This window comes from Canis lupus, chromosome 38 (assembly GCF_003254725.2).
Source record: "Canis lupus dingo isolate Sandy chromosome 38, ASM325472v2, whole genome shotgun sequence".
In the NCBI taxonomy this organism is placed as follows: domain Eukaryota; kingdom Metazoa; phylum Chordata; class Mammalia; order Carnivora; family Canidae; genus Canis; species Canis lupus.
In genome coordinates this window covers 22,234,466-22,341,103 of record NC_064280.1, presented here as the reverse complement: position 1 = coordinate 22,341,103, position 106,638 = coordinate 22,234,466, and the positions used below count along the sequence as shown (strand labels likewise).

Here is a 106,638-nt window from a genome sequence, read left to right as displayed (position 1 = left end):
GACTCTATTCCTTATGCTGTACTTTTCATCCCCATCATTTATCTATTTTATAACTAGAAGTTGCATGTCTCCATCCCATTCACCTATTTCACTCACGCCCCTATCCCCTTGCTTCTGGCAACCACCAGTTTGTTTTCTGTATTTATAAGCCTGTTTTTATTTGTTTGTTTTGTTTTTTAGATTCCATGTGTAAGAGAAATCATATGGTATTTATCCCTCTCTGTCTGACTTATTTCACTGAGCCTAATACTCTCTTGGTCCATCCATGTTATTGCAAATGGCAAGATTTCATTTGTTTTTATGGCGAGTAACATCTCATTTACATAAATAGATATGACATATATATAATGGATAAATAAATTATATATATATAATGGATAAATAGACATTCAATTCTGTATCTTGTATCTTAGCTATTGTAAATAATTCTGCAATAAATGTAGAAATGCATATATTTTTTCAAATTAATGTTTTCATTTTCTTTAGGTAAATATTCAGAAGCAGAATAGTTGGATCATATGGTATTTCTATTCTTAATTTTTAAAAAAGATTTTATTTATTTATTCATGAGAGACACAGAGAGAGAGGCAGAGACACAGGCAGAGGGAGAAGCAGGCTCCCTGCAGGGAGCCTGATGCGGGACTCGATCCTGGGACCCCGGGATTACACCCTGGGCTGAAGGCAGACGCTCAACTACTGAGCAACCCAGGTGTCCCTATTCTTATTTTTCTGAGGAACCTCCATACTATTATCCATAGTGGCTGCACCAGTCTACATTTCCACCAACAGTCATGAGGATTCCCTTTTCTCCACATCCTCACCAACGCTGTTATTTCTTGTTTTTTTGATACTAGTCACTCTGACTGGTGTGAGGTGACATCTCATTTCAGTTTTGATTTTGATTTGCTTTTCCCTGCTAATTAGTGATGTTGAACATCTTTCCATGTGTCCAATGACCATCCGTATGTCTTCTTTAGAAAAATGTCTATTCAGGTTCTCTGGTCATTCTAAAATTAGGTTGATTGTTTTTTTAGTATCAAGTTGAGCTCTTTATTTTCCTATAAAGTGTTTTTAAATGAAGGTGTGTACTTTTTTTAGACATACTGCCATTGCACACTTAACAGTCTACAATTTAGTATAAACATAATTTTTAAACAAAGATTTATTTATTTATTTGAGAGAGAAGGGGGAGAGAGAGGGAGAGGGAGTGAATGGGAAGAGGGGCAGAGAGAGAGGGAGAAACAATTTCCAGCAAACTCCTCGCTGAGCATGGAGTCCAATGTGGGGCTTGATACCACAGTTCTTAGATCTAGATCTGAGCTAAAATCAAGCACCTAATCGATTGAGCCACCTAGGTGCCCCAGTATAACTTTTATGTGCACTTGGAAACCAAAAAATTCACTTAACTTGCCACCCAGGTGCCCCTTTTTAATGCTATTGTAAATGGAATTATTTTCACTATTTCCTGTTTGTATGGTTCATTGTTAGTGTATGAAGACAACTGTGTTTTGTGTGTTCATTTGGTATACTGCTACTTTGCTTAACTCATTTATTAGCTCTAATAGGGTTTTTGTGTGTGTGGAATCTTTAAGATTTTCTATATATAAGATCATGTCATCTATGAACAGAGATAATTTTACTTCTTATCCAGTTTGGATGCCTTTTGTTTCTTTTTCCTGCCTAATTGCTCTGGCCAGAACTTCAAATGCTATGTTGAATAGAAATGGGAAAAACCAGCATCCTTGTCTTTCCTTATCTTAGGTGGAAAACTTTTAGTCTTTCACCAACGAGTATGATATTAGCTGTGAGTTTTTCATATATAGCCTATTATGGGGCTGAATTATAGGTGTGTGGATACAAACAGTCATTTAAGTGGAATCTAGGGATAGAGATGAGGTTACCAGGAAAGATTTGGGGAGGACCCTCTTGTCTGATGGTATGGGCCTCTGTGAATTGCATCGGAGACCAATAAGGCTTTGGGGAATTTTATACCAGCAGAAATACTGTCAACTTGGACTGAAGGAGACAAAGACAGGACTAGAGGAAGGAAGGCAGTGGGATTTCTGGAATTCTATTGGACAGACCAATAAAGTTATCCAGCTGCAAACATGTGTTATCCTTCCAGAAAATAGAAAAACAGCAGGGCTGATATTGCCACTATGGTCCCTAACACAGCTCAGGGGGAAGGGCTGCTTTCAGTTACAGAGAGGTGGGTCCCCTGCAACGGTGGAGGAGATGAACCTTTGGTCCCAGAAGTTAGGACCACCCAGGTGGATTCAAAGGATAGAACATGAAGCCAAAGAGGATTACTCCCATGTCTTAAAATTGAATATAATCTGCCCTGCTAGGTTTTAGAGTTGCTTGGGACCTGTGACCCCTTTCCTTTTTTTTTTTTTCTTTATTGAAGTATAATTGACATACAATTATATTAGCTTCAAGTGTACAACATAATGATTCCATATTTGTAGACAATGAGAAATAATCACCATAATAAGTCTAGTTATCATTGGGCACCATACATAGTTACAGATTTTTTTCTTGTGTTGAGAATTTTTAAGATTTATTCTTAGCAACTTTCAAATATGCAATACAGTACTATTAACTATAATTTCCATAACATACATTACATCCCCATGATTTATTTATTTATTTTAAAGATTTTATTTATTTATGCATGAGAGACAGAGGGGGTGGTGCAGAGACACAGGCAGAGGGAGAAGCAGGCTCCATGCAAGGAGCCCGATGTGGGACTTGATCCCGGGTCTCCAGGATCATGCTCTGGGCTAAAGGCAGAGCTAAACCACTGAGCCACCAGGATTGCCCTGACTTATTTATTTTATAACTGCAAGTTTTTATCTTTTGAAACTTTTCACCCATTTCACTCTCTTCTCATGCCCACTCCCCTCTGGTAACCACTTAATTTTTTATCTGTATCCATGAACTTCGGGTTTTGGGTGTTGTTATTGTCATAATTTGATTTTGTTGTTTGTTTTATATTCTACATATAAGGGAAATCACAGCAACAGCATGGTTGGTCCTTGAGGGCATTATGCTAAATTAAATAAGTAAGAGAAAGACAAATTCCATATGATTTCACTTATTTATGGAATCTAAAAAAAGAGAACAAACAAATGTGACTCTTTTCTTTTTTTTTATTTCTCATTTTGGAGTGAACATGTCTATCCTTTGTCTCACCATTATATTGAGGGAGTATATAACTTTTCTGGTTTTACAGATTCACAACTGGAGTTGAACCTTCCCTCAGAATAAATCATTCCTTGAGATTCCCTCATATCTGATTTAGACAGTATTTAGATGAGATTTTGGACTGAGAGTTGATATTGGAATAGGTTAAGACTTTAGGGCTGCGGAGATGGAGTGAACACATTTTACTTGTTAAGGGGCAGCCCCGGTGGCGCAGCGGTTTAGTGCCGCCTGCAGCTTGGGGTGTGATCCTGGAGACCTGGGATCGAGTCCCACATCAGGCTCCCTGCATGGTGCCTGCTTCTCCCTCTGCCTGTGTCTCTGCCTCTCTCTCTCTCTAGCTGTGTCTCTATGAATAAATAAATAAAATCTTTTTTAAAAAAAAACATTTTACTTGTTAAAAGGACATGGATTTGGGGGTATGCAGAAGGCAGAATGGTATAGGTTGAAATGTGTTCTACCAAAATCCATATGTTGAAGTGCTAACCCCCCAGTACCTCAGAATGTGGCCATATTTGGAGATAAGGTGTTTACAGAGGTAATTAAGTTAAAATAAGGTCATATGAGTGAGCCCTAATTCAATAAGGTCGATGTCTTTATAAGAGGAAATTAGAACACAGGCATGCACAGAGAGAAGACCATGTGAAGACACAAGAAGAAAACCATCTACGAGCCAGAGAGAGAGGTCTCACAATAAACTGACCTTGCTGACATCTTAATTGCAGACTTCTAGCCTCCAGGATTGTGAGAAAATACATTCTGTTGTTTAAACCCCCCAGCCTGTAGTACTTTGTTATGGCAGCCTTGGCAAACTAATACATGGCTTTTATTATGTGGAAGTAATCTCCTTGTATTCCTAATTTGTTGACTGTTTTAATCATGAAAAGGGTGTTGAATTTTGTCAACTGTTTTTCTGCATCAATTGAGATGATCATGTGTTTCCCACCCCTTCATTTTATTAATCTGTTCTATTGCATTCATGGTTTGTTTTTTATGTTGAACCATCCTTGCCTTTCAGGAAAAAATCCAGCTTGGTCATTATATATAATCATTTTAACAGGCTGCTGAATTTGGTTTGCTGGTATTTTTTTTAAAAAAAAGATTTCATTTATTTATTCATGAGAGAAAGAGAGAAGCAGAGACATAGGCAGAGGGAGAAGCAGGCTCCCTACCGGAAGCCTAATGTGGGACTCAATCTCAGGACTCTGGGATCAAGACCTGAGCTGAAAGCAGATGCTCAACCACTGAGCCACCCAGGTGCCCCAGTTTGCTGGTATTTTGTGGAGGATCTTTGCATTAACATTCATAAGGGATATTATTCTGTACTTTTATCAGTGGGTGGTACTGGTGAAACACTGGAAGGTGGGAGGAAGGGAGAAATGTTTTTTTCATCTTGGTTTCTTTCTTTTTTTTTTTTTTTTTAAGATTTTTATTTATTTATTTATTCACAAAAGACACAGAGGAGAGAGAGAGGCAGAGACACACGCAGGAGAGAAGCAGGCTCCATGCAGGGAGCCCGATGTGAGACTTGATCCTGGGACTCCAGGATTACGCCCTGGGCCAAAGGCAGGTACCAAACCACTAAGCCACCCAGGGATTCCCTTCATCTTGGTTTCTGATAATGTCACCAGCAGTGGCAGCAATAGTGGGCAATGAATGTAGCTCCAGGATTCCTGGTCTAGCAATGCAGTTCCAACAGCATTCTGGAAGTATTGGCAGTGTGGTATTTGTGGGCTCTGGCTGCAGTGTTGTCAGCCACATGGTGGGGCACCTTAGGTTCCCAGATTCTTATAGTTTTGGTTGGAGTATGGACTCCTGACACCTGCAATGGGCAGCACTGGTTCCAAAGGCAAATTCCCCCAAGAATGGTAACACCTTCCTGGACTTGGTCAGTAATCTCATTGTCCCCTTTTCACTCCTCAAGCCCTTCCATCACTTTTGTATTCAATTCTTTTTTTTTTTTTTTCTTGTATTCAATTCTTATGTTCAGTTTGCTGGGTTTGAATATTTAACATGGTTTCAGTTTTCTGATTGGGCATTGACTGAAACATCTATTTTTATTCTATTTGCTATTTGTTTTCCCTAATCAGTTGTTGAACTTTATAAAATACATATTTTTTTATCTGTCGAGATGATTATGGTTTCCCCCCTCCATAAACAATAAATTGTAACCTGAGCTTAAACTGTTTGCACAAACAATTTGGTTTGTGCTGAACAGCTGTTTTCCTTCTGGGGTTCTGAAAATTTGGTATATGCTAGGCACACTAGATAGTGCCTCTATTTCTGACAGTTGATAGAAACCCTGGAGTTCTGGGCTCAGCCAAGCTTCCAGGTAGACAACATTTCACACGTGTTGGCACAACATGTTGCTAGAAAAATTAAGAATGTCCTGTGTGACTCCACTGGGATGACTTTTGGAAGATCACACCTGGTTTCTTCTGGACACTACTCCAGGTACCATTCATTCCCTTTGTTGATCTTGCTTTGTATCTATTCCCTGTAATAAATCATGGGCATGACTAGGACTAATCCTGTTAGTCCTCCTAGTGAATCATTGAACACGGAAGTGTAGTCTTGAAAAGCCCTAGCACACCTTCTAAAAGTTTTTGCAGTCTCTCTGACTTCTGTTCTTTCATACACCAATAACTGCCACAGTCTTGGCCCCCACCACGTCTTCCTGGACAACAACCCTTTCCCTCCCACACCCACACTCATCCAAGTCCAATTCTTCTCTATGCCACAGCAGGAGTGGTCTTTCCAAACACAAATATGATACTGGTGGCAGGAGAAACCAACGGATTGCTGGTGTACAGCTTTATATCGATAGTGGTTTATAAATTCAAAGTTTGTAAGTAGAAGAACTTCTTTAATCAGAGAAAATTTGGAAATGATATTCAGTAATCTAATTCCGAAAAATGTGCCAAAGCTAGGTGGTCTTATGAACTAGTTCTATCACCTTCAGCGAGAGGATAAATCTTAGGCAATTTTATTCCAAAGCACGGAAACTTCAAAGTTCATTGAGCACTATTAATATAACACTGATTCCAAGCTAGATGAGGATTATTCTCCAAGAAAAATATAGAGCAGGGATCAGCAAACAACAGCTTATGGACAAATCGAGGCTTCAGAGTGTTTTTCTATGATTCATGGGCCAAGAATAGTCTTTACAATTTTCAAAGGTTGAAGAAAACCTCAGAAGAATAATATTGGTAACATGTGAAAACTATATGGAGTTCAAAATTCAGTGTTCATAAATATTTATTGGAACACACATAACAATCATCTGTTCATGTATTGACTATCACTGTTTTCATTCTACAACAGCCAAGTTGAATAGCAATGAGGACTGTACAATTGCCCAGTGTAAAATATTCACTATCTTGACTTGTACAGAAAAAAATTGTCAATCCTTGATAATCTCACTTATAAATATAAATGTTAAAATATTAATTTAAGGGATCCCCGGGTGGCTCAGCGGTTTAGCACCTGCCTTCGGCCCAGGGCGTGATCCTGGAGACCCGGGACTGAGTCCCACGTCGGGCTCCCTGCATGGAGCCTGCTTCTCCCTCTGCCTGAGTCTCTGCCTCTCTCTATCTCTCCCTGTCTCTCATGAATAAATAAATAAAATTTTAAAGAAATATTAATTTAAAAATTAAGAAGGAAAAAATCTTACTTTAAATTTTAGTGAGTGAACCAAGCAATGCATGAAAAGGAAAAAAAAAATGCAATCAAGTAGGGGTTTATCCCCAGAATGCAAGCATGATTTATCTTTAAGAGACTCTTTATTACAATTTATTGTTTAAACACATTAAAGAGGAAGGGAAAAACCATAATCATCTTGACATATACAAAAAAGTATATTTTATAAAGTTCAACAACCCCAACTGGTTAGGGAAAATGAATAGCAAATAGAATAAAAATAGAAGGTGTTTCAGTCAATGACCAATAAGAAAACTGAAACCATGTTAAATATTCAAACCCAGCAAACTGAAATAAGAATTGAATACAAAAGTGATGGAAGGGTTTGAGGAGTGAAAAAGGGAAGATGAGTGAGTGAGCACTAACTAGGGAGCATTGACAGGAGCTGGTGAGGGGAAGGAGGTAGAGGGAGAGAAGGAGTCCTAGGGCTGATGGGTAGACTAAATTAAATGAAATGTGCCAGAACCTCAAGACACTGGAAAAACACCACCATTTATTTTTTTAATCTTCTCAAGTAGTTCCTGTATCTGCTTACAGAGTTTCTACAAAGGAACTCTGCAATTTGTCAGGGTAGAAGCTTAATTTCGGCCCAACAAGAAGAGGATGCAGAGATGTAGCCGGGGACGCTGGGAGCCCAAGCACATCTGCAAAGAGCTGCTCAGAGCAGAGGATCTGAGGCTTCTCTGATAAGCGGGGAGTTGTTTTCAAATCTAGAAACTTCCGTTTGATATCTCGCACGCCATCTCTCGGCAAGTCCATTCTCCTTCAGGGTTTTACAAAACACCCTGAGGTCCTGCACCAAGCAGCTGTGAGGCAATCACAGGCCATTCTTCTCACCGAAAAGCCAGTGTTTTCTCCAGGTGGCACCCTGACTACCCAGGCAACCGCTGTCCTCCGTTCCCTAGACCCAGACTCTGAAAGGGCTTCTCCCCGTTCTGAGTCCCGATCGGAATTGAGTTGGACAAATATTCATATATTTACGAAGCTCTCCTAGGTACCAGCTGCTGTCAGGGGTGCAGGGAATGAAAGGATGAGTGAAGCAGACCTCTCGTCCTAGAGGGAGGTGTGACCTAAGTGCCCAGATCCCCAGCTTTAGGACGATGGAGGCAGAGCCGCCTGCCCTTCCCGCAGCCACGTGTGCTGCACTCCGCTCTCTCGCCTCTGCTGTTGGCCCTCCCGGCCACTCGCCTTCTGTCCTCTCTCAGGGACCTGGTCACCTCGCTCTTGGCCGACCTCCTCATCCCCAAGTTCTGTTTTCCTGCTCTCAACCCCGTGGTCTCCCTGAGGCTCCAGACTGCACAGGCTCTTTGGCACGTCGGAGAGTCCCTGCTGTCTTTGCTACTTGCTTGGTTTCTTTTCTTGAAAAACAAAGTAGGACGCAACAAAGAAGAGGTGCATCATTGAATAATCTGTGTTTAACCTGCTGAAATGGAGCCTGTAGTCTCATTTCTTAGGCACTTACCAGGTAAAATTTATAGACCATGACTACTTTATTAGTGGAAATTTACCAGGGAGCTATATACTTAGCTTTGAGCGGGAGATTTCAGAAATCTGCCCAAAGAGGGATCCTTGGTCTGGTCCTTGAGTATAAAACAGCTAGAGATGGAAGGGAGACAAGGCATTCCAGGCAGAGGAGCCAGAGTGGGCAAAGGCATGGGGCGGGAGAGGATTTGATGGGTTCTTGGATCCAGGTACTCCTGCGTGACCTTCCTAGGGAGGAAGCAGGAGAAAGGCCTAGATGGTCTGATGGGTCAAATTGCTCAGGAGTCTGGTCTCACGGGAAACATTTTTCAGTAGAAAAATTAAGTGTTAATATCAGCATTTTAGAAAGATTGCTCTTTATAGGACAACAGCCCAGGTAACGTGTGATAAAGGAATGACGGGGGAGAGTGGGCACCTGGGGGGAGGGTGGGCAGATTGAGAGGACGTGGTTGCGTTGGATTTGACAAGACCTAATGGCTGCTTAGATGTAGGGGGTCTGGAGTCCAGAAGAAACATTTTATGCTTTGGGAAGCGGCAGGCTGGGGAAGCAGTGAGAACAGTGGCTCAGCACGCAGTCCCTGGACTCGGGAAGCCAGCAGTTGGATCCTGGTTTCCGTATTAACTCAGACTAGTTGCTTAGCCTTTCTGTGACTCAGTTTCTTAATTTGTAAAGTGGAGGAGGACCACATCTACTTCAGGGAGTCTATGACTTTTAATGTTTCTTGGGGGCTTTAAATGAGTTGGTACATGTAAAGCCTTCGCGTGGGGAATGGCACGAAGTAAGCACTGATAAATGTTAGCTGTTATGAGTGTGGTGGGTCATTAAAACTTAAAGCCGTTTTTAAGCTATTAAAGTGTTGAAGACTCATAAATTCCTACCTCTTCTTCTGTTTCTGTTATTCTTCTGAATAGTGGAAATTTGCACTGTATTTCTCCCATCTTGTAACAACTCATCAGAAACGTTTGTGACCTGGGTCCCTTGTTTACCGTGAAACCAGCTCTGGCCCGAAATGCAGACAGTGAGTTCTACTCAAGGTTCTTTAATGGATGTTTCCGATAGGGGAGTTGAGCACTTATCCAGACAACCACGGAATTAATATACGAATACATTTACTTGGAGCTGCTCTTGGTGTCTTTAAAATATTATTACATGTACGTATTCCTTCAACCGATATTTGTGGTCCACCTAGGAAGTATCAAGTGAAGTGCCATGCCACGTGTTGGGAGTCCAGAGCTGGGGACAGGAAGGCAGCATGGTCAAGTGCAAGTGTGTGGCCCTTGGTGACAAGATTTTTTTTTTGGCTATTTTTTTTTATTGGAGTTCAATTTGCCAACATATAGCGACATCCAGTGCTCATCCCATCAAGTGCCCCCCTCAGTGCCCTAGTGACAAGATATCTTGAGTTCAAGTCCTGTCTTCCCCAGCTGCCTGATTTTGCTAAGGTATTTATTCCCTCAGCCTTAACATAAACTGCAAGAAGTAACTTCTACTTTCCAGGATTGTTGTGAATTTTGACAATAATGTATAAAGCATGTAGGATAGCAGTTTGTAAGCCCTTAAGGAGCTCTTCCGGTCTCCCTGCCCTCAGGAGCTCTCTGTTTGCATTATTATTATTCAGAGCAGCCCCTGTTCTGGGTCGGGCTGGGGCGCCCGGTGCATAGTCGGTGCATAGTACATGGCCTGGTAAGTGAACCGGCAGGAGGAACGAGCATTGGCGTAGGACGACTGGGAGCTAAAACTTCAGCGCACACCCTAACTTAGCACAGGATCGGAGACAGGTGTGCTGCAAGAACCTGTACAGGGCTAGCATCTGGTGAAGGGGTCAAGCTTGCAAGAAGAGTCGCAGGCATATTCTTACGCTGCCCCATTTAGTCGCTACATCAGCCCTACATACTAGGCGCTATTATAGTCCCCCTGTTACAGGAGGGGAAACTGTGGCCCAGAGAGGCGAACCTGCCTTGCCTGGGGTCAGAGGACTAAGAAGGCAGGATTCAGACCCAGGCACCCCTGCATCGGAGCCTGCGTCTGGGACCACTCAGCACCCTCCCGCCTTCTGTCTCCTTCTTCAAACTTCGTTTTACAGCCAGTAGAGGCTGTCGCCGGTGATTCTTGAGAAAATTACTCAAGTCCAGGAAAATTCAGGGAAAAATCAAGCAGAAAAAAAGTCATGGATCTGGAAGGAAATCTGGCCCGGCCAGTTCTCTTCTCCAGGCCGAACTTAAGAAACAGCACCCACCAGGGCGCCTGGGGGCAGTTAAGCATCAGCCTTCAGCCCAGGTCCTGACCCCGGGGTCCTGGGATGGAGCCCTGTGTGGGGCTCCCCGGTCACCCTGCTCAGGGGGGACTCTGCTTCTGCCTCCCCTGCTACCCCCACCATGCTTGTGCTCTCTGTCTCTCTGTCTCTGTCTCTGTCTCTCAAATAATTAACATCTCTTAAAAAAAGAAAAAAAAGAAGAAAAGAGAAACACGAGGGCAGTCAGGCCCCTTTCTTTCTGCGCCCCGTTTCCAAAGTGGCCCAGCCGAGCTCTTCTCCTGTGGGCTGTGTAGTTTACAGCACTCCAAAGCTTTTTTTAAAACAAAACAAAACAAAACAAAACAAAACAAAACAAAACAAAACCCATCACATTTTAAATCAGCTTCACCTTCTTCTTCTGAGAGGCCCGCACTGCCCTGTGTCCCGCTCCGGGCCTGGGCAGCTGAGCCCTGCCGCTAGAGGGCCCCGCCCCGGAGATGCTGTGTCAAGCATCTGTAAAAACTGGCCCGTGTAGGTGAGACAAGATTCTGACCCGCTGAAAGAACAGCCCTGTAGACCTCCTGGTCACAATCCAGTCCAGCTGGCAAGGTGTGAAGGGGGAAATGAGATCACACCCATTTTGCAGAAGGAGAATCTGAGACCAAGCCCTTAGGGGATGGGGCGAGTGGCTTACAACTTCATAAATCAGAAGAGTCCGAGGAAAGAAAGAGCGAGAGACAGGAGCTCAGTGGCCCTGGGGCTCAAAGGCCACGCGAAGAATTCCTGGGCACTGGGTCCCTCCCAGGTTTGTTCTCCTGGGAGACCCGAGGACGTCTTGCTCCGGCTCTATTCTTTCTCCCCCACTGACTGGGCAGAGCATCAGGGAGAAGCAGGGGCCGGTGACAGAAGGACCGTGTTCAGGAGAGGTCCCTCAATTCACATAAAGGTGAAGCATGCTTTTATTTATTGTTTTTTAAAATATTTTATTTACTTTTTCACAAGACACAGAGAGAGAGAGGCAGAGACATAGGCAGAGGGAGAAGCCTGCGGGAACCTGCTGCGGGACTCGATCCCAGGACCCCAGGATCACGCCCTGGGCCGAAGGCAGAGGCTCAACCGCTGAGCCCCCCAGGGGCCCCGAGCATGCTTTTATTTTAGGGGAAACCCAGCCTGGTCAGCGTCACATTGGAACTTCTCCATCCCTGTGACAGGTCTTTATTTCTTCCTTCACGTCCCTCCCGAGGGTGACTGCCTTTCACTCACACCTAGTTCACCGCTTCAGGTGATGTCTTTGTTGGCCTAACTCTGGAAGGCTTTTCCGTCCACAGTGTCCTTACACTGACCTCTGCATTCCGACATTTAACCGCGCTGTAATTGGATTCCACTCTGCTCGTTGGCCTCTATCCATCCTTGCGACGTGTACCTTCTATTTGAGCGGGCTGCTCATTTCCAGTTCTATTCGATTGCATTCATTGCTCACAAGCAGGGTACAAGGCACGAGGTTGGCTGGTGGTGGATACACAGATGAATAAAACTCTCGTCTCTCATGATCACTCTTTATGGTCATGAAGTCATGGGTCTTGCCCTTCGGTGCGTACAGAGTGGAAGGAAACGAATAATGGTCTATGCTATGAAGCAGAGAGAAATGAGACGCAGTGATTAAGGAGCAAGGGGCCAAAAGGAGTGCAAGAAGTCCTGATTAGTTTGGCCAGTGACACCAGGGAAAGCTTCACAGAGGAGGTGACATTTGATCTGAGCATTGCAGTGTGTGGGAAGGGTCGGGGTGGGGGCGCACACAGAAGCAGAGGCGCTCTGCGGGCATAGGCAAGGGACTGTGAACGCACTCAGTGCATCCGGGGAGGTGCCCCAAAAACATCCCACAGATCCACGTCTCTGCTTCTTGTGCTTGCCTCAGTTGGATGTGATCTGTCTTCTTCACTCTTGGCCAAATCCTATCCTTCTCCCGGAGCCCAGCTGCAGCCTCACCTCCCTCACGGAGCCGTCCCTGACTGCTAGCACCTGGCACTCTCCACAGCAAGTAGTTCGGCATTTAAGTATAGAGTCTGTGCTTGTCTTGCATAGGGCAGCTATTGTGCTCATCTGACACTTTGGGGGTCTTGCAGCCCCCAACACTACTAAGGGTGGTCAGGGCTAATAGGTCAGGTTCTATGGACCTATTCGCTGGGACTAACATCTTCCTTCTGGCTACATGCAGCTTATTTCTACTGCCCAGGATGGGATTGCTGATGGGGATTTAGGATTTAGCTGGCTATGGGTGCCCACACATGAGGGAAACAATTCTTCATAGGATCACCTGAATGTTCTGTTCAGGCCTGCGTGATTCCTCCTCAGCGCTGGCGGGAGGGGCAGGGGCATCTAACCAAAGTGCAAAGTCCAGGACTCTCTGGACTGAGTCTTAGGAACAAGGGTCAACCCAGTTTCATCATCTACACCATCATGTATCTGCCAAGTTCCCTCTGAAGAATGACCTGCTTCTTTCAAGGTCTCTTGTTTTGATGGTTGAGTTGTGCTCAGTTCCCCCCAAAGTGTCAGAAATCTAGATGGTCAATTCCTTTTGGTGAATGGGGTGCTGGGTATGGTCTCTTCTCCTTGCTCAGGCTGCTTGGAATAGGTGTTAGTCTGGTTCTGCAGAGAAATGGAAGCAACAGGGAACATCTCTAACAAGGATGTGGCCTGTGTGCTCACGAAGACCGAGAAGTCCCAAGGTCTGCAGCAGGAGAGCTGATGGCGTAAGTTCTAGTCCAAGTCCTAAGGCAGGAGACCTGATGTTCCAGCTCTAGGGTGGTCAGGCAGAGAGAATGGATCCTCCTGTACGCCGTCTTCTTCTTCTACTCAGGCTCTTGCCGGATTCGGTGAGGTGCGCCCACACTGGAGTGCTGAATCAGTCTGCCAATCCAAACGGTTATCTCATCCTCACAGATTCCCCCCAGAATAATGTTTAACCAAATATCTGGGCACCCCATGAGTGGCCCAGTCAAGTTGAAAAAAACGGCCATAAAAAAGTCTTATGAGGCTCTACTTCAGAGCAGTCTAGTCCCTACAGGAGGAGCATCTCCCCGCACTCCACTTGGAGGCCGCGTCCGCACAGCTGAGAGCCGCGCTTCCAGTGGCTTCCCGGGAGACGCCGTCCTGTAGGGTTGGGCTGGTCCGGCCAGCTGTCCCATGCACAAAGCTTCCTGGGCAGAGGGACATAGAGGCTGAAACGCAGCCCACACTCTACTCGCCAAGCACGTGCGTGGGCAGGGCTGCACCTGCTCGGGGGAAGGGCGCTTTCGTCTAACTGGTCCAAGGCGCTGCGTGGACTGTGGCGGCCGCGCACCAGGGCTCCTCGCAGAGCGGCCCGGGGGGTAAAGCCACGGCCCACTCCAGACGTGCAAGGCACCGATCCTTTCTACATCGGGGGCTGCTGGGCAGGGTCATCTTCTCCAGTCACAAAAAGCCGCATACTGGGGTGTGATGGCCTGAATCTCCAGGTGAGATATGCGCAGGGAAGTCGGGGTCCGGGGCACCCGCTAGTTTGGAGGTTGCTCCGGTTCCGTGGGGAGGAGCCAGGGGCCTAGATCACATTTTCGTAGGTTGAAATCCCAGGAGGTTTGGCGTCCCGAGCGCTGGCTTTCCCCACCTGTGCGGGAGAGGGCGTTGGAGCGGCGAGGTAGGCCGCGCCTGCTGGGGGAGGCCGCGCCGGGGGTTCGGGGTACCGGGGCGCCCGGAGAAGCCTCAGGCCTCCCTGGCGCTGGCGAAGGGCGGGCTGCAGGGCCCCACCGAGCCCTTGTCTCGGCACCAGTCCCCCACTTGAGAGCCCCGGGTAATCAGCTGTGTACCCAGCCAGATGCAGCAGGAAGGACTGGGGCTGTTTGCGGGGATTTGGATCACGGGCTTGGACAACATCCAGGCTCAGGCCTCCCGCGTTCTGAACCCCGTTAGCTGCACCTCCCAACTGGCCAGTCGCCTCCACCAGCGACTGGGGTGCCGCCGACAAGCCCGCCCCCCTCCAAGGCGTCTCGGTCCTGGGGCTAGACCTGGGGCCTGGGGCTGGCAGGGCCACCACCCGGGGCCCCAGGACTCACCAGTCCCCCCACACTGACGGTGAGAATGCGGCCAGGCTCTCAGTCCTGCCGCCTGAGCTCCCTTTCCGGGGGACGCGAGCGCGGGTGGGACCCCAGCCACAGCCCGGGAGCTCCGGCGGCCGCTGGCCCTGCTGAGGGCCCCGCAGACCTCCCTCCACCCCGCTCCCAAATAAAGTGGACCCAACAGGAAAAAATAAATTTTTTTTGAATCACATGGTGACCAGTTAATCATCGCCACCAACCTCGTCTGGAGGACGCACTTGGAGACGCCAGGACCCAGATGCCGGGACCTCCCGACCCAGGCCTTGCCGCAGTCACCCCTGGTGTGCAACCCCTGTCCTTCAGCTCCTGCGCACGCCTGCGGCCCTCTGCCCCCCGCGCCCCCTTCTCCTTCCCTCTCCCTGCCCCCCTGCGTCTCCCAGGCACCGAGGCAGTGAGGGTCCCTCGGCCTCAGCGCCAGGATCCCGGCTTGTCCTCACGCGCAACGGCCCTGGGCATGGAGCTCTCGGACCCTCCTGCTCCTGCAGCTCACAGACGCCGCAGAATCAGCTCCTCTCATTCCCCATCCGTTGGCAGCCAACTGCCTGGTATTTCCTCCCGCCGTCATTTGTTCTCGCTGCTTCCCCCCTAGACTCCCCGGCTCCTATTTACCTTTCATGAAGATTTTGCTCAGTTTGAGGAGGACCCTCATAGACCAGGACACCCCTCACCAGATCTTACTCGGTCTAACCTTCCTTCTTTGCCTACCCCGGAGCGGGACACTGAGGCACAGGGCATTGTGAGTGTCACTGCTCCGCTGCAAATGGTTGTGTGGGTTGCACACTGCACAAGTCAGCTGGTGGAAGAAACAGTAACTGAAATTCAGCCTGTGTCCTACTATCCGGTCTGGGCACCTGTGGTGTGGCCTGCATCTGTCCAGAGGGGGGCACCTGTTGTCTATCTTTGTCCTGTGAGCCAGCGGGGCCCTGGGTGCTCTAGAGCCGGAGGTTTCCACGCGGCAGCTCAGAGGCCCAGGGGCTCCCGCATTAGAGGCAGGCTGGGCACCCCAAGCAGGCCAAGTTGGGGACAGCCACGGCCACGGCCCCGGGAGCTGCAGGTGCAAAACACCTGCGGGCTGAGGCCCTCAGCGGTGAGTCCTGAGATGTCCAGAGAAGGGGACCACGGACACCAGCCGGCCGGGCACACGCAGAACCGCGGACTGGCTGCAACGCGCAGGGCAACAGGGACACACAAATCAAAAAGAATTTACCTTGTCAGTCTGCAGTGTGGAGTAAATCCTACTCACTGGCTCCTCCCCGGCAGGGAGCTCCTGTAAAACACCCATCCCCCCCGTCAGTGAGGGGCTCGGCCCCGTCCCTGCTTCTGCCCTGCCCGCTGCCCCCTGCCCACTCCCACCACGTAGCCTCCCCCCTCCCCAACCCCCCACCGGCCTCAGCTCTGGTTCTCTTTGGCTTTGGAGAGGGTCACGGTTGGGTGACGGGCGGGAGGACAGGGTAGCCCTTGGGTGAAACCCTCAGGAGCCAAGAGTTGGGGTTTGCATGGTTCAGACCGAGCTGTGATCCCTGAAGACTTTGGTTGTCGCCAGGCTGCGTGGGCCCTGCCCCCATCATGCCAGCACAGTGCTCGATGGACCAGGCAGTGGGCTCCCCGCCAGCCCTGGAGACTTCAGGGCACAGCCCGGTGGAGGCACAGGGAAGGTGGTGCCTCTAGAAGCCTGGTCCGGGGGTGAGGGAGGGGCAGGCAGGGGCGGGGCAGGTGGGAGGAGGGCGCGTGCCGCAGCCAGACCAGAACACTGAGCTCAAGGGGACCCCTCGTGGGGCGCCTGGGGGGGCTCAGGTGGTTAAGCCTCCACCTTCAGCTCAGGTCATGATCCCGGGATCCCGAGATTGAGTCCCGCATCGGGCTCCCTGCTCAGGGAGGCCTCTCGCTCTGCCCCTCCACCTTGCATGTGCTCGCTCTCTCTCTCTCTCAAATAAATAAATGAGATCTCTATTAAAAGGGGCACCTCTCTCAGTTCTGTGTCCTTGGAGGCCGCTGAGCCACCTGTCCCATGTTGGTGGCCACCTAGCAGCCCTCCCCACACACCAGGGGCTCCACTCCTTGTCAGGCCTGTTGCCTCACTCAGAGCGAGGGCCCGTGTGGAAGCCGACACCTCTGCCCCTGGAGGCTCCCATGGGGTGACAATGGCCATGGTCCTGTCCTCACGGCATCATTTCCCTGACATGATGATGCTTGGTTGGACCCTCCAGATCCTTGGCCTGCTGCTCTCTGCTCCTGACTCCCTTTTCGGGGTTGGGGGGAGGTGAGGCCCCACGAGTGGTATCAGCTCACCTTGGAGTGGGGGATCTCGTCATAGATTCTGCCGTCTGCTGGCGGGGCATCTCTTGTAACCATGACGTACGTGTAGATGGTCTTCCTTGAGATGGCATCTGCGTCATGAATAAACATAGAAGCAGAGAGTGTGAGAGGCGGATGGACTTTAGAGATGGCCTGGCCTACTCTAACGTTGTCTCTTTAGGATAAAGACACGAAGCCCTCCAAGTCTATCATTGTCGTGAGAGGATGCTGGGGGTCCTTGGACTGCCCCTCCCTCTTCTAGGGACTGCACGTGGATGGGGGGTGCGGCTCACCCAGGGCTCCGTGGGGACCCTGTCTACCCTGGAAGCAATGTTAGGCTGATGAGGCTCTCCCAAGGCCACCCACGCGGCGGGGGGCAGCCAGGGGCTGCTGCTCCTCCCAGGGTCTCGCGCGGCATCTCGGCCTGCGGTGCCCCCTGCCTCGCGTGGCTAGTTGTCTTCTCGTGTGACGGTCTTGCTTTCTCAGCTCGGCTGCTTCTCTCCAGTTAAAGGTTGGCTCGGACTCTAGTGCATGCCCCACTGTCACCACCTCCAGGTGCGGCGGCGCGACTCTACAAACACTGTCTGCCCGACTGGCCCACGCGGTCAGTTCACTGAGCTCCCTCTGCGGGCCCGGCTCTGCGTGAGGCCGCGGATCCGCAAGGGCCCCGGGGCCCAGCCCCTACTCTTGGGCTCGTAAAGGCACTCATCCCGGCGTGTTCTTCTCCTTGCTCCTGAAGTGGAGCATTTTGGGGCAAAGTTGAAAAGAGACTTCACATGGCCAGCACCTAGGGTCTCCACAGTCCAGGGCACCAACATATCCACGCAGGATGGGCTGAGTCGAGCAGCGCCACTGGGGTCTGACGTTTCAGATTCAGGTCTGTCCCAGGCCCTGCGTCGGCACGCGAGCCAGACCAGGTGCTCCTGTCACCTCATTGGTAGATGGAAAAGGTGGCACTTCTTCCTTCCAAAGAGACCGGGAGGGATTGAAGGCAGATGTCTGTCTGAGGAGCCCTGAACATCACCTACGGCCTGTGTCGGGTCGCGCGACTTCTCCCCATCGCGCAGCCGCGTGATGGCCCGTGACACAAACTCTCCTCCTCGGGGTGCCTCCTTCCGTGCCACGCCCGGGCCGTCAGTTGTAAGTTCAGTGCTGACATCTAGTGAGCGCTTACTATGTACCAGGCTACAGGCCCAGCACTTTATGTGGGTAATTGCATTTAGCCCACTTAGTAAGGATGGTCACCGCACCTGTTAGTAGGCCTGTTTTACCACTGACAAACCTGGCACTTACGGGGACATCGAACCCACAGCTGGTAAACCTCCAGCCCAGACTGCCTGCAACGCACTAGCTGAGTCTTAACCAACCTGCCGTGAACCCATGTCTCCCCCTTGTTATCTGGGGAAACTGGGGGCCAAGAACTTACCGGAGTTCTTACTGAAGTTCTTCAAGTAGGAACCTGAGGAATCAGACCCAAAGGAGAGTCAGGAGCATGGAAGCAGAGGTAGATCCTCTCTACACCCAGGCTTGAATTATGATTGGTGGGAAAGGAAGATTTGGGGAGATCTTGGGGGTTAGGAGGAACAGGAGGGCACAATGATCCCCTGGAGGCCTCAGATTAGATTTCCTGAATTGTCAACGCCACAATTACAGAAGGATCCAGAGGGATCCGAGGGATCTAGTGATGACCAAGGAATGCAAAGTGAGCACATGTCCCTCAGTGACTCTCCAACGGTCATAGTCAAAATACGATGGAATTGCAAGTGACCCTGGAGACCCTCTAGTTCAAAGCTCATTTCCCATGTGAGAGCACCGAGCCAGCCAGGTAAAGACACACGCCAGGGAGGCACAGCTTCTCAATGGCAGTACTAAACCCAAACCCAAGCTCCGGGCCCACCAGATACCGATGACACCAGGAACAGATTCCCAAGTGCGCTCAGCGTCCCGTCCGCAGTGCTAGGGCTCATCCCCCTGGAGACGGGGAGGTGATGGAGCAGGGACTGCGCAGGTGGATTCCCTGCAACCAAGGACCTCCGTACACCCCCTGGGATAAATGACTGCCACCCCAGGAAGAAGGAAGGTGCAGAAGGTGCACGTCCACATTTTACCTTCCGGAAAAATCCTACCTTGTCCTCTTCTGCACATCAGGAACAAAAGGAATGAAGGCACAACAAAGATAAACAGAGAGAGCATGACCAGCCCGCTCAGCAGCCCGGTGTGGCGAGATCGGGGGCCTGTCGCGGCGTCTGGAAAGGGAAGATACAGGAGACTCGGCTCTCAGGAAACAGGCCGTGGGCTGGGCCACACTCAGGGGCTGTCACCGTGGGCTGTCCGCCCGGGCAGTGCCAAAGCTCCCAGGGAAACTGTACTTTCTGGGATCCCTGGGTGGCTCAGCGGTTTGGCGCCTGCCTTTGGCCCAGGGCATGACCCCGGGGTTCCGGGATCGAGTCCCACGTCGGGCTATCTGCAGGGAGCCTGCTTCTCCCTCCGCCTGTGTCTCTGCTTCTCTCTCTCTCATTCTATGTCTATCATGAATAAATAAATAAAATCTTAAAAAAAAAAAAAGAAACTGTACTTTTTGCTGTTAAAAGTCGGCGTTAGAAATAGAATCAGAGGGCCACGCGGGGGCTGCCTCCGAACACCCCAAATGCACAGCCTATCTCAGAAGGCTCTGGCCCGTCTTCCAGGCCCTGCTGGGAGGAAGTGCCGCCGGGGACCAGGCCTGGCACGAGGGGGGACACTCCCCTGGGAACCAAGGCCGGGCCGCTCCTGTGAGCGGGTCTCAGAGCGCAGGGCAGCCGGACAGAGCTGGTTACCTGCGCAGAGCTGCAGGCCAGAGATGGAGTCAGAGCTGTTGCTCACGGGGTTCCAGGCTGTACACGTGTACGTCAGCCTCTGGCTGTCGGGCGTCTGGAAGATCCGTATTGCGTTACCCTCCTCCCCCAGGGGACTCCAGCTGTATGTTACGTTCTCTTCTTCTTTCTCCACGGAGCACGTCAGTGTGACATTACAGGTGCTGTTGATAGACGTCATTGAACTCTGCGTAATTTTTGGCTTCCCAAGCCGACCTAGGGGGGGACGACACGGGTGCCAGGGGTAAGTGGAGCTGGCTTGTGCCAGGAGAGCCAGCTGTTAGACTTCCCGGAAATTTTTTTTCAAGAGCGTTGTTAAACACAGCCATCATGAGAAATGAAATTGTAAAAACTTAGAATAAAATAAATCATACCTTAAAAAAGCTAATACATACTCAAAACCTCTCTCTCTCTCTCTCTCTCTCTTTGACCAATTTGCTATTATCTACGCTCTACAAGTTATTTTCATCTATCGCATCTGTCTTTTGTAATGATATACTAAGTCCTCCCAATTCTTAAGGGAAGTTTTAAGACTCAGTGGGAGTATGTACACCACGGAAACGGGCAAGTGACGGGGCGCCTGGGTTGCTGAGTCGGTTAAGCATCAGCCTCTTGATTTGGGCTCAGGTCATGATCTCAGGGTCATGAGATCGAGTCCTGAGCGGGCCTCCGCCCTGGGCGTGGAGCCTGTGAGGATCCTCTCCCTCTCCCTCTCCCTCTCCCTCTCCCTCTCCCTCTCCCTCTCCCTCTCCCTCTCCCTCTCCCTCTCCTTCTCCTTCTCCCTCTCCCTCTCCCTCTGTTGTCCCCCCACCCCCCGCCCCCCCCAAGAAATCGGCAAATGCTCAGACTTGGGTTGGGTCGACTGCTCTGTGGATTGTCATTCTAGACTGGAGAGAACAACGGAAGGAAGATTACTAAAGTAGATTAAAGTTAAAAGGGCCTCCTGTCTGTAGCCATAACATTGCGAATAGCACCAAAAAAGACCCCTCCTGTATTTGAAAACCATTATCCAATTCAGCAAAGAGCCTCTCACATGGATGTGCAAGTGAAGCCCTGAAATATCAGTTTGTTGAGTTACATTGTCCCTATTCACTCTCTTAATGAACCCGTCAACCATCACGTTGGCTTCTTCGTCGGTGGTAGTTGCCGTTGGGAGGTGTACACACGTTCAGCAGAGCTCAATGGAAGCATTCTGTGAGTCCAACTCGCTCTGTGGGATGCACGATAACACTGTGGTATATTTTATCACCACTGATAAAATTGTGTGCCGCACACCTTTTGTGTCACACACACCAGCAAGAACCAGTTGAACGTTTATCAGCACACTGCTGCACCAAACAGTCTTTAAAAAAAATTTTTTTTATGTTTTTATGTTTTCTCATGTGTTTTCATTAAGTTGTTTTGTTTCATTTTGTTCTGAAGTGCCCATGGTGAAAAGTTAGAATCTCTTTAAAAGTTCATTTTAAGGGCTCCCGGGTGGCTCAGTCCGTGAAAGCATCTGCCTTCAGCTCAGGTCATGATCCCGGGGTCCTGGGATCCAGCCCCACGTCGGGCCCCCTGCTCATCGGGGAGTCTGCTTCTCCCTCTGCCTCTGCCTCTCCCCCTGCTCATGCTCTCTCTCTCAAATAAATAAAATTTTAAAAAAAAAGTTCATCAAAAAATATTTTTACTAAAGTAATCAAAAGGTAAACTGTCCAAGTTGTAGGCTAGAAAGGGTTATGGAAGAACAATTATATTTAGGATGGAGGGAGAGCTATCTGAGGCAGGCAGAAGGAAGGGGAAGATCTTCTCTCTACCAGCAGATAAGAAAAAAGGGCCCATTCAGACTTGGTAAATTTAGTTCAGCCTTGACCAGGCTGCTGTGCTGGGCTTTGTTCCTCCTACCAAAGCCATGTGGGAAGGGTGCAGAAGGAACCAGCATGTGGCTTTCTAGTTCATGGGGTATTTTTAAAGTTGTCCGTGCCTCTGAGGAAGTGGCATACGGTAAGGAAGAAGCTGTACATGTTTTCCATTCCAGCCTCACCAGAAACCCTGGTCCTACAAGTCTCGTAGAGGGATCTATTCCAGACCAGAATTAATGAGGACTTGTGAGAAAAAAAATTTTTTTCAAAGAAGTTTGGTGTCACCTTGAGGAGCTCCACAGCAAAATATGAGCCAACGTGTGTGTGCGTGCGTGCATGCATGCAGGTGTGTGCAGGTGTGTGCACGCACACATTTCTTTAGAAACTTGATTTACTAGAATGTTCAAGTCTCAGCTTGATATTTACTGATTTTTTAGAGAAATTCTTTTTTTGCTGGGCATTGAAGTGGGGGATAGTTCCTATTAATTCCTATTAAGAATAGGATCCCATCTCATTTTCTCAGCAGGAACAGGGATGTTACCTGCATCAGGCTGCTGAGCAGAGAAGGGCGGGGCAGGGCTGAGCGGGGGAAGCCCCTGGACACCTGGGTCCAACCAGCCTCCGCTGCTCCCAGAACGGGGATGCAAACAGCTTCGCTGAGGTTTGGCTCCAACAGTTATGACACAAGGATAATTGTCTCCTGCTGGGGTTGTTCGTTGTGAAGACTAACTGAGGTATTGTGTTTACAGAACACTCTAACACCCATCCATCCATCCATCCGTCTATCACCTATCTATCCATCTATCATCGATCATCTATCTGGCCACATTAATTATCTACGGGAAAGACAAAAGAAGCCAGCAACAAGGACTGTCCCTGAGAAGGGGGAGTTGCGATGTCTTTTACTCGGTGCATGTATTGCCTAAACATGTGTGATCTTTCTATTTTCTTAAATTAGGTGCTAGGATGACAGAAACATGGAGTTCAACAAATGTCAGTTCCCTTCTCTCTCTCTCTCTCTGTCTTTTTTTTTTTTTTTAAGATTTTATTTATTTATTCATGAGAGACACAGAGAGAGGCAGAGACACAGGCAGAGGGAGAAGCAGGCTAAATGCAGGGAGCCCGACGTGGGACTTGATCCCAAGTCCCCAGGACCATGCCCCGGGCGGAAGGCAGACGCCCAACCACTGAGCCATCCAGGGATCCCCTCCCTTCTCACTATCTTCTCCACTAACTACCCAAAAGGTACAGATTTTGTCATGTGGGAAATCCGGCCTTCTCTGAGACTTCCCCGTGGTCCGCTCTAACTGCAGACGGTATAACACCTCCCAGAAATTGAGTGAGTACAACTGAACATATAAAGAGATGAGAGCAAGGGCGCCTGGGGGGCTGAGTCAGTTAAGCATCTGACTCTTGATTTCCACTCAGGTCATGATCTCGAGGTCCTGGGACTGAGCCCGGCTTGGGGCTCTGGGCTCAGTGGGGACTCTGCTTCTCCCTCTCTCCCTCCCCTTCTGCCCCTCCACCCACTCACATACACTCTGTGTCTCTCTCAAATTAGTAATACATCTTTTAAAAAGTGGTTAAATTGTTAAATGCTGTGTTATGTAAAAATAAATAAATGTTGTGTTACGTATATTCTATCACAATAATATATATTTTTTAAGATTTTATTTATTTACTTGAAAGAGAGAATGAGCAAGCAAGAGAGAGCATGAGCGGAGGAAAGGGCACAAGGAGAGGGAGAAGCAGACTTCCTGCTGAGCAGGGAGCCCAACGCAGGGCTCCATCCCAGGACCCCAGGATCATGCAAGACCTGAGCTGAAGGCAGATGCTTAACCAACTAAGCCACCCAGGCGCCCCTCAATAAAAACATTTTTTAAAGAACAAAAAGGAAAATAGATTTACCATGTTTTCATTCTTGGGTATTTATCTTGGAGGAACAAAAACTTATTTTATGCTGAAACTTGTACGTGAATGTGCATAGCAGCTTTATTTATACTAGCCCTGAACTGGAAACAACTAAAATATCCCTTGATCGGTGAGTGGTTAAACAGACCAGTACATCTGTACCGTGGAATACTATCCAGCAATAAAAAGATACGAACTACTGATACTTGCAATAATTGGGATGACTCTCAAATAAATTATGCTGCGTGAAAAAAGCCGATCTCAAAAGCACGCATATTGCTTGAGTGCATGTACGCGGCCTTTGTGAAATAACGTACTGCTGGGTATGAAGGAGGGATTAACGTCTTCTAGGGGTTGAGGAGGGCATGGGTGGCGAGGAATGGCTGAGGGCATCTTGCTGCAATGGTTCAGATCAGGATTTTGATTGCAGTAGTGGTTACAGTAGGGCACACATGTTAATAAACTGTACACACTACACTTCTACGCACATAAATGAGCACCCAGACAGCTGATGACCCCTGAATAAGCTCCAGGTACCCCAATGTCAACTTCCAGGTTTTGGTATCGAACTACAGTTACGTAAGATGTTACCGCCGGCGGAGGCTGGGTGAAGTGGACGCAGCACCTCCCGGCATGGCTCTTCACACCTCTCTGTGCATCCACACTTATTTTAAAATAAGGGTTTTTCTAGAGAAACTCTCCATATGCTATCTCACTTGATCCCCACTATGGGAAGTGAATAATATGATTATTCACATTTTATTGAAAAGAAAAACCAGGCCCACGGGAGAACCTGCTGATTGAAGATTACATGGCTAAAAACAAGCAAAATCACCTCCTCCTTGTGGGTATTGATGTATTTATAGAAGTATTTATAAGTACGGAAAGGTTTAGGGAAGCCAATAAAGAAATCAAGGTGTTCTATAGAGAGCAAATTTGCAAAACAAGCCAAGCCCTTTATCCTCCCACAACTTACGGAAGACTTGAAGGTTGTAGCGCCTGGTGGTGGTGACCATCCCTTCAAGGATCTTTGTATTTATGTCGGCTTTGTAGATGCCTGAGTCTTCCATCCTCAGATTGCTGATCTCCAGGTTGTAGTTCTGACGTGAGACATTTATTCGGTCGTTGTAATTTTGGTGGGTCACAGTCACTTTGGGTGCTGTTTCTGAGTCTCCCGGTGTTACAAAAGCAACGGACGTTTCAGAGTTCCAAACAATGTTGATGACTTGCTGTGATTCTTGGATATTTAAGGGAAAAGTAACCGACTCCCCCAGAGTCCCAATGACCGTGAGGATGTCTGTGTCACCTCTGGCTGCTTCCAGACCTGGGGACATAAATGAAAACCATAGCCTTTCATGGTTGCACCTTTTAGAGTTTCCTGTCTCCCCAAGCTTGAGCTTCCCTGAAGAGCTGCCCCAGATGCAGCTCATCCAGGTTCTGGAGGGGTTTTTTTGGTTTTGTTTTTGGATTTTTTTGGTATTCTACTCTACACATAATATGTTATGATGGCTAAATTTCTAAAGGATTATCATTCAAAAATGAAGTTTCCAGTGAATTTCAAGGGAACTGTTTCATTAAAACCATTTTATCTAGACTTATAGACTGAAAGGTAAGGGATTAGAGGGAAGAAGACCATAAACCTCCAGGAGGTTGGAGAATTAAATGTGGTTTTTTTCCCAAGATCATATTGTCAAGGGATGGAAGAGCTGGGACAAGAGCCTGGCTGCTGTGGTCTTTGCAAAAAGAAAGCTACATTTATACCTTTATTCTTGGGAGATACAGGCAGAGTGTGTTAGAGGCTCTGGAAAAAAAAAAATATTTCTCAAGTTGGTAATTTGGAGGTCTTTTTTGTTCACTACTCTATCTCCAGCCTCTAGATGAATACATGACACGTAGTGGGTGCTTAGTAAATATTTGGGGAATGGATTAATAAATGGAATTCACTTATGTGTTGCCTGGAAACTCTTAGAACAACTTCTGAAGTAAGCAAAATTCATTTATTCATTCATACATTTTATAAATGAATGCATGGGTTTATTCAAGGTCAGCTCTGTCTCAAATACTATGGCAGGTAATTAGTAATTAAATTTATTTATTTTTTTTAAGATTTTATTTATTTATGACAGACACACAGAGAGAGAGAGAGGCAAAGACACAGGCAGAGGGGGAGGCAGGCTCCATGCAGGGAGCCCGATGGGGGACTCGAGATCCTGGGTCTCCAGGATCACACCCTGGGTGGAAAGCAGGCACTAAACCGCTGAGCCACTGGGGCTGCCCTAGTAATTAAGTTTATAATAGATATGTTTGCTGAGCGTCTACTCTTTTAAGTGCGATGTAAGGAGCTGGGGGATACAGTATATTGAGATTGTATGTTGTATTGATATAAAGTTGATATATTGATATTTATCAGCTGATATATATCAAAATTAATATTTAAAGTCCCTGCTCTCTGGAACTTAACAGTTAAAGGAAGAGATCAATGTTAATTGGATAAGCACAGATGCTCACATACAAAATATATAGTTGACTCTTGAACAACACAGATTTGAACTGCGTGGGTCCACTTATATATGAATTTTTTTCCTATAAATACAGTACAATGCTGTCAATGTATTTTCTCTTCTTTATGATTTTCTTAGTAACATTTTCTTTTCTCTGGTGTACTGTATTGTAAGAATAAGGTACGTAACACAAAAAATATATATAAAATTTGTGTTAATCGACTGCTATCAGTAAGGCTTCTGGTCAACAGCAGGCTATTAGTAAAGTTTTGGGGGAGCCAAAAGCTATATACATGGATTTTCAACTGCATGAGTGGCCAGCATCCTCAACCCCTGCATTGTTCAAGGTCAACTGTTTAGGTATTATGGTGTTTTGAGAGAGAATAGCAAGGAGACTTGATCTCTTCTGGGGAATCCAGAAACACTTTCTAGTAAAAGCTGAAGGATGAACGCTTTTAAAACCCAATGTGGGGGTAGATGACAGGCTTGTTTTTTTTCTCTCCTCTTCTTTCACTTTATGAAGGTAAACTGATTTAAACCTAGTTTGTAAAATGGAAGGCAATATGATCATAAAATGGTCACCCTTGCCTTCCAGCCCAGTAATCCCAGAATGAGCCCACGGACTACTAATACAAATCTCTTTCCTTTCAGGCCAACCAAGATTTTGCTTTAGGAGGACCATCCCAGGTGAGGTGTGATGACTTAGTTGAGGTGGGTGAAGTACAGAAGGAGATGTAATAGGGTCACGGGGGAGGAGGAGACTAAGGGCCCTCATCTACAAACATTTATTAAGTGCTAACTATGTGCCAGATGCTGTGTTTGGGACTCAGGGAAGAATAGGATGTGGTTGCTGTACAGAGGAGTTCACAGTCCAGGGAATAAGACAGATGTGTATGCAAGTCAAAAATATCACAGTCTGAAGAGTGCCAAATGGTAAGAGCAAAAGAAACAAACCATTGTGTGAACAGGAGAGACTAAGGCTTCCTTCAGTGGCAAGAGTCATAGTTTACCAAAATCTAGCTTCTTGAACATTAATTCTCTCCAAGTAACTGTTCCATTGGGCTGATAGGTAGGGTCTGACAGAGGGGTACTTGGTGTGTGCCAGCCTGAATCCCTCTCAGACATGGGCAAGCAACCAGTACAGGTGCATAGAGCCTTGAGCCCAAAAGGACCCCGAATTTGTTTTTAATGCTGCTGTGTCACCTTGAAATTCTTAATATTATTTGAATAAGGACTCCCTATATTTTCATTTTGTACTGGCTCCTGCAAATTAGACAGATGCTTCTGGTGCCATATAGTCTTGCGGGGCTTTTTAAAGGTCAGACCCTCACATCTAACTGTCATTCGGCTCTGTTTATTCAAGTCAAATGTGAGAAGAGGATGTAGGTTTTCTCCTCAAGCCCCAGGAAGTGTGTGGGTGGCTTGTGAAAACAGAACTCTCTGGGGTTTATGGCAGTTGTCTTGCCACAAAGAACATAATATTGTTTTTGACTTAGCCCCCATAGCAAGTCATTGAGAAACTGATGGTATATTGAAGGGTAATGAGACAGTAGTAATGGCAGGTAGGTCAAACTGTAGAAAGTCTTGCTGCTACTCTTGCTGCTTGTGTTGTCAGTGTCAATCCTGGGCTTGCTGAGAAAAAGCTTAGCGCTCACACATGCACAAGATGCAGTCACCTTTAGACACTCTGACTGTGGTCTGAGACAGGTGGCAGTGCTACCACTACATATGGTTGAAAGACCAGAAGGCTGAAGGTGTAAGTACTAACACTTCTGCTTATAAGCTGGACAAGCTTCACAAAGTCACAAAAGCTTTCTGAGTCTCAATTGCTTCATCCATAGAATGGAAACCATAAAATTTGTTCTGTCTCATTGCAAATCATATAAGTGGAATGTCTTGTAACCATTAAGGCAAAATAAATGTTAGTTGTTTCTGAGGTTGATAATGAGGATAATTCTCATCCTCTTCATTATCATCCTCATAATCACTACATACCATTTAGGGCTTCCTAGGCCACCCCTATGATGGCCCTGGGGGAACCAGGACCATACTGAAGAATGTATAAAGGGCCATTATTAAGGGCTAATTCAAGTAAAGCCCAGAGAGATTGTTTTAAGTACCACTCACTTAATGGACTTAAGACTTTAAGTTTTAAAAAAGAATCTCCATATCAAGCTACCACAATATTTATTTTTCTAGGTGCTGTAAGGACTCAGACATTATATTAGCATTGGAGAGGATCTAAGGGAAACCCAACTTCAGAGAGAACTTGTGGCACAAAAATGTCCTGAATGGGAGAAGATAGTTACAAATCATATACCTGATAAGGAGTTAATATCCAGTATATATAAAGAACTCATGCAACTCAACAGTGAAAAAAATAAATGACCTGACTAAAAAATGGTCAGAGAATCTGAATAGACACTTTTCCAGAGAAGATAAATAGATGGCCACAAGCACATGAAAAGATGTTCAACATCATTAATCATCAGGGAAAAGGAAATCAAAACCACAACAAGATATCATCTTGTACCTGTTAGAAAGGCTATTATCAAAAAGACAAGAAATATCATGTTGGAGAGGAAGTGGAGAAAAGGGAACCCTCATACACTGATGGTGGGAGTGCAAATTGGTGCAGTGACTATGGAAAACAGTATGGAAAATCCTGAAAAAATTAGGAACAGAGCTAACATATGATCCAGCTATTCCACCTGTGGGTACTTAGCTGAAGAATATGAAAACACTAATTCAAAAAGATATATGCACCCTTATGTTCATTGCAGTATTATTTACAATAACTAAGATAGGGAAATAATCTAATTATCCATCATTGGATGAATGGATAAGGAGGATCTGATGTACAAACACAGACACACACACACACAATGGAATATAAATAGGAATATATATAATATATCATACACAATGGAATACTACTCAGCTATAAAGAAGAATGAAATCTTGCCATTTGCAACAGATGAACCTCGAGGGTATTATGCTAAATGAAATAAGTCAGAGAAAGGCAAATACCATATAATTTCACTCTTATGCAGAATAAAAAAAACCAAAACAAACAAATGCTACAAAAATAAACTCATAGATACAGAGAACATATTGATGGTTATCAGATGGGGTTGGAGATTGGGCAAAATGGATGAAGGTCAACCATAGGCGATAGACAGTAACTAGACTCTTGGCGGTGATCACTTTGTAGTATATACAGATGTCAAATTATAGTGTTGTGCACCTGAAACTTATATAATGTCATATACCAATTTTACCTGAAAGAGAGAGAGAGAGAGTGAGAGAGAAGAGATTCACGGGGGTAGGTGGTAGGGAAGAAGACACATGGAAATTCCCCTGACCAGCCCTGCTAGGTTAGGTCCTCTCACTCATGGGCTCTCCAGAGCTCTGTGTTTTTCCTTCATAGTGCTTGCTATGTTATATAGTAGTCATGAACCCAAATGTCTGTTTCTGGACACTGTGAATTACTTGAGTCCAGGGGCCTATACCTTCAAAACCCCAGACCCAGGATGGTGCAGAGACACAGACCACTAATGCTTGTCATGGAACAAAAGATAAGGGCAGTCAGTGGAAGGCATAGGTTTGGAATCAGAAGAGGGTCATGCCTTGTCTGAGGTGGAAGGGGGAAAGGAGATGATGAGTGAAAGGACAGGGTATCTTGAGGTGCTGTTGGGGATGAAGAGAGAAGAAAGGCTGCTTGGTGAGCCAAGGGAACACTGGTTTGAGCCACGTGGCCTGTGTTCAAGTTCAATCCTTGACATTTACTGAAGCCCTTATCTTACTTTACTACAAGATGGGATGTAATAATACCCACCCCATAGAATTGTTTGAGGGCACCTAGAGGTGCTTAATACATAGTGGACATTTTGGAGTAGAGAGGATAAAATAGAAGATAGTCATGCTTGATGGCCTGCAACTCTCCAGTAGTATAGGAGGTGAGGCTATCTGCTAAGAGTGAAGAGGGGAGGTTGGGACTAGGTAGGAAGTGTAAAGATTAGGAGCACAGGTGTTGAATCCAGGTATATTTGAACCTAGCTGTGCTATTTTGAGAAAACTATTGAAATTCTTTGATCCTCAGGTTGTTCACCTCTAAAATGTGAATATTTACTAAATGCAGTTATGAAGATGTGCATTTAGCACAACTCCTGGCACATATAAATGGTAGTTGCCATTATTATTTTGATGAATGTACAAATTTGAGGAAATGATACTCTAAGGAACATCCTAGAGAGTCAACAAGACATTGATTCGTGGGATGAAGTGTTGAGGAGCAGCCTTGGGAGGCCAGTGAAGAAGAGGTGAAGAAGAGGTGACCCACATGCACAACATCTATCTCCCAGTGAGTGTGATTTCCTTACTTCCATATACCAGACCACAGAAGGGAGGGGTGAGAAGGACATACTAGAGGAGAAGAAAGGCAAGAAAAGGCTGGACTCCTGGGGTGTGAGCTTGGACGTTCACTTAGTGAAGAAGAGCCAGACTGCATGAGCTTGAGGTCTTAGGAAAGTTAAATTCTCTGGGCTGTTTTATCAGTTTAAAAATGAAGCTCATAGTGAGTGGCACTTACCTCATGGAAGTGTCATGAGAGTTAGATGAGTTAATATTTGTAAATTCCTTAGAATGATGCTTGGCATCTACTAGGCACCCCTACATGTGTACTATATAAAACAAAGCCCCGTGGTTACAGAGATGAAAATAATACCCCAGTCAACTCTGAAGGGAAAAAAGAGAGTCAAAACACTAGGTCTGGAGCAGAGAGCTCCTACTGAGAGCAGAGATGAAGAAGAGTGTTGTTGCCAACAGCCACCTGAACACCTTTGCCCCTGGGCTTCTTTAGGATCCTTCAAGCAATCATTTCTTGTACGTTTGGGGCATTAGTTAACCATCCCCTCCTCTCCTCCCACCCACTGTCTCCTAGATCAATAATAGGGGGAGAACCTCCCAGAAGGGAAGAACCCAGAAGGGAGAACCTTCCCAGAAGGGAAGCTGGGGGTGGCTGCACCCTGCCCCCTCAGGAGAGAGTGGGTTGTAGCACGTTACATTGAGTTAAGGGCAGTAGAGGGCAAAAAGGAAGCAAAGGTTTGAGCAGCCAGCTTTGTGTCAATCTCCATGAGGGTGGTAAGTCCTTTGGTTATGGGGTTTTAAGAAAAGGAACCTACCACCCCCACACAACAGTATACTATTGCCTATTGGATTTTTTTTTTTTACTTTCTTTTTTTTTCCCCAAAGATTTATTTATTTACTTTGATTGGGGAGGGGCAGGGGGAGAGAGAATCTGAACAGACTCCCCATTGAGTGCAGAGTGCAATGCAGGGCTCCATCCTAGGACCCCAAGATTGGGATCTGAGCCAAAATCAAGAGTTGGCCATTTAACTGACTCAGCCACCCAGGTGCCCCAGCTTTCTATCATCTCTTTTGAGATCTGAGTTGACTTGAACCCATTTCTTCAAAACAAACAAACAAAAACAAACACACACACACAAATTCTCAAAACCAAGATGGGATCCTGGCCAATCATTGTTCTATCACTACTTCCCTCTATTGGTATATAATAAAAAGTTGAGTGTAATGAAGAAAACATGGGTACATAGCACCACCAACACCAGCCCCAACCAGTTGCTCATACCTCTTTCTTTTCCAGCTTCCACACAGGTGAACCTAGTAAACCCAAACTCAGGTTCATTCCTCTCTAAGGTTCAAGACAAGAAAGATTTGACTCAGGAAACACTTGAATAGCCTACAAATTGGATCTCACCAGGACTCTTCCAGCCCTGAAATCCTGTGTCTAATTTCCAGGGTGAAGGTCAGGACCTACTTATCCATAGACAGATAACCAGGTGGGTTCACTCACCTCTTGGACTTCTAAATATTGACTTCTGGAATGCTTCTACTGTGCTATACATTCAACAGGATTTCAAAACCTTATTGATATTGGAACTTTGTTTATTTTGAAGAAGATAATTCAAGTCACCTCACATCATATTGAAATGACTGGTACTTGAACCATGTTTGGATACAGTCTGCTTTGGTGGCCTGCTTAAATTTCTATTATTGGTGAAGACCTGTCCACCAGCCCCATTCTCTGCCTGAATATTCCTGTCTTTATGGGAATAAATCACCACTTTCCACTGAAAAATCCCAAAATGAGATCATGATCAATAGCAAAGTCAGTATTTTATTCCATGTCAGCATCAAAGGCATCAGAGGCAAAGGCAGCCTTGTTCAGTGGTTAAGCCTAAGGACATTGGAGTTCAAATCCTATTTCCTCCACTTTTTGGCTAAATGGCCTCTAGTTTTCTGTGTTTCCTTCTCTAAAACTGGGGTATTGATAGTGCTCATCTCAAACAATATTGTAAGGATTAAGGTAAATAATAAATGTGACTACTTAGAGTAATGCCTGACATGCAGTGATTGTTCCATAAATGGTTAATTATTCCTATTATTGGTGGGGGATGGGTAAGAGGAACCAGGTGAAGATTGAAGAAACTGTAGCAAAAAAGTGTAGAGAAAAGGAAGAATTAAAGAGTATAAGAAAGAATATAGAGCAGACAATGGGCATGGAACAAAAGTGGTGGACTCTTCCGTCTTCCACCCTAGAGGGTGAGTGGCTAGCTCCTTGCAGAAGCAGTCAGAATCATGGTCACAAGTTATGATGAGAAAGTGGAATTTGGAGCATGTGACTGTGAGCCTTGGCTCTTTGAGAAAATTTTTCCAATGTTGAAGAGTCATGAGTTTGCATATTCAGACTTCTCTCATTTCAGTGATTTCAGAGGAATTCTATTGGATATGTCATTTGCAAGTATCTTCTCCCATTTAGTAGGTAGTCTTTTAGTTTTATGGACTGTTTCCTTCACTGTGCTGAAGCCTTTTGTTGTGATGTAGTCCCAATAGTTTATTGTTGTTGCCTAGGGAGACATATCTAAAAAATGTTGCTAGGGCCAATGTTATAGACAAATTATTGCCTGTGCTCTCTTCTAGGATTTTTGTTGTTTTTTAAAAAATATTTTATTTATTTATTCATGAGAGACACAGAAGAGGCAGAGACATAGGCAGAGGGAGAAGCAGGCTCCCTGCGTGGAGCCTGATGTGGGACTCAATCCCAGGACCCCGGGATCATGACCTGAGCCAAAGGTAAACATTCAACCACTGAGCCACTCAGGGGCCCAGATTTTTATGGTTTCATGTATCACATTTAGGTCTTTAATCTATTTTGAGTTTATTTTTGTGTATGGTGTAAGAAAGTGGTCCAGTTTCATTCTTTTGCACGTAGCTGTCCAGTTTTCCCAACACCATTTGTTGAGGAAATTGTCCCTTTTCCATTGCATATTCTTGCCTCCTTTGTTGAAGATTAATTAACCATATAATCGTGTGTTTATTTGTGGGCTCTGTATCCTGTGCCACTGATCTATGTGTCTATTTTTGTGCCAGTATCATACTGTTTTGATTACTACAGCTTTGTAATATATCTTGAAATCTGGGATTGTGATACTTCCAGTTTTCTTTTTCTTTTTCAAGATTGCTTTGTCTATTTGGGGTCTTTTGTGGTTCCATGCAAATCTTAGGATTGTTTGTACTAGTTCTGTGAAAAATGCTGTTGGTATTTTAACAGGGATCACATTAAATCTGCGTGTGCTAGCACTTTAAAGAGCATCAAGAAATTGAAAACTTAATGAGAGGAAGCCAGGAAGAGTGGAGCAGAAAGATCTCTAGCCTTGGGATTAGGGGAACCAATGTCCCTTTCCAGCCTTACAAATATCAGCTTGTGAAACTTCAGGGGAATCATTTAACTTGAATCTTAGCTTATACTTTTTCTGTGTGTAATGGGATTAATAATATCTATTTTTGCTTACCTCAATGGTTTTAGAGTGAATCATGTAAGAATATAAGCACAAACATTGCAGAATGCTTTGCAAATTTGCAGAATGCTCTTCTCTGGAAGACTGGGGACATCCTTAGATTTCCACTTAGCTTCTATCCAACTCTCTTCCCTATCTACTTGCATTTTCTGTCTGCCGTGTCAGGGTGGTTAGTACAGGATCCCAAAAGTTGCCCTGCCTAGTCATGCAATCTCCATGAAGTTCAAATTAAAGGAGCCACAGTTTAAATGACCAAGGGAGCCAGAGAGACCAAGGTGTAGTGATTCTACCTTTTCAGGAAATCCCAACCCACTAGATTCTCTGTGTTCTAACACATACCAGGAATTTGCTAGTGTGTTTTTTTCAGAGGGGGTAGGAGAGGCTATAAGTAGATTCAGAAACATCAAGCATAAGGGCTCAGTTGTTAAGCGTCTGCCTTTGGCTCAGTCATGATCCTGCGGTCCTGGGACTGAGCCCCACGTTGGGGCTCCTTGCTCAGTGGGGAGCCTGCTTCTCCACTCCCCGCGCCTCTCTCTCTCTAGCTCTCTCTCTCTCACACACAAATGAATAAAATCTCAAAAAAATAAATGCCAATCATAGTTTTTATACGCAGAAGCTAACTGGATTTAATGAGAGACTGCAAAGACAAAACACTCCCAGAGCTGTGTTTATGTAATAGTTTTCTTTATAATAACAACCACCAATATTCAAGTGTCCTTATAATTTATCTCTAAGCTGTAAGTAAGAAACAAAGTTTCAAGTTCTCCATTTCTTTTTTGAGGCCTAACTTTTTCGTCAAATGGAAATAACAATCTCTTCCTCATTTATTTTGGAGAGTTTTTGGAGGATAGAAGCAGAGTTAATAACTCTGAATGTGCTTTGAAAATAAAGGGGGCTTATAGAGATGAAGTTCTTACAATGGTAATTATAAATATATAATTACTCTAACCTGATAGAGTAATGAAATATAATTTGGAAGGACATATCTCTGTCAAAAATTATACACCAGAATCTAAAGCCAAAAAGAAACGCTTTTAAGTTATTCAGGGTTTTAGATAATATATTCTTTTGTTGGGCTTTCTGAGTACGCCTACCAAGTGCTGCCTCTCCTGAGCAGAAGGGTTTGTTTTCAAACCTTTGAAGACTGGGCACAGATAAAATTCAGAAACACAGATTCTAAAGCCAAAAGACAGGTTTGGATCCTAAGTCTCTCCCCAGTCAATTAGATACTTTTTCAGACCCAGGGGGTACCTGTTAAAGTAGATGGATGGAGGGGGCATTTCAATGTCTTCCTTAAGGGCAATTTCTAAAACTTAATAGAAAACCAGGAGGGCATCAACAAGGGTCAGAACTCACAGGTTTGCAGGCAAAGGAGCAAGATCCACAGGCCGCGCTGAGCCATGTTCCTCTAGGCTGTAATCTTTGTGACAAGAAGGCGTTCCTCCAACAAAAAGCCAGTCGCGAGTAAGTTTCCTTGCACAGTATATAAGAAAGGAAGTATGAGCTAGCCAACTGGGGGAACACTGGCTTCTGCTTATGGTGATAATTTTTTCCTATTATATAATACAAGATGCCTGGCATTAATTAATTATTTATTCAGCAAATATTTATGGAATGCTTACTGGATGTCAGGCACTCTTCTGGAAACTGGCAACATAAAGAGCAAAAAAGCGACTGATCCCTCTCCTTTCATGGAGCTCATGTTCTTGTTGGGGAGATCAACAACCACATAGGCAGTTCCCATATAGTATGATAAGTCTTATGATAGAGAAAATACAGGGAACTGGGAGAGCAGCTGAGGTCTCTAACTTGGGCAAGGAGAGTGTGGGGAAGGCTTTTCAAAGGAACTGGCAGTCCTCCTGAGGTGGACTTGAAGAGCAAGTTAGCATTACTAGGTGAAAGGTGGTAGGGGGAGAGGGAATTGGAAGAATGTGTTGACACAACAGGAGCCTAATAAATGGTAGCAACTCATATTATGTAATTATAGTTATAGAATTATATTGCATGTAATTCTACTATACGTAATTGTATTATATAATTATATTGATTATATAAATTATATTTTATGTATATGTGTTTACTGTATAATATAATGAATATAATATATTATGATTAAACTACATGTAATACAGGACTGTTCTCTAGTAGAGGCCTCCCAGTCCCTGTTAGAAGAATATCAGGGGCCTTGTATGCGTGTGGAGTATCAGGGAGAGGTGATGGGAATAAATATTTGGGTCCATGAGCTAGGCAGTTTAAATTTGAACCCAGCTGTTTTGGGGAGTACTTGGGGGAAGCTGAGGACATGGCCCCTGAGACCTAAATTGGCTGTAAGACCATGTAAAGACTTTCTCACTGAAAGGTGTCTTTGGCCAACTCCTGGGCCTCCAGAGTCATTCATTAAACTGCTCATATTCATTCCTACTCATCATTCTCCTTATATAAATTGAGTAGTTGAATACCTTTATCTACAAAAAGGTAGGATATGGTAAAATAAGCAGCTGTTTGGGACCAAAGGAACATTGAAAATAAAAATGCAATTTCTCAATTTATTCATTGCACAAGATTGAACCATATTCCTTTCATATTTTTGCAGGATGTCTTCCTGAAATATGTAATTGCTATGGGTGCAAATCTATCATCTATTCATTGTACAGAGAAGGAAGAAAGAAGAAAGAGTTGAAGTTGCCTTTGGATGAACTTTGTATTGTCTTTCTCCCTTTCTCCTTCTCTGTAGAAATGTTCAGTCCTCCCTTGCCATTTACAAATCTTGCTTGGTCACATGTCTATGTCTTTAGAAATTCTACATTAGTATCTTATTCAAGAATGTCTCCTGTTGAGCCTGGACCAGTGTCGTATCTCTTATCTTTCAGCCTTAGATTACCAAACAATACTAGTATATTTTTATCAAGAAGATCCTAACTTTGGGGACTTCTTCTCTTGATATGATGCAGAAAGATACAAAAGTCCTCCCATTCCATAATGACAACAACAAAGACAAAATAAAAATCATACTTTTCTATGGGACACACGATCAATGGTGTGTGCAAACAACCTCTGATGGACTGAATTCCAGTGGAAAATGTGCTCTTTGTAGTTGAGCACAGAGCCCAAATAGCTCAAGACTTGGGGCAGGAGGCTGGCCTGGGGTCCAGACAAGAAGAGAGAGCCTGAAATAACAGAGACTTTGAGAAGAAGGACAAATTTAGATGAAACTTAGGTGACAGTGTGCGCTGGCAAGACAGGATAGAATTTGGAAGCCTCCAATGCAAAACCAAATTATTTTGCCCAACAATTCCCATCCTCTCCAGAATTTTGCTGAGAAAGTGGTACTGAGGAGGGCCTGGAAATCAGAGATACATTGTAAGATGCCACATATTTTGTAATAGCTAGATTCTAGAGTTTTAATATAAAAGTAGATAAAAAATACTGAAACTACAGCCCAACCCTGTCCCACCTCAAATATTAGCAAGATCTAAAAGGCACTCGTGGTGAAGGGTTAAGTTAATTGCAGATGCATTCAATCTAAAGCTATGGCCCCTTTCCAGCTCAATTTGATTCTAAGGGAAATATTAATGATCAGCTTCTCACATGGCCATGAGGAGGGAAGGGGTTACAGTCTCAAGAAAATAAACAAAGCGAAGCAGAATGAAAAATATTATATTTGAACATATACTATCCTCTGTTTCAAATTCTATTTTGTCTGATATAACTATAGCTACTTCAGCTTTCTTTTGGTTTCCACTTGTATGGAATATCTTTTTCTGTCCCTTCACCTTCAATCTGTGTGTCCTTATACACACAATCTGTGTGTGTATATAACAGCTAAAGTTATATACATCCAATCACATAATGATAAAGGGGTCAATCTGACAAGAGGATGTAACATTTGTAAATATTTATGCACCCAACATAGGAGCATATAAAGCAAATATGAATAGACCTAAAGGGAGAAACTGACAGCAAGGCAATAATAGTAGGAGACTCTAATATCCCATTTACATCAATGCATAGATCATCTAGACAAAAATGATAAGGGGACATCAGCCTTAAATGACCCATTAGGGCAGCCCGGGTGGCTCAGTAGTTTAGTGCTGCCTTCAGCCCAGGGCCTGATCCTGGAGACCCGGGATCGAGTCCCATGTCAGGCTCCCTGCATGGAGCCTGCTTCTCCCTCTGCCTGTGTCTCTGCCTCTCTCTCTCTCTCTCTCTGTGTCTCTCATGAATAAATAAAATGTTTTAAAAAAAAATGACCCATTAGACCAAATGGACTTAACAAATATATACATAGAACTTTCCAACCCAAAACAATAGAATATACATTCTTCCCAAGTACACATGGAACATTTTCCAGAATAGATCATATGTTAGACAATGCAAGTCTTAATAAAGAGAATTGAATTCATATCAAGAATCTTTTCTGACCACAATGATACGAAACTAGAAATTATGCAAAGAAAACTGGAAAATTCTCAAATATGTGGAAATTAAACAACATGTGCTAAATAATTAATGGGTCAAAGAAGAAATAAAAAATTTTTAAATACCTTGAAATAAAATGAAAACATAACATCAAAGTTTGTGGGAATCAGCAAAAGCAGTTCTAAGAGGGAAGTTCATAGCAATAAATGCCTATCTTAAAAAAGCAAATAAATAACTTTCCACCTAAGGGAACTAGAAAAAGAGAACAAGTGATGCCCAAAGTTAGTGGAAGGAAGGAAATAATAAAGGTTAGAGCAGAAATAAATGATAGAGGGATGGAAAAGAAAATAGAGAAGAAGATCAATAAAATTAAGAGTTGGTTCTTTGAAAAGATGAATGGAATTGAAAAGACTCTCACCAATAGAAAAAGAAAAGAGAGAGAGAGAGGTCAAATAAACAAAATCAGAAATAAACCTACACTTATTTGGTCACATAATTTATACAAAGGAGCCAAGAATCAATAATGGGAAAAGGACAGCCTCCTCAATAATGGTGCCGAGGAAACTGGATATTTACATGCAAAAAGTGAAACAGATCATGATCTTACATCACAGACAAACATTACCTCAAAATAGATTAAAGACTTGAATATAAGACCTGAAACCACAAGACCCCAGAAGAAAACATGGGCAGGAAGCTTCCTGACAAAGTCTTGGTGATGATTTTTTTAATCTGGCACCAAAATCAAAAACAATCAAAGCAAAAACAAATGGGACTACATTAAACTAAAAAACTTCTGTGCAGCAAAGGAAACCAAAATGCAAAAGCAACCCCCCGAGTAGGAGAAAATATTTGCAAATTGTACATCTGATAAGATGCTTCTATCCAAAATATGCAAAGAACTCCTACAACTCCATAGCAAAATAAAGAAATAAATCCAATTTAAAAATTGGCGGGAGATCTGAATAGATATTTTTCTAAAGAAGACCTACAGATGGTAGGTCAACATCAGTAGTCACTAGGGAAATCAAATTAGAACCACAGTGAGGTATTTCTACACATCCTTTAAAATGGGTAAAATTAAGAAGACTCACTGGGCTGATGAATTTTATGCATCAACTTGACCGGGCCATAGGATACTCAGGCGGCTGGTAAAATATTACTTCTGAGTGTGTTGTGAGAGTGTTTCTAGAAGAGGTTAGCATTTGAACTGGTGCACTGAGTAGAGCAGAGGAAGGTTAAATTGGCTCTCTGTGCCTCACTGCCCCGGCTGAGACATGGGTCTACAGCCCCTCACCTGGGGATCACACCATCAGTGCTCTGGGTTCTCAGGCCTTCGGACTCAGACTGGAAGTCACATCACCAGCCTTCTGGGTTCTCCAGCTTGCAGACAGCAGTCTGTAGGACTTTTCAGCCTTCCGAAGTCCCATGAGCCAGTTCTATATAATAAAGTTCATTCTAGCTATCCATGTATATATACAGTTGGTTCTGTTTCTCTGGAGAAACCTGACTCATGGTCCCCAGTGTTGGCAAGGATGTGAAAGAACTGGAACTCTTACACACTGCTGGTATATAGGTATCTAAAATGGTTGCTGTAAACTGAACATTTATGTCCTCCTAAAATTTGTATGTTGAAACCTAACCCTCAGTGGTATGGTATCAGGTTGTGGGGGCTTTGGAAAGTGATTTGATCTTGAGAATGGAGCCTTCATGAGTGGGATTAGTGCCCTTATTAAAAAAAAAAAAAGAAGGCTGCAGAGAGTATCCTCCTCCTTCCACCATGTGAGGACAGCGCAAAGACAGCCATCTACAAACCAGGAACAGGGTCCTCCTGACACCGAATCTGTGGGCACCATGACCTTGCACTATCTAACCTCCAGAACAATGAGAAATAAATTTCTGTTGTTTGTAAGCCACTTGGTTTACAGTATTTTGACACAGCAGCCTGAATGGACTAAGATTACAAGCACTTTAGAAAACAATGGCAATTTCTTAACAAGTTTAACTTCACCTACCACATAATTCAGTTCTTCTATTTCCAGGCATTTACTAAAAAGAAATGACAGGTTATGTCCATACAAAGACTTGCATATGAATGTTCGTTGCAACTTTATCTGTAATATCCAAAAACTGGAAACAACCCAATGGACAAACTGTGTTATATTAATACAAGAGAATATTACTCAGTAGTAAAAGAGTGGCCTATTAATATGGGTGAACATATGCCAACATGCCAACATGGGTGAATCACAGTGTAATCATGCCAAGTGAAAGAAGCCAGATTCAAAGTATACTCTAAGTTCTAGTTACAAAAAAAATTTGGAAAATGCAAACTTATCTATAGGGACAGAAAGCCCATCATTAGTGACTTGTTTGGGGGATGGGTGGGACAGGTGGGTAGGACCACGAAAGGCACAAAATAACTTAACAATGATGGATGTGCTCACTGAGTACAGTAATTGTTTTGTGGTGTATATATATGTAAATATATATATGTATACACACATATTTAAACTATTTAAGCATATTTTGGAGTCTCTTACACCTATTTTCTTGAGTAGCAAGCACTTTGGGAATCTAAAACTTAATTTGCATTGTGTTCAATTTTTGTTGCAAGTATGCTGATTGAATAAATATCCCCAAATGTCATACTCTTAATATTAGTGTTAGACATTTTCTTTTTTTTTAAGATTTTATTTATTTATTCATGAGAGACACAGAGAGAGAGACAGAGACATAGGCAGAAGGAAAAGCAGGCTCCCTCCGGGGAACCCGATTGTGGGACTCGATCCCAGGACCCCGGGATCACACCCTGAGCCAAAGGCAGAGGTTCAACCACTGAGCCACCCAGGCGTCCCCCAAGTCCTTGAACTTTTATCAAGTAGTCAATACACCTGATGTCATCAAGCCTCCAACTTGCCTACATGTGGAAACCAATCAGTTCTATTAATGATTACACATTACATTTAAGAAACATACAAATCTATATTTTTCTATCAGTAATAAGAATTAATTACTATTGATATACCTACCTCCTAACAAAGTGAAATATTAGCATTTATTTCTCTCAGTAAGGAATGTGGAATGATCTCCACATTGTGAACTCTATTGGTCAATTCCTTGTTGTCCTCTCTCTAGAATAATACCATAATTTATCATCTAAACCAAAGGATGTTTGAGATTTAAAAATGCACTTAGCTAATTAATACTATTTGATTTTTTGAAATATTAATATGTTGGAGGATGGATTGATTTTTATTATAATGGTGAAATGGAAAAATAGTTTCATAAAAATATTTTCAAAAAATTAGAGACAATTTTAATGAAAATTGAAACAACTGTGCTATATCACATACTTGATTGGCCAAGAAAATCAGCTAATATCAAGTGCTACTGAGGAATGGGGAAAGGAAGAGCTCTAATGTACTGTCAGCAGAGAGTATAAATTTTGCATAACAACTAATTACATCTACAGTTGAATATTTGCATAAATATTTGCATAGATGCTTGCATAAATTATGCCTCCTCCCCTTCCTATTCTCAGGTCCAAAGTGTGACTACAGTAAAAGTAAATCTGATATCTTGGTTCCTTTTTTTTCTTTTGGAATTCAAGATATATTGTTATGCTATTGTTTGAACAACCTGGAAGCTTACTTTGTATTTCTTTTTATTTATGTTATTTTAATTTTTAGCCATTTAAAATTTATTTGTAATGAGTATTTCATGATAGGAAAAACTCTACATGGTATTTTTGAGTGAAAAAAGCAGATAACAAAACAGTGCATATGACATTACATTATACACAACATGCATGCCCTGCATGGCATGTGATGTCATCTCAGCACACAGACACAATGTAGGATTGTTTTCTTCATGTTGTCTTTTATTTATTATTTTTTTTAGAGGTGCAGACCTGAAATTTAATTTTGACATTTTTTGTGTACACACATTGAGACAATTTTTTGGCTTGCTTGTTTCCCCACTTTGCTTTTTAAGTAGACAAAAAAATAACAAATTTGACTGATTTTGTTTTGATTTGAAAGATTTGTTTTTCCTTAACAACCAATAAATTGTATTCAAAACTTGTTTTGACAAGTAGTATATATGTTTGGTGTTTTCCCCTTAATTTTCCTTGTCAAGCTTTGTGGAATCTCTTAATAAACATTTATTACCTTTCCTAAATTTATCTTAAAGTTTGTTGGAGCACAAGAATTACTTTTTAAATATCCTATGACATAAATAAACAAATAAAAAAAAATAACAACAGATTAACAGCATAAATTCTAACCAGAGGACTATTCAAAACAGAACTCAGAACTTCTTAGAAATATATCATTGTATGTTTTGCCACCTGATATTTATGTAGCAAAATGTTTTACACTTGCATCATTTTAAAATAGGTATTTGACAAAATTTTTTTTAATTTGTATTTAAATTCAATTAATTCACATATAATGTATTATTGGTTTCAGAGGTAGATGTCAGTGATGCATCAGTCTTATATAACACCCAGTGCTCATTCCATCATGTGTCTTCTTTAATGTCCATCACCTAGTTACCCCATCCTCCCACCCCCATCCCCTCCAGCAACCCTCAGTTTCTTTCCTATGATTAAGAGTCTCAAAAAAAAAAAAAAAAAAGAGTCTCTTATGGTTTGTCTCTTTCTCAGATTTCATCTTGTTTTATTTTTTCCTCTCTTCCCCTATGATACTCTGTTTTGTTTCTTAAATCCCACATATGAGTGAGATCATATGATAATTGTTTTTCTCCGATTGACTTATTTTGATTAGCATAATACCCTCTAGTCCCATCCACATCATTGCAATTGGGAAGATTTCATTGTTTTTGGATGGCTAAGTAGTAGTTCATTGTATATACACCACAACCTCTTTATCCATTCATCTGTCAGTGGACATCTGGGCTCTTTCCACAGGTTGGTTGTTGTGGTCATTGCTGCATAAACACTGGGGTGCAGGTGCCTCTTCGGATCATTACATTTATGTCTAGGGGGTAAATACCCAGTAATACAATTGCTGGGTTGTAGGGCAGCTCTATTTTTACTTTTTGAGGAGTCTCCAAACTGTTTCCCAGAGTGGCTGCACCAGCTTTTGCATTCCTACCAACAGTGTAAGAGGGCTCCCCTTTCTCTGCATCCTCATCAACATCTGTCATTTCCTGATTTGTTAATTTTAGCCACTCTGACTGGTGTGAGATGGTATCTCATGGTTTTGATTTGTACTTCCCTGATACTGAGTGATTTTGAGCATTTTTTCATGTGTCTGTTGGCCATTTGTATGTCTTCTTTGGAGAAATGTCTGTTCATGTCTTCTGACCATTTCTCATTTGGATTATTTGCTCTTTGGGTTTCGAGTTTTATAAGTCCTTTATAGATTTTGGATACTAGCCCTTTATCTGATGTGTCATTTAGAAATATCTTCTCCCATTCTGTAGGTTGCCTCTTGGTTTTGTGACTGTTTCCTTTGGTGTGCAAAGGTTTTTATCTTGATGAAGTCCCAGTGGTTCAGTCCAATTTGAATTGCATCTCAGTTAACCTATTTTTAATTTCAGTTTGATTAGATTTCAATTCTGCAGTAACAAAGTCTCTGGAGTCCTTTATGCTTTTTTTTCCAGAGCCACCAATAATTTTATAATTGTGCTTCTGAATTGAATTTCTGATATCATATTTAAATCCACATTCTGTAACTCTGTGGCAGAGAATATTGCTTCTGGTTCTTTTTTTTTGTGGTGAATTCTTCCTTTTAGTATTTTGTCTAGTGCAGAGTGGCTATATGAGTGAGCTGAGTCAAAAATATCAACCATGACCTAAGTAGAATGCACCTAGATGATTCCAAAGAGGTCAGAGACCAGAAAATAAAAGCAAAAGAAGAATAGAACAAAATAAAACAAAGGGATCACTAATGTGAAAAACAAATTTTAAAACAAAGTAGTAAAGATAAAAAAACAAAGAAGAAGAGTAAGAAAAAGAAAGAGAGAAAAGAAAAGAAGGAGAGGGGTGATGGTGGTGGTGAGGAAGTGGTAGTGGAGAGAGAATGTAGTCTCCCTGAGGGGACCTGGAAGGTGATCCTCTTGGTTCTGTGTGTATTTTGTTCTGTATGTTAGAAGATGCTCAGTCCCAAATTTATATAAACCAGCAATACTTATATAAAAGACCAAAACTGACCACAAAAACATAAACTAGATAAAAGAAGGGGGCAGAATGGGAAGGAAGAGAGAATATAATCTCACAGAATGAACCACCACGGTGTTCCACTTGGTTCTGCATGTATTTCTGTCATGTGTTAGAAGGTACTAACTTCCACTATTGTAAAACAAATGAGAAAGAAAAAACAAATACCCTTATCTCATATATCTACCAAAATTAAATTGAATACATTGAAGGGAATCCAGAAGTGAAAAATCTTAAGACATCTAATTGTAGAAGGTCAAAAAGGAAAAAACTTGGGCAGCCCCGGTGGTGCAACGGTTTGGCACCACCTGCAGCCCAGGGTGTGATCCTGGGGACCCAGGATCGAGTCCCACGTCAGGCTCCCTGCGTGGAGCTTGCTTCTCCCTCTGCCTCTCTCTCTGTCTCTGTCTATGAATAAATAAATAAAAAGGAAAAAACTTAAAAACGAAGAGTTGGTAAAATATTGTAGTTGAGGTGTGAAAAAGAAAAAATATTGGAAATCTGTAGCCTGATATCAAAATGAGTCATAAGGGGGGTGGAGTGGGGGGAAGAGACCTTCTAGTTCTATGTACTACTTTTCCCTCAGTCCTGGACCTTTCCGGTGCTGCTTGTTCAGTAAACTTGTTTTTCCCTTGTTCTTTCAGCAGTTCTTCTGGGGGAGGAGCCTGCTGTGTGGACTGTCAGGTGTGTGTGCCTGGGCGGAGATTCCCCCACCCCCACCCCCCCTGCCAGGTGCTGGGTTCAGTGTGGGCTGTTCACCCCGTGAGGCCTTTGTTCCCCAGAGGCCCTACCTCTCCCAGGTGCAAGGTGAAATGAAGAGAAAAAACTTGGCGGCGGCCAGGCCTCCAGCCCTGGAGTCGAGCTCCCCAAGAGTAACCAACCGCAGTCTCCCGGCAGCACGGGCCTAGACTCCCGGAGGGCGCGGGGTGCTGATCCGCGAAGCTGGCCACCCCCGCCCCGCAGGAGAGTCCTTGCTGTCCTGTGCCCTCCTGTTTCTGCCTTTCTCTGGGGGAGCTCAGGATCGCTGGCTCTGTCCACTTTGGCGCCCTAGACCTGGGGCCCTGCGCCTCTGGCCCCGTGCTCCCGGGACGCCTCCCCAAAGGGAAGAGGACAGCCTCCCCCTTGCACTCCCCTTCCAGCTGTTGCCAGGCTCTAGGCCTAAGCCACCCGCTTCTCCCAAATGCCCGGAGGGCTGCGGCGCTCCAGCCTTTACCGAGATAGGACAGTGGTTGCAGTGAGCTTGCTCCCAGGCGCCCCTCCTCTTATAGTGACTCCAAGAATCTTTTTTTTTTTTTTAAGATTTTATTTATTTATTCATTAGAGACACACAGAGAGAGGCAGAGACACAGGCAGAGGGAGAAGCAGGCTCCATGCAGGGAGCCTGATGCGGGACTCGATCCCAGGACCCAGGGATCATGACCCCAGCGTCACGCCTGGAGCGGAAGGCAGATGCTCGAGGACTGAGCCACCCCCAGGGCCCTGTGAGGGAATCCTGAGGCTTCCCTGCTCCTCCTGTGATTCTGCCCAATTTCCCTGCTAAACACTTTTCCATCTGGGAAAATTTGGACACAGATTTTTAAAGTTCGCTTTTGTCCAGGGATGGGCTTTCACCGCTCTGCTTTACCCTGCTAGTCTTGGTTCCTCTCTCCCGCGTTCTTTCTTTTTAATTTTTTTCACCTTCCCACCTTGTTAGAAGCGAAAACTTTTCTCTCTGTAGCGTCCCAGCTGTTCTCTCTTTACATCTCAGGTCGAATTCGTAGGTGTTCAGGATGTTTTGAAAGTTATCTAGGTAAGTTGGTGGGACCAGATGAGTTGAGGACCCTACTTCTCCGCCAGCTTGCCAGTGTCCTGTCTCCTTCTGTTTTGAACAAGATCCTAGCTGGATGGAATATTCTTGGCTGCATGTTTTTCTCACTTAGCACCCAGAATATATCATGGCAGTTTACTGCCACTCTAATGTTTCTACCCTGTAGGTCACAGACCTCTTATCCTGGGCTGCTTTCAGGTTTTTCTCTTTGTCTCTGAGATGTGTAACTTTCACTATTGTATGTTGGAAGGTTGACCTATTTTTGTTGATTTTGAGGGGGTTCTCTACCTCTTGGACATGGATGCCTGTTTCCTTACCCAGATTAGGGAAGTTCTCTGCTGTAATTTGCTTCAATATGCCTTCTGCCCCTCTCTCTTTCCTCTTCTTCTGGGATCCCAATTATTCCGATATTATTTTGCTTTATGGTGTCACTTATCTCTCTACTTCTCCCCTGGTGATCCAGTAGTTATTTATCCCTTTTTCTCAGCTTCTTTATTCTCCATCATCTTGTCTCCTAGATCACTAATTCTCTCTTCTCATTTGTGCTAGCAGCTAAAGCTTCCATCTTTTTAAATTTTTATTTATTTATGATAGTCACACACAGAGAGAGAGAGAGAGAGAGGCAGAGACACAGGCAGAGGGAGAAGCAGGCTCCATGCACCGGGAGCCCGACGTGGGACTCGATCCCCGGTCTCCAAAGGCAGGCGCCAAACCGCTGCACCACCCAGGGATCCCCTAAAGCTTCCATCTTTTATCGCATCTTATTGATAGCCTTTTTTATTTCAACTTAATTAGATTTTAGTTCTTTTATTTCTCCAGAAAGGGATTGTCTAGTGTCTTCTATACTTTTTTTCATGGTCAACTAGTAGCTTTATAATTGCTATTCTGAGCTCTAGTTCCAACATCTAACTTATGTCCATACTGATTAGGTCCCTGGCAGTCAGTACTGCCTCTTGTTCTCTTTTTTGAGATGAGTTTTTCCATCTTGTCATTCTACACAGAGAAGAATAGATGAACGAGAGAACAAAGCGCTAAAATGGCAATAACAACCAAAGAGAAATATACACTAAACAAATCAGAAGAAACCTGAAACTGAAAGAGAGACAGACAGACAGACTATAATCAGACAGTGAACAGAATAGACAATACACTAGATCCTATGTGTATTTTGGTCCATTTGTTTGAAAACTAGATCCCAAAATTGTAACAAAAGAAAAAATTATATGTACAAACAAAAATTACGTACAATGAAAGGATAGAATGTAACCTTAAAAATGAAAATTAAAAGACAAAACAAAGAGACAGAGAGAAGGAACATAAACAGACAGGTAACCAGAACAGAGCAATACATTATATCCTGAGTGTAGTTGGGTCAGTTTATTAGAAGAAACTACATCTCAAAATTGTAAGGAAAGAAAAACATATATTTATGAGGATAAAATTAAATACATTGGAAAGATAGAATGTAATTGTAAAGACAAAAATTTAAAAAGATTTTAACAAAACAAAAAAAAAAAAGAGAGAAGAAACAAACAAACAAAGAAGCAAATATGATCAGACAGGTGAAGAGAATAGAGCCATACATTAGATCCTGGGTATGTTTTGGTCCCTTAGAAGAAACTGCTTCCCAGAGTTACCAAGAGAGAAAAACTTATACAAGATAAAATTAAATACGATGAAAAGGTAAATGTAATTGTAAAAATGAAAATTTACAAAGATTTTTTTAAAAGTTGATAAAATAAATTGGTTGAAATAGGAAAGAGACAAAAATTAAAAATGAAAGATTAAAGAATTGTGGTGAAAAACCCCACGAATTCCACATGCTGTATCCCCCTAGCGCTGGAGTTTTGCAGTTTCCATGATAGGCCAACGTGGTTTTGGCTGCGTGGCCCTGCTAAGCCGGGGAGGGCCCAGCTGCCCGGATTCTCAGGTGTCTTTGCCCGGCTGGCATCGCTGCCCCCCCAGGGGCCAGGCTAACCTGTCTGCTCCCACTGCTCCATGTGGCTTTTGTCCCGAAGCTCGGATCCCCCTCCTCAGACGCCCTCAGGGGAAAGCAGTCCATCTCTCCCGTCTCCCTGGTCCCCCCAGCCTGTGACCCAGCATTTCTATCTCAGGCTCACCACCCTGCCTTAGGTCCCCAAGCCCTGCAGACTCCTGTGGTACCCGCCCCTGGGTTGCTCCCCCTGGGGGGGCACGGGGGGGAGGCCTGAGGTCCTGCGGCTTGCTGGGCCCACAGTGACGCCGACTGTGCCCGTTGGTGGTTCTTGGAGACCCCGATCCAGAGCCCAGGCCTGGGCCCGCTCACGGCGCCAGCTTCCCCGCTCCGAGGCCGGGAACCCTGCCGCACTCGGGCACCCGTCTCCTGTGACCCCAGGGACCCTGACACCACCTGTCCCCCCAGGACTCTGCCCCCGCTTGGCCACCTGAGCCCCTTTCAGGCAGAGAGGTCCCTCACCTGAGCGCTTCTGAAAGCTGGGACGTGGCGCTCCGGGGCTCCCCAAGCCCTGGGCCGCAGCCGGGGCTCCCTCCCATGGCCTTTCTGGGGTTCACTTCACACGCCTCCTACCTTGCAGAAAGTGGTGGTTTTCTGTGTGCAGAGTTGTAGCCATTCTTCCCTTGGATCTCCAGTTGAGCTGGCAGGTGTCTGGAATGATTTCGAGGTTACCTACCGAGCCCCTGGGAGCGCGCAGAGCTCCGGCTCCTACCCCGCTGCCATCCTGGGCCCTCTCTGGGTTCTTGTCTTTCTCTCTTTCTAATCCTAAGCTGCAGTGTCTTGTCTTGGGCTGGAAACGTTCTACTTCATTCCCATTATTACTTCAACTTCCGTAGGTAAAATAGGCTTACCCTCCCCACCCCTGAAGTCTGAGTTTGGTGCACCTCCTCTGTGCTCACCGCGCACCCCCTTCTGCCCGTTGAGGTGACTGCCCGTGGGGGCTTGCCCAGCCCCGGCCCTCCGGAATCACTGATGGCATCGCCCGCTTTCCACCTGGGCCCCTGGATCACACGCTGTCTACGTGGGGTCGTGCTGCAACCGCCTGTGCTAGTCGTACCTCCCACTGGAGGACGAGCTCTGACACTCAGCAGGAAGTTCATGACTTCGTTGAGTGGATGAAGTGTAGAGTAAGATCAGGAGTCTTCCTTCCTGCAGGGAACCTGGACTAGAACCGGCCATCAACCCTCAACGGGCTTCCTTGTCTCCAGGGCAGGGGCCAACTCTCCGCCAGCCCGTCAGGGTTGTCAACCTGTCAACCCCCGCAGCTTCCGTCAGCCTGTGACTAAGTCCTCCGTTGGACCAAGGAGAGGTGCTGGTGATGCTGGTGTGGGGTGGACCGTATGGCTACATCTCCCTCTTGTGGCTGCTGCTTGGAACGCGTCCCCAAAGCCTTTCTAGTTACACACGCTGTAGGTTGGTGGTTCTGAACGTGTCAACCCAGATTTTGTTTGGGTCAGAGGTAGGCTTTGGACATCAGAACTTTTTAATTTTTTAAAAAATGTTTTATTTATTCATGAGAGACACAGAGAGAGAGGCAGAGACACAGGCAGAGGGAGAAGCAGGCTCCATGCAGGGAGCCCGATGTGGGACTCGATCCTGGGACCCCGGGGTCACGCCTTGAGCCGAAGGCAGCCGCTCGACTACTGAGCCCCCAGGGACCCTGCATCAGTACGGTTTTCAGGGCTCCCCAGGCAACTCTAATATTTATGTCACCTTGGGAATATTGGCAGGTGCGGGCCGGCGCTGCTCTCTTCCCTGGGGGAGGCTGGCTCCCCACTTTGGTGACTGGAGGCCGCAGAGCGAACCTGGCTCACACCCTAGGAAAGGGACCGCGCCACAGCTCACCCAGCCCAGTCGGCCACTCAGTGTTCGACGGCTGCGGAGCCCCGAGGCTGCCCAACGTGTCCTGCCGGCTGCTATGTTAGGAACCCTCCAGGTAACACAAGCCAAAGGCCAGATTCCTGGATGGATTCTCCAAAGTTTATTCATTTCCAGGAGGTAGAAGCAAAAACTCAGGAAGAGACGGAACTTACTGAGATGAGCGGTTCCTCAGCCCGTCTGTCTGTCCGGCCACCGCCAAGCGTCCTAAAGAGGCTTGGGACGACACCGCGCTGTGCTCCCCGAGCACCAGCCCCTTAAATCCAAGAATGGCCTGTTCCTCTTGGGCTCTCCTGAATTCACACATGTCAGTCAGAAGAAAATATTAGAAAAGAAACACGGGGAAACGGGGCTCTAAAGTCTAGATTTCCCTTTCTAGGCCCGAGGAGGGGAAGGCTGCAGGCCACGGGCCGCGCCCTCGGGGAAGGGAGGGAGCCCAGGGCCCCCAACCTGCCGGGGTGAACACGACGTCAGGTGTCACTCGAGGGGTGCCCGAGAGTCCTCCAGTCGCAGCCACCCTCCTCGGTGGAGTCTGGAGCCCAGGCCAGGGAGCGCTGAGCGGGGGCATCTTCTTTCCTTTGTTGTCTCCATCGCTTCGCTGGGGAGAACTGGGCCGCAGGAGAACCCCGGGGGCCGGAACCGACCTGCTGGAACAATCCGGGTGGCCTCGGGGACGTAGGGGACGAGTGCTCCTAACTACAGGCTCACAAATCCTTCGGGCAGCTGCCTCAGATTTTGAGAACAGATTGCTAATGAGCCTGCGGTCCTACGGGGGTGGCAGGGTCAACCTTTTTTAAAACTTTAATCTGCTCAGCATCGAGCCTCAAATCCCACCTGCTTTTGTTCGCGGAGTTCCCCAGGTCCTAGGGGAACCGTGTGAGTGGGACGAGTGGGACGGGTCAGCTCCCAGCTCCCAGCCCAGCCCCCTCCGGAGCAGAACGGGGTCACTTGACCCGCACCCGGCCCCTCAGCCCCAGACTCTGAATTGGAAACCACAAAGGCAGGCAGAGGGATCGCTGGAGAGGTCACTCGGATGCCGGCGGTGCAGCAGCAGCCTCGAGGCCCTGAGGCCCGCGGAGGCGGGGAGGTCCGGCGGGCCCAGGAGGGCCGCTGGCGCCCACATCCTGGGGCGCGAGATGGGTGCCCTGGTCGCAAGGCTGGGAGCCTGCCAGTGGCTTCTGAAGCCGCGGCACTAAAATCGCACCGGACCCCATTCAACCAATCAAAGTGCTTAAACAGAAGCGAGTGGGCCTGAGAGCAGAAAATAAGAATATAGGGCTTTACTTATTAAAAAAAAAAAAAAAAAAAAGTCATTCTGTCTGCAGTCTGCAATTTAAGTAATTAAGCATTCAATTATTTGGAGCGGTTGGGTACAGTAGGTTCATTTTCTACTCGAGGATAAATTTAGTGCGAGAAGGGGAGTGCCTGGTGCCGGGTAAAGACCCAGAGGACTTGAGGCCTTGGTGTAAACGGGCTCAGAACACGGTGACAGGGTCTCAGCTGAGACTCCCCGGTGCTGTTCAACAGAGGAACCAGAGAAGTAGGGATTTAAAGATCATTTTGAGGCACGCTGGGGGGGCTCGGCGGTGGAGCATCGCCTTCGGCTCAGGTCATGACCCCGGGGTCCCGGGATCGAGTTCCACATCAGGATCCCTGCAGGGAGCCTGCTTCTCCCTCTGCCTGTGTCTCTGCCTCTCTCTGTGTGTCTCTCAGGAATAAATACATAAAATCTTAAAACAAAATAAATAAAAAGCAAAGACCGTTTTGAGAAGTGAACAATCAGCCTGGAACAAGTTCTGATTATCCGAGTTCCTCTGTAACAGCGTCATCGAACACTTGTCACCTTCCTTTAAACCTAATGCCATCTGCACCGAATAGTTTTAAGTATCCTTAAATACTTAAATATTATACATATAAGTACATGTATGTTATATAATATTAAACTTAACTATTCTGTAAGTTTTTTAAGCATCCTAGGTGATTTTCTTTCCACGATTCAAAGCTCAGAGACCTCACAGTCTTGTCAGTTTATTGACCTTTCTGCTTCTGGGTTTCGCAAATAATATACTGACTCTATTAGCTTCTTTCATAGAATAATCTCAGAGTGTTCTACATAGAGTAAGGAGTTCATCACCCTTCAGTGTCCATCCAGAGAGAGAAAGTGAGGCGCACAGCCTTGATTGGTCTGTGCGGATCAGGTCCGCGTGGTGCGGGGTCAGCTCATAGGGCCGAGGCAGCTCACGGAAGGCACGAGGTAAGAGGTCCCAGATCCTGGGGCTGGCGGCCAGCGTGGGAGCGAGGCACTAGGTGTCCCAGCTTTGTCCTTCGGCTCTCACGGTCCAGGCCCAGCAAGGAGCACCACCTGGAGGCCTGGGCTCCCGGGACCCACATCACTCGTTTCCAGCTACACCACAGAGCTGGAAAGCTACACCAATGGTCCTGTCCCCGGGCTGGGCCCCAGGAGCAGGCCGCGTGGCTCGAAGTCCCCAGTCTTTGTCTGTCCCACAGGTGGCTGTGCAGGGAGCATCACCAGGGAGTTGATCCGAGAGGAGTACAGATGTGCAGAGTGTCACGGGGGGCTTGGGACCTGGAGCTAAGTTCGGGGTCCACGGTGCCCCCTCCATAGTTCTTCAGAAAGTCCCTTCACTGAGCCTGTGGTGTCAGCTCTCTGGGAACGTCACGCTGGCATAGACCGTGATAGAATGTGGTTCCTGGGGGCAAGAGACAGGACGTCTGAGGAGAGGCACCAGCACAGGCTACAAATGGACACCGCGCTGCTTAGGAAGAGGAGTCTCCAGGTGGCGCGGTGGCCTGGGCAGGGCCCGCCCTCAGGTCCCCACACTGCCAGCAACCCCCCACCCCCGGGGCTCCAAGGCCCCAGCTCACGCAAGCCTCACCATCGGGGAGACCGGGAGCTGTGTCTCCTGGCTCCCAGCCTCCCCTTGCTGTTTGCTTTGGTGGTGAGCATGGAGAGGGGAAGCCAAGAGAATGCTAACGTATGAGCTTTAGAAAGGGATGGTGAGACCCAAAGAGAGAAGGATGGATTGCGGGGGTGGGGTGGGGGTACGATGGGGCTGTGGGCAAAGACATCTTCGAGGTAGAGGGATTCAAGAGGCAGAGAAAGGCAGGAATGGAGGAATTCAGGAAGTTTGGCTGAAATGTGAAATAGACTATTTTTGATGAAGAAAACATCCCTAAAAATCTGCATTATTGCTTAAAGCTTTTTAAAGCCAGATTCGTGTGTTTAATTCCCCCATTGGCTGGGACACTGTTCTGAGACTAGAGCTCCAGGTGCAGACAGGGCATCCTCCAGGTGTCTGTCTGTCTGGTAGGAACTTTGCGGCAGAGGGATAAATGCAGGCATTTCTGGGACCTTTTGATCCTCAACTATCTCATGTAATAGAACCCCACTGGACCCAAGATTTCAGCCCAGAATTTATTTCTGCCCATTTAGGAAAAGGAATAATTCCTGTCGAGTAAACTTAATCCATGCTGATCTTGCAGTGGGGGTAGCTGGCGAGGCTCCATCTGGGCTGCACACCATAGTCCCTTCCCCGCTCATGCCAGGCACACTCCCCGCCTAGACAGTCTGAGGAAATCGGGGTGGATGGAGCACAGGCATGAGCCTTCTCACAAAGCTTCCCTGTGATTCTGTTATACACCTTGGACTCAAGATGCAAATCCCAAATATACACTTGGTCTAGGATCCCTTGGGGAGGTTGTTTTTTAACGTATAGATGCCTGGTTGCTCACCATGGACGTTCTGATTGAACAGAATCCTAGTAGAAAGCTCCAGGAATCTTTATTTTTAGCAAATATGCCAGCTGATTCTGATGTGGTTTTTGGACAGCTCTCAGAGAAACACTAGTGAGAGAGAAAGAGCTGTGTCCCCATGTGAGCAGCCAGGAAGGGTCTCCCAGAAGTCCCACAGCCAAGGCCATGGAGGATCCTGGTGACCCACTTGCTAAGGCCTGCCTCCCCCACTTCAGGACTGCTTTATTTTGGCTCTAGTCATGTCTCACCGTTCCCCTCTTCCACCTCTACCCTCCCTTCAGGGAGGAGGCTCAGAGAGATGCCTCACCTGCACAGGTTCTGGGGCAGGTTCTGGGACAGGTTCTGTGGCAGCAACATAAATGGTGGTGCAGGGGTCCTCAGCTGGCAAGGGATCAGGTTTCTTCTGAGTAGACTACAAGGCAAGCAAAGAAAGCGGAAATCAGCCGAGCAGAGTTGTTTCCATCCAATTCCCCCCACGGAGAACCACAAGATCCAGAGGCTTTGAGCTAGAAAACCCCTCAGAGTCAGCTGGTCCAGCCTCCTTCCCAGGTGGAAATGCTCCTGCAAATTCCCCCGAGTTCAATTTTCACGACTCTGCTTGGAGTCCCCAAGTGGCATCACGGAGTTCACAGCCTCGTGAGGCCGCCCACTTCACCGTGAGCATTTCCAGATGTTTTGAGTCTTCCTCGTGGTGCATCAGGACTGGTGTGGCTGTCACCAGGGCAGCTGAAGGGAACTGGATCTTCATAATATTTGTCTCAGTCCGGTCACCTCCAACACACTGAGTTCACCCCACCCCACACAGCTGTTCCTGCTATTTCCTACTAGGACATGGTTTCCCGTGACTTCTCTTCCCTGCCGGAGTGCTGAACTTACTAATAAGCATATTAGGTGTGCCAGTTTACAATGCTTCCACAGGTGCCACATTTGTCTCACATCGACTGTACACTAAATCCCATTGTTACGTTTCACAGATGGAGAAGCTAAGGCTCAGAAAGACTTAATATTCCTATGTACACCCAAGAAGCGTCAAAGCCAGGAGTCCCACGGAGGCCTCTTGGCTTAAAGTGCATGCTCTTCCCATCATGCTTTTTTTCTTTGCTTACCCCAACTTATAATGACCTCTCCTCTACTTAAATTCCCCAGATTAGTCTAATTCATACGTGATTGCACTTAACTGTATGATATTTAAAACCCTCTGATATATTTACATGTTGTTTTTTTCAAACAGACTAATTTTTCCTATATTTCTTCGCATTCCCCACAAATATAGCCCTGGGCATTTTTTTTTAATTCAGCTGATGTTACTTTAAATAAATGGCCTACAATCTATAAGACTAGGACAAAGTCAGTGTAGGGGTGAATTGAGACCACATCCCTGTGAAATGGAGGTAACAAGACTTATGCCAGGGAAATCATCCTTTCAACACACTTTGGGGGCACTGGGGTAGGATATTGCTACTCTCCATTTCTCCTGGATGTAGAGCAAGACTTGAAACATGTTTTCATGTGAGGAAACTCTGAATCCTGTCCTCTGATGGAGAAGGTAAGGAGTTGAAAAGGCTTACAGGAGGAAAGAAGACTCCAGGTGGAACATGATCTTTCTCTTTATATACTTGATGGATTGTCATGTAGAAAAGGAATTAAACTTGTTCTGTAGAGTCCTTCAGGTATAAACCAAGATTGGAATTTGGGGAAAACATTTTGGTTAAATATAGTGAAGATCTTTCTGACACTAAGAGATGCTCAAATGTGGAGTGGATTGCCTTAGGAGACAAGGGATTCCTCATTTCCAGAAGTGGCTGCGTTAGATCTGGGCTTCTCATACTTGAATGTGCATACGCATTACCTGGGCATCTTGTTAGAAGGCCAGTTCTGTTTCAGAAAATCCGGGGTAGGACCTGAGGTTCTGCATTTCTAATAAGATCCCGGGTGATGCTAATGTTGCTTGTTCACAGACTATATTTTAGTAAAAAGGAGCCAGCCAACATTATGGAAGTAATACTGGGAGGATGACTCAAGCAGTAATTGGGTGATTCAAAGAGATGACTTTCAAGATCCCATACAACTCATAGATACTATATGTTGGAGAAAAAATGACTTTAAGGAAGGATTACTTGCAGTAATGAGATAGATGAAGAGATTGTGAAATAATTTAATTAAGAGACCTTTATCCACCCCTGCCTGTCTTCCCATCTGAGAGGACTTTGATAGGCCCTGACTTAGAAGTACAGGAGAGAAGTCAGTAACTCATGCTTTTAATGTTTAGTTAAGTTTTGGAAAGGAGAAGAAGAGATAAAGGAAACCACCTGTAGTCTTACCACTTCAGCATAACATAGTTAGCGTGTTGTTAGATTTCCCATCAGGACTTTAACCTGGATTTAGATAATTCTTTTAAATATAGTTGTAATAACTTAGTGCATTATTGTATCTTGGTGTCTTCAGTTAGGGCATGAGTCCAGGGAACATGATTTACAAGAAACTCCAGGGGTATTATTCTCACATATTCTTTGGGAGTGGTGTTCCCCAGAGTTATACAAGGGAGCACTCCTGATAAGACCTACAAGGATTCCCTCGCAGATAGCAAGTGTGTGTTGCATAATTTTCCCTGTTACTCTAATCTTTATAACACTATCATATGACTGTTACAAATAAGAATAAAGGAAATGTTAACATTTAATCATTGTCCACATTGTTAGCCTTTATATGATCTCATATAACATTGCAAATATGAACAAAGAAAATTATAAAAATGTAAGTGCAAATGTGTATTGATGTGTAAAACAAAAATAATTATGTCTCCTATGTTTAAACATACATGAAATTACAATAAAGGCCAAAAAAGACACGTAAATCAGAAGGTGAAGTTAAAGGGAAGATGAAGTGTTGTGTAGGAAGAGAATAAATATTAGACTTTGGTGAGTCAAGGAGGCATTTTATAATTTCGAGGTTAGCAACTAAAAAAAGGGGGTAAAGGTTGCTTAATTATGAAAAGGGAGGAGAATGGGATAATAAATATATAATTTAAAACACTCCTTCCTCAGAGGAACCCCTGACTCAGGTAGCTTCACCCATGAATCCTACCAAATATTTAAGGGAGAAATAACATTAATACTGCCCAAAGGAAATATACCCTATAGTGGATTGAACTGTGATCCCCAAAAGATAGATCCATCCAGAATCTCTAAACGTGACCTTCTTTGGAAGAGGGTCTTTGCAGATATAATTAAGGTAAGGATTTCAAACTCGGGTCAAGCTGGATTAAATCCAGTGATGAGTGTCCTTTTAAGAGATGGGAAAGGAGGCCCAGAGACGCAGAGAGAAGAAATGTATGTGGAGGTGGAGGCAGAAATTGGACTTCTGTAGCTACAAGCCAATTAATGCCAAAGAGTGTCCAGAGCCACCAGAAGCTGGAAGAGGTAAAGCAATATTTTCAAAGGGATCATGGCCCTACCTATACCTTCATCTTGGACTTCTGGCCTCCACAACTGCTAGAGAATAACTTTGAAGTTTTAAATCTCCAGGTCGGCAGACATTTGTTATGGTGGCCCCAGGAAACAAATTTGCACTCCTACTGATTTTGTGAGGTTAGCATAATCTTGGTATCAAAACCTCACCCAAACATTACAAGAAAGGAAAATTGTAGGCTAATTCCACTCGAAAACCTAAACAGAACAGCGTCCTCTCAATAAAATATTAATAAAATAAAACCAGGCAATATTTAAAAAGGGCCAGACTTCATTGCTTCTATTCCAGGAATGCAAATGCAATGTAGTTTTTGCAGATCAGTGTGGTTCAGCAGATAAATAAGAATTTAAAAAATAATATAAAAAATCCATAAGATCATATCAATAGATGCAGAGAGAGTGTTGATAAAATTCAATGTCAATTCCTTAGCAAATCAGGAATAGAAGAGAATGTTCTCAATCAGATGAAAAGGCAGCTCCAAAAACCTTCAACAAAAATCATATTTAATGGTCAGATGTTGACAGTTTCCCTTTTGAGTTTGGAACCATCCAAGGATGCCTCTTCTAACACTTCCATTCAACACTGGAAAGAGTGTCTCAGCCAGTAAAACAGGGAAGAGAAATGATGTGATTTGAAAATGAAGAAATATACTGCAATTTTTTACAGATAATACAATTATGGGCAGAGAAATTCCAAGTCATATATAGATAAATGACTAAAATTTACAACTGAGTTTAGCAATGTTGCAAATACAAAAGTAATTATATTATAATTATATTTCTATGTATCAATAGTATATTAGAAACCAAAAAAATTTTTTAAAAGATAATGTTGATGATAGTATTCCAAAACCTCAAATGCTCAAATGCCAAGTCATAAATTATGACGGGCAAGTCCTTTTATGCGAAAAACTGTAAAACATCATTTAGAAAAACCAAAGAAGACCCACATGAAGGAAAGGATGTATTATTTTGTGAATGGAAAGACCCAATACTATTAGTACGTATGGTCTTCTCAAAGTGGTCTGTGCAGTTCTGATTAAAATCCCAGCAGGATTTTTAGGTAGAACTTGACAAACTAAATCCAAAATATATGTGAAAATGCAAATGACTAAAAATGGCCAAGACCTCTTGAAGAATGAGAACAAGTGAGAAGACATTTTACCAGATATCAAATTTATTATGAATCTGTAATCTATAATGAATTCGTAAAGACTATGGTGCTGGCACAAGCATAAACAAACAGGCAAAGGGAGCAGAATAGAGAACCAAAAAATGGGTCCTGACGCACATGGACCCTTGGCTTGTGAAGGTGGAACTACCAGGGACAAGGGCCATCTTTCCAGTATGTGGTCGATAGAACCCACTCTGGAGAAAAACAAAACCTGTTCCGTCTCATACCATGCTCCAAAAATCATTTTCAGATACATAACAGATATAAATGTGAAAGATGAACCACACAGCTTTTAGAAAATGATAGAATATCATCATTGCCCAGGAGTAAAGAAAGATTTCTCAAACAGGACACAAAAAGCATTATCTATAAAGGAAGAGATTGTTGAATTGCTCTACACTGCAGTTAAGGACCTTTCTTTAGCAGAAGGTGTCACCGAGAAATTGCGAAGACAAACCACAGAATGGGTGAGCGTATTTGCTAAAATGTAACTGCCAAATAATAATTTTAAAAAGTTTTAATTAAACAATAAAATAAAATGTAACTGTAAAAAAAGCTCAAAATATTTAAAGAACTTGTACTAATCATTTTAAAAATCCTGAAATTCAAAGGAAAATGGGCAAGAGATGGAACAGGCACTTTAAGAAAGGGTATTACTATCACCAATAAATATTAGCATTGTCCAACCTCCTTAATAATTAAGGGAATACAAAATAAAACTATAAAAAGAAACATCCAATAGAATAACTAAAATTAAAAAGGCTGTTAACACCTAGTGTGGATTAGAATTTGTAGCTGGCCTAAAAGTTAATTGGTGCGCTTACTTCGAAAAGCAGTTTGCTTCATCTAGCCAATTTGAGGATATGCATACCGTATGATTCAGCAATTCTACTTCTAGGTACATACCCAACAAAAATGTGTGCATGTATCTACCAAGAGACACACATGTGAATGTTCACAGTTGGAATTTTTATAAGAGTCTCAAACTGGAAATAACCCAAATGTCCCTCAATAGTCAACCAGATAAACTCCAGTATATTCAGGGACGCCTGGGTGGCTCAGCAGTTGAGCATCTGCCTTCAGCCCAGGGCGTGATCCCGGGGTCCTGGGATCAAGTCCTGCATCAGGCTCTCGGCATGGGGCCTGCTTCTCTCTCTGCCTATGCCTCTGCCTCTCTCTATATATCTCTCATGAATAAATAAATAAAATCTTTTAAAAAACTCTAGTACATTCATACACTGATATTCTATAAAGCAATGAAAGTGAATGCATTATATCAAGCATATCATATCATATCATCAAAGACATATGAATCTCATGAAAGTAATATTGAGGAAAAAAACAGACCCAAGGGGGAAAATACTGTAAAATTCCATTTTTATAAAGATAAAGAAAGAGAGAGCTAAAGTATATTTTTAGATGTTAGGGTGGTGATATCTTTGGTGAGGAGAGAGAGAATAGAGATGAAGGGGCGGGCACAAGGCTGGCTTGTGGGGGTTGCTGGCAATATTCTGTTCCTTGATCTGGGTGGTGGTTATGCTGTATTAGAGCATTCGATACTGAAAGATGTAATTTCTCCTCAAACAGGTCTGTAGATTCAATGCAATCCTAATAGGACTTTTCCCCTTTTCTGGTACTTGAGAAACTGATTCTGAAATGTATACAAAAGTACAGAGGGACAAGAATAGGGAAACCCGTTGGAGAAAAACAAGGCGGGAAGATTTGCTTTACTAGATAACACGATGGGGTAACTCACTGAGCTGACATTTATACTCTGTGCCCTTCTGGTATATATGTCATACTTTACAGTAAAAAGAGGGATGCTAGCAGCACCAGATAGGGAAGGCACTCTGCTAAAGTTGAAACTGGTTACTAAATGTGTAAATGCAGGGGTGGACGTTAGTCTTGGGACTCTCCTACATTTAAATAAATGAAGGGTGGTCCTCAGCCGTGGTGATGATCTGTGTATTAAAGGCCCCAGGCCAGTAGGCGGCAGCAGAAAGATGAGCTTTGTCCTAGGGTTCATCTCTGGTGACCAGAAAGGCCTTTATTGTCATCTGATGCAATTTTCCAAGGTGCTAATCAAAGCTACCTTTACCCTCATGTTCTTTACTCTAGAGTTTGCTTCCTCTGGCCAGCCAGATTCTGGCCTGTGCATCACCTAGAGCTGCCTTCAAGTCCGCAGAACTAGACTATCTTCCCATCTAACCGTATTCCTTTAGCCTCCCTCTTACTCCTAACATATCTGCTCCTCGACTTCGTCATGACTAGTTCTTCATTCCTCTCTTCTGGCTCAGTCCAACCACCCTCCCTCCATCAAGTTTCACTTTCTTTCATCTCCAGCCTCCATATCACCTCCCATCTCTCCAACCAAAATCCTCAAGATCCCCCTTCCCTGTCTCCACGGCACTTTGCACACTCCTACACTTGGATCAGCTCAACACGCCATACAACAGCCCTTCTGAACCCTCCCTCTGTCTGCAAGCCTGTGCCCTTGTCCCCAGAGAGGGGAGAGTTTGGTAATGGAACCATAGACACCTGGAATGCCAGGGCTGGAGGAGTCATGGGTCTTGTGTTTCTCACTTCCTCATTTTTCCCTTATGAAGACACAGATGACCAGAAGATCATCCAGTGTTTTCCATTCTTTCTTTTCTTTTTTTTTTTTTTAAGATTTTTAAAAGATTTCATTCATCTATTCATGAGAGACACAGAAAGAAGGCAAAAACACAGACAGAGGGAGAAGCAGGCTCCATGCAGGGAGCCCAATGTGGGACTCGATCCCAGGACCCAGGGATCATGACCTGAGCCGAAGGCAGATGCTCAACCGCTGAGCCACCCAGGCTTCCCATGTTTTCCATTATTTCAAATAATAAATAGTCCCATCTGACACTGAAGTTGTTCTTGACTTCCGCCTCCCTAATTTCCTCTGCTCCAGAACCCATGTAGAACCATGAGTGTCAGACACACAAGGTGGACTGGCCAGGAATCCCTCAGGAAACATGACAGGTCCACCCTAGACAAAGAAAGTATAGAACTTACACCTGATTTCTGGACTTGGGCATAGATGGTAAGGCTTTTTTCTTCCTTTGTTGGCTTGTAATGATTTGTTTTACCTGGGGAAAAGAAATCACAGTGGTTATCTCTCTCCGGCCCATGCACAAACTCTGCTAGGATTTGTCGGGTCTTTACCCCCCACTGCATAGCCATCTTCCCCAGGGGTCCCAAAGGAACAAACACCAAGTCCCAACCCCCACCCCACACATGTGTCACATGGCCTTAGGTTGGTTACTTGATCTCTCTATTTCTCTGTGAAATGGGACTGAAGTATCTGCCTCACAGGGCCGTTGTGATGATCATATGAGATACTATTTGTAAAATGTTTAGAACAATGCCTGGCAGCCTAAATTCCCAGGATGTGTTACATGTAACTGGAATGCCGTTCAATTATTTTAATCTCTATTGTTTAATGTGCATATCTGGTCTCCTAATAGGATTGTAAGTTCTCCGAGGACAGAGCTCATTACCCTTTTGTACTCTCCCGCTTGTTGCACGGTGCTTCACTGTGTTTCTGGGGCACTTTACGTGTGCATAGGGGAAGAGATGTAAGATGGAAGGCCCCCGGGGACTGATTGGAAAATAAAGTAACAGTGTCATTCTGACACCCACCATCCGGAAACTTTGCTCAGAGCCCAGGGTCTCTGGAATTTAACATGTTGCAGAACTTTTTAATGTGTAACCAGTTTTTAATCTTTTTCTTTTTGAATTATAGAACTAATCCATTCTCGTTACAAAAATTAAAATTATATAAGGTAAAAAAAAAAAAAAGTGTGTCCCTCCTCCCCCATTAGCCAACGCAATTTCATTCCCAGAAGCAATCACTTTTAAGTTTGATGAATATCCATCCAGACCAGCTCTGTGCAGTTCTCTCTGCAGTCTGATGTGTTAGCCACAAGCCGCGGGGGGCTCTTGAGCACTTACTTGAACTATGGCTAATGCAACTGAGGAACTGAATTTTAAATTGTATTTAATTCCAACTAATTTAAGCTGAAGCAGCCACACATGATGAGTGACTATCACATGAGACAGTGCAGTTCGGGACATTTGCTATACAGATTTTTTTTTTTTAATGCAATAGGGCCATTCTATACACCCTTCTGCGTAACTTCATCTTTTCACTTATGTGTGTTGAGCACATATTCCACGCTGGTGCAGTAGACCTATCTCACTCTTTCTAATGTTTCCTGCTATTCTTTACACGCATCACGCAACAGTGAGAAGGATGGAGTGAGAGTGCCTGACTAAAACATGGAGCTAATTTGGGGACTACTGCAAAGTCCAGGTAGAGGCAGTGGATGCTTGGCCCAGAGGAAACCACACATAAGTCTTCAGGGTGGACTTATTTTAACACCAATAAATTTATCCTCTTAAAAAAAACTAGGAGCATGTTTCTGAGGGAAAAGCACCTAGGAGAAATATGTTTTTATTTGGAAGAGAAAGACCAACTATGTATATGTGTGGTGAAGATGCTAGGATGTTCTGCATGAGGGTATGATCCTTGGAGGGGGAAATGATAGGCAGCCATTGGGGAAACTCAAAGAATTAAAGAATGTCCATGTATGATGTTCCTGTGTGGGGGTGGGCATGGAGGGCCTGGTGGGCCCAGGATTTACTTTTTTTTTTTTTTTTTTTTTGGCCAGGATTGACACTGGCTACAAAGTGTGCATGTGTGCGTGTGTGCGTATACGTGCACGTGTAGAACAGAGGATAGAGGTCAGGGTGACGGGGGAAATAACAGGGAGGGTGCAGCTTAGGTCTGTGAAATATAGCCTCTCAGTTCAAATCCAAGGGTGTTTGCAAAGTTAGGCATGCCCGCCCTGCACTGTCCTCAGGCCGTAAGGAAATGAGTGGAGAACAGAGCAGTCCTCAGGGACTGCGACTTTCAGGTCAGCTCAGGCTGGACAGTCGTAAATGCTCAGACAGGAGGAGTGAGGCTGAATATTGCTGCCTAGAAAACCACTGGATCAAGGTTGTCCAGTCATGTATTTTCCTTCCCGGTGCCAGAGCAGGTTTCAGGAGTTAGCTCAAATAGGCTCAAAGTCGTGAGGACCTAGGGCTGAATGAGAAAGGTCGTGGCCTTCGCAGTAGGGGGTCTGTATCCTGCCCTCAGTGGTGTTGGACAAAACCTGTCATCCAAATGGGCCTCTTTTACCGTAGCTGTAAAATGAAGTTGTGGACTGTGTAACATCCTTTCCAACTGTTTCCTGAAGCACAAAGTTGTCCTTTGTTATCAGGACTTCATGTACTTAAATCTGCTCTGAGGACTATTCCCAGATGCTTCTAGTGCCTTCCCCTGTTGGCCATAGGACTTAAACATTGAGGTTTTAATTTACTCCATTAAAAGATTTGTCTATGGGAATCCCTGGGTGGCTCAGTGGTTTAGCACCTGCCTTCGGCCTAGGGTCTCGAGATTGAGTCCCACATCGGGATCCCTGCATGGAGCCTCCTCCCTCTGCCTGTGTCTCTGCCTCTCTCTGTCTCTCATGAATAAATAAAAAAAAATTTAAAAAAAGGTTTGTCTATGTGTGTACATATGTATCCATCCATCCATCCATCCATCCATCCATCCATCATGCATCGGTCCATGATCCATCGTCTATCCATGGACGCCACTGGACTTGGTAGTCGCTGTGTATGACTCACGGATCCCCACAACAATACCGTGCAGTACATAATATCATCCGGTCTTGCAGAGGAGAGCTAGCTCACTTAGTCACAGAGCTTGTCAGTGGCAAAGTCTGCATTTGAATGTAAGTGTGTCTGAGGCCAAATCCCATATTTTTAACCAGTGTTTTCTGAATATGAAATTGCCAGAGAAACCATTTGAAAACCTTCAGAGCCAGGCAGCTTCTTGGAGGTGACAGCATCACAAGGTGCCAAAAGAATCTCTTGAGCAAAGTCTTGCAGAGGGTGTAACAATTAATATAGGTTTTCCCACAGATTTGAGGCAAGGCTTTCAAGTTCTTGGCTTACAAGTAATACAGGGTGGCTGGAGATGAGGATGGATATCGGCTGGGGGGGTGACAGGGACTTGTTCCCTTCAGAGGGAGATGAGGGGCATTATTCCCTTCAGAGCACAACCACGCGATGAGCAAAATGTAGTTGAGGAAAGCATGTGAGTTAGGATCCTGGCACCCCCTCTGGCTAGGTTAGCATGGCTGCGTTAATCTCCATTTTCTTAACCCTGGTATCTCACTCTTTCCCTATTATCTAAGCCAAATGTGGGTGCCTTACCCATCCCCTTAGGCTCTCATCACAGTTTCTGTCTGAATCACCCTACCCCCACCCTCCCCAACTAACTCTCAGTTGGAGGAAATGAGATAAAAGTAGGTGGCTGTGCTGTGATCTAGACTTTCTGATACCAGCAAAGCCAGCACAGAGTGCTGTGGTAAGGGCTTTTTCAAGAAGGTTACACGTGAGAATGCTGATCTACTTGAGAATAAGATCAGCTATCACCTTGGTGTGTGAGGATCAAATCCTGTCCCACCGTGGGAAGGCCAGCCCAGGGACCTGTCCTGGTCTGGGGGCAGGACCTTCTGACTTTGGTGTGGGTAGGTGACAAAAGTGTGGCCAGGCGCCCTGCCCTGTGATGTGGACTCAGGGGACCCCTTGGAGGGGTGGTCAGGAGACACATCCTCTAGGCACTTAAACTGCAAAGGGGTAACTGGGCCTTACCAGGTACCCTGGGTGATCTTCCACACTGTTTAGTTTGGCCTTAAGCAACCTCATAAATTGCACAGTTTCCTAAGATGAGTCAGAATTTGTACAAAAATCTTAGTAAAGAGCATTCCCTGTGGGTCTTCCCAACGACACGCGGGCCTTCCCAGTGGCACGTGGCCTGGTTGTTGGGAGACATAGTTACAGTTCTGGTTCTCTCATTAGCTGGCTGGGTGACCTTGCACGAGTCACATGGCTTCTCTATGCCTCCATTACCCCGCTGCTAAGTCACGAAGAAACAACTCACTCACTGTTCTCAGAGGGATATCGCAAGAATAAAAAGAAATTGTAGAAAGGTTTCAACCTTTGGATGACAATATCTTATTATAACGCCCTTTTATTCATCTGTAATTGTAACTTTTCTTGAATGAGATCCAAGAGCCCCCTGGATTGGGCATCTAGGAGCATAGTCAAGCCTCTTGTCTGGCCCCCTGCAGCATCCCCCACCCACCCCTCCCACAGGGCTAGTTATATCGAGCGTGAATGATCTGTGTAGTGTCTCCCACATTCAACACCTATGGCTCAGCCCTCTTTCCACCCCCATGGCCTAGTAGGGATCAAGACATATTGAATTAGACTGAATTGTGGAAGGTCCCAGGGTATGTGTACTTAGTGTTATTGCAAAAGTGCTTCATGCAGAAAGCCAAAGCTGTGCAAGCAAGTCTTTGCTTGTGCGGAGAGGTTCCCTACTTACCACAAAGTCTGATATGAATCTCTTTATTGTCAGACACCTACCTCTTCTTCTCAACAGCAGTAATACCACTTCGAAAATCAAGATGACACCAACGATACCCCCTAAGAAGAGCCCAGCATACAGTCTCCATTGTCTTGGCACTGAAAAAAAAAAAATTAAAGGGCGATCTCAACAGTACTGTGAGTTTAAAAACATCCTTCATGGAAGTGGGGAGACCAAGTCTCGTGTTCTCTCTCAGGGGACACATCCATTCTGATGGTTTCAGACAGCAGCTTCAGACAACTGAAGATTTCCTACCTGTTCTCTTATCCTAATTTCTCTCACCATACTTGACTTTCCTCATTTCCTATGGAAATTTCCCAAGTTCCATAAAGATTTTTCTATCCAAATGCTTAATTTGTACCTCAATGATCACATATCTAAAATCAGACTCATCTTTATTTGTCCCAAGTCAATGTCTCTTGCCCGTTTCCCTAGTTTTAAATCGCCGATGAGTCCTGTATCCATTTTGGTACAAAGAACGTTCTGGTTCCACCTGCTGTCCCCACACTCCCACACCAGTCTCATGTGACACTGGGAGGAAGAATGGCCGACTTTTGTTGTTTAAAAATAAACATAATAGTGCTATTATTGTCCTCCATGCAAATAACTATATGGAACCCACTGGACCTGAACTGAAAGAAAAGCATGTATGTTTTCCTCTCAGGGATTCCAATGCTTAATACGAGTGCTAGAGAAGTAGCAAAGTGGCGGAGCCACCTTTTTTTTTTTTCTTTCTCTCCTTTACCCACTTCGCCAAATCCTTCTAAGCTGGGAGTAGTACCTTGGAAAACAGTCAGTGAGACCTAATGACCCAGCAAACAACACATTTGGCTTACTAAGATACTAATAGACAATTAAGGAGGATCGTCGATGGGCCATTTTTAGTGCATTGTATGTGTGAATGGAATTAATCCTACAAGGTAGTTATTCTCATTAATCCCATTTTTGTGCATAAGGAAGCAGGCATGGAGACCTTCAAATACTAGAGCTTGGTCTTGGGGTAGAAAAGTGGCTGATTGCTAAAGACGGACTTCTTGGAGAGTCAGAGAGACTTATGGGCTTGGGGTGAGTTACCCCAAGGTAATGAACAGTGGGATCAATCTGAAGCACCAGGATTCTAAGTAAAATCATAACATTAAGGCTCTAAATACAGTTGACCCTTGAACAACGTGGGAGTTGGGAGTACTGACCCCCCCAACACAGTTGAAAATCCATGTATAATTTTTGATTCTCCCAGAACTTAGCTTCTGATAACCTACTGTTAGCCGAAACCTTCCTGATAACATAAACAGGTGATTAACACATATTTCCATGTTATATGTTTTACGTACAGTATTCTGACAATAAAGTAAGCTAGAGAAAAGAAAATGTTAAGAAAGCCACAGAAAGAGGAAATACATTTCCTTTACTGTACTGTGTTTGTAAAAAGAAAGAAAGAAAAGAAAAAAGAAAAAACCTACATATAAATGGACCTGCCCAGTTCAAACCCATGTGTTCAAGGGTCAGCTGTAGTATAACAGCAGGTGTTAACATTAATGTGTCAGGATAGTTTATTAGGATGATTGTGGAATTAGTCTGCTTGTTGATGAACCTGGGGTGGATTTTTTTGGGAGAAACTGAAAGGAATAGGCAGGCTACAGAGGAACAGAGTCCTTGCAGACACAATTCAGATGTTCACATAGTTGAACAAAGCTACAGACTAAAGTCAGTGAATTGATCAAAGGCATCCCACCAAATTCCAAGTGGACCTTCAGCCCTCATAGCTAACCAGAGCTTGCCTCCGGGATTTGAAAAGCTTCTTCCTTTTTCTTTTTCGGCCTCTTAATACATCAAGTCATCCCAGGGAATCTCAGTGAACCAGCCTGTGAACATCTTGATTATAGACTTCCTGCCCCAAATAAACATGCTTTAACCCTGCCAGAGACCAACGTCGGCAGACTGTCATGCCATATGACCCGATCAAAAAGCCAAGGGGCCAGCAGAGAGTTTTAGTAAGACTCCTGAATTTATATCAAGTCTAAGATTTCCAGCATGGAGACACCACTGCTCTGGAGCTGTCCTCCATGCCGTCCTCCTCTGAGCAGCTCGCGGCCCCTGAGAATCCTCCTCGCAGCTGGGGCATGTGTGTGTGCGTGCACATGTGTCTGGGACAGCACAAGAGTAAGATCTGTGTTTAGAGACTCACTCAGGGCTTATGCTGCCAACGCCAGGGATCCATGGAGAAAAATCCCAAATCTGAAGACAAGAAGCAGAGACGGTAGCCAAACACCACCATGTTCCATCAGCTCATGGAACTGACCCAGCAAATTGTTATAGTCGCTCTGACTATTTTGAGATTATTTCCTCTTTCTTCTTCCCTAACCTACATTGGGATCTTCAAAAACAACAGTTAATTTAAGGACAAATGCTCCAACCATTTAAACCGTTTTAAAAGGTAATAGTTCTCTCAAATGTCACTGGAGATACAAATAAAGTAAAAAACCAACACACAAGGGGATGCCTCTAAACTAGAGTAGGAGATGACAAAACTGGACTGGTATCAACCCCAAAGTGAGCCTTTGTCCTATTTCCTGGCTCCTGCTGCCAACAGCTCTGCTGCCCACCTACTCACATGAACTGAGGATGACTGAGCCAGAGCTCAGACCAATGCCCCAGCTGTCTCCTTCTTTTCCAGGTTGTCAGGAGGATGAAAGCCATCTGCTACCTTTGTCCTATAACATAAATGTCCAGCTTCTGCTACTCTGGTCAGACCTGAGAGTCAAGCTGGCCTTTGTCCTGAGAGATATTTCAAAATCCCTAATTTTTCTCCTACTCTTTGGATACAAAGCAATATGGATCTCTTGGAGGATTTAAGTGATAGGTCCATAGAGGGAGGTTTTCAATTGCTAAAGGAGCTATGGCACTGTCTTATCCAACCCGCTAATTTTATTTGGAGGTGTACCCAGAGTCACAGAGAAGTGGATGGCAGAGCTGGGCGGGATGGGAACTATAGACACATTTTGTGTTTTGGCCTATGATGATGGGATTCCCACAGGGAAAGCCCTGAGAGGTGCCCGTGCCCCCAGTACCCTCTCTCCCACATCTGCCCATTCTTGCTGTGCGCCCCTTTCCTCCTGCTTCACCTTCAGCTACCCACCAGGCCCGCCCAGTGTTGACCCTTTGACCAATCTTACTACCTCTGTATCAGTTTCCCTGACCATTCTAGCTCCCATTCTTTTTTCTTCTCCCTGGGACTTTGCCGCACCTTGGTTTATGCCATGCATCTTAGAACCTGAGCTGCGGTATTACTGTTGCTGTAAGGACCATTTTCAGGGAGGTCATTTGGAATCAGATAAGTGGATTCAGATTCTGGACTTACTACTTGATAGATCTGCAACCTCAGATAGACTGCTCCTAACTTCTGGGTCCTTGGTCTCCTTGACTGAAAATTGAGCACAACAATATTCAGTTCACAGAGTCTTTCTCAAGAGTCAAGGAAATAATTATGGAAAGTGTCCAGAGAGATGCCTGGGGCATAAATGTGGTACGTAAATGCCATCTCTTTCCACTAGCCTCAACTGCCCCACATAGCTGCTAGCCTCTCAGAGGCCAGAGGCCACTTCTTTACCTCTTCTGTGGCTATCTTGGGACTTGGTATACAATAAGTCCTTGGTAAATTCCTGTTGATTGACTGGAAGGAGAGAAGATAGATTTGATCTCACATCCAAAGAAGACCTTTCGCTGGTGTTCAGAAACACTCCAGCCCCATCTTGTTTGCTTATGACTCAGTTTCCCTAACTAGCAGGTCCAAGAGGTCTTGCACTCGGTGCTCATCTATTTGGTACTATTATCTAATGATATAGATGTTTATATGGAAACTAAATGTCAGGAACTCTGTGCCCTTGACAATTTGGGTAAATATGGACAAAATGCTACTTTAATGGCTTGTTGGGATCAGACTGCCCATGACTCCTGCAATTTCTGGTAATGACTTCCTCATGGTCCTCCAAGTCTTTGCTCGTGTGGCTCTGCTTGCTGTAGTCTGGGCTATCCTCGGTGCAAGGTGCAGTGCCTTGATCGGTTTTCCACACACAAAAAGGTAAAAACCTACACCAAGAATTCTGTGGGTGTAAATCTGCGACTGAACGGTTGAAACTTTGCAGGGAACAGATTCCATTGTGAACCTGGTGGCTTTCCACTATCTGATGGGCTCAGACCCTCTTTTTCCCTCCCTATATCTACCCAAGCCAGATCTGTCCTCTTTCTCATACAGAAACATCTAAACCACAGCTGGATTCCTTGGGGGAGGGTCTCCCCTTCTGCTCTCTAACATTTAAATTAAGTGTATATCCTGTTCCTTTCCAAAGAAGAATTCTAGTAGAGGTTTCTTAAGATGATAATATTTTTCTACCTAGTAAGGTATAGAAATCCCACCTAGATCATAAATTCTTGAAGGTAGACCTTGTTCCTTATGCTTTATTTGCACCACGCCCTACCTGATACAATGTAGGGTTACGGGCAATAATAAGTACATGATGAAGGGAGATAAATTAAATCGGAAGCCATAGAACAAAGCTGGGAGGAGGACTGTCATGTATCCTTTGGTTAAGAATGATCAGGGTGCTGAATATAAGAAGGTTTCAGAAGGAATGCAGGGTCACTTTTGAGTGACTCAAAGCAGGATTCGAAGGGAATGAGCGATGACCTACTTAGTGTATGCTTCATAAAATGAAATGGAACCAGGCAGAGAGGGTGTTCTGCGCCCACAGCACCACCTGTGTTCCCATTTTCAAACCACTGTTTCCTGTGACAGAAAACTCCAGCTCTCCCTCTTCTTCCTCGGTCATGTAGTGAGGCCTCTCAGAATGGCACTCAGCAGTCAGGGAGAGCAATGTTGTTCTGGGGCCCATAGGCCCTACTGTTCATTCATGAGGAAATCCAATATGAAAATTCCTAAAGAAGAGGTTGGGGCCCTTTCCCCCCTGGAGCCTCTGAGAAGCAGCCGAGGAGACTGACTGAGGACTCCGACACCATTTATGAAGAGTCCCCACCCTTTGGTCCTCTACCCTATTGGCTGTGGTTTAAATATAAAACCTTCTTGGCAAGTAGCCCTGCCTCCAAGGACAATGCTAGAGGCCTTTTCTTTTTCTTATCTCTGAAAGTCTGCTGCCACAGAAACACAAAGCTTCTCTCTCTCCTCAAGTCCCCAAAACTTATTCTTTAAGGAGACACAGAAGAAAACGAAAAAGACTCTGAGACACAAATATAGCTTGCCCCCAGGAGATCTGAGATGCTTCTGCCATAACGGTCTGAGAATGCCAGACCTCTTTCCTGCCTTTCATGTGGTTCTCTCAGCAAGGCAGTCTGCAAGGCACACAGCGACTTGAAGCAGCCAGCCATCTTCAAAAAATACCTCGGTGTTTGGTGGCTTCCACTCAGAATTGGGGGTGGGGGAAGGATGTTCACAAACCAAGCACTAATTTAAGATCCAAGACCGTCCAAGTAAACATTTCTACAGAGGTCACAGCAATGCGAGGCAGAGGCTACTGGTTGCGCCCACGGTTGTCCACCTTCTTCCGTGGCAGCACGCATCTTGCCCAGTCACATGGCTGTCCAGCTAAGCACTACACACCTCGGCTTCCCCTGCCCTTGTGGCCATTTGACAAGGCCCGTGGGACGTACCAGGTTCCATCCTCCCACCGCTATTGTCAGGCTGACTGGACTGGGAGTACGTGAAAGAGGGACCTGCCTCTGTGCGGGGAACATCTAGATGACTCTGTAGCAATGGGTGCTCCCGTTTGAAGAAATGGCCTTGTTAGAAAGGGGGAGCCCCCAGGGCTCACTGGTAGTGTCACTTGTCTCTTCCTCTGAGCAAACCCAGACTTGCTGAGCCAACTTTCTGCTAATCTACTGAAAAGGGTCCTCTTTTCAAGATGAGCTTCCAGGGGCATTCCCTTTTAGTTGAATTACTTAAGATGTTCTAATATTCATTCTAGCGTAGATATAACTATTTCAGAAGGTGTTCGCGAAGGACAGCAGCAAGTCACACACTGCTGACCCATCAACATGCTCTGCATGACCTCCCCAGAGTACTCTGTAGCACCCTAAGACTTGGACTTTGCGATAAAGATGCTTCTTAGCAAGAGACATTTAGATGTTTCTTACTGGAAAATAATGAAGTGGCCATCGGAAGAAGGATGAATATATGACTCAGATCCTGGACAAATGTCATTAGAAAAATGGCATGACGAAGAGATCCCTAATAAACCCTCAGACCCCACCACTTCGTCCCAAGGCTGAAATGTCCCTTGTACGAAGTCTTCATTAAACTAATGGTCCCTGCTTTGGCCTAGGCCTGTCATCTCTTGATGGATCACTGCAACAGGGGCTCTTCCCCACAGCTGGTTTCTCTTTCTGCTGCCTCTTCCCTGCTCCCACCTATTCCCCATACCACTGAATTTTCTCCCCAAAATGCAAAACTGATCATGTTACTCCTCTACCCAAAGTGCTTTATTACTTCCCATCCCCTATAGGATGATCTAGGACAAGACCTAGATGCCTCTACATTTCCCCCTGCCTGGAATGTCTTTCTTTTATCTGCTTAGATAATTTGTTTATTCTTCAAAATCCAGTTTATGTCACACCTTCTGTGATGCTCTCTCTGATTCCCTCAGATACTGTTAATCATTGTTCCCTCTCTGTTATTTCTGTTCTGCCCATCACACTACACAATGTAGGATCAGTTATTTACAGAACATTCTCCTTCCTTCCTTCCTTGAGAGCAAGGATCATGTCTTATTTTATCTTTGTATATTCAACAGACACCACAATTCTGGAACCTAGTAGAACCTCAAAAAAGTTTCGTCAAACTAAGCACAATATTCCAACCTCAGATGGTTACTTAATCAGCCCTCCCTTCCTTTTTTACCAGAATAATGATGCTTTTGTTCCTGGAGAATGAGCAGTCAGAAGGTCTAGGTTCAGGTACTAATTTTACTGTTTATAATTTGAAGAAACTTCGGGAGGGTACTTAAATGCTATGACCTTCAAGTTCCTCATCTGTACAATGAGGATGATACTAACACGGATCTGGTAAGTTTGTTGTGAGGCTCAAGAGAGATTACATCATTGAAAGTACCCTTCCAATAACAAAGTACTATATGATTTATTATTATTCCTAGTGCTCACTTCGGCAGCACATATACTAATATTATTATTCCTAAACCTCACATTCTAGGTCTCAGTCAGATTGCTGACTTCCCTGGCCTTCTGACTTGCTATGAGATTTACAGTCCATTCCATACAATATGGCCCTCCATTATATCCTGCATCTCATTATTGAGCAAACCTTCCATGTCTCTATCTTTACAACATGTTGCTGGAGAGCAGAGATCGTGTATCGTATTCATGCCCAATTTTCTGTGCATAAGTGGTCAACAAGTACTTATTGATGGTACAGACCAGTCCCACCATTAGTGGAGTATGGACTGGGGAGTCAGGGCCTGCCACCTGCACTCTCTCACCCAGCTACCCTTGCAGCTTGGAGCCAAGACAGGAGGGGAGAGGAAGAATCACCACTGGAAGGCCTGCACTCTGAGTCTGGCTCCATCATTTCTTATCATTGACAAGTGTGAACTGAGCATATGCCAACCTGGTGATTATGAGCAGAGGGCATTCACTGAACACACACGAGGAGGCTTTTCTCAACTATAGGGAAAATGAAAAGTATTATGACCAGGGTGGAGGCCATGGCTATGGAAACAGAGCATTTAGTACAGTGGGGACTGAGCCCATATCATCAATGTACCACACTAGCCCCCATCAGGGCACTCACCCGAAGACTCTGGCCTGCACTTGGACCATGGGTTGAAGGACCATGAGCGGTTGCTGACGGGGTTGCTCACGGTGCAGACATAGACGTTGTTGACATGCTGAGGGCCGAGGCTGAGGTGCAAGAGGTGAGAACTGTTGGCTGGGATCAGTGGGTCAATCCCCAGTTTCTCACTCCAGCTGTAAACCACATTGTCCCCCTTTTCCACTTCGCAGGCCAGCATCATGCTGCAGTTCCCATTCTCCTGGGTCCAGTTCAACACCTTAATTTCTGGAGTGGAGACCTGCTCTGTCAGGAGGGGGAGGAAGGAAGCCATCACTCAAGTGAACCCCCTGGTATTCTAACTTGATGTTTTTGTTAAAAGAAAATGGAGCCTCATGGTATTTTTCCCTCCCTGTGGGTCTGCAGTGTGTTTTATTGCTGGTGGGGACCTACTAGTTCCCCAAATCCCTCTCTCTCCAATATATTCCTTTCCAGTATGATTTCAGGACAAAATAAGGGAAAAGTGTTTGTCTTTTAGTCTCCTCCTACCACTACTGTTAAGAATCCACTTGCTTAGGCACCTGGGTGGCCCAGGGGTTTAAGTGTCTGCCTTTGGCTCAGGCTGTGATCCTGGGGTCCTGGGATCGAGTCCTGCATCAGGCTCCCTCTGGGGAGCCTGCTTCTCCCTCTGCCTGTGTCTCTGTCTTTCTCTCTCTCTCTCTGTCTCCTATGAATAAATAAATAAAATCTTAAAAAAAAAAAAAAAAGAATCCACTTGCCCTTGCTAATGGTCCCAATCTGAGTTGCTCTTCTGTTTTCTACCTGTGACATTTTCTGCCAACTTAATCCTACATGGTTTAATTGTCATTGGCTAAAGTATTATCTTTGGATCTGAAAGAATGACATAGTGGTGGGACACAGTGGTAGAGTGTGTCTCTACGTCTGTATTTGTGTGTGTTTGTGAGGGGGGAATCTCACTCTAATGCTATGAAATAGCTAAGGAAAGGGGGTAAGTTGTATTTATTTAGCGACTACTGTAGGATGGGCACGATTCTGGAATCTTACATTTATCATATTCTTTAATCTTCTCAACAACTTTTCCAACAATTATAACCTTAAGTATAAGTATTCCCATTTTACAGATGAGGAAACTGAAACCCAGGGGGGTGGAGTGTCTCATACATTACTCAAGTTGAGATCAGAATCTAAGTCTGTCTGACTCTGAAATCTAGCCTCTTTCTTGGACTTGAGAGAGTATCATGGTTGCAGAGACTGTATTTTTCAAGAGTTTATGTGACAAGATGTGACAAAGGCAGTGGACTGCTCTAGAAAATGCATGATGTGCCATAGGGCCACTATTGGAGCAGTCAGAGCTCTCGGGTACCCGGCAGAGGGCTGAGAGGAGCCTGCATACACTATGTGGAAGAAGGGGGGATGCTGGAGCTACGGGAAGGGCGGGGAAGGTGTTGCCATCTTCCTGTAGACACCTGAGGATTTCAAAGAAATGCTGGGGAGGTGGAGCTGTCTGTCCCATCTCAGAGATAAGGAAGTCTCTCTATGAGAAAGCAGGACAACCCACGTAGCTGTTGTCAGGATTCCTGGAAATTCAAAGGACCGTTTAGGCCTAAGAGACACAAACTCTGGGTGCGTTCAAGAGGGGCTCAAGTCGCTCAAGAAAGCACTGGCCTTGGATTCAGATGGACCAAGGGCCTAGATTAGGTTCTGCAGCTAAGCGACTTCATAACCAGAGCCTCTGTTTCAATGAGAAACAAGCGCTCTTCCACCAGGTAGATGAGGTCCTACGCCAGAGCACAGGGCGTGCAAGTGGCGGACGGGCCGAGCTTCTGCTCTCCTTCTCCTGGGCCCCGAGTGCAGGGAACCACCCATGAGGATGTGTGTAAGCACAGCCAACCACGCCCTGGATTTCAGGATCCTGGTCTATGGAAAAGAGGTTGAGCTCCATCGATGGTATTCAAACATTTTAAAAATAGAGAGAGGAAAGCCCTTTTTTCAAACCAAGTCTTATTTGCAAATTGAGACTCTTGGGGCGCCAGGCCCTGTAGTCCATAGGCAGCTGGTCTCCTTCTCTTTGGGAAATGGGGGTAAGGGTAACTAGTGTTAGTCAGCTACCGTCGAAGAGCAATTTGGACACAAAAGATTTGTGACTCTCTAAAACTTCTTCCCGAAGCACAAACACCCTGGACTAGATGCTCTTTCGAGCCAGTCCCAATCCTAAATACCCTTGCTTCTGAGACTCAGCTAAATCCTTAGGTAAGGGACGATCTCAGCCCCCCAGTGCAGACTGGGGAAGCCCCATTATTACCATAGAGCTTCAGCTGCAGACAAAAGTGTTGAACTGAAAAGTTCTCCTCCAGGGTCATGAAGTACCAGCCTTCATTTTCCCTCCTGCTTTCCAGGATCCTCAGGGTCAGGTTTTCCAGATGAAATTTATAGCCATTTTCCAGGTAGCGTGGAGACCCCCCTTCTGGCAGATCCAGAGACACTATTTTCTTCTTGATACTGTTTCCCGGTGATTCCGCCCTTGTGACAAGGATGTGGATGCTCTTGTTCATCCTCTTGCTTATCCCTTCGGATGCCAAGGACAGCTGCAAACTGCTTCCCAACTTCCCAGGGACTTCTGGGCAATTCATCAAGCTCTCACCTGTGGGAGGAACCAGAAGAAGCCCCTTACTGTAGAGGCCTTTGAGAATCACATCCTGTCTGTGGATCAGGAATGACAGATTGAGGTGCTCCCTCCTCCTCTTGGGCTATCCCTGGAGTTGCCAGATCCTTAGCAGCCTATAAGAACGGTCATGACTGTCCCACCATATTCTCAAAATTTTAAAAATCCCAATGGAAATCTTAAAATTGCTTACAACAGAGATGTACAGACTAATTAGGACACCGAGTTTCTTTGATCTGGGAGAGAATTGCATCAACTCAGATTTATAGTTAAGGCACAGAGAAGTTAAGACATGGAGAAGTTACGTGACATCCCGAAAGTCATGTAACTAGTAACTGGACTAGAAGCCAGGTCTGCTCATTCCTTTGCCAGACTTCTCACCACCACCGGGTACGCAGTATGAGGGGCAGAGAGCAACTGAAGCTGACTCTGAGCTTGTGAGCCCAGGAAACCGAGGCCAGAGAGCATCATTTCAGATAATGAAGAAAGAGAAAAGTCTGAGGGATGTGGAGCTAGGGAGGTCGGGAGCCCAGTGCTCAAACTGTGGAATTCTTGCTCTCAAGAGGACCATAAGGGGGGCCCCTGGGCGGCTCCATCGGTTCAGCATCTGCCCTCAGCTCAGGTCATGATCTCAGGGTCCTGGGATTGAGCCCCACATCAGGCTTCCTGCTTAGAGCCTGCTTCTCCCTCTCCCTCTGCCTGCTGCTCCCTCTGCTTGTGCATGATCTCTCTCTGTCAAATAAACAAAAAAATATATTTAAAAAAAATACCATAAGATAGTTCCTAGTATTGAGGATGAGAAATTATTTTATGTCTCTTTTTCAAAAGAGCTGAGCCAACAACAACAACCAAAAAAAAAAAAAAAGAAAGAAAGAAACCCAAAACCAAACTTTTCAAATCACTGTATCACTGTAGAGGATCCTACTGCTGACTATTTAACACCTCCTCTTTTTTCAAACCCGTGACCTCTGCTGGTGACTCTGCTTCTCATCACACTGAAAAAGTAGAAGAAACAAGAAGAGAACTTCCATTTGAAACTACCTCCGAGAAACCTATCTACCTGGATGGATGATCTCTGCTTGCGTTAAGGTTAACATCTTCCATCACGGAAAACTCACCCACCTCAAGCCTTCGCTCTTGCAGTTGCCCCCATCCCTTGCACCAGCAGCTTTATTACTGGTATAGAATGCTGTGGGTTATTTCCATCAACATACAACGTACCAACTTGTGACTTCCTTTATCTTACAAACCCCTTCCCTGACCCCCTTCACCCCTAGACCCTGCCTCATTTCTCTCTTTTCCTTTATTGCAAAGTCCTTTAATGTGTGTTTATATTTCCTGTTTACATTTTATGACTCGTTTTCCTGTACTCACTCTTAGCAGACACTCTTCCTTACTATGCCCTGGAACCACTCTTATCAAGGTCACTGTATACGCCATGTTGCCGAGTCCATTCTCCATCCTCGTCTTGCTTTCTCAGGAGCACTTGGCATGGTTTATCAGTCCCTCTTTGAAACGCTGCGTTCATTCAACCCCTGGAATACCACACTCTCCTTGTTTCCTTCCTATTTATTTGGCTGCTCCTTCTCAGTCTCCTTGACTGGAACCTGCTGTTCTTAAAGACCTCTAAATTTTGGAGCATCCCAGGACACAGCGCTCAGATCTCTCTCCCAGCCACGCTCATCCAGTTGCATGGGTTGCCATACTTCTGGACTGCTTGCAGAGATACGTCTCCCACCCAAACTGCCTACATGGATCAGCATTTGGAGGTCTGAGGGGCATTGCAAACTTGGCAAATGAACTCTTGGTTCCATAATGCCTTCCACCAACAAGCATCACAACTCCCCCAGATTCTAAGACCAAAACATTTGGAATTATCCTTGACTCCTTTCCTTCTCTCATCCTCCATAAGGAGTCTATCAGCAAATCCTGTTGGCTCTACCTTCAGAATAATATGTCTGCAATCCTAGCATTTCAACCTCCCTCATTTCTGCCACCATTGTCACAGCCTGGCACGGCCATTGGCTTCCAACTAATCTCCCAGCATCCCATACAGTAGACAGAGTCATGTTTTAAACCCATGTCAGATTTTGTCTGTCTCCTGCTTTGAAACTTCCAGGGCTTTCTAGCACTCATAGAAAAAATATCCATAGGCTTTGTTATGGCTTCAAAGACTCTGACCCCTCTCCTGCCCTCTCTCCACTCACTGCACTATGGTGGTGGCACTGGCTCACACACCTCGTCAAGAACATTCCCACCTCAGAGATTTTACTTTTGCTGTTCTCTGGATATATCTTTCCTTGTATATCTGGATAGCTTACTCCCTCACTTTATTTTAGGTTTCTGCTCAAAAAAAATCATCTCTTCTGAGAAACCTACCCTGACCATCCTATATAGAATAGCGCCCCTTCTGATTGAACACTTACCACTGTCTGTGATACATGCTTTTATTTTATTTTATTTATGTGTCCCTGGCTGGCATGCAAACTCTTCAAGAGGAAGAATTTCATTTTGTTCATTGTTTTGTCTCTAAGTCCTATGATAATAGTTGGTATACGGTAGGCTTTTAATAAATATCTGTTCAAAATATGAGTGCTGAAAGCTACATCACCTGACTAAAACCTCTTTTATTCAGCTTTGCCCAATATGTAATTGAACTTAACCTTAAGCTAGTTCTCATAAAAGAAGGAGCCCATGACTCAGAGAGCATAGATTGGCTTAGTTGATAAGGAAGCCAGAGAAGTAAAACAAAACTGCCTGCTTAGGTAAAGCAGCCATCTAATTAGGACACAATTGACTTGTGGCTCAGACGGGTTGATAGAGAATTGGACAAACTGGTCCAGATGTTCTTGGTAACAAAATGCCCTGAAATCCCAACACTGTCCCTTAAAGTGGCCAGGTAGTATCAGGCTAGACATCCAGAGATTGGGAGAAAACAATAGGCAGTCCACCTGGGCTGAAATTAGGGTGAGATTGGTGGAGACTCAAAATGATAAAGGAAAAGTGAGGGGAAGGAAGTATATAAGATGGGATAGGGAGAAGCCCTCCCTACCCCCAAAGCAAAGAAATCAAAGAAAGAAAATAGGAAGGGAAAGAAACTAGAAAAAGAAGGAGCAGATGAGAGGGCAGGCTGAGTGGAGTGGCCACACAGGGAGTGGAATCAAAACTCGGTCAGGAAGAGACCCTCACGCCCTGCAACCCATGTGAAGAATGGTGATCTCACAACTGAGTGTGTGTGAGTAGCTGGGTCTGAGGCGGGGGTACTAGAAACCAGCTCCACCTAAGCACAAATGGAAAAACAAGTGGGGACTTTAAAGTGGTTCACAGAAGACTTCAAGTGGAATCCCCACTCCTGAAACATCCTACTGCCTGATGCGAGTTTTCCAGTGAGCCTGTGATTCAGTCCCCCCTGTTTACTCAAAAGTCTGGAGGAAACATTTGCAGCTATTCACACCAACTCACTTTCTTCAAGGGTAATTCTACTTAGAAAGTAGAGTGATTCACATGGACCCATGGATATTTTCCTGAACTTGACCGCATTTGGCCAACCCTTCACAAGATGGGATTCTACATAACAATAACCTCCACCCCCCCTTGTTGTGCTTGTGGCATCTTGTCACAGCATTGCTTTCAGGGAGTGGGGCGGGGACAAGACTCAATAGGCCTCACACTTCTTTCAGAATATCTAGGCCCAGGAAGAAAATTTGCTTTTTAACCTGCAGTCCCATGAACCATCCTCTTTCCTCCCATTCCTTGATGCTGTTGGGTCTTTCTGACTCAGAATACTTGCATTTCCATGTTCTGAACGCCTGTTACCGCCCTGTTTCCCTGACTCCTCTCCGTTGGATCTCTGCCTCTGACCCCTAGCTTTGTCTGGGCCTCCCTGCCAGTGCCTCTAGCGCCTTTATATGTCCCCTTCATATCACTCATCACGCTTTTACCTCTGATTCTATGCCTGTCATCCTCACTCAAGAATAAGCTTCTGAGAGTAGTGGCTCTCTTTTGCCCACGTATAGTCCTAACACCTACCTGGGACATAGTAGAAACTCAGTAGACCCTTGCTGCTTGAGAGAATGAAAAATAGAATGAGTGAGCAATGGACAGCACAGAGTCTAAGATCCCTTCTCTCCAAAATCAGAATGTACTCTGTTTCATCTTTATAACTTCCCTAAGAAGTACAGTGTGGGGGAAAATGATGGGGATCCTGCTCCCCGCTTGCCAGGTGAGGAGATGGAAAAGGGTTGGCTATGGACCCTAGGCTTCAAGCTTCAGCAGGCCACTTGCCAACCCCCTGAACACTCGCAACAGCTCACCTCTGCGTTGATGCCTTCATCTGGAATACTCCCTTCAGGCCCTATAAAAATCTAATGTATATATTTGGGAAGACACACAAGGAACTGATGGTAGCAGTTGCCTCCAGCAGGAGGGACAGTAAGGGGATTTGTCTCCATTGCGTATGCCCTTTTGTACTGTTGGAGTTTTATAGACATATGTATGATATTCTTTGAAAAAAATAGTTAACAAAAAAATTAAATGAAAACTCATGGAATGAAACTTCCTACCCACTTTCCAAATTCCAGATCGAATACTTCCATATACCCTCTGCTTCCTTCTATAATTTTATCAACTTATTTCCCCTTTTGGATATCCCTATACTTCATTTCAATTCGATTAAAATAAACTTACATGCTCCAATTACAGATAGCATAGTCTAATTTTTACCATGGGACCTGAATACAAATTTTAACATACCTCCACCCCCACCAAACATAAGTTTATCCAGTTTCATTTATTGGGGCCTCTGAAGTCAGGCTGTGTGACTACAGAGAAAAACTACTCTGTGCTTCTCATTCCTCCTCTCATCACATGGTAATAATAATAATACGTAGCTCATAGAGTTGGTGTGAGAATTAAATGAATAATACACACAGCACTTAGAGCAGCTCCTGCTGCATAGCAAGCAGGCTGTACATACTGTTCTTATTCACTCAATAATCATTTGTGGAGGGGCTCTCAGGTACCAGATACTGTGCCAGGTGCTGGGCAGGGGCTGTGGTTGTTAATTTTGCTTCCCCCACACCTTGCACAATGCCTGTCACATCACGTGTCTTTAATAGAGAGTTGCTCAGTGGGGTTGTCCAAAGTCAATCTATGGATAAAATCAACCAGCCCTGATGTTCTGATTTCCAGTCTGGAACTGGAGATGTGATGGTGATGGCATTACAACCCAGTCTTAAAGCTTTTGAGCAATAGAAATGCTTAGACCTATGTCTTGAGGTAGAATGGGCCAATGAACAAAGGGGCCAAGTCTGGAACCCACACACTTGTCCTTCTTGTGTGTCAAGGAGGTGAGGTGGACCAGCAGAAGGAAAACAAAATCCCCTTGGGGCAAATCACCAGTTTTAACAGATGCGTCCCCCCTCGTGGAGGATGCTATGCAAGTGTGGGAGTAGGGGGAAATCTTGGTACCTTCTGCTCACTCTTGTTGTGAACCCAAAATTGCCCCCAAAATAAAGATTATTTTTAAAAATAAATACCATTGAGGGAATGGAAAATTTACCTTATTGGGGAGAGGGACATGTGGACTTTTGATCTTACAATTCTGACAGAATTAATTGGAAGGCAAGCTGATACAGATGGGAAGGAGAGTGGGTCCTGATTTGACATGAATAGAGCTTCTTGGCTGAGTAACTGTCATGGTTGACCTGTCCCCCTAGCAAAGCATTTCCCTCTGTGTTTAATCGGAATTTCACAAATGGGTGTATATTTAAAAATAAAAACACTAAAAATTTTGCACATGTTTCAAAGAAAACAGAAGGCAAGGAAGCCGGCCACTGATGGTTGGGTAGACACGCCCACGGGGCTGGGCTGCTTTTCACTAATTGGGGACCCCAAGCCTACATGGAGCGGTTGCCCCTACCGGGGCCATGGAGACACCCTGGGCCAGGCTGCCCAGCGGACAAGCAAGCACACAGATTTAAAACGTCCAGCCCACTGTCCAACCCCATCACTCCCGATAGTCACTAAGAACTATGCCCGAATGGTAAAGTCACAAGTGGGGTGCACCTGGCAAGGCTTGGCTCTCTCTGGGGTGGCTTCAAGAGGTTCTATTTGGCTTTCTTTTTTTTTTTTTTTTTTAAGATTTTATATATTCATGAGAGACACAGAGAGAGAGAGAGAAAGAGAGAGAGAAAGAGAGAGAGGCAGAGACACAGGCAGAGGGAGAAGCAGGCTCCATGCAGGGAGCCTGACGCGGGACTCGATCCAGGGTCTCCAGGGTCACGTCCTGGGCTGCAGGCGGCGCTAAACCACTGGGCCCCCAGGGCTGCCCCCATTCGGCTTTCTGAGCCCCGAGCTCAATCATCCCTTCCCGGAGACCTCAGAAAACAAGAGCTATGGGTCTGCCTGGTTCCGAGGGAAACGCCAGTCAAGGAAGGGCGTCTTTATCTGGGAGTCTAGCAGAAGATAGATCCTGTGTGCAGCCTCTTCAGCATCCCTAGTGCGTCTCTGGGCTTTTCCTGGAAAAGTCTTTAATGGATCTGCGGTCTTGAAAACCCCAAGTGCAAAACACCCAGAGCCTCAGGATTTCCCCCCTTCCCTAAGGCCGCTTCCACCCCAGGCTGCCTCCCCTAGTCTACGCAGCCTCCGGGCACTGCAACACTCCTCAGCGAGCCCACTTGAGTGGATGGAGAAGCCATTCACCTCTTGCACGGCTTTTTCTGTCTTGAACACCTTTTCCCACAGCCCTGATACTATTCACGGAGAACTGCAGCTCATCTTTGGAGGAGCACAAGCCAGAAGGACAAGAGCCGAGCGCAGCCCCAAATGCTGTGTGGCGTGTCTGGTGCCCCACTGGAGCTGCCTTGACCACTGACAGTTCCCAATTTGCATTTCCCACTTACTGTAACCAGCCCTGGACACCCGAAACCCCGGCCCTCCCCCTCTTGCTGCCTGGAGAGGTTCTCTTCCAGGAAAGCAGCCACCAGTTGACCACATAGTGGCCGCCGGCTGTTCTCAGCTGATGCCTAAGGTTTTCACTTCTACGCTCTCTTCCCACTACAGTCCTTCCTTGCATTGGACGGTGGCTCTGCTTTGTCCGCGCATGAGAGCATCCCCGTCAAGGGCAGGGATGGGGGAATCACCTTCTCCCCAGGCTCCGGCCCAGGCTCCAGCACCTTAGCCGGGTCTTTGCAGATGCAAACCCCACCGATCACCCGGAGCCTTGGCCAGGACCTCCTGCCTGGAGGCTGGTCTGGGATGTGACGGTCCCTGTGACTTGAGGTGCTCGGGTTCCTCGGAAACCAGGGCTGGTGGGGCTGAGCCCTGGAGCTCAGGACCCGGCTCTGATCCCTCGTCTCTGAAAGAGCCAGGAGGAAGGCAGCGCCAAGCCCCGAGGCGAGGCAGCGCACCCCAGCCCTGCAGCTTGTCTGCACCCGTGGGCGCCCCTGGCTCCTGGCCGGACGGCAGCGCCCGCCTCCTCAAGCAGATGAGCACCTACCTGTCCCACAGCTCAGCTTGGACGCCAGGGCGAGGACCAGCAGGCAGCGCAGGGAGAGGAAGCCCCTGGAATCCATCGGCCAGGGAGACAGGGAAGGGGCCGGCGGAGGGCGAGACCCGGGTCGCGCAAGGGCGCTTGTCGCCTGCTGTGCAGCAGGAACCAGATGGCTTCCTGTGTCGCTGGGACTTTTTCTGCCTGAGTCTCACGGATTGCTCATCGGCTCTCAGCCTTTAAATCGCTTGGCTGTTCCCGAGAAGTCCGAGTCAAATGTTCAGCCTGCTAAGGCCAGGAAAGGAGTGAGCAGCAGGCGCCTCCTCGCAGGCTGGGGGGCCCCCCCCCGCTTCCCCCACTCCCCCCACTCGGGCCGACTTGGATGACCGAGCTCTAAAGACTTCTTCTGTCTCGTGTCTGATCTGTCCCGTAACTCGGGAGACACCTCCACATGCGGTTGGGCCCTGATGCCCAAGCCACAGAAACAAGAGGGGGGGGGCAGAAGCCCAGTTTCCCAGCTGGGCCCCTCACCCTAGGATTCCGTGAGCTCTGAGCTGTGCACCAAGAGGGCGCCTCTATTTGTGGGAGGAAGGGGCTAGAACTGGGAAGAAAAACCTGCACTTTTCCATGAGTTAAGCTGACAAAATGAAACACTGGAGGGGTGCCCAGGGGGGGCTCAGCGGTGGAGCGTCTGCCTTGGGCCCAGGGCGTGACCCCGCGGTCCCCGGATCGAGTCCCGCATTGGGCTCCCCGCAGGGAGTCTGCTTCTCCCTCTGCCTGTGTCTCTGCCTCTCTCCCTGTGCTCTCATGGCAAATAAAATTTAAAAACTAAACAAAACACAAAACACTGGAAAGATGCTCTTACCTGTGTTCAGGAAGAGACTTTGAAAGGCCAGTCTCTTGTTTTCACTTTTATTTTTTAAGATTTTTCAAAGATCCTAATCAGGGAGCCCAATGCGACACTCGATCCCAGGACCCAGGATCATGCCCTGAGCTGAAGGCGACGCTCAGCCACTGAGCCACCCAGGCATCCCTCATCTCTTGTTTTTAAAGTCCATTTTATTTTATTTTTTTAATTTAATTTTTTTATTGGAGTTCAATTTGCCAACATATAGCATAACACCCAGTGCTCATCCCTTGTCGAGTGCCCCCCTCAGTGCCATTTTAACAGATCAGAGGCATTCTCCAATGGGCCGCCCTGAGAAAATTAGCGTAACAAGAGCTCATGATTGGTGTGAATTTGCTCTTTATCCTCACTGTTTTTCTCCCTCTCTCATGTGACACCCAAGCATCTTCCCCACAATACTACCTGGTAAGTGTGCGGGGAGCCAGCGTGTACCAACTTGTGAGAACCAAGTGTTAAAAGTTTTCAGGAATCTTGCAAGCTTGACGGTTGATAAACATTACTTTTATTAAAAATTCAAATTATAAGAACTTACAATTAAATTATATTAAAACTAAGGGAATAAAAACTCGAAATTCATTACTTCCTAATTAGTTCACAACATTTTACTATTATCTATGCTCTTGAGGACATTTCCATCTATTGTATCTCTGTGGTGGAAATGATATACTAGATATCATATGGGCTGCGGCACTGCTCTTCCAACCCTGCATTCAATGACACCACGTTGGTAGCTTGAACTCAGCCAGGGTGGGAACATATATACCTTGGAAATTGGTAAGTGATGGAATCAGAGCTTTGGCTTAATGTTTTGTGGATTTTCTGAATGTAACAAAGTGATAAAGAAAAGGGAATGATTAAACTTAAAAGTGTACAGTTACAGTCATGACTGTAACCTTGATATGAATAGCATACAAAATATGAGGAAGTAGTATTCCAGTATTCAGTGAAAAGTCATTGTCACTGATGAGCAAATGAGGTTGCAATATGATTCTTTGACATTGTACACTTCTTTAACTTAAAAAAAAAAAAAAACACTGGCTATAAATAAGAATAGAGTGAAATATGTAAGGAGTTGAGAGAAAGGAAAAAGGAAACACTCCACTAACCTAGAATTCTGAATCCTGAGAAATTGAGAAATTATCTTTCAAAAGTGAAAGGGATATAAAAACTTTCTTGGACAAACAAAAGTTGAGGGAATGTGTTGCCAGTAGTTCTGGCTTCCAAGAAATGTTCAAAAAGGTCTTTAGTAAAAAAATAATAATAATATAGGTCAGAAACTCAGATCTACGTAAGGAAAGGAAAAGAATCAGAAAAGGAATAAGCAAAGATAAAATGAAAACTTAACTTTTTTAAATTCTTAATTGATTTACCAAATAACGCATTGTTCAAAATAATAATAGCAACAACGTATTCAATTATGTGTGCTTATGTATAGTTCATATATATATAGATGCTTATGTGTATATATGTATATACATGTTGCTGAATGCTTACATATAAGTGAAATGAATAGACAATGATACAAGGGATAAGAGAGAGGACTTAGGATTATTTTGTTATACGAGGTACTCACACTACCCACGAAGCAGTATAGTGTTATTTGAAAATGTGCTTGGATTAGTTATAAATGTATATTGCGAAACCTAGAGCAACCACTAAAAATATATAATGTACACAATAAGAAAGAAAATAAAATGCTCAATTAACCACAAAAGGCAGAAAATGAGTGAAAGGCAATAATAGGAACAAAGAACAAGGGCAACAAATAGAAAACAGTAACAAATATGGCAAATATTATTCCAACAATATCAAGAATCATTTTGAATGTCAATGGTCTCAATGAACCCATTAAAAGAGATTGTCAGAGTGGCTCAAAAAAAGTGAGACCAGATTGGCTTCTGGTGGACAGCAGGACAAATAGATGAATCCACTATCATAACTGGAGACTTCAAAACCCCTCATCAGAAATAGACCCATTAGGCAAAAAATCAGTAAGAACACCATTGAATTCAACACCACCACCAAATAATCAGATATAACTGACACCTACAGACTACATCACCCAGTAACAGCGGAATACACTTTCTTCTCAAGCTCACATGGAATGTTCACCAAGATAACCCACCTTCTGGGCCATAACACACACCTTAACAAATTTAGAAGAATAGAAATCATACGTTGTCTGCTCTCAGACCACAGAGGGCTTAAACTAGAAATCCATAACAACAAAGACAAAAAAAACAACAACAAGAAAATCCCAAAAACATGTGGAAATTAAACAATACACTTGTAAAAAAAAAAAAAAGAAAAAGAAAAAACAAAACACATGCGTTATGAAGGAGGCAGAGCTGGTGGTGATGGAAGACAGGAACTAGACCAAACTTGGAAACCCTGACTCCTAGTCAAAACCTCTTTCTCTTTCCCTGGAGTGTACTCATTATCCCCATGAACACGCAAGAAGGTAAGGATGAAGGAAATCCTGCTGATTGAACTCCCTGGATACCTGGGGCTTCCACATGGATCATTTCATTAATTTTTTGTTAACAGGAGAAAGCAAGTATAATTATCACTATTTTACAGCTTGGGGTACAGAGCTGCTAAATAACTTGTCTAATGGCTCGGAGTCTCCAAAATGGAAGAATTGGATTCAAGTCCTGTAATACCCAACTCCCGGGTCTGGGCTCTATCCACTCACCATACCACTTCCATTACCCTGGGCGAGAAACTTAACCAATCATTGGTCAATTGCCTGTCATCCATAGGACATTCCCTCCGGCACAGGTGAAGGTATGGGCAACAGGAGAATCCTGAGCGAGCAGCATTTCCTGCCCCTTACTTCCCTCATTTGTGACAAAGCAGCACTTCCTTCCCTTTGGCTGCATGGAACCCACTCTGAGATTGGGGAGGACCGAATGTCTATGGAAAGGAGGCCTCCCCAAACAGTCTCAGATGGGCTGCACAATGAGGTTGTCTCCTACTCCTAAACAGGGGGTTGTAACATCCCCCTACTCTCTCTCCTGACACTTTATGGCTACCGTGGCAAAATGATCTGCCTGAAGGTGCCTGCGGCTCGGTGCCCTGAGCATCCTGGCTTCCCAGCTGAAGACTGTGGCTCATCACGGCCTCGAACAAGAGAGGTCTGTATAAAATGAGCCAGCACCACAGGGAAGGATCACTTAGGGACAGACCAGATGACGTGGCTGCTTGGAACCCAATAAGCACATCCATGGGAATAAGTAAAATAACAAAACAAGACAACAACAACAACAACAAAGCAAACAAACAAAAAAAAAAACAACAAAAACCCCACAAAAACAGAATGAAAATACAAAATTTCCCCAAAGTCTGAAACATCTCCTAGGAGACCTCATTGCAGAGTCTAAAATCAGCCCGGGGAAATCACTGGAAAAAACACCCTGGCTCAGCCGTGCTGGGTGAGATGAGGAACCCACACACAGGACAGGTGTCTGATACAGAGACTGAGCAGACCAGTCGAGCAGACAGCCCTTCAGTGGGTTGGGGCTGTAGGAGCTGCGGGGCAAGGGGGAAGAAACCAGGCCATGAGGTGTCTCTGTCCCAGACCGAGGCCCAGACCGAAGCCGAGGTGTTACCCACCATCTTTAGCTTCGGGGTTCACACCGGTAGCCACCTCCTGAGCAAATAGATGTGCTGAGTGACCCAGGTTCAGAAAGGGGAGCTGAGGATGTGGCCCAGTGTGGCCTGTGAAGATGCCCCTGGCAGTGATTTCTGGCCTTTACCTGGCCTGTGATGCTGAGATTGCTCACACCAAGGTCTTCCGCAGGTTTCCCCAATCAGCGCCTTCTCCAGGGCTCAGGTCTGGGTCAGAACACTAAAATCCTGAGGTTGAGGAGAGATATCCATGGGCATCTGTAATCCGAGCATTATCTCCCCAAACTCTTGTCCCTTACACTGACGCTCCTGCCCTCTTTCCAGACCCTAGAGCCAGTATGTGGGGATCTGTCCCTTCTGAGCCTTCCTTGGACTGACTCTAAATTTCTCTTCACCCTGTGGTCTCTACAGCTCTTTGAGAAGTATTCTTGGTAGGGCTGAGGGTGCTTCCTAGCATCCCCCAAATTACCCTACGTGGCAGCCATGTAGTTTGCCGGCTTGCTTTCTACTGGAATAAACTGCTAGAAAGAGGGAAATGCCCACGCCATTCCACTCCTTCTAGGAAGGAACCGAGTTTAGGAACCAATGACACTGCTGTTGAGTCACCAACCTCAGACTTTTTCTGTGCACAAAAGCTGCTCCCAGAGCTCCGATCTACCTTCTTAGATAGAGTGATAAACATAACGATATTTGCAAAGTACGCTACAAACCCTGGATGACCGTGGTCAGCCTTGTTCTTCTCTACATACAAAGCTCAAACTAAGGCCTCCTCTTCAGCAGTTCTAGAAGGCTCTTTGGCAAGTCCACCAAGCACTCTTCCTGCAAAGCTTGGCAAGAAGCAGGATTTATTCCTTTCTGAATAGTCCCAGTCCCTAAGCAGTGATCACTTTCCTGGGAGATAGAGACAGCTGGGGAGGAGGGAACTGCATGCTCCGTGAGGCCACTGAATGACCTTCTGAAGTGCTCACAGGCCACGTATGTGGTGGGATTCCTGCACTGACATGCCAGTGATGTGGACTGACCTGACATGAGTCCAGGAAAGAAGGAAAATCTAGGACACCTGAGCAGCTTAAAAATGGAGCTATGGAGGGATCCCTGGGTGGCGCAGCGGTTTGGCGCCTGCCTTTGGCCCAGGGCGCGATCCTGGAGACCCGGGATCAAATCCCACATCAGGCTCCCGGTGCATGGAGCCTGCTTCTCCCTCTGCCTATGTCTCTGTGCCTCTCTCTCTCTCTCTCTCTGTGACTATCATAAATAAATAAAAATTTTTAAAAAATGGAGCTATGGACTAGGGGACTTCAGTGAAGAACTCTAGCTGGGATCGCTGGAGAGAGTGACAAAGCGTGGGGATACCCTCACATGGAGCACAGCAGGGAGGTCCAGTAGCTTCCTCTTCTCCACACACTTGCCTGCTCCCACGCTCACCATGAGGAAAACATTCTATCAGATTTAAATATAATGACTCTCAACATCCCTTAACGATATAATCATGCAAGGACTTGCATATTTAATTATCAACCACTTGAATGACTTTATCAAATAACATTTCTAGTTAAGAGCAGGATATGTAGGACACGGGATTTTAAAATATTAGGGTTCTGTTCTCCTCTTTTTCAAATGTCAAATGTCATACAGTATTGAAGAACATTTTAAGTGAAGAAAGAGATACACCTGGGTGGCTCAGTCAGCTAAGAGTCTGACTCTTGATTTCAGCTCAGGTCACAATCTCAGGGTCCTGGGATGCAGCCCCAGGTTGGGCTCTGTGCTCAATGAAGAGTCTGCTGGAGATTCTCTCTCTCTCTCTCACTCTCTCTGCCCCCTCTTCTCTCTCTCTACTTATCTAAAACAAATAAATAAATCTTAAGAGGAAGAAGAAGAAGAAGGAGGAGGAGGTGGAGGAGGAGGAGGAGGAGGAGAAGGAGAAGAAGAAGAAGAAGAAGAAGAAGAAGAAGAAGAAGAAGAAGAAGAAGAAGAAGAAGAAGAAGAAGAAGAAGAAGAAGAACCACCACCATAAAATCTTCCATAGTCTTCTAACGTTGTCACAACTGCTCTCAGGTTTGCAGATCTCCAGCTCTTTGTTTAGGAGGCACTAGAGTATCTGGCACTAGAGTAGACTGGCTCAGAGCTCTGGCTCTGTGACCCAGAGGGGCTTGGGTTTAAGTCCCCAGTCTGTTAGTTATAAATCATGTGGCTTCGGGCAAGTTGCATCATCTCTCTGAACCCTTCTTTCCTCATCAGTAACACAGAGATAAGGAAACACCTCACGGGGTTGTAGGGGACTAAACGATGTCAATTCACGTAAGGTGCTCGGGCAAGAGCCTGGCATGTGGCAACCATGTTGCACTTGCTATCTCTTGGTTTCACTGTTTCCTGAACGTGGGCATGAGTGATTAGATGATGAACCACATGCAGTGGTTGATGCTCAGAAAGTACTACCTTGTGGTCAAGATCAGGGACGACCATCAGGGATCTGGCCTAGAACGCTGTCGGCGCTCTGGCAATGAATGTCGTTCCTGGGTTTCCCCATGACAGGCAACAGGAACTCTGCAGCATAAATTAGAGATGAAGCATGTTATGGGCCATTCAGAACTTTCAGCAATTTAAGACAGCCAGGCGAATTTTCTGCAACAAGTATTTAAAAGCTCTGTTATAAAGTAATCGAACATCTCAGGGTAGAAAATCACATTTCATAAAGACCATCAGCGTATAAAACATAGGAAGAGCCATACAATTAGATATAAATCAGAACAGAAAATGTGAAACAGAATGAAAATGTGAAATGAGCCCTTAGCCTCACTCGATTCAGTTTCGCAAAATCCACCTGTGGAGGGATTTGAAGCTGAGATCGAGATCACACAGCATAGTAATTAGTTATTCTTTAATTAATTTAACTGACTGTAAAAATACTTGTAGAGTCCCCGCTCCGTAAGATGAGTCTGGTCACCTCAATTTATTCTTTTACTGTATTATTATGACGTTTCAAGTGAAAAAAAAATGTCTCTGGGTGTCATCATCAATAAACACTTGATAGTTGGGCTAATTCTAAATGACAAATGCAGTCAAGACACTGGGGCCCAGCACGGAAGTTTCTTCTTGCCTCAGTAGGGCTACTCCTTCCATGAGCACATTTGTGACTAAAATGATGGCTCTGCACACACTTTTGTGTTTTTTTTTTTATTTAACGTCACGTATAAAGATGTATTATTATATGCTGCTGCTTAGCTCTATGAACGGGATTTCTTAAAGAATGTTGTATTAATTATTAGTTATCTTGCCATAAAACCAATAAAACCAAAAGAAGGTCACAGGATTATTTAAAATGCTAAGCTGCAGAAGATATTCCATGGGGTCAAGGTATAGCCCATACTCAGAAGATTCCTTCCTTATTTTAACTGTTTGCTTCGTTAAGCAAGATAACAGGGTTAGCACAATGCGCGGCGGCTCCGTCCTGGGGGATTTCTCTGGGGGTCCCCGCGTCAGGAAGGGCAGGCTCCTCTCTGGGCCGTGCGGCCTTTGGGGAAGATGCCTCCCAGCATCCTGTTCTCAGGCTAGACCGAGGTAAAGGCTATTAAACCGCTACACTCTGGTCTTACCTGGACCCCAAGTGGCTGAGCTAGTAAACCCTGCGTGCTCAGAAGCCACCCTGAGACCCTGCTGTCCTCCTCAGCTTTCCCCCCAACTGACACCTTCCACGGGGCCTTCTGGAGACGTGTTCCCGCGTCACAGTGTCCACCATTCCCCGCTGAGCTGGAAGGCTGAGAAAAAGGGGCAATCGTGGTGCTTCCTATGTCGCTTACTGGACTGCTCAAGGTACAAGGACCCGCCTGGGTTCTAAATGTGCTCACACAGGCATGCTAGGGCACGGGCAGGGCGCGGAAACATATAAGAGAATCCCACAGCAGAAACAGCTCCGCTTCCCACGGGCTCTGCATCGGGTCTAGACCTTCCTACTACCACCCCCAATCCACAGATGAGGAAACAGAGTCTTACAGAGCTGATAACTTTTAGGTCACACGGTAAACCAGTAACAGGGACAGCACTTGAACATGAGGTCCACCACTTCCTGCCACCCAGGCCTGGAAGACATGCTGTCTGGCCAAGCCTTGATCATTCTTTCTGGGTTCTACACACCATATCCTGGGTTCTGCACACCATATCCTAATGTCTTTATCAGTAAGTACCCATGACCCTTGACTTCTTTGTATTTCCTGTCCTTTTCTTAGGAACTGCCTCCATTTGCCCCTAAGGCCCTCTCGTTCCCCCTTCCCTCAGTCCCACTCCCATCAGCCACTGAGCTCTCTAGCTCGCCAGCCACTTCTGGCCACTGGCCCCCAGGTCTGTGATTGCCGCCTTGCTGGCTTGTCCAGCTACCAGTCTTCTACAAAGACTTATGCTGGGCCTGCCATAAACATGGTCCTGCTTTGCTTGTCCTGGCTTTCACCTGGAGGTCCCACAGATCTCCAAACTTAACTATCTGTTCTCAAAAATCTCTAAGACCTACTCGGCCCCACTATGGATTAGGTATAATTTTTCCTCTAATGATTAATGAGTGTGATAGCTTGTGGGGCCACCCAAAGTCCCTGAGGGTTCAGGTTTGACCTAACGCCAATGGATGTTTTTCTAATTGCAGAAGTATTTGTAGTCAAAGGAGCATGGAGTCAGAAAAGTACGAATTGTAACTACAGGGATTTCATTCACCACTAGCGGGGCCCGGGATAAATCACACTGTTGGGGAAACTCAGCTTCCTCATCTATAAAATAGCACACTGCAAGTTTCCTCATGAAATGGGTGCTATGATGTACTGCTCGGGCCTGCGGACCAAAGCAACCATTCCCCAGTTACTAGAAGCGTCAGTGCCTGACAGCTTGCAGTCCAGTCTCACCTTGGGAGCCGCCTTCAGCCAGTTGCTTCCCCGAGAACCACCCACATCCAACAACTGCTCAGCTGGTCACTGAAAGGGAATAAAGGTCTAGTCTCCTTGCCTCAGTTTGGAGCAGCCCTTAGGGGCATCCCAGCTCCCAGGCTCCTCGGATAGTCAGCTGAGGCCTTTGTTCTAAGTGCTTCCAGAGTTCAATTTCTCCCTCTGCTCGGTCCTTTGTCCTTCATTTCCCACAGGTGTTGACTTCACACGTATTCCTCGGTGCACTTGCTGCTCACGTACCTCCATCTCAGAGTTTACCCTGGGGGGGATCTTGACTTAAATGTCTCACATATTTTCCAAGTGGCAAAACAGCATAGTGTATATAAAATATGGTATTTGATATAGTACGGACGCTTGATGTGTGCTAGTTCCCTTCTCTTCCTCATTGTCTTCCTCTTTTTTTTTTTTTTTTTAAAGATTTTACTTATTTATTCATGAGAGACAGAGAGGCAGAGACACAGGCAGAGGGAGAAGCAGGCTCCCTGTGGGGAGCCCTGATAGGAAATTCGATCCCAGGACCCTGGGATCACGACCTGAGCCAAAGGGAGATATTCAAGCACTGAGCCACCCAGGTACTCCATTACTATATTTTATTTTAGCAGGTTTAATAGATGTGTAGTAATATCTTATTGTGGTTTTAATTTGCATTTTCCTAAAAGGTAATGATGAACATTTTTTCTTCTTTCTGCCTTTTTTTTTTTAAAGATTTTTCTTTATTCATGAGAGACAAAGACAGAGGCAGAGACATAGGCAGAGGGAGAAGCAGGCTCCTTACAGGGTGCCCAATGTGGGACTCGATCCCAGGAACCTGGGATCATGACCGGACCCAAAGGCACCACTGAGCCACATTAGGTGCCACCTAAACCATTAGGTACCCCTAATGGTTTTATATTTTATGTTTAAATCTCTGATATAAATAAATAAATAAATAAATAAATAAATAAATAAATAAATAAATAAATCTGATCTATATTGAGTTAATTTTTGTATGGTGTGTGAAGTTTAGGTTGAGGTTCATTTTTTTGCCTGCAGATTTCCAGTTGCTCCAACACCATTTGTTGAAAAGATTATCCTTCCTGTATTTAACTGATTTTGCAATTTCCCCAAAAATTATTTGGCTATACTTGCCTGGGTATATTCTGGAGTTATCTATTCTGTTCCATTCATTTACATAATGTAATTACTCATATATTTGGGCTTAAGTCTGCCCTTTCATTATTTCTTTGTTTCTTCTTCTTTGTTATTGTTGTGTTGTTCTTCTGTTTATTTTTCTGGCCACTCTGTGGGTTGCTTGAATATTTTTTATGATTCCATTTTGATTTATCTATAGTGTATCTTGAGTCTATCTGTTTGAACAGATGTGTTGTTGTTTTTTGTTTGTTTGTTTGTTTGTTTGTTTGAGAAAGAAAGGGAGAGTAGGCAGGAGTAGGGCAAAGAGAGAGGGAGAGAGAATCCCAACCAAGCAGGCTCCACTCTCAGTATGGAGCCCAACATGGGGCTTGATCCCACAACCCTGGGATCATGACCTGAGCTGAAATCAAGAGTTGGACGCTTAATCAACTGAGCTACCCAGGTGCCCCTCTTTGAACAGATTTTTAAGTGGTTGCTTTATGCATTATATTATGTATACATAAATTATGGTCTACTGGTGTTGACATTTTACCAGTTCAAGTGAAATATAAAACCTTACCTATATTGGATTCCTTTACTATCCTTTCTTAATAATTTATCTTAAATATATCTTCTATATACATTGAGACCCATGTGAGGTAATGTTATAGTTTATGCTTCAATTATCAAATACAATTTAGAAAACTCAAGAGGAGAAGGATAGTCCATTATATTTATCCATATTTTTACTCTTTACATTTTCTTTCTTCATTCCTAATGTTCCAAGTTTCCATCTTTTATTATCTCTTTCTATTACAAGATACTTCTTTAATCATTCTTTTAGGATGGGTCTGCCAGTGACAAATACTGTTAGTTCTCCTTCACCTGAGAATGTCTTGATTTCACCTTCCTTTCCTGGCTGAATTCTAGGTTAGCAGTTCTTTTCTCTAACACTTGAAAAATGTTATACCTCTCTTCCTGTCCTCAATGGTTTCTGAAGAGAAATCTGCAGTAATTCCAATTGTTTTCCCCTGTAGGTAGTGTTCTGTTTTTCTCTAGCTGTTTTCAAGATTTTTTGGTTAGTCTTCAGCTGATTGATTGCAATGTGTCTTGGTGTGTATTTCTTTGAATTGCTCTTGTTTGGAACTCAGCCAGTTTCTTGAATGTGTAGATTTATGCCTTTTGCCAAGTTTGGGGAAATCTCAATACTTCTCTAAATACCATTTTTTAGCTCCACATTCTTATTTTTTCTCCTCTCCTTCTGGGAGTGTTAGATTTTTTGTTATTGCACCATAGAGCTCTGAGCCTTTGTTCTTTTTTTTTTTTTTTTTTTTTTTTTCAGTCTATTTTCTCTCTATTATAGTTCGGGCATTAGTTCGAGTTGGTGTCTAGCTTCATTCTAGTGAAGCTAATGAGTGAAGGCAAATGAGGATGTTCCTAGAAAATCGCTGTATTGAACATGGAGACATAAGACTTCTGGGCCTGCAACTTTCACTTGCCTCTCACACAACTTCTGTCAGGCATCGAACATAAGGATGTTAGAAGCTAAGTCTACGGAAAATCAGGATGCGGGAGGGACAGGCCTTTATTTTCTATCTTCAAGTACACTGATTCTTTTATCATCTCTGTTTTGCTATTAAGCCCATCAAGTGAGTTTAAAATTTCAGTTATTGCATTATTCATTTCTAAACTTCCCTTTGGTTCTTTATATCTTCTATTCTTTTGCCAACACTTTCTAGTGTTTTCACTTTTTGTGTTTCCAGTGCATTCATGGCTACTTTTTTTAAAGATTTTTTTACTTATTTATTCATGAGAGACACACAGAAAGAGGCAGAGACATAGGCAGAAGGAGAAGCAGGCTCCCTCTGGGGAGCCGATACAGGACTCAATCCCAGGACCCTGGGGTCACACCCTGAGCCAAAGGCAGATGCTCAGCCATTGAGCCACCCAGGTACCCCTCCTTCCTCTTTCATTTATTCCTAAGGATACTCTACCTAGTGATCTGAAGCCTTCCAACAAGAGGCAATGTCCCTCATTTCACCTGATCAAAACTCTTTTACACATAAATAATTAAACACATTCTTGAAAAGTTGTTCATCCTCTTGATAGGAACCACCAAAAGTTTTAAGCAGGTGAGTGACCGTATTTCTGCTTCAGAAAGATGACTTTAGGCACAATATGAGAGAGATTTAGAGACCAGGAGATGATTAAAAGAAATAATGGTCTCCACTAAGGAAATGGCAATGAGGTAGGAGAGAAGGAGGTCCATCGGAAATTCATATCATAGGTGAATTTGGTAGATTTTGGTGACTAATTAGATGTGGGGTGTGATAGAGAAGAACCCGTATACAATGGCCTTTAGATTTATGGTGTAGTCTTCAGGCATATAGCATGCCAGTCTCTGATATATGAAAAATAGGAGGTGAAGACAACTTTGGATCAAAATTGGGAGCAGGGGTATAAAATTAATTTGTTGGCTTGGGATACGTTCAGTTCAAGTGTTTATAGCTCATCCAGAGAGATTTCTAGAGAGTACTTGAATATACAGAGCTCAATATCAGAGGAAAGAAAAATCCGGGGAAAACACACACACACACACACACACACACACACACACACAAAACCTTAGAAGCTACTTTTCTATGTCCCTCATCTCACCAACAGAAAGCTAAGATTTAGAGATTAACACTTACTTCTGAGGGAATTGCCAGAGGCATTATGGCCAGTTTTTTTATAAAGCAATGACCAGAATCCAGATCTCTTCAGTCTAGGTCAATGTACCCACCCCCTCATTGAGTTTCATCTTACTCTATTTATATTCATATTTCCCCCAATCTAACAATACCTGACATACAGTAGGTGTTAAAAATGTTTGTGGAATAGACATGTTAATTACAACCATTCTTTGAGGTAGGACTGGCCTCTCCTCTCCACGTCATCACTGGAATTATATCTCAGCAGCATCTTGGAAATCATCAGACCCAGGGAAGTCCTACTTAGCCACAAATTTGCATTTCCCCAGGTACCTCCCAACTCCCCTCTACTTCCTCTGTGAGCAAAACCTCTGTTGTGCAAGTCACACCCATGTGCAGTCTTTATGCTGGGTCCACAGACCTGAATGGAAGATTGATAAAAGTAGAAAAAAAAAAAGTAGAAAGAAGGTATAATTTTGACTACAGAGATAACATAATCAATTCCTTCTTATTTTATACTTGGAAAAATTTAGGCCAAGAGATCTTGTCTTGATTAAAAATTAAAATTAAAGTCCTGAACCTGGGAAAGAGGAGAGAGCAGTATGAGGCAAAAGAAGGCAACTAATACTTACTGAGTAGTTACTGTAAGCCAGACCTTGTGCTGAATGATCTACTAAGGTTAACTCGTTTAACCATGATGAAAAGAACATCCAATTTTTCACATGAAGAGAGTGAGACTAGAAAGTTTACTTTTCCTGGGGTTCTAAAACTGTTAATTGGTGGGTGTTGGAATTCAAACCTAAGATGTCTGACTCCAGAGTTTATCCTCTTTCGCTTACACCGTGGAGCCTTCCTGAGGCTTCCATTGTGGGTTCTAGATGTTAGGTATAAGCCTAGAAGTGGAACTCATTCCAGGGCTTTCTTGAAGTACCAGCAAGTCTTCCAATGCTGCCATCTTAGCAAGCCTTGCAAAATTCAGTAGTCTGGGGTTTGAAAGAATCCAGGAGACCTTTATGAACATAGGAGAGAAAATAGATCAAGTTCCAAAGAGCTCCCAGTGGGCATCAGCAAATCCCAAAGGAAAGAGAAAGCATCCTTGGCTTCCAGCTTCAACTCTGCTGGTAAAGTGTTACATGGCCTTGGGCATGCCACTTCTCTCTCTTGGTCTTCCAAGACTGAAGAAAACATGGGGAAATACAAATTTTGTATTTCTGAGTCTTCTTTGTAATTGTCATCTCCATCTTACAGGGAATATAAACAAGTAATGTATAAGGGAGGGAGAGAGTCTCATCCTTAAGAAGTCTCATCCTTTTGAGGCTTTGGAGAAGTAACAATTGGTTTGAATCTTGAAAAAATGAGTAGGGGTGTTTGAGCAAGCAAGGCCAGGGGAGGAGAGATTCCAGGAAATACAAAAGCTTGAGCAAAGGCTGGGTGAATTTGGGGAACTACAAGTAGTTCGGGAAGGTTGCAGCATTGATGCAAGGGAGGGGTCAGGCTAGAAATTAGACAGAAGAAATACACAGAAGCCAAGTCATGTAGGGATTAGTAGTCACCTTTGGGCCCTCTAAAGCACATATCCTTGAAGATTTTAAGCGTGGAAATATCACAAACTTGTGTTTTAAAAAAAAACCCTCTACTCTGTATTCATACTCTCTGCCGGTGAGCAGCCCAACAGAGAAAGTAGCTGCTCTCATTGCCTGGGAAATGAAATGAAAAGACATTTGTGAAGCAGAGCCCTGCTGAACTACCACCAATCTATGACCCCTACCTATCTGTCATTCATGGAAGTTTTCTTCTCTTCTTTTGGATTCAACAGGAAAGTAAGAATAAGAGAACTGTTACCTAACACCCCAGAGAGCTGCTAAGTTAATCAATTGGCTTTAACTGTTTTTGACAAATACCCCCAGGATAAAGGCTTTCACACTGTGATTTCCCAGTCAGGTCCAATATAGACAGCCTTGCAAGTGGGAAGGAACCACCAGTAGATCAAATAATGAGAATCCTCTTGAGAGTGAAGTTTTTCAAAGGAGTTCCAATACTTTTCTGTCCTGCCCGTGGCTGCCAGATTGTTGGCTTTCACCATGATTGTGGACTGTTGGTTTTAAAGGCAAGAGAGAAGCTAGACAGAGGAGGATGCGTTTAGGGCAAGTTAAAAATACCACGAAACTCACTACTCTTACTGGGATTCAGCCATTCTTCTTGAATAAACACCCTCTCACTTGCCTTTGGTTCATTTCTAGAATTATGAAGAAGTTGATTCTGATTTTTCCTCCCATTTTCTCATTGCTTTTATAGATGAGTTTTTGGAGGCCCTTACTCTGCCATTTTTGCTAACGTGTACTTTGTGCGCATGTGTGTGTATGTGTGCATGTCTGAAAAATCTATCAGATTAATATAATTTTCAGCTACTATGTTGATTTTTTTAATTGTCAGAAATATTTTACATTTTTCTTCATTTTTTTGAAGTGATTTATGCTTTCCTCCCTTCAGTTAGTCAAGGTGCCTAATTACATAAATAGGTTTTTGGAAGTTAAACCATCTTAGCTTTCCTGGGATAAGTCCTACAGCATATCTTATTATGTTGATGAATTCAATTTGGTAATATTTTATTTAGAATTTCTATTCACAAGTAAGAGCGGCCTGTAATAAAGAGGACTAAAGGAAAAATAGCCATTATTTAGTTGACTGAACTCAGAGAAGACTGTATCTATGGCATGACTTCTAAGTGCAAGAGTTAGCTATAACTTTTAGTTGTTTCCTATTGGGGACTAGATAAATCTATTCGAAGCTACACACAAAAATCAGTTAGGTGCTCGCTTCGGCAGCACATATACTAAAAATCAGTTAGGATTAAGATGAGATGAGTTTAAGAAAACTGAAAAAAAGAGTGCTTTAAACAAGGTACACGTTTATTATTCTCTCAACTAAAAAAAAGAGGTCGGCAGTTTAGTTTGGCATAATGATTTTTTGGATATTTCTAGGATATCTGGGAGATCTCCAGGTGGTTCTATCATGGCTTTATCCTCATGGTTCAAAATGGCTATTGAAACTCGGTCCGTGCATTTTTGTCCCGGATAGCAAGATGAAAGAAGAAATGGAAAATATCTACCTATCCATTCCCAGAAATCCCACAAAATTTTTGCTTATGGAGTAATGGCTAAAATGTATCTACATGTAAAAGAATTGAGAAATGGAATCTTTAGATGAATGGCAACATGTCCAACTAGATATCAGGTTTGTTGATTTGAGAAAAAAGAGAAGATAAATATTTGTTTAATGAGCAATTAGGAGTCTCTGCCACCCAGAGAAAGGTTTGATCATGTAAGAGGGTCCACACTCAGCATGGAGCCTGCTTCAGATTCCCCCCTCCCTCTTCCTCTGCCCCTCCCCACCCCATGCGTGCTCTCTCTAAAATAAATAAATAAATAAATAAATAAATAAATAAATAAATAAACAAATAAATACATAAGCACATAAAACCAAAGTGATATCTGGAGTTTTTCAATGAGATATTTCAAATTTGCTGATTTACCTCCTCATCTTGCAGAAAGTTCATATAGAATCACTTAGAATTGGATAAAGAATCAATAGAATCTGTAACATTCTTGAAAGATTCCCTGCATCAGTGAAAGCCATCTTCAAAACACAAATCTGGCCATGCACCCTCCCTGCTGAAAGCCTATCATTGGCCAATGTTCTTAGGACAAAATTCCCAAGACCCTATAGGAAATGGGCCCTGTACCCCAGCAGTCTCATCTCCTGCCTTGCTTTCTCCGGCCTTCCCAAACCCACTGATCTCAGCCTGTATCTCGGGAATGGCAAAGCTTTCCTCCTTTTCCTGAGTTAGGCTTTCCTGAATTCAGTTTTGTATCTTTGGTGCTGGCGCAAAGCAGGAGAGGCTGGAGGAGAGAATTAGGGCATCTCTGTAGGTTCGTGGATCTGCCCGATGCTACCAATAACAATCTTTGTTGACTACTTGGAGAGTCACAAGAGGGCGGAGCTGATTCTCCTCCAAACTTACCTCCCTAAGTTCCCTCACAAGAAACGGAAAGGGATTACTGGCCTTTTCCAGAGTGACTCCTATATTTCCTGTTTTTCTCAGAAAAATAACACCCCACCGTACCATGGATGAAAATAAAGTTCTGTATTAAATTGCCCAATGGATCTCAAAAGCCCAGGGAACTTTAGAAGAAACAGTGGTTACTTACAGGAATTTGCCCGCAAAGCAGTGTCACAAGTCTGGAAAATAATTAGGACTGATTCATCTTGATGGGGAACCCTAAAAACTTGCCCATTCAATCTTGCTACCTCAACATCAGAGTTTAGCTTTCCCTTGGTTCTCTTACTTACCCCCAAACCCTTCAGGAAAACTCCCCCACCTCTTTTGTTTGAGTATCTAGCATACAACCAGCTGATAGAGGAGGCGCAGTTTCTGCCTTTGCAACCCTTTGTTGTCTTTTGTGAGTACAAATGTTCTGGCTTTGGCCTGATGCGATTGAAATCCCCCTTTTTGCTCAATCAGAGTTGGTTTTGGAGTGGGGAAAGGTAAACTGTAGTCTAAAGGATGAGGAAGAGAATAGATCCTCTCCATTTCAAGCCTCCACACCAGTGAAATTATGCAGCTAATTTTCTCGCTAGTCTTCTTAGGAAATAAACAGACTCAGTCCTATCAGGAAAATGAAATGTTTCTTTGATATGATCCTGACTCGTGAAGTTAAAGCCCCAGAATTATTATTCAAAGGAACATCCAATTCTTTGAGAATGGGTTTATTTTTCTTTTTTTTTGTTTAAGATCTTATTTATTTATTCATGAGAGACACATGGAGAGAGAGAGGCAGGGGGGGAAGCAGGCTCCATGCAGGGAACCCGACGTGGGACTCGATCCTGGGATTCTGGGATCATGACCTGAGTGAAAGGCAGATGCTTAACCACTGAGCCACCCAGGCATCCCGAGAACAGGTTTATTTTTCAAGGCCCACCACCCACAATGGCTCTCTATTTGCCATCTAGAAATATGACAGTAGTGTTTCTTAGATGATTTTTTATTCAAATCTCTCCAGCATCCAGGTTGTTTTCTTCCTCCAGAGCACCCCTGCCTCGTGCTCCCTTCTCCCATCTCGAGGCCTCTTCCTCCACACCCACTCCCCTGACCAACCGAACTCCTGCTCATTTTTGCAGTCTCTGATTCCAAAGGGAATTTCTCTCTGACCCTCAAAATTAGAGGCCATCCTGCTTTGCATTTTCATCTCAGTTCTCACCAGCTCTTCTGTCTAGAAGTTGTCATGTCTGATACCTGTAGCGCTGTCATAACCAAAATTAAATTACTAATTTTCCTTAGGGCTGTCTCCCGGACTAGAACATCATCAGCACGAAGGCAAGAATGGTGTCTGTGTCTGAGTGCTAAACGTAGGATGGTGTTTGATTGGTAGCCGCTGTTTCATGAATACATATAATCACTTTTTTTTTGATATTCTGAACTCCGTTGGGAGCTAACCTCAAAGAATGATCTTTCCCTCCCTCACATCGGGCCTATGTCAAATCTGCCTTCTGTCACTTAAGGATGTTTTGGGAAATCCCTCAGTTTCATTTTTACCACTTCTAGTAATTTAATAGTACAGTTCGATGTAAAACTCCCTTTTAACCTCTTCCTGTCACTCCAGCACCGGCTTATCTCATGGTCCAGAAACTCTGTAATAGGGGGGAAGGTATGGTCTAAAGTCCCCACCCTCCAGTTTTACCTCATTTAGTTCCAGCTTCTCAAGTGGCTCAGGGTTGGGAGGAGAGAGCTAAACTGTTTCTTCCTCACCTGGTTGCTGTTGATCATCTCTGTTTCTCTGGCTGATACCGACCCACTGCGGTGCGTCTCTAACAGATGCCTGAACGTTGACTTTTTGGTGAAGCACAGTGCAAGTGCTTTAGGGGCCCAGGCAAGGTTTATGGGGGTGGGGAGCCCTCCACTGAAGACTGCTGATGTGGGAGAGGTTCTCTGACTTGGCCTCTTCTGGCCCTCTCTCCTCCCCCTCAGCTCCCACTGATGATGCAGCAACCTCTTGCCACGAGGATCTGCCTACCTTGTGAAGCCTGGTGACTGTCTGCAGCACGGTCTGGGGAAACCACAGGCTGCTCAATGTCGTGCTTCTACCCTCGGGAAGATCAACAGATCCGTTGCCTGACCAGGAAGTGACACATTAGCATCCACTTCTTTTGCATACTTTGGATGGCTCAAGTGGTGCTTGTGGAGGTCCTGGTCAGTGGGCATTATGGGAAGGGCACCTCATTCATGGGGGGCGGGTAGAAAAGCCACAAGTGTCTCCCAACTGCAGCAATTTTGACCTTGATGGTTCCTTTTCCAGCCTTCTATTTAGGTGGAGTGGCAATGAGACGTGCTGGGTGATTACCTGGGTGGCAAAATCAGTTGTCACCCGGAGGCGGTAATATCCCAGACTTATTTGTAGCTCTCTCTGGAAAGTGAAGTCTTTTTGTCCTAAAGGCCTCTAAAATTTGAGGCATTCGGAAAAGTCCCATTGGACTCCTATTAAAATATCTGTTGAGAGAATGAGCCAGTGTGTCTGCTGTGCTACCAACGGAGCTCTGCCTGCACCCCCAGGCCCGGAGGCCACGGTGCTGGAAGGACCAAGGCCTCCTTTGCTGAGGGGATCACACTTCCTATTTCACAAAAGGAGGAAAGAAACCGACCAAGGCGTCACCTATCAGGGGCTGTGCAGCCCCTCGGGGGCAGATGGGAGGTCAGAGGCCGGAATGGCTGGGTGAAGAGCAGAAGTAAGGAAAGAAACGCCCCACAGGATGCGATGGCCCAGAGGAGTGAAAGAATAAGAGATGGGAACATGATGGGAACCGAAAATGAGGTGACAAAATTTTGGAAAAAGAGAAGATGGTGGAGGAGAGGAGGGGAGACTAGAGGCTGGGTCAGGGGAGGAGATTGCGCAAGGAAAGAGATTGGGCCACAGCTGGCGCAGCTGGAGCGGAGAGGGAGATGCAGTGCAGCTGGTGGAGGAGAGTGAGGGCCTGTGGTTCCACTTTGCAGCTGGTGCACGTGGCTCCGGGCTGCATCTGTCCCCTCAGAGGGGACAGCCTTCTGAGGGGTGGGGACACAACAACCCTGGGGAGGGACACAACCGCCTCTCTGGGAGGAGGGGCCGCCACTTTAACAAGTGCACTTGAACCACTTGAACGTAGCCCGCCCGCACTGGAGGAGCTTGGCCCTGTGACTCCTGGATAAGCAGCAAGGATGGAGGAGGAGACCTTTCCAGGATTGCTTTGGTCTCAGCAAGAATTGTGTAGAATTGAAAGGGTCAAGGAAGCCTGGGGCACCTGGTTGGCTCAATGGAGCTTTTGGCTCAGGTCATGATCTCATGGTCCTGGGACTGAGCCCCAAGCCCTGCGTCTGGTTCCCTGCTCAGCAGAGAGTCTGCTTCTCCCTCTCCCTCTGCCCCTCACCCCCCTGGTGTGCTTACTCTCACGCTCTCTCACATAGAAATAAAATCTTAAATCCAAATCCCTAATGAAGAATTTGGAAAGATTTCTTCTCCCAATATGCATCCCCATTCCTTAAAGGAGCACATTCAGGCAAATTGCTCAGCACAGACGCAGTCAGTGTTAGCTCCCATTACCCAGCAAGGCCCAGTGGTCAGGAAATCTGGGTGATGAATGAATGAGCTCCTTGGTCCAAGGGTTCCGGTCTAATTTAGTGGTCCGGGTGCCCCCACCAGGGCCTGGTCCAAGCTATTTATTTGTGCACAGCCAGATGGGAAAGCTGCACTCTCAATTCTCAGGAGCTCTTGGCCTTGCAAACCTTCTGAGTGTCACCCTGTGCTGCCTTTTGGGACAAGCTGGTCCCTGGTGGCATAGTGGTGCACCTGGGGATCATGGGAACCGGGAGCAACCACTAGACATTTTAACTTGAGAAGGGAAGGAGTGTGGTGTCCAGGAGCAGAGTAAAGGCAGGGAGTCAGAGAAAACCAAGTCTCTTGGACAGGCCTAGAGCCCAAGAGCTAAAGGCAGAACAAGGGAGCCCAGGGCCATCTTGTGCCTTACTCCTCAAAAGATGGTCTGTGGCATTAGAATCTCCTAGAATCTTGTTTGAAAGGCAGGATCTCAGTCCTCACCACCCACCACCCACCACCACCACCCACCACCCCACCCCACCACCCCGTGAGCTCCGCAGCACCGCCCTCTGCTGGCCTCACTGCAGCCACTTTAAGTAAACCGTGAAGCCAGGATGAAGTCAATGCTGCAAAAACTTTCACTTTAACTGCAGCAAACCTGGGCATCTTGTTAAAATACAGACCGAGTCAGTAGGTCTGGGGTGAGGACTGAGATCCTGCATTTCAAACAAGGGGGGGGGGGGCTGAGGGAGGACAGCAAAGATTCCATCCCCGACTTCCTTCACTTGAGGCTATTCCCAGTAAGAACTTTGGGCAAATGCTGGAATATCTTCTTTGCACAATGACAAATGGCTTGTGATAAAGAAAACAAAATCCGAGGCACCTGGGTGGCTCAGTCAGTTGGGCGTCCAACTCTTCTTGATTTTGGCTCCAGTCATGATCTCTGGGTCAGGGGATTGAGCCCCTCTGGGGGCCCGTGCTCAGCGAGGAGTTTGCTGGAGATTCTTTCTCTCTCTCTCTCTCTCCCTCTGCCCCTCTCCCCACTTGTGCAGGCTCTAAATAAATAAATAAAATCTTTAAAAAAAAATTCAACTGAGTACATTTTGAAGATCTTGCTGACTTTATTCATTAATAGGCAGCATCCCATTTGCAGATAGAAAGGAGCTCTGAGGGCAGCCCTGGTGGCTCAGCGGCTTAGCACCTGCCTTCAGCCCAAGGCGTGATCCTGGAGACCTGGGATTAAGTCTCAAGTCAGGCTCCCTGCATAGAGCCTGCTTCTCCCTCTGCCTGTCTCTGCCTCTCTCTCTGTGTCTCTCATGAATGAATAAATAAAATCTTAAAAAAAAAAGAAAGGAGCTCTGAGGATCCATACAAAATGAGACTTTCATAGGCAGAAGGGAGCAGGACAGAGTTACTAGTGTCAGGCAAGGTCACCTTCCTTTAGGGGACAACCGGGACTTGTCAGGCAGATTACCTCATTAATAATTCCAGATTGATTGGTTCAACCTAGAAGAAATTAAAACTGTAATTAAGTTAGGTATTAAGTCTT

The 106,638-nt window shown here is 44.9% G+C and overlaps 2 protein-coding genes across 4 annotated transcripts; both read right to left on the bottom strand.

The window, feature by feature from the left end:
• Positions 1-11,576: 11,576 nt before the first annotated feature.
• On the bottom strand, positions 11,577-35,533 carry CD84 (CD84 molecule). Of its 2 annotated transcripts, none has more exons than XM_025420775.3 (8): positions 35,386-35,533; positions 24,625-24,972; positions 19,861-20,112; positions 19,171-19,290; positions 18,471-18,503; positions 17,039-17,136; positions 15,957-16,016; positions 11,577-14,262 (listed from the first exon to the last, which is right to left on the bottom strand). In XM_025420775.3, the coding sequence occupies exons 1-8, from the start codon at positions 35,429-35,431 to the stop codon at positions 14,197-14,199; spliced, it is 1,023 nt and encodes a 340-aa protein (XP_025276560.1). In that variant the 5' UTR covers positions 35,432-35,533; the 3' UTR covers positions 11,577-14,196. The 2 variants fall into 2 exon arrangements, with proteins under 2 accessions (XP_025276560.1, XP_025276561.1); XM_025420776.3 differs by having other exon boundaries at positions 11,577-12,247.
• Positions 35,534-49,959: 14,426 nt separating this feature from the next.
• On the bottom strand, positions 49,960-84,731 carry SLAMF1 (signaling lymphocytic activation molecule family member 1). Of its 2 annotated transcripts, none has more exons than XM_025420777.3 (7): positions 84,212-84,731; positions 76,354-76,692; positions 74,052-74,336; positions 66,238-66,336; positions 61,768-61,841; positions 54,395-54,499; positions 49,960-53,024 (listed from the first exon to the last, which is right to left on the bottom strand). In XM_025420777.3, the coding sequence occupies exons 1-7, from the start codon at positions 84,285-84,287 to the stop codon at positions 52,974-52,976; spliced, it is 1,029 nt and encodes a 342-aa protein (XP_025276562.1). In that variant the 5' UTR covers positions 84,288-84,731; the 3' UTR covers positions 49,960-52,973. The 2 variants fall into 2 exon arrangements, with proteins under 2 accessions (XP_025276562.1, XP_035567164.1); XM_035711271.2 differs by having other exon boundaries at positions 66,197-66,336; positions 84,212-84,727.
• Positions 84,732-106,638: the final 21,907 nt, after the last annotated feature.

Excerpts from the sequence above, each read along its gene's own strand:
- CD84 (XM_025420775.3), bottom strand. The coding sequence starts at position 35,431 with ATGGCTCAGCGCGGCCTGTGGATCTTGCTCCTTTGCCTGCAAACCT. Across the intron at positions 20,113-24,624 it reads CTACAACCTTCAAGTCTTCC|GTCGGCTTGGGAAGCCAAAA; the intron begins GTAAGTTGTGGG and ends GTCCCCCCCTAG. Across the intron at positions 19,291-19,860 it reads TGGCCTGCAGCTCTGCGCAG|ACGCCGCGACAGGCCCCCGA; the intron begins GTAACCAGCTCT and ends TTCCCTTTCCAG.
- SLAMF1 (XM_035711271.2), bottom strand. The coding sequence starts at position 84,287 with ATGGATTCCAGGGGCTTCCTCTCCCTGCGCTGCCTGCTGGTCCTCGCC. Across the intron at positions 66,337-74,051 it reads GTGCAGGCCAGAGTCTTCGG|TGCCAAGACAATGGAGACTG; the intron begins GTGAGTGCCCTG and ends TTTTTTTTTCAG. Across the intron at positions 53,025-54,394 it reads CTGCCCCAGAACCTGTGCAG|GAACCACATTCTATCACGGT; the intron begins GTGAGGCATCTC and ends TCTTGCCCCCAG.